The following is a 121,896-nucleotide window of genomic DNA, read 5'->3' on the forward strand; positions in this document are numbered from 1 at the left end:
CTTGTGAGCCCCTCTGCTCTCAGCTTTTCCTCAGTCATTTTCCCCTGCAAGTTCTCCACACATCAGCCATCAATCCCTCACTGTCTGTGCCATGGAGCCATGGTGCAGATTTTTCTCATTTCCAGGAGATAACTCTGTCAGGAAGGAATAGGCATTCTCTTAACTGCTCTACTTGATAATCCAGAGGCAGTCACCTCCAGCAAGAGGTGAAGAAAACAACTGCAGGTAGTAATGTCTTAAATCCTCTGCTCTAAAACTTTGCACTAAATCAGGGAATTATGTTATATGCTGGCACCACACTGTACAACTAAGAAGAAGTTTTTCCCTTTCCTCCAGATAGTATGAGAAGGAAATATACGAGTTTTTTTCCCCTCATGAAACCCATACACATTCCTTCTATTGGCAATTTCACACACACACAAAATACTGGATGTTTGAAATTAAAATCAAGATTGCTTTATTCTAGCTGTGGACTCCCTAACCTCATTTTTCAACTGCCTTTCAAAATCCAGCAAGTGTACTTGAGTCACCAGGGAAAGATAACTGCCAGCTATGTGGACATGGAGCCAGAAACAACAGCACAATTTATGATTGAACCTAAAACAAATCATCCTGATTTTTTTCTTTTGCAGTTTTCAGCAGTTCAAGTGATTTCAATATGACAACAAACCTTCCCCACCATGTTTTGTGATCAGTTTTATTCGAAAAAATGTCCTTTTTATTCATTGTGGATTCCTGTTATGCTTCAATGCAGATGTTTAAAAAGATGTATTTGATTTCATTTCAAAAGAGCGCTGTTTAAATTTTTCTAAGTCAAATTTTACAATGCAGAGCACCAGATTTCAGTCAAAAGGAATGTGATATAATAATAAAAATAACAATAATAATAATAATCATCATCTAAGTGTTCTAGAGCACATCACAGCCTGGACATGGCCTGCAGAAGTGCATAAAAGACTTGTTACCATGCCCACAGCATACAAGATTAGATGTTTTTTCTGCAGATATTCAAAGAAATAACCTAAGCTTATGGAGTGGAATATTCAGGTGTTTCCTGGAATGAAATTCCTGATAACAATTTTGCAAAAATTATTTTACTCAAGGACATTTTTAAACATCCATTTGTTGGCCTCAATCTGTGTTTTTTTAAGCAGTTCACTTTATTTCTTCAAATAACAGAAAACTTTTCTTTCAATGTTACCTTACAGCTTGGTAAGAATAAGTTACTCATCACTGTCTCAGCAGTTCTAGACAGTTGTTGTACCAGCTGTGTTTGTCGTGTCTGGACTGTATGTGCTGGTGAATGAGAAGTTTCTTTGTGCAGGCTCCAGATCAAGAACTAAGAAGAAAACAACTCACATTACCAAGACTTTCTTATTATCTTTAAACCTTTAGATTTAAAAATATTTTCTTCAGTTTTTGGCCTTTGCATTTCTGCTGCAGGCACAGTGTGCAAGAGGCAGGCCAGCTCTCAGCAGAGACCGCATGTCTGGGCGAAGATAGCTCAGAGACACTGCTCTTGTCCATATTGTTGTCCCTCAAATTTATTTTAAACCATCTTTGATTATATTTTAGGATATTAACTTGAATATTGCATCTTTTCTAAATAGTTAAAGAGCCTTTCAGCTGGTAATCACTCTTGAAATTTCCTTTTCTTTTCCTAGTGCAGGTGATGGCACTTGTGCATGTGAAGTTGTACATAGGCATCTGAGCATCAGCACTTGCCAGACTGAAGAGTGATAGAGAATCACATACACAATTGTTTCCTAAATTCTTGCTGAGAGGATCACATACACAATTGTTTCCTAAATTCTTGCTGAGCTCATCCTGAAAGAAAAAAGAAAGGATTTTGATTTAAGTGCCTTTAACTCACCCTAGCTCAGACACTCCAGTGGAGTGACATGAAGAACCTCTCTTGGGAGAGGCATAGTTCAAAACTAGTTGCAGCTGAGAATGCTTAAAAACTGGAGTATCAGCTGTGTTCTGTGTGGACAACTGCAGTTTAATGGCTCTGCAAGCTAATCAGAGATGAGCTAAAGAGAGACAGGAGTGAAATGATTACTTTATGATGCTTTTCTAATGCTTTGTGTTGCTTTGTGGGCATCAGACTGAAAGGACAGTGCTGTGGTGAAATATGATTCTAAAAATTTTATTTTCTTAATATTTCATTATATGGTTGATAGTAGCACTGGTGAGAGTCAACAAATTATGCTACAGTAAATTTTCTCAAGAAAGCGGAAGATTTGTATTTACATGCAGTGTCCTGGTAGCTCTGAGGCCTGTGCTGCTTCATTGGACTGAAAAATGAATGGTAAACTCAGCTGAGTGTGTCAGGAGCACATTTTTATTGAAATTTAATGTTCTAATGATCTGAAATTGGAACTAAGAAAATAAATTGCAGCCTTGGTTATGGAATGGGTTTCCCTAAAATTACAATTAGTACTTTGGTGCTTAATTTCCCACATGTTTAAAATTGACACCACACCTGCTCCCTTTTCTCTGATAACCCTACAGAGTTTGGGGTTGTGTGTTTATTTTGGGGTGCTGAATTATGACATAGATTTATTTGCTGACAGTAAAAAAGTCTTGTTTTTATGACTGGTGAGAGATCAGATAAACCACACATTGTTTCTGCAGGCACCAAACTAACACACTTCATTTATTGCTTTCCCCTGAAATGTTATTTTGCTGCTTTTCACAAGCTGTGGGAGCTTCTCTTCATTTCCCTGGTGCTGCCTTTGGCTCTTCCTCCTTTACAAATACTCTACAACAATTTCAAACACTTTTGAGTGCCTTAGTGTTTGGAAATGGCATTTACACAACTATTTCAGCAGCTGGTCTAATGAAGGAGAGCAGTTAGATGCACAAGATTCAGTGACATTTGGCCCTGACTATAGTGATATTTCACAAGTGTGAGATGCTGAACAAATTTTTATCAAGCTTTTTCAGATGGAGATTGAAGCAGACATGCAAAATATTGCACATATTCTCCAAAGATGATGTATGTGTAGTACAGGATGGGGTGGGAAGGAGAACAGCTGTTTCATGGCATGAGTTGCTATAGCTACTAACATCAAAATTTGTTGTGAAATATCTGCATCACTGAAACTCTTCAAAACAGTAAAACTAAATGGCATTGTCTGTGCTGCTCCATACTTCATGGAAGAGGTCCCTTGAATTGCTGTCTGAATAATTTCAGAAGAGAACCTGAGTTCCTGCAGGCATTCTAGCCAGTTGATGTTTTATCTTCCTCCAAAGGTCTTTGGGGTAAATTCAGTGAAAGCTTACTTGGTGCTTGCTTCCCAAAATGGAAGAAAAACTTGAGTGCCTATGGTACCTGTATCATGTGTGGAGGTATGAGGGAAATATCTGCTCCCATCTTTAATCAGAAATAAGGTTGCAGAGAGAGAAAGGTGTGGTTGTGGTTCCCTGAAAGGGATTAGCATCTCATGCCTCATTGACACTAAAACTGTGGAGTCCCATTCCTCTCCCTATTCTTTCTTTTCTCTTTCTTCTGTCCTAGATTGTTTTGTACTTGTTCTAGCATATTTGGAACACCCTGTGAGCCAATTCACTTGCTAAACTGCTGAAACTCTAGCCCAACAAAAAATTAAAATAAATAGAATTAATGAGCTGAACTGACTCGGATGAGTGTGCAATAAAAACTGGGGCCTGTGCAAAAGCATAACTATGTAGATAATTTTGGGGAGGAGCAGTGAAATAGTGGCAGTCCATGTTTTAGTTGGCATCTTGTCACTCACCCTGAGGCAGTCTTGTTTGAAGGTTTTGGCCGTGGTTTCTTTTCTGTGGAGTCAGCATCCTTTTTGTGTCATACCCACTTGGATTCCTGAAGCTTAGTTTGTTTTCCATGGCTTTGGCTTGGCACAAAGACTTGTTACTCTGACAGGTAAGAACACCATCTCATCTGTAGATGTTTTTGTGACTGGTTGGTGTCCTTGGTCAAAACTCTGAGGAAAGACCGGCATCTTTCTCTCTGCTTTTTTTAACCTAACAGGGATTAGTCTGAAATTTCACTGTCCAAGTGCAGGAGCAGAGGAAACTTTCAGCCAGAAGTTCAATGTCTTTTAAATACTGAGCCCCGAGACTCTCAAGTAGTGGGACACTGGGGGAGAGGAGGGAATGGATCACACAGGTGGGCTTAAGAAAGTAAAATCCTGTAACCTGCTGTAGGTCTCTGCATCTTTGGAGCCACCAATGGGCTCTGGAGACATCTATTAAGATCACTGCATGACAGGAGCTTCTACTGTGTGAGCTGGAACTGAGAGCAGACCTTAAAGCGCTTACCAGTGCAGAGCACAACCCACAGACTGGCTTAGGAGGTTATTTTTACACATCTCCACAAAGAGACACGAAAGCCCTGGGAGCTGGGCTTTGTTGGGATGCAGTTCTTACACCAAGGGACAATAAAGGAGTCACAGGCTGCCACCAGCCTATTGCATAACCGGATCAGACATTTTAATGAGCTTCTGCTCGCCCCGGCTTCGTCAGCCCTGCTGATTGGTAATCAAGCAGGACACTGCTATAGAAACCACTCCAGCAAACAGCGGTTCTGAATGTACTTAAGAAGATGAGTTGGAATTGAAATGCAAACAAACTGTGGATCAGCCCCTTGCTTTCTGAATTGTAGGAGCCTGTTGTCTTACTGTTCATGTTATGGTTTAATCCAGCTTGAATTTAAATTTTGAGAGGTATTTTGTACATTTCACTTCATAAAGCAGTTTCCTTTGGTTCTTTAATTTTTTTCCCATTATAATGCTTCATCCCGATTTTTAGCAAATAATTACAAAGAAGTAATTATAAATACATCTTCAAGATTTCTCTAATAATTTATGCTATAAAGTATGTTTATAAAAGAAATTGAAATACAATCAGTTTTTAGGATAAGAGTCTACATGACAGAGTGGAACAGCTATGAAATAACACAAGTTATTTGGTTATTTTAAAACTGAATTATAAAGAAAATTAAAAGTAGACTCCAGATAATTCAGTTGATTAGACTAAAGCAAGACCACGTAAAGAAGGAAAAAACTGTTTAAAGAGTTACTCTTAAAATTTGAATTATTGTCAAAGACCTGACATCCACTTCAGGATATTTATGATATTACTCAAGAGAATACAGGAAATAGTTGATGTTATCCTTTACTGTATCCCTTAGGACCCCAAGCTTCTAAAGATACCAGTCTTTCTCTGTACCAAAATCCTCCTTATATCACCCTGTTAAGAATCACTTTAGAAAGCTGTGTTTTACTTCTCACCCCAGTTTACAAAGGCTATGTTATACCAAATTGGTGCATTATCAGTGAAGGATTGTGTTGGACTACAGTTCTTCATAAGGTAAAATTTTTTGATTCTTCTGCCTGAATGCATCTCACAAAGACTTTTCCTTTCCTGGCCAGCTTTTTAAAAAAACATAAACCAAACCTGATCCATGATGCACAGCAGAGTGCTTGGGGAGCTCTCCTTTGAATAGCATCAACTTCAGGAACAGCTGCTAAGATCAAATGGACAAAGGGAATTCGGCACCACCCATGCCTGTATTATGTTTTAAAGCTCCAGGAGCTTAATCCTTCCTGTGAACAAGGTCTGTTGTCCCACTTGCCATTACCACTAACATATTCTGTGTAAGTCTGCTTCCTCCTCGGAGTGCACCTGTGGCAAAGCTGCACAATAAAGAACCAAAGTCTCTGCATTAACCAGAGTGATAAAATGGAAGTTTTCTTCTGTGAGGAATGATTTCCTACAACCAAATAACACTAAAAAAAATCAGTTATTAGAAAAAATTTTAATGCTTTTGCCAAGGTACCAAAAGCCAAAACAATAATCAGTGTTTCTGCAAGCTGATAGAGCGTCCTTCTGACACAGCAAGAAATAGTCAGCTTACTTGCCCCATATTCTTTTCCACCTTCCTGGAGAGGTAGTTATGGTCTGCTCATAAATGGAAGAAATAGCTTTATTTCCAATATGTATGGCAGGAGTATACTTTGACCCCTGGTAGTTAATTTTTTTTAACTTTTGAAAGGCTGATTTTGGCCTTACTCAGCATTTTTCCATTCTTAAGCTGACTTTTGAAAACAAGAAATGCTGAATGAAAGAGAATCTGGAAGCAGGGCAAGCAGTGTGTGAGAGATGTAGGGAGGTTTATCACAGCTGTGTTTGTGGCAGGAAAACTTACAAGGCCCATTTTCTTTTGCAGCTCCATCCCTTGTTGCACACAGAGCATTGTTCTGTCTACATGGTGACCCTAACAGTGAAAATGCTAATGGTACTACTTGTGTCCTATGTTACCACTTTCTTATACTGAAAATACTCAGAAAATAAGCAAAATTTGCCAACTTGGGTGGACAACTGAATTTAAGAAAATGTATGTAACTACAATCTATTAAAAATAAATATTTTATATCCTAATCACAGCTATTTCTCTGTGGTGGTGTCTTTCCAGTCACAATAGTCATTCTGTTTACTGCATTCTAAGTCTCTTTTCTGCAATTTTTTTCCCTTTTTTTTTAGTTTCTTGATCTGGTCTATAACACCCTAGCTTTTGAAGAAAAAATAGCAAGAATAATCATCAATCTCTTCCTGTCACCAAAACCCAGGAAATAAAGTCTCCCAGTAAATTTACTAGGTTAGAAAGCTGGCATTAGTTTATTAGCAATGCTTCATGCATGGGGATTTCTCCTCAAAGCATTCATGAAGAGCAACCTAACAGGCCAGGTTATATCTGTGGAACTAATGCATATTCATCACATTTCTACTACATATTCATTACATTTCCTGAATACATATGTAGATGCTAATTAATTCCCTTAACTTATTTGAATATGAGGTCTTTTGAGCGTCTTTGGTGGTTGTTTGTGAACACCCCATGGCTCAAAATTTCCCTTTTATGGTCCCGGTTTTTCAGATGAATCTCCTTTCCTTGAGATCGCTTTGTTTAATGCTTGTGATTACTTGCACTGAATCCTCCAACAAAGTGCTCTCCTCAAAGCTAAATATGAAGAGAATATTGGACATGTTCTGGTGACCTCATCCTAATTTAAAAAATACCACAACAGGTTAAGATTGATAATATTGAAAATTGTTGTTTATTAACCCGGAAATACATTATGATGAAAACTTTGAATTTTGAAAGGCAACGTGTCACATGTTTAATGGTGAGACATTGGAAAGTTTCATTGATGTTCTCTGGGCAATAAAGCATGTGCCAGGCTGGGTGTCTTGGTGCTCCTTCAGCATCACTCCCAGCCACAGAGAAGGCTGTCAGGTCTTCCACAGGGAGGCATTTTTGTGACATGGCCTGGGAGAAGAACCCATTGAGAGGAGCTGCGGAGAAGGACTTGGGGACTCTTGTGGAGGAAAAGCTGGACATGAGTCAACCCAGAAAGCCAACCCCGTCCTAAGCTGTATTCAAAGAGACATGGCCAACAGGTCAGGGAGGGGATTCTCCCTCTCCGCTCCCGTGAGAGCCCGCCCGGAGCACTACACCCAGCCCCGGTGTCCTCAGCACAAGAACGGTGCTGCCCTGGGACAGCGGGTCCGGAGGAGAGCACGAAGATGCTCAGAGCCGGAGCAGCTCCGCACCTCAGACTGAGAGTTGGGCTTGTTAAACCTGGAGGTGGCTCAGGGTAAACCTCACCACACCTTCCCGTTCCTGAAGAGAGCTTTTCAGAGAGAGTGAAAATGCCTTTGACACGGGCAGAGAGCGATGGCTCCAGGGGGCCGGGTTTAAGCTGCCCGAGGAGCCGGGCCTGGCTGCGGGCGGGGCCGGAGCAGGTGGCGGAGGCGCGGCCGGGCCGCGCTGGGCCCGCGGGGGGCGGCAGGTGCCGTTGAAGGTCTCCCGGCAACCGCGCGGCCAATGGCGGCTGGGCGGGGCGGGGCGCGGCGCGGGTTTAACCCCGCGGGGCCCGGCCGGGGCCGCGCCGGCCGCGGGGCTCGCTCGGGAGCCGCTTCCCTCCGCCTCCCTGCGGCCGCAGCAGGTGGGGGGTGCGCGGGCGGCTCCTCCGCCCCGGCACGGGCGGGGCGTTGGGCGCGGCGGGTAACGGCGGCCGCCGGCGGGGCGCGGGGGAGGCGGCCGGGGCGGAGGTAGCGGCGCTGCTCTGCCGGGCTCCGCTGCCGAGCCCGGGGGTTGCGGCGCTCCCGTGGGCTGGGCTCGCCCCGGAGCGGGCAGGGCCCCGTGCGGGGGCGCAGGAGCCGCTGGCCCGGGCGGGTTGTGGGTCCTGACATGTGCTCCGGTCTCTCAGGCTCCGGCTGATCCCGGGGACGCGGGAGAGCCGCGGCGGGGCTGGGGCTGGGGCTGCCGGGGCTCCCCGGCGCTGTAAGGCCCAGCGTTTGCTGTCTCTGTGAGCCTACAAGCGGCAGATGCTCGGAGGTGAGAGCCGTAAAGCTTTCTACTGAGTCAGGGAATCTGTGACTGCTCGGGCTCAGCCGGCGGCTCACGTGATGTAGGAGTACAGGTTTCGTAAGTGACTTGGGCTATTTTATTTTTTTTTTTAATTTTATTTATTCGCAGCAAAGCTACTTTAAATTTGAAGATCAAATCGTAATGCGGGACTAGTTTGTAGTGTTCCTGCATCCCCAGATTATGTAGAACGCTCTGCTGCTAGCGGTGGTGAGTGAAATAGTTAAGCAGAGCTCCATAGGCTGCCAAGGTATGATAGGAATTTCAGGGCAATGGCTTAAAATACGAAGTATTGGAAGTGTAATGTGAATGTATTAGGTAAATTTTAACAGTGAACTTGGAAAGGAGACCTAGAGGAAATTTTTTGATACAATGAATGGGGATTTCAGATTATAGGCGTTTATGGAGGAAGATACTGTTTCTAGGGTTTGTTTTTTTGGGGGGGGGGGGGGAGGCCGAGGGGAGAAAGCTGTGATACTAATATCAGTTATAATTTAGACTGGAAAGATCACAGGAGAGGGTAACAGCAGGCTCATGGGGCTCAATACCTCGGTTCTGAAGCTGGCAGCAGATGCTAAGGACAAGATGCTAAGTACAGTTGGGTTGTACAGCAATGCTTTTATCTGTGTATCCTCCCAAGATGCTGCAGTCTGGAGTTGAAGGCTGCATCTGTCTTTTAAAATGTAATAGATGCTGATGGAGGCTTTTCAAAACATTGGAGACAGTTTATGTATTGAGTATTCACAGCAGCTCATGGTGATGCAAGTCCACAGTTTGTGTTTTATGTGGAAAAAATGCCCTTATTTCCCAGCTTTTGCACTGAGTGTTTCATTGCATTCTTTATAACTGCTGTGTTAAAAGAAGCAAAGAATATTTGTTTTCTGTATGTTGGTCCTGTTTCTCCAGCTGCTTTCTCATTGAAAAGTCACAGCTTATTATTTTCTTGTATGAAAGCGTTGTTTGATCTTTCTTGCACCATATTTAGGTACATTCTGTCTATTTTTACAGGGCAGGTTGTATCTCTGTGAGATATTTAAGGTGCAGAAGCTTAGTATTCATCGGGAGACATTATGGTGCTCTCTTCTGTCCTCTGCCCCAGGGTTCTGCTAACTGCCTGGGAGCTGTTATTTCCAGAGACTAATCACAGGGACTGGCATCTCTTCCTGCATGATAATGCCTAACTAGAGCCTGTTGGTTTAAGTGCATGGCAGAGTTGTCTTTTTCTTTGTGTTAGTGTTTATGAACAAGGAATTTCAGCTGCTGATTTTTATTATCCATTTGGTCAGTTTGAGGACAACCTTCTGCAGTTTGTCATTCAACCAGTGTTTATTTTTGTGAATAACTCTGTATAGCACATGAGTATATCGTGTGTTATGGAGAGATGCCTGCACAGACCCCTTTGGGACTCTAATTTTTCTCTTTGTCACTTTCATACATTTTGCTCAGCCATCTATAACTTGTTCCTACACTTTGCCCTTTTCCATTTATAATTGGCCATTAATAAATTCCTTAACATCTTAATTTAAGAGCTTTTGGAGGGAACATTGTGAAAAGCTTTTTGAAAATCCAATTATGCTGTCTTGCCCAGGTGTGCTGGATGATTCCTTTTTCCAGAGCACTGTGGCAGACTGGTTAGTGTTCCTTCCTTCCACAGAAGGTATGCTGACACTTCACCAGTCCCATTTGTTTGTCAAGTCTTTTCTGTGATGTGTTTTGATTAACAGAAACCTAGATTTTACAGGAGAGTTATTCCTTGAGTTCCCTGGTAATCTCTAGAGAAATTATGTAGTTATCGCCTTGCATTCTGTGCCTGATTTAGCTTTCAGGTTTCATGGTGCTAAAACAAGTAAGTTTCCTAATTTTTGATATCTGGAATACTAGTTCTGGCTCTCCCCAGTAAATATCTCACCAACTTTAGGAACTAATAAGACAGCAGTTTGCTTTTCTTTTAAAAAGTTGTCTGCTTGCAGAGACGGGCAGCTGTAAAGTTTGGCTCAAGCTGACCTCAGGGAGAAGAGGAGGACATGCAGAAGATGGTTTCTGAGGTTCTCTTGTGGGTCACATAGGGAGATTTGGTAACAGAATGTTCTGCTCTGGCTACATATAGTAAATGGGTTGTGAATGCAAAGGGAGAAATGCAGTTTTGAAGATTAACAATAGAGTTATTGTTTAGTGATAGGAAAATGCTAATGTGAAATCCATCGTGTTAGTTCAAAATGGGGTAGGAATTTGGGAGCCAGATAAAATGTTTCCATGTGTTTCAATTTTTTCAGTGATTGAAGTAACAGAATTTCAGTCGTCTCTGTATGTAGAGTGTAGGGTTGGATCTTGAGGTAGTACATCAGATTATATTCCTTGTAACCCGAGTGTTTGAGGCAAAGATCCATGACAGATCAGTCATTGAACACTGAATTTTATCAGATGTAAGAGTATATTCTTGTGTCATTATATGTATGAAGAAGATTGAATATTTCTTTTCTTAAAACCCTTGGTAATTTTAATTTGTTTTCATGTTTGTTTTTCTAAGTAAAATGGAGGGGAAAATGTAGTTTGGATTTTTGAGTATGATGCATTCAGGGTGAACAGAGACTTCATACCCACAGGCTGGGTGGTTTGACTTGATTGTTCATGCTACTTTCTACAGTACTGGGAAATTCACCTGAAAATCTGATATTACTTAAAGTTTCCATGGAATGTGGATAAGTTGAGGGATTTCTTCACCCTCATTTTGAAGTTAATAGATTAATGATTAAATTGTCACGATTTTGTAAGTGTGGGAAGAAAAATCTGGGCTCAGATTAAATTTCAAGAGCCATCATTAAAATTCCATTTTTAAATAAAGGTCACTAGAATTAATAGATTTTTAAAGAAAGGTATTCTTTTTACTGTACCATTCTCACTGGATATAATACATATATTAGTGCTAATGATAAACTGTTATTAGGAATTGTGTAGAGAGGCAATAAATGTCAAAACTCTAGGGAGGAAATGCAGGGACTTTTATGGCAATTACATGAATTAAAGCAAGTATATGTCATGGCATAATCAGGGATGTATTTGTAAACCTTCAGTGTCATGTCTAGAGTGCACCCTAAATTTACCTAGAGTTCTGTGTGTCTCTCTCTATCGAGATAAAAGCCATCTGTGTGACATCTGCAGATTACTAGACAAGTGCAAAAGCTTTAAGCAGCTCCATAGCTCTCTTTGGGTATTATTTTGGTAGAAAAGAATCACATTGGTCTTCAAGTAAATGCTAAGTACCCCCACAGTTTTACAAGTTGAAACACATGCATGTCACAAGTTGTTGTATTGGAAATAAACAGAGAAGGAATGGTAGATTATTTCTGGTTGATGCTGACTTTCTTCTGAGGCATTGCACCTCTCCAGTGGTGCCTTTCCATATCCTCCCTACCTTGGCAGGGGTAGAAGGTTTCTGGGTTAGCAGATACTGCATTTCCCACTTGTGTCACACCCTGTCTGGGTTAGGGATGACCAGATGGTGCAATATGATCACAGCACAGCACTGTGGCAATTCTCTGCTGGTTGTTTGAGTGTGTTTTACAAACCCAGTTCCAACTGCTCCTTTTCAAGTTTAAACATGATATTTAGAAATTTTAAGTGTGCTGTTTTGAGTTAAGTTTTTAGTTCTTGTTGCTTATGGTTTTCTTAACTTATGATTATGATTTTCCTAATTTCTTGTTGCTTATGATTTTCAGGTTTTTATATTGCCTGAACTCAGGCTTAATTAATCAGATTTCTGTCTTAAATCTTGGCACATTTGTCAGTTCCTCTCCTGTCCCCAAAACACAAGCCAGTACTTTTATGAACAGCTTCTTTCAGCTCTTTGAACTTATGAAATATACTAATTTTGAACTTCAGTCATGTTCTTGAAAAGAAAGATGTATTTATTAATGAATTATCTAGAAGTTTCTGGAAATACTTATGTGGTTTTTTGCCCAAAAATTCCCAAGGTGGCTTTCAAAGAAGTTCTGGTGTGTTATTACCATGACAGTCCTTTTTTTAAAGTTCCTTGGGGTTTTTGTACTTCACTTGTTCCAACTAGCACTTAAATGCCTTGGTTTGATTACTACTTCTTGGCTGCAATCAAACCTTCTGTGATTTTAGTGGGGTGTATTTTGGGTCTTTTTGTTTGATACAAGATTTTTTTTTTTTTTCAGTGAGATGGCTCTGCTGTTGTATTCACACTTTGGAAGTTGGGTCCCAGAGGCTCATTCTTGCACAACCCATCTGTGTCTTGGCCTCCAGGAATTCCTTGCTTGGGAGAGGAAGTGACACTCCCAACTGGGGCAATTGCCTCTAGAAAGCAGTGGGTGGTTACAGGGTTTTGGGCAGGTCATTGAACCTGGTAGGGAATTAACAATAACAAATCCCTGTGTACAGGGCAGTCTTGCTAGAGCATCTGCTCTGCATGAATCTGTGTGTGACTTGCAGGGTGCAAATTTAGAGAATCATTGCATTCCTACACCTGGATTAGTGCTGCTTCCAGTCAGACATTGTTTAGGGTGGCAGATGCTGTGTCAGGATAGTACTGTCAGTGCAGAGAGACCTGGGGGTTGATAATGCTGTGTGTTCAGGGAGTGTGGGTGTAGTCTGTTAAAGAATAAAAGCCAGTTTGTTTGGAAGTAGCACCATATCTAAAATGAGATAAGTATTTTTGTGGGTTTTCCAACAGTCCTTGATGGAATTTGTATCTTATGGTTCTTAATAATCTTTTGAGAAATGCTGTAAGACTGCAGGGTTGTGATGTCAGTAATGAAAATGTACTTGTACCTTAATTTACTGCCTTTTTCTCTCGTGTTTGTGCATTTATCTGTCTGATGGATCCAGCAGAAATAAAGTAGAATGTAAGAGGTGTGTTCTCTTAATACTTACTGACTTTGAATTTTGTTTTAAAGGCACTGTTGTCTAGTTAATTTGTGAGCATCTTGCTTCTATGGTGGGGGAAAAATTGAAAAATATGCATAAACCAAGTGTAGAGAGAAAGCAGAACAAGCCATTTCTTTAACCAGAACAGCAACTAGATCATCACCTTGACTGTTTTCTTGCTGCCTTGTGTGTACTTTCTGATCTGATATTTTTCAGGAGCTACTAAATTACAACACATGAGGAATAAATGTTTACCTTTTTCCCATGTATGTTTATGAACCTGGGGAAAAAATGTTCATCTAGTTGGATAATTACTTAGAGGGTTTTTTCTAATGCTGAGCATTCTGTGACTGTGTACCAGTATGATCTCTTACAACCTTGGTGTTTCTTTGGACACTGTATTTTGTGCTTTGTCATTTGATAAGTATTTTTACTCTCTTTGTGTTCTCAAGAGACCTTAGAGGTAACAAAACACTCCCCCCTGTCCTTTCCCTTCTTTCCCCACCCAAATGATATTTTTTCCACTGTGATAAAAATACAAGGTTTTGGTGTCAGAAATTTAGAAGTTGCTTAGCCAAAGTGTGTTTATTGGAGCATTAGCAAGGGGTTAGGGAAGAACATCCATGTGCTCTAAAATCTACTGAATCCATCTAAAACGACTTTAGACTTTGTTCCAAAGTGTTGGTGGAAACAAAGGGGCCTTCTTTTCTGTCAGGTGGAAAGTTTGTTTCCCTGAAGTATCATTGTTCCCCTAACAGCTGATGGGTTGTGCTGTCCAAATCTTTAGCATCCGAGCTGGATTTAAAGTTTCCAGCAGTGAGAGATAACTAATGCTATTATGTGCCTTCTTAGTGTGTGCTGGAGGTGGGGTGAGGGGACAATCAGTTTGTTCTTTCTTTTGAGTGGGTGGCTTCCCTTTGGTTTCCAGAGGGACAGTGCTGTACTGAGCCTGTGCCAACAGGGTAAGGCTTCTCCTGTTGGTTTCCTTCAACAGTTTTGGGGTTTCTGCAAGGAAGCAAGCAACTTGCTAGGGGAAGGCAATATTAATAAATGTGTAAGTTAATTTAAATGGTTAAATAGTTATTAAAAGCTCCTTTGCCCTCTGCTGATATATCCTCTCTGGAGCCTTTGTAATACATCTCTTTAAGTAACAATCCCATTTGGACAGACATATGTTAAAACTTCATGTAAGTTTACAGTAATAAAATTGCTTCCTGGTTATATATGGCAGGAAAAAATATTTGTCTTGCTCTGTTTTTTCTGATGTACATCAACAGAAACAACTAGTTATCTATGAGTCTTAATTTTCATGTGTGTGTGGCATTTTGGCTTTAGTTAATGGTTTACAAGACAGTTAAGGATAAATATAGATAGATGCATCATTTTTTACAGTATACTATCTGCTGTGCTTACCATGTTCCAAATTTAGTGTAAAGAAGTATAAAAATTTCACGTGGTTCAAGTTCAGTAGTCACTCTCCTGTGCCTTCTTTAACCTTCTAGCTGTATTAGCTGCTTTTGTTAATCTAACATGCTCTTGCTATTTTAGGAGATGCCTACGTAACACACGTTGCCAGCAATTGTACTGAATACTTTGCTGCTGAACCAGTTGCTCAGGTACCCAGCCTGTCTCTGTTGCTATGGGAGATTGGAGGACTGTTACTGTGCCGCTGCTGTCATCAGGTAAACTGGGAATATTCTGAATTTAGTTGATTTGCTGATTTTACCAGCAATGTTATAGCAGCTAGAGAGACTGGAGTTTTGTGCATGACATATTTGAGTAGCTAAACAGCATGGTAAATAATACAAACAGTGCTTTGTCTTGGATTGAGTCCTTACAGAAATGCTAATGTAAAATACTGTACTTGCACGTGCATGGAAAGGTTAAGAACTTGCAGTCACATTTTATTATTTAAAATCATGCCTATCAATGTGTCTTGTGTTTTCAAAGATTTCTTTAGTTGCTCTATATTCTTTTGCTTCATAAATTGGTTACAAATTTGTTAAAGGAGTAAATATTTATTCTTGCCTATTTCTGCCTAGTGGAAGAGTAAATTACAACACACAATAATTAATAAGTATAATAATACCGTACATTCTATAAGAATTTTACTGAATGTGCATCTCTTGCACTTGTGTTGTAGTAAGTCAATAAAAAGGAAGTGTGCTCAGTTTTTTCTTGGTGGATGAGTAAAATTTGAAAGGTACACCACTTTGAGCTGTTTTTGAGTCTAAGTCTTCAGTGGAAGTTTCTGTTTTATATGTGTCTTGTGAATTGTTTAATGTCATTCTAGATCAAATTCTCAGTTCTAGAACCTAAATTTCTGTAAGTAATAACTTGAATACATAAGGGTTTGATTTTATGCCATGTGTTAAAATAATAGCTGATTTCTTCTTAATGTTTAACTTTTAGATAGCAAAAATATATTTCCATATACCTCAGAAAGGAAATCTCCTACAAGCATGAGCTCAGAAGTGCTACGCTTGTCACTGCCTTCATCCAAAAGCATGCACAGCTTTTTCAGTGCCTTCTGCACAGAAGAGAATATTGAACAGAGTATATCCTATATTGATAGGGTAAGCCAGATCTTTCTGTTTATTGGGGATTGTCACCTGCACACAATCAATTGTGGTAAAAAAGATTGACTGGATTAAGAATGCTTCTTCCTCAGTGCCCAGGAGCTGAAATTGGTGGGAAGTAAGAGTCACGTTTTCCCCCTTCATACAGGATTTCACCTAATACTGTTTCTGTCTTTTAGAGAATTGTGAGAGATTGATCCAGTTATTGATCTCATTTCCCCCCCTCTCCCACCTTGTCTTTTACCAGGAATTAACAACGATGGGGTTTCCCTCTATTTATGCGGAGTCCAAAGGAAAAGAATTAGATTTAGTGTCTATGGTCAATTGTATGAATGAATTGCTTGTACTGCAGCACAAGAACCTCCGAGCTCAGGAAGAAATAGAAGTACAGCATCTGAAACTGGGAAGTGATATGGATCACTTGCAGAACTGCTATTCTAAATTAAAGGTAGAAAAAAAGATCATTCCACTAGAATTATGCAGCTCTTCTTTTATTTTTTTTTCTACCCAGTACTAATTTACAGTTTTACAGTTGTATTTTCATGTGTATTTTGGGGATTTTGGAGGTCTGTTTTTCCAAATGAAAATGCCTTAAAGTTAATGAAATATGAGCTAACAAGAGAACTTCTAATTACTTGGAATTTTAGCCTCCTTAATCAAGGAAGTGGGAAGACTGTTTGAATTGGGAGTGTTAATGTACACTTAGAGTGAAAACATTAAACACTTTAGTTCCCATCACTTAGTATTGCTTAAAAGGGTATGCCCAGCTCTTAAAGATAAATTCCCAATGTAATTGTAGCAAGTAAAAGCACACAACTCTTCTAGTGTGGGGTTTTTAGTCTTTTTCCATATCATTAGCTTTTTCCATGTGTTTTTTTTTGTTGTTGGATGCCTCAAACATCCAACTACAAAGTGTCTTTGTAAGAATTGCTCAGAAACTGCTGTCCAACCACAAGTTACTAAGCTTCATTTTATCACAGGATAAACACATGCTCAAGGCCAGTCCCTGTGGAGTAGCTGATATATTGGAAGTTCCTGGGTGCACTTGTATGTGCAGTCATATTAGAAAAGACTTGACTTTCTCTTAATTCTGTCAAGAAAATAAAATATAAAAAAAGAGAAAATATTTCAGTGCATGATTCTAGTGCTTTTTAGGTTTGCTTTTCACTTGGGCTGGTCAGCCCTGTCTCCTTGAAAAATACTGCTGTAGATTTTCAAAATCCCAGTAGCCCTCTTGCTGAGATTGGTCATTCATGTAGAATGATTTTGATTACAGATTAAAAGTAATCTGTAACTGCACTGATTTTTATACAAACACTGTAAAGTGATAGGTCCTAGAACACTCCAGTTGCTTTTCCTAGATGAATAGCTGTAAGGGGAGAGAGGGAAATCTTCTTAGTACTGCATGAATCCCAGGGCATCTAATTGGCTGTCAGATTGTGAGGTTCCTCATGTAGATTCTTTCAGCTACCATACAGCAATCTTCTTGACTTCCACTATTGTGTTACCTGTATTTCACTGTGATGTGTTTAGATGTTCTTGTTGCTTAAACATATCTACACATCTGTACATCAGTATGCATATGAAGGAAAGGTTTGTATTTGGCTTGTCATTTAAGCTGCCAGTTTTAGGTCTGAGTCTCATTCATGGACAAAACTTTTAAAAATGCTACTTTTGCATTGTCTGTTGTAATGAGATCATCTGTCTAGCCTTCTCTGTATATGTGAAATGTTCCATTTGCATTGTTATGGTCACAGTCTGTATATCTGTGTTAATTGTATCCTTAATTATTCAACAGAAATACTCCAGTAAAACTGTAGTTCCAAATTTATACAGGTTGCTTAATATCCACCTCACTCTCACAGTACAGATATGCTTACAGAATCCTGACTTAATGAAAAAGTCCTAACTGTAAAAGATAATATCTGTTAAATACCAAGCCATATCTCATGTGAGGTGGTTTGGCAGTTTGGTTAACATGGCTTGTTTGTTTTGGTTGGTTGGGGTTTTTTTAAATCTTATGCTTTTAATTCTTATTGATACTGAACTATCAACACTTTTTCTAGGAACAGTTGGAATTATCTAAAAGGGAAATAGTTGGGCTTCAGGAAAGAGACAGACAACTGCAAAGCAAGAACAGAAATTTGCACCAGTTACTTAAAAATGAAAAGGATGAAGTGAGTTGTTTTGTACATTAACACAAGTCATTATGTAGATATTGAAGAATATTTTTTTTATGCACGGAGTCTTGTAATTGCTCATTTTGAATGTGGTTTTTTGTTTGGTAAATGTTGTCTTAAGTTGACTGGCATGTTGCATAGGGATAAATAAGTTCTATGAGGGATAGGTCCAAGTTACAACAATAGTAGAGAGTAATGCAGAAATGCAGATGTGCAGTTTTCTGGGATTTTCTGTACAGCTCTAGCTTACAATGTTCAGATATATCAAAAAGTAGGGGGAGCAACAAGATTCAGTCACTTAAACATTTGTGTACAGAGGCTTTTGGGGTTTTCTTATTATAGAGGGGAGCAAAAGACCAATAAAAGGGAGTGGGGGGGAAACCCAGCTCAAAAACACAATCTCATTAAACTTAAATATCGTGAATCAATTAAGATCAGAAAACACTTTGACATCCATGACACTTCTTAGTTTGGCATTTGTTTCCTTTATGCTCCTTCTCTAGCATTGTACTTCACATGGCTCCTATGTTTTTGTGAATGTGACTCCTCTAAGTTTCTGTGAATGTTCTGTGTTCATAAACATGTTCATACAGTTGGGAATAACAGTACTAACTGTTCATAGTGAACTTCCTGGAGTTCCAGCTTAAAATATTGAATGTGCTGTATGTTTGTAAGGTTAAGTCGTACAATTAAAAAAAAAAACAAACAATGCAACCCTAGGAATTGATAGTACATGTCAAAATTTTGCTTTATGATGTTTTAATGTTCTTTTAGACCAAATGGAATAGTCTGTCTTTCAATGTCCTGCTGCCCCAAGGAAAAGGGGTTTATTTTTTAGTGTAAGCCTAACAAGTATGCTTTAGGATTGGAGTAAACCTAGATCCTGAACATGAATTACTGAAAGTAAAGCTATATCTTTCTCTGCTCTGTTCAGTAAAGGCATTAAAGGTTATGTGACTTATCAGAACATGAATTCAGTAGTACTTCTGAGAAATTATAGTATTATAATCTGCTGTTTATGATACTGGTTTCTGCTGAAAAGAAACTACCTCTCCTGAGATAAGTCTGAGATCAGAATCCATGGGGTGGGAGAGCTCTTCTGATTCCTTTTGTTACTTCTATTAAACTGTTCTTCAGGTGAAAGGAAGTTTTGTTTTGCCTCATGTGTTTTGGTTTTCTGAAGAAATTTATGTTTATACTTTAGCGGAAGAAACAGCCTTTTGTGGCATTGCTTTTAGGTTCAGAAGTTACAGAATGTAATTTCAAGTAGAGCTACGCAATACAATCATGATATGAAGAGGAAAGAGAGAGAATATAACAAATTAAAGGAGCGCTTACATCAGTTAGTCATGAATAAAAAGGACAAAAAGTTAGGTAAGTAGCTCTTTGAATTTTACCACAGCAAAATTAGCATATTCTGTATGTTGACCAGAGGCAATTTAAAGCATTTTTATCATTAAAGGCAATGTGGCCCTCTTGCATATTTTATTTGGATGTTAGAATGTTAAAGAAAAGATGCAATATTTTATGTTAACTGACTGGGTAAGACTTTTCTACATTGTGTTCCATAAGATTCCTTACCAAGTATAAACCAAATGTGGATCTTTACCTAATGAGGTGGGGTTGTTTTTTTTGGGTTTTTTTGGTTTTTTTGTTACTAAGGAAAATTTATTCCTAGGATTCCATAGGAATCAATACCTATGCTAGAGCCATCTCACCTCCATTTTCTTGCTACTGTTGCTATCACAAGATTTTGGATCATGTCATAAAATCTGTATTGTTCCAAGTAGTTGCCATGAGGAAGGCACACTGCATGGGGTTTTACTCTGGAGATGCTCTGCTTGTGGTTAGCACAAGTAATGAGAGAGGAAGTAACACAGGGCAGATGCACCATCCTGTACTATGTGAAATGAGGAGAAACCAGATCTCCTTTATAATGAGTACTTGTATGTTGTACTGCCCAGAAATTGTGTTCAAGACATTGCTCAGTGCTATTTACCATAAATACATGGGTAACCATGAAAATGTGTATTGTTGTTAGGTATTTAAAAAAAATTTACCTTTTGGTTCATATATCTGCCCTTAAAGTATTTCTATAATGTATCTCCAGTGGAAGGGAAGTCCTGCTCTTGTCCACCTGCTGCCCCCAAACTCAGCTGTTTGCCAGCTGTAGTGCATGTTTTAGTGAGCTCACTGAGTTGACTAAACCAGAAGAAAACTCCTCCTGTTGTTGCCAAGATGGTTCTCTGCTTACTTAGTTTTCTGTAAGTCCTTGTGCTTAAGCCAAACCAGGTTAGGACACAGTGGGAGGATCACCTATTTTGGCTGCAGAAAATCTTTACCTATCATTTCAGTAAGCTCTAGAAACTTCACCCTGAGGTCAGCAAAACTTAAACATTCTTGACTTCTGGTGGCTCGTACTAGTTCAAGTATCAGTGAGGTAAAAATAGCAGGGGTATAAAACTAGTTACTGTTTGCTTGATAGCTAACTAGCTTGGACTACCAATCTGTAGTCTTACACTGGGTTTGGATTTTTGTTGTTGGTGTGCTTGGGGTTTTTTGATTTTGTTTTTATTCAAATGTGGACAGAAGTTTTGAGGAATGCCTTAAGAAACAATAAGTTCCTTACCCTAAACAGGAGATAAAACTGGAATTCTTGCCAGAATAAGCATAGACTTGATACATTGATATAAAAATTGAAATAGGGGTGAAGGTGTCATTAAGAAATGCATTAAAAGGACAGGATGAGAATATATCCTTCTGAGTTTCAGAACTCAAAAACTTTAACTTTTTTCCTTTGACTGTGTTATTTTTGCTTTAAGCAGGGCCATGTGATTTAATGAGTCTGAAGTTTGAGGGGGATATTTGAGTAATATGATCTATTTATAAAAACTACATATAAATGAAATGTCATCTAAATTTTTATCTATTTGCATATTGTTTCACACTTTGAAATATCCTTTTCATTTGTAGCTATGGAAGTTCTAAATTATGTTGGTAGAGCTGATGGGAAGAGAGGTGCATGGAGGACTGATAAGACAGAAGCCAGGTAGTTGTCTTAGAACAACATTAATTGAAGCATGTATGAGGGCTGGTATGTTGTTACTGTAAGATTATTTCTTCCAGAAACGAGGAAGAAATGTACAAAGTTCTGTTAAGTGATTATGAACAACGCCAAAAACAGCTTTTACTGGAAAATACTGAGCTAAAGAAAGTTCTTCAGCAAATGAAGAAAGATATTATTTCACTTCTTCCACCACAGAAACAAAAACCTAAAGAAAGATCTGAAGATGGGCTGGTAAGTATTCTTCAGTTAAAATTTAATCTCCATGGTAGTTTGGTGTAGTGCTGGAGTAATTTGATAGTTATTAAAAAGAAAGTAAACTAATTCTGAGAGTTGCAATGGATTGCACATCATGTGCTTTGTGTGAAATTCATCCAATATAAATATTCTGCTCTCTGTGAACAATACATAGTGTATTCTTTCCAGTAAGTAAATTAAAAGCTAGACAATCTTCTTTGAATGAATGTAAATGCAGTAGCTACTGGTATGTAATTCTATATTGCAATGCAAAATACTGGATTTTGCATGCCTAGGGGCTTTTGTTTGTTTGTTTCCAGATTTTAAATATTTCTTTACACAGGATATTTTTATTGAAGAGTTTACTGCCATGGCTGTGTAGAACAGCCATGTAGGTTCTCTGTCACCTTCTTTATACATTGTGAGTACTGTTCTTGACTGGATGACTTCCCCCATACTGGGGCAGCTGCTGCCTAAGTCTGACAGCAGCACTCAGCAGTCTGACCCTGTGTGTGTGGAAGATGTGTGACTGAGCCTTGCTAGCTGACCCACAGTCTCTGTGGTGGGCTTCTGGGATCTGCCTGGTCACTTGCCTCCTGAGCATTATGCTGTCAGGGAGCTGAACTCCCTCCCTGAGAGTCAAGTTTCCCTGGATGGAAAAATCTTTATGTAAGGGTTTTCTTTCTCTTCAGTAAATTGAATCTATGCACATATTTATATAAACAAATACACGTATTTGGAGGGGTGAAATGGTTTGAAGCTTCTTATTTCTGCTTCTACAGGTGCTGTCAGACCAGGAGGAAGATATTGGAGAATTGAACAAAGAGAATATGTGGGAATTATCTTGTGAAACTGTGCGGGAGCAGCTTACCAATAGCATTAGAAAGCAGTGGCGAATGTTGAAAAATCACGTGGAAAAGCTGGATAACCAAGGTTGGTGTTCAACTGCATTATGTGTACGTATAAAATACATTTTAGAAAAAGTAATGCAGATGTGGCACTTTGAAATAATTGGATGCAAAATATATAATTCCCTCCAAAGAGCCTAGTCTTGCCATATCCTCTGGGACTTCTTGTGGCATTCTAAAACAAACCCGACTGATGGTATGGTGCTGGACTCTCCTCATTTCCAGCTGTTAAACAGCATTAAGACAGCTAAAAATATATAAAATTCTTTCCTAGTATTATTTTTCCATGCAAGTAAATGCAGCTACTACCACAGGGATGTTTGCTGTCAAGAGTAAGATTGAGAAGGTCATGCATGCAGTTGCAAATAAAACAGCAGATGGCCTTTGAGAGTATGTTTACACCCTAGAAAGGATTTCAAGAATTCTTGTAATACTTTATTTGGTGCTACTAACTGAAAAGTAAGCATCAGAAAAAGATGTTATAATTGTTTGCTCTTTGTTTGGAGTCATCTTCTAGGTTTTTTTTAGTTTATAGGGGTGACCATAGTATAGCCCATTAGGATTCTATTAATGTTCAAATACTGGCTTTAGGGGACCAAAACTTGTCTTATTACAATCATTATGATTTAGCATGCATTGAGCTAAATAAGCCAGTGTGTAATTGTACAAAATACAACCATTTCTGTAGTTCATTCCCTTACTGGAATGCAAACATGCATTCAGTGTTAGCTCCATTTCTCCTTCACAGGACTTGAAGGAAAAGGCTTTCTTTTTATATCTGTGATAAATATAGTTACTGTCATATTTTTATGAACACATAAGCCCTTCAAAAATGGGCTCAGAAGAATGGGCTAACAGCATGTCAGTGAAAAAAAAATCTTTAGTTGTCTTGAGTTTTTCTTTTAAATGACTGCTGAAACAAGTGAGGATTCTGTGTAACACTTACTGCAGAGTAGATGGTTCGTTTACCTTGGGGAATGTGAAACAGCCATGTTTTCATTGCTTTTTCTTTTTTTTTTTGAACTGGATTTGATGCATAATTATTCTTGTAGCACCAATTTTGGAACTCTTGTCTCTGATAGAAATGCTTTTGAGTACACTGTGTATCTGTCTTTCATGCTGAAACAAAGAGTCTAAAACCTTTTGCTGTTTCAAGCTGTCTCTGATATGAGGTGTTGGGGTTTTTATAACTTGCTTTAAAGATGCTTTTTTTCTCCCTTAGTGTCACGTGGACATTCAGGAGCTTTGAATGAAAAAGATGTCATTTCAAGAGAAGACCATGAGCTAGAAACTGGAAAGTTAGAGTTAGAGATTCAGCAATGTAAAGAAATGATCAGAACTCAGCAACAGCTCTTACAGGTAGTAGGCTTTATTTTTTCTTATTGTTCTCAATTGAATCCAAGTTTATTTTATTTAACATTCCACTGTTCTTGCTTCTGAGCCTTTCTCCATTCCTCGATCGTGCTTTTAAAATAAAACAACTTAGTGGGTGGTCTGAGTATAGCTGTGCTAGTGGCTTGGTTAATAATATAAGGACTTTTTACTCCTGGTAGGAATAATTTTGGAGGCTAAACAAAGGTGAGACTGTCTGAACAGGGACATTTTGATTGCTATCTGAAATCTGCCCCCACTATCCACCACCTTGATATCTACTGCATTGCTTCCATATTAAACTTGAACCATTTTTCTGGTAAAACTGAAACTGTGGCAATACCGTACCTCTTAAGTCGCTCCCAAATTAATATTTGTCTTTTGTTGTTTTATATCTGCAGCAACAGCTTACCTGTGATGATGACACCACTCTGTTACTACAAGACTGCTATTTGTTGGAAGAAAGAGAGCGTCTTCAGGAGGAATGGAGACTATTTCGAGAGCAAAAAAAGAATTTTGAGAAAGAACGAAAAAGTTTTACAGAAGCTGCTATTAGTTTAGGACTTGAGGTATTGGGAAAGGGAGCTCTTGTGGAAGATGAATTACAAGTCTTTCTTCTATATGTGACAAAGTGCAGCCATCCAGCAATATCTGTTTCTGATGTCTATAGAGAAAGATCATTGCCATACTGTAAAAAACAAATCTTTAGTTGTTCTGGAAGATCATTCTCTTGGCAATTGAAAAAGCCAAGGTTTTTGTGTATATTGGAAAGTACAGTTTCTGCAACTGGAACCAAACCATTTTTGTTTCAGGTTTTGAAATATCTTAAGTGCTTCCAAAATTTATTAACTAAATCCCTTGGATATTTGTAAAGTTTGGTTTCCTACAAAAGTAAGGCCTATGCAAATTTCAGTCAAATTTGGCCTCAGGGTTGAATCTCAAAGGTCCTTGATTTCTAAGATTTGGTGAAAACCAGTGACTTTTACAAAAACACCAAGTAATTACTATGCTTCCCTTAGTAGGGTCATTATCTGTTCTGGTTTTGTAGTTAAGCTGGCCAGTAAGCACAGATACTGGCAGTCAGAGTAGATGTGTCTGTGAATGAGCTCTAGCACATGTCCTTTGCTCCAGCCCACAGTTTAGGTCAAAAATGTGAAGGGGCTTACAAGTTTGTCAGGGAAAGGTCATCATGATGTGATTGTGGAACTAGGATGGTACAGATATGACAGGAAAAGAGAAATGGACTTTATTGCTTACAGAACAGCTTGCTTTGATGTGCAGAGCAGAAAGTTGGAGTGGGATGTGATTAAAATTTATAAAGCTGTGGATTCAGTTTGAGCAGATGAAAGCCCTACTGTTGTTCACCAAATCCCTCAAGACTTGGACTAGAGGGGACTCTTAATTTTGAAATTAAATCAAAAACATACCCAAAAAGGTAGCTTTTTTATAGTTAGGTAGTTGACTTCTGGATTTTTTTGAAGGAGATTGTAAAGGCAATGTGTACCATCAAGTTCAAAAAGCACTTGCCTGAGTTTATGGGCAACACACTCACAGATAATAAAAATGGGGCACAAGGGGGTGCCTTTTAGTATCTATAATCAAATGGCTTTTGGGAATGGTGACCTGTGAGGGAATGCATTGCAGAAAGTGACCGTGCTCATAAATAGCATCTCTTGTGGCCACTGTTGGAGACAGAATACAGAGCTGACTGGCCAACCTGTCTGACCCAGAATATAAAATACTCTAGAATTTATTTAAACTACTGGGATAGCAGTAGTTCACATGGTAACAAATACAAATTATGACTAATTTAATTTTATTTGCATTTTAGTGAGTGAGTTAATTTCATGTTGCACATTGAATTCAGCTTTAAAATTAATGAGTGATAATACCCAATAATTGTTTGTCTGGAAATGTTTAGGACTCCATTGCAGCATAAGTATAACTGCTCATGCTTCAGCTTGTCAGAATGCTGAGGTATGAAATGAGAAGCAATGCTGTGAGCTTTGTAGGTGTTTGTGAAAGTTTGCGTTGGAGTTCAGCTTCCTCTGTTTTCCTACTGACACAGAATAGGAGCATCCTGTTTCACTGATGGTTTTTGGAGATGAAATAGCTTGTTGCTTGATTCCAGAGCCATTGGATCTCTTGGAGGTTGTCTTGTTAGGCATTATTTTCTTTTTCTGTGCTTAGAAGGGCTGGAAAGGGAAACAACCTGTTTGTTTTCTTGCCCCAGTTTTAGACAGAAGCAATCAGGGCTATTTTCAGTGTAATTTTTCCATGTTTTAGAAGGTTTAAGAAGTAATCATTCCTGGTAGCTGCCTTGGATGAGGGCTGCTCCAAGAGGTGGTGCTGCTCTGGGGGAATGGGGAGCATAGGAGATGCTGTCACTGGAGTGTAGAGCAGTGAAGTGAAAGGATTACTCTGACCTCTGTGCAACAAACTGTGGGATTTGGCTGTAAGTGCCTCCTCAGCCAATCCTCATTGGGCTAAAAGCTTGCTACAGGCAGTGTTTGCTGTGTTAAGCTGCTGGCTCTCCTTGGTGACATGGACAGGCTACAACTTGGGCTTTCTGAAATAGAATAGCATCAATTTAACGTGGGCTAGGTTTTTTTCCTGTGGTCATAAGTGTAAACTGTCATTTCTTTTCTTAGAGAAAGGCATTTGAAGAAGATAGAGGAGCATGGCTGAAGCACCAGTTCTTAAGTATGACTGCTGATTGCAAGTCTGAAAATGCAACAACTCCAAGTGCCTTCTTAAGAAGCAAGTATTTGGTTCAGATTATGTTCTTGCACAGTTTCTTTCTCTTCCTTTCAAGAAGTCACAACTATGAACAAAACAATTAAAAAACCAAAAGGTCTCAAAAAAAATTCTACCATGTATCTGTATACCTCCACATATCAGGGCAACTGATGGTTCAAAATTTCCTTTTCAAAAAGGAATTGTACCTCCCTTCCTGATAATTACTTATGTAATGAATTTATGTTTCTGAAACAATCTGGTGAATATCAAATACCTGACAGCACAGCAGATAACTTTCAGGTGCTTTCATAAATACTGAAGAACATGTAATAATTCTGGTTTTCCACTTCATATAAAAACTTTGAAATATAAATGTGAGAAGGGATTGATCTGGCCCTGCTAAGTTTGCCATGTCTTTCCATTGACTTGAGTGATGGTTAGTTTCATGTAAACAGTAAAACATCTAACTTCATTTTGGTTTTGTTTTCTATATTCTGACAAATTTGCAGGTTTCGTGTTGGTGTTATGTCTGTGCATGCTGGAGAGGTCTTTACTTAAGGAATAAAAAAGCTTTATTAATTGTAAAGTGAGAAATTACACTTGAGTGACTTCATATGACTACCTTCAGTGGTAGCTATATATGCAAATGCTGCATTTTCAAATTTAGAGTCCTAATTTTAACATAACTTTATTCAATAGCATTACAAATACTTAAAAAATTTTATCCCAGGTCTATATCAGTGACAGTTTTATTATAGCTCTGCTTTAAGGTCCTTGTGGTTTTTTGTTTTTTTCTTTAAAGCAGAGAACACAAAGCCTTGAAGGACTTGCTTGTTTCCAGTGGACTGCAGTTTAACTGATGTGTGTCTCTCTTAGGTTCTGACACAGACCATCGTTTGGTGAGATCTTCATCTCAGCAAAAAAGACCTCCCTCTGTGTTGAGTACTACTGCTTCACCAGAGCCTTGCCAGATATCCCAGTACATTACCCAAAACAGGTTTGTGAAACAGTGTTGTAGATGGTTTGTAGAGTGCTGAAATCCATGGAGAGCACAGCGTAATCTAAAGCTTATGGTTGGTATATAACCAAGGATATTAAACGTTATATCATAAAAGCAATACTCTGTTTCCTTTCAAAGAATTATTTATTTGCATTGTAACTTCTTTTTCTGCTTCCAGTGTTGCATCAGAAAAACCTGCTGCAGATTACTTGCCAAATCTGTGGGTGGAAAGTGATGACAAAGAAGAAACTGAAGAATGCACAAAGACATGGGAAGACTCTGGACTTGACACTCTATGTAGAAACTTGCACATGGAACAGCTGCCTTAGGCTTCTAGGGTTGCCTGCTGGGATTTTTGTTAGAGACTTGTTCATAAACTTATCATTCTAAATGAAACAGAATGCTGTGAGTTTGATCATTCTTCTGGAGGATTATGTGGTGATCTGAATCGTGGTGTGTTTCTATGTGTGTGCACATGGCTTTTATTTTTTAGATCATTTTTTGCCTCTTTCTTGCAACTCTTGAAAGAAAATTTAAGAATATATGAAAGCTTTGATATTTTTCTAGTAACAGAAGCTCTAATTCTGTGAATAAAGCAATGGTCTGAAACTTTGACTGTAATGAAATACTGGATCTTAATGTTACCTTTCATCACAGGCAGAGATAGCACTTTTAGAAATTGTTTAATTATTGGAAACATTCATTTATGTCTCAAGTGTAACTGGCATTAAATCCTTTTTTGCCTCGACTTGAATGTACAGTATACTGTAGATTTTTAACAAAACAGGTTCTATATTTATTGTGTGATTTGAAAATACCTCTTTGATATCTCAATGATTTAAAGTGCAAATCTTTATATATTTGTAAATAGAGCAAGTGGTTATGCTGAGAAACCATGAAATGAAACACATGCTTACATAAACATTATTTTACATGGCATTTTAAATTGTTTTCTAGTGATACTCAGTTTACAGATCCATTAGGACTTTCAGTGGTTCAGTCAGGAACCAAAGTATTTCAAATGTGAACAATAAACGTGTAAATCTATTCTAAAAAACCCTGTGTGCAGTAAACTTTTTAGCTACCATGGTTATAGGGCTATATACAATGTATACAAATCTGGTGCTGGTTTTGTATTTTGTTTGGGTTTTTTTGTTTTAATTGACTCCAGAATGTTATTTTTTGTGTAGCCTTGGGGAAGTCTCTTGTTTATAATGTAATAAAAATAGCCAAGTTAGAGGTAAGATGTTTCAAGGTCTCCTTCACCTTACTCAGTGTGTGTGAGTTTCCTTGCCCAGTACAGATTCATCTTCTCTTGTTGGGCTTTTGTGCATGTGTGATCACTTGTATAGCTCTGATCCTTGTGTAATTGACCTTTTGGAAGATATCTGAGTTTAAACTGCCTTTCTTGGGGTCAGAGGTGGGAAATTAACTCAAGTTCAGAATCCTTCACTGAAGGCTATTGCTGCTCTGCCCATTCACTTCAGAGTTGGATGGAGTGTAGTGACTGGATTTCTGGAAAAATAGCAGTAGGATAATACAGGGAGGAGAAGAAACTGCAGTTCTCAGAGACTGAAGTAAAAAGCTGCAGTTTCTGCTGCAGTGGATTCAGTCCATTGAGTTCCAGCTTGAGATGAAGTAATAGCCAATGTAAACTGCAGAGGATGATACTTGTGTGGTTTTCATGTAGCACCTGTAAGGGAGCAGAAGGGGATATAATGATAATAGCAATACTATTGTCTTGGTGGGCTTTTTGCTGCATGGCTAGTCAAGTTGGAAAGACAGCATCATATTTCTGTTTCTCCTGTTCTTGCCCAATAAATGGGTGTTCAGAATCATGTCATTCACTGCTTTTTAGCAGGGTACAGTTCCTGTTTGGTTTCCTATTTCCCAGCTGTTGAGCAGCTCTTGCCTGAATTTTACTTGTGGAAGAATAAATACACTTACAAAAAACTTAAGTAAAGCGAAAATTTAATATATTAAGGAGAACAGAACTCTGCAAGCAGGATAATTTTCAAGCCAGTAGTGACTGCAGATCTCCATGGCTGAGGCAGGATCCAGATGCCACCAGGGGCTGCTGCTGTTCCATTGTGTGCTCGTGGGTGCCCTACTGTGACTGTTAATTGTGTTTGCTTTACTTGAGCCTTCCTTCTTCAGCCTGGTTTTCTTTAAAGTAACTTTTGGGATAATAATACCTTGAAGAACAAAATAACCTATTTAAACTCTTGTTTCTGTCTACTGAGTGATTAGCAATTAATAAGCATTTTGTACTAATTTTTTGCTTTAGAGTTATATAGCCATTCTTATAGAAGTGGAAATATGTGTGACTGTCTCCATGGAAGAACTAACTGTGCTAGAAGGGTGTATGCAGTTGAGTCCTGAGCTGGCCTCAGACTTGTTCTGGAAGTCTGGAGTACAGATTTGGTCGTGTCTGTGTAAAGAAGTAAAACATAGCCAGAGTTTCTGGATTTCTCAATATACAGTGTCTGGGAAGATTTTAAATCTGAAACTACTGCTAATAATGGTATGAATTCTGCAGAGAGTGATATTGTGGTACTTAGAGCTGTTGGAAACAGCTGCAGAATCTTTCTTACTCAGAGACTTGAAGAGCAAAGGGGAGACTTCCTGCAGGAATGTGATACAGGTGTATCACTTCACATAGGTGTACATTTGAGATAAGACAGTGAGTGCTCTTCTCAAGGAATAAGAAGTAGACACTCAGCAAGTGATGACAGTACAGCTATTGTTAGCTACTCATGCACGGTATTGAAAAGATGAGCGGTTCTCTTAAAACTCCCGTGTTTCTCAGAAATCTTTAAATACAATATTCATTGCTGCTTTTTCAGTCTGTGATGAACATGCTTTTACCATAAGTATCAGTCTGATTAGGTCTGAGTACTTACTTTCCAGGATTATGTTGGAGCTGTTAATTTTTTTCCCTTTCATCCCCAGTGGCTGAGGGCTATACAATATATAGCTCCTGTAACAGACTGTATTGCAAAATAACCTGATAAATGGAAATTTTTCTTAAGAGAACCTTCTCCCTACAAAACAGCTGTTGTTTTCTTCCTACTTTGAAGAGCTACTTCCACCAGATTCTGCAGGCATGCTGTACTTCACTTGTAGCAGGATAGAAGAAAAAACAGACTGTATTTTAATTTATTTTCTAGGGCTTGTTCTGTGTCCAGGTAGGTTTCAACCAGGTCAAGGTAACTGATATATGTAGATAATACCAATACAATCACGTTATTCTTGAAAGGAAAATGGAAGGATAGGCAGGATAATGGCAATAATGTGCATGTTGAATTAGCTTAGTTATTATGCAGGTTTGGGGTTTTTTTTAATTTGTAGTTATCACTAAGCTTTTCTCTGTGAAGCCTTATGAGATATCTTGGTTTTAGATTTTTTTCTGATTTGCAAGAGAAGTTGATGAGAAGATATGAAATGTTGACATAGTTGTGTCAAAAAGCTGACCCCACAAGAAGTGTTCAGATTATCCAATGATTTATTTATTGCTTTCAGAAAATACATCTGATATCTAATTTTCATTATGCCCTACAAAGCTGCACAGTAATGAAAACCTAAGCTCCCATGGTGTATATTTTGTTGTAATTTTCATATTTTGTTGTAGTTTTCACACTTGTCAGTGTTTGTTTCTTTATTCACATTTTGAGTTGTACAAGATGTGCAACTATTTGGTATGCATAACAGGTAAGTTTGTTTTAAATAAATATTTACTAATAAAAAATTAATTACAACTGTATTAGAGAGCTTGTCCCCTGAGGCACAAAACATGCTTGTTCCCTTGAACACAAATAGATAGATAGATTGATAATCATGAGAAATGAGACATTTCTTGCAAGTGTCCACCCTTCATCCCTCAAATGTCTTCTGCAGTGAGCTGGGTGGCAGTTCACACAGCCTGAGATGGATTTACAGTCCACATGGAATCTGAAAAAGTCAAGGCCTATGGGACTGGCAACCCAAGAACAGCACTTGTTAATGGAAGGCTGTAGAAACTGTGAAATAGAAAATAAGTGTTCATTTGTGGGTGTTAAAATAGCATTTGCCACAAAGCACACTCCTGTGGTTAATCATATGACTATAGGAGTTGTGGGAGTAGAAATAAAGTGTCTGATTAACCAGTTTGTCATAGATGTTGAATTTGAATGGGATTCAGGGCTTTTGTGTGACTTAAGGCAACACAATAAATTGTGGGCTTTAAGTTGCTCCTTCAGAAACATCCTCCAGCTCAGAAGCCCCTGTGCATTTTTATTGCTGATCCAGATGCCACCCAGCTGGCTTTGGGAGACTGTGTCACTTGTGGGAGGAATGGGTCTGGTCAGTCCCCCAGCCCCTCACCATACTCAAGCAGGCCAAGCATGTTTTGTGCATCTCCACTTGCCTCCTCCTGAGGTTTCTAGAAGAGAACACCTGTGTGAATGTGTGCCTGGGCTCTCACTGTGAATCCATGGTGAAGCTGCTTGCAAGCCTGCACCTGTTCAGGTGATTCAGCTGCATTTTGGGACTGACTCCTTAGGAAATGCAAAAATTCTAGCTGACCTGCACTCCCATTCCCCCTGCTTTGCTGGGAGGAGTCTCTGTGGCTTTTAATTGTTCAGATTTGGCTGTCATTTACCTTGAAAGATAAAATATTTACTAATGGCTTATGAAATCTTTGTTCATTTAAAAAATATTCCTGGTCATTGTGACCAGAGCTGAAAGGACACACTGATCCTCTGCTGTATTTGAATAAATACATATATATGCCATATATGCAGGTTTTCATTAGATTGTTAAATGGGCTTTGGTGCACATAGGAGTACAATAGCAAGGGGATATCTGTCCTGGTCTGCTGACTGCAGGGGCAGCTGGAGCCAGTGGTGAGGGAAGGGGAGGAACAGTGTCAGTGTGTGATACTGACTCTGCTAATTGGGCCGCTATCAATTAGATAACAGTTTGGGTCAGGTGCCAGGTCAGCATAACCTGGGCAAAATCAACCTAGTCTATGGCAGGACCAAATATCAGCAGCCAGCTGTGACACAACCTAGGAAATTAAGTAATGTGTTTATTGTAAAATTATTGTAAGTGATCTAGTAAAAACTTATTAGGATAAGTTGAAACTTTTAAACAATTCAGCCAAGGGTTTATGAGATAATCTGTGAGATGCCAAGGTATGACTTGATTTCTGTTATTCCATCTGAAGAGAAAGTATGATTGCAAAAAGGGAAGTGTTTACATTAACTGATAAAAAACTTGAGAATTCAGCAGAATACAGCCACGTGTTCCTGAGCTTCCTTCCATAAAAGTCTCACCATGTCTGCCACAGCCCCATTCGCCTTCGCTATGAGGGGGATCGTACTTGCACTAGTGCTCACCCTTGTAGGTAAGGCTACATATCCCTTCTTCACCTTTCTTTTCCAAATTTTCCTTAAGTTCAGTGGCAGTGATTGGATCTAGATTGAGCATTACTTACCTGGTTTTTCATCTCTTTTTGTAGGTAGTCAGAAGTTTGACATCGGTAAGTAAATTTCCTTCTATAACCTGCTTTCAGTGAATTTGCTGTTATTTCTATTTATTAGAACATGCTTAGAAGTATTGTGAAAATGGCTATTATTTCCCTCAGACCCTGGATTCAGTAGCAGAAAGACCTACTTGTACAGTTATGAAGGCTGGGTGTTGAATGGGCTTCAAGAAAAGAATTTGGCCAAAGCCGGCGTGCGCCTGAGCTGCAAACTAGAGATCAGCGGGCTGTCAGAGAACAGCTACCTCCTCAAGGTACTGCACCTCCTAAATGTGCAACAGTGAGCTAAAATCACAGTTTTAATTGCATCTGGCTGATGTGGGGTGTAGGAAAGCTGCAGGAAACACAACTGGAGGCTTGTCACTGTAGGTATCAGAGAATGAGCTGTAAGCTGCTGTTTCAGAGGGATGAGTCACTTACCTGTGCTGCTTGTGGAAGTTTTGTAGCAGCTGTTCCTCAAGACTTATTGTAAATACAGCTGCTGGGGGTTTGCTAGAAAATGGAAAACTAAAGACATTTAAACCTGCTCTAAAATTTGATTCTAGTCTTAGCACGCATTTTGAACTCCTTGTGGGAAGCCAGGACTTGCGTATGTAAAATCATTGTCATGAAGGCAACTAATAAAAATAGGCTTAAAAAGTGATAAAAGCTAGTGATAAAAAGTGATTCATGATAAAGATAAGATTAAAAAGTGAAAATCATCAAAAAGGAGTATGTAATGTTTAGTGTTTGAATAATGCTGTAAAAGATCTGTACATGTGAAATCATGCCTCTGCTGAAGTCAGCAGTGATAGGACCTGGCTCAATTCAAAATAAATATGCTTCAGGAATGTACTTTTACCCCTTTAATTCAGTTACAAATCGGAGGTTTTTTTGGAATACTGAATTCAGTGACAGCTGTCACCGGTTGTATTGAACCGTAGATCTTTCAAAACTGGGGGCTAGGGATTGCATTTCACACTATGGACTTGGGCCTGAAATTCTTGTAAAGTGTGCACCAGCCTGTGCTCTGAGGCACCTAAGCTGGCAGTAACTTTGCCAAAGTTATTGAAATTGCTTCTTATTGACATTGTATCTCAGTGTTTATAAATATATTGTTCATTGTTAAAATATTTTGGTTGATTTAAATAAGTAACAAATGTGAAGCAAATATAGTAATTTGTTTAGTCCAAAAAAAGTTGTATAGGAATAAGTTAAAATGAAACATTCTAAAACTGCAAATCTTTTTTACATTTAGAATGGTATAAGCTTTTTAAATGCTAAATCTAAAGCAGAATATTATTTTAAGGCTGACAAAAAGGTCGACTTTATTTGATATGTTAACTGCTTCTGTAAGATAAAATAGTACTGTTGAGCAGGCAGGATGTGCACTGATTTTACAATAGTGTAAACACAAGGCAAAAGAATAAACTGCTCTATGATTTTCTAAGGCTACATTTGGAAGAAAAGAGTATCTCACTAGTGGTTATGTTAATTTCTTCCAATGTGTTTGTGTATTTAGTACCAAAGGGATTTTATTCACCTAAGTATCTTGATTTCCTCCCAGATCCGCTCCCCACAACTCGAGGAGTACAATGGCATCTGGCCCAGGGACCCATTCACTCGATCTGCCAAAATCACCCAGATGGTTTCCTCATGCCTTACCCGGCCCTTCAAGTTTGAGTACAGCAGTGGACGGGTTGGAAACATTTATGGCCCAGAAAACTGCCCTGATACTTGCATTAACATAGTGAGAGGAATACTGAACATGATCCAGATAACCATTAAGAAGTCACAGAATGTGTATGAATTGCAAGAGGTGTGTTTCTTTCCATTCTAAAACTGTTTTGCAGAAAGAATGTGTTTTTTTCTCTTTAGCTGGTCTTCCTCTGAATTTCTGTCTATTTGCATCTACTTTTGTGTGTTTGTAGGAAGAAAAAGGTGATTTTCATTCATATAGAAGTAAATGTGTGCATGTGTGATCAACAAATTACCTGGGCTGAATTCTTTCTAAGACATATGTCTAAATCTTAACATGCAGTTCTTTGGAGAAAAAGAATTATTATCCATGAATTTATTTGTTATAGGGCTTCGTAATACAGGTATTTGATCAATATTATTTGCAAATTGTTGATCTTAATTGATTACTTTTTAAGTTTAAACTCTATCCCCTGACCGAGTATAGCTCACATGCCTATTATTTGGTTCAGTAGGAATGATTGTATGTAATAGTAACAGCTTCACTGAGAATCTTCATTAAGTAAAACTTCTCACACAGTGAAATCCTGACATAATTGGGAAGTCTCATTTTCTGTATTCATCTGCCAGGCTGGGATTGGAGGTGTTTGCCATACAAGGTATGTCATCCAGGAAGACAAGAAGAACAGCCGAGTCTCTGTGACCAAAACTGTAGACCAAAATAATTGCCAGGAAAAAGTGGTGAAGAGTCTTGGAATGGCTTACATCTATCCCTGCCCTGTTGACATGACGGTATGTGAGATGTGGAAAGATCTTCCTAATTACAAACATGGCCACTGTGTTCCCATTTATTCACGCTTTGGGTCTCCCTGTCGCCCTACAGAAAGAAAGGATCATCAAGGGGACTGCAGCTTTCTCCTACAAGCTGAAGCAGTCAGACAGTGGTGCCCTGATCACAGAGGCTGTGTCTCAGCAGGTGTATCAGATCTCACCCTTCAGTGAACCCACTGGGGTCGCTGTCACGGAAGCAAAGTAGGTGGGATGTGGGCTTGCTTCACAAAGTGAGAATAATTAGAGGTTCTCTCAGTTCCCTTCACCCCCAACTGAAGTTAAATGAGAATTGAACTCCACAGCAGTTAAATGGAGATGTGTAATCACACCAGAGTTTCCACAGTCCAAAAAGTTCAGCAAACCATTTTCTATTTGTACCCTGGTCAAACTGGCATTACAATTGCATGGAAGAAAAGGAGAAAAGCTGTTTTGTTCACTTGTACCATAAGAATGCTAGTTTACTGGTCTGTTTGTTCTGAAAAGGAGCTAATTTGTAGTGTCAGGAGGAAGATAGTGTATGTAGAAATAGGATCATTCATTACACCAGGTCAGTAGCTCTCATTCAGCAGACAGTGATTTTGCTTCTCCTCGGAAACAATTTCATTGTAGATAATTCCAATACCATTTTGTTCTAGATAGAAGTGTTTATTCATTAGCAAAAAGTTCTCTTTTGATAAGAAAATTTTTTAAAGAGTAAGACAGTTACCATCACAGTATCACTGAACAAACAAACAAAATTGGCACATGGGTGAAGGGAGATAATGCCTTTCTCCTGTGACTCCTGTCTCTTGACAGACAACAACTCACCTTGCTGGAGGTGAAGAGTGAATGGGGGAGCTCCCCAGAGATCTCCATGCAGAGCTATGGAAGCCTCCAATACCAGTTCCCAGCAGTACTGCCACAGATGTCAGTGCAGCTCATCAAGACCAAAAACCCTGAGCAACGGGTATTTTTTTCCAAATTTCTTTCCTAATTAAAAAAAAAACCAAACAAACCTGATCATAAATTCCAAAGACTGTAATTATGCATGCCCTCTGTCTTGTGTTTTGTTACAGATAATTGAAACACTGCAACACATAGTCCTGAATAACCAGCAAGATTTCCATGATGATCTCCCATACCGTTTCCTGGAGCTCGTCCAGCTCTGCAAGCTGACAAGCGCTGACACCCTTGAATCCATCTGGAGACAATGTTCAGACAAACCCCGCTACAGGTATTTCATTGTACCAACCTGTAAGAAATTCTTCTGGTTTTGTGACAACTGGGAGCTAAGATGAAGGATTTTTAAAATCTGTTTGCAGGCGATGGCTGCTGAGTGCAGTCTCTGCGGCGGGCACCCCAGAATCTCTCAAATTCATTAAGAGCAGAATCCGCAGTGATGACCTCAGCTACCTTCAGGCTCTTCTGAGTGTTCCCTTTGCTCTCCATTTCACAAAAGCTGATGAGCACACTGTTCCAATAGCAGCAGTGAGTAAAGCCATGTGAATCTTTCCTGTCTCACAATGAACGGAATGATAATCAGCAACCTGTGATTAAGTACTTTAGAGGCTGGATTCTCCTCTTGTGTACACTAATTTTGTGGAAACATTGACCTGTGATTTTTTTTTTGGCATAGCATTTATTATAGGATAGTTCCATGTCTTCATTTCTCTATATTGATGTAAAGCCCTTTTCTTATAAGAGCTTCTGGGAATAATTCCCATTTTAGTTTTCTGGGATCACATGGCATGCCCTCTACAGACAAAACTTTGTCCCTTTAATCTCTTCTGAAACAAACGATGATTAGGGTGTTATGTCATTTGAGCAGCTCTTTCAATTACAAACTAGTCCATGAAGTGGAAAATGCTGCAGGAAAAGTATTAGTGCCAACATCAAATATGTTGACACGATAATGAATCACTAATTCTGAGCAGGATTTTTGCCATCTCTAGCCAATATTCTTAAACAGAAAAAGCAGAAATGATGTGAAAATGCATCATAAATATAATTGAGTTGCACATTTTCCTAGAGGTATTCCGTTTATACATTGATGTTTATCCATAATCTTAATGTTTTCAGTGTTCAGTTGATGAAAATCAAAATGTAGCTATGTAAGCTTATATGTGTATAAACTAGTGGGGAATTAAGCTTCTAACTAAAGCTTCCAAATATAATGTCTACAACCTACTTTTATTTGTTTAGATAAGAATAGTAATCATTCTGAAATTGATCCCTTCAAATAAGATCTGATGATTTTCCTGCTCTGAAAGCTTTGTGAAGCACTGTATTAAATGACAAATTATTTTTTTTTCTTTTTCATAGGACTTAGTGACAAGTTCTCGAATCCAGAAAAATCCCTGGCTTCAACAACTTGCCAGCTTGGGATACAGTTCTGTGGTGAATAGATACTGTTCTCAGACCTCAGCTTGTCCTAAAGAAGCTCTCCAGGTAGCTTTTTGCCAAGCTTTTTTTTTAATGGCTTAGTAATGTTCATTACATTAGCTTTATTCTTTTAATATCCAGTATAAAAAGGGTGACTGGAAATATAAATACACATTTTGTAGGTTTGCTTCAGAACAAAGGCATCAAATAATTTTGTCAATGTAATCATTTGCTTCATCATTGAAAATATGGTTTTCACATTGCAAGGATAAAATCCTGAGAGAAACCACCATTGAGTGATTTTTATCAAACTAGTTATTGTGGTAGGCTTTTCAGTGGGTAAGGGGGACACTGTGGACAGTCTTTAGATTAGAGTGAGAAGACTGAGCTGTGCTTTGTTTGCAGCCCATCCATGACCTGGCAGACGAAGCAATCAGCAGGGGCCGTGAGGACAAAATGAAATTGGCTCTGAAGTGCATTGGCAACATGGGAGAACCAGCCAGCATCAAGCGCATTCTCAAGTTCCTCCCCATCTTTTCATCCAGTGCTTCTGATATCCCCATCCACATTCAGATTGATGCCATAATGGCCTTGAGAAAAATTGCTTGGAAGGACTGCAAAACAGTATGTAGGATCCGGTAGATTTTCTTAACTTAGTGAATTAGAATATGTACCATAAGTGTAATGGTTTTAATGGTATCGTGTGTGGATTCAGTTTTTTCAAAAAAAGATTATTTTAAAGAACAATATTACACAGTTACATTTAGCTGATGTTTTCTGCTAATATGTAATGATAATTAGTCAGTAGGAATCTTCCAGCAGTGTTGCTTTTATCATCTGTTGTAACCAACTAAGTCCTCTGCTAGTTATAGGTAGTGGACACTTAGCCACCAAAAAGTCAGACATATAATTTTAATTGCCTCTGTAATAAGGAGGAGACACACTTTCTCTTAAACTCCTGGGCCAAATGTCAGCATTGCTCTGCCTCTTTTAGACCCTTCCCTTGAGGCTGGGTGAGTCACCACTGACCCCACACTGAGGTTGGTGTCACAGAAAGTGTAGGGAAAACGTTCAGGTGGTTTAGGTATGGGACCTATATGAGAAACCATTCACTCAGACTGTCTTTGGTGAACTGCTGAACCCTTTTAAAACTGGTCTAAAATAGTGAAGTATGCTCACTGAGTCAGTGGAGTTACTTCAAACAATGAATCTGTCTTATTATCTACATTTTTTTCTTCCAAAGATGTTCACTGATATTTGAATATCAGTAACACACAAAGCAATGCTGATGCCTTTTGGATTGTTGTGGCTTGATCGATGGACACTTATTTCCATTTCAGTGGTTTCATGGGGCTGTTCCACCATGGCCCCTTCAGTTATATTAGTAAAGTTATGTGGAACCCTGCAGTAAAAAAGATCAGGCAACTTTTCTGCAGGGCTAATGATCCCCTCTCCCGTATTTTCTGTGGGTTAGGTGTGGATCCAGTTTGCAAAATGGTTTCAGTTATTGGTAATTCCAGACCCTGTTTTGTCTGTGCAGGTGCAGGGATATCTCATCCAGATCCTCGCTGATGAGTCGCTTTCCCCCGAAGTGCGGATGATGGCTTGTGCTGTTATCTTTGAAACAAGGCCTGCCCTTCCCTTGATAACAACCATTGCCAACGTGGCCATGAAGGAGAGCAATTTGCAAGTGGCCAGTTTTGTGTATTCCCACATGAAGGCTTTGTCCAAGAGCAGGTTGCCATACACGTACAACATGTGAGTAGAGACCAGAACAAAGCAGGTGCTCTTCAGCAAATTATGATCTTCTGCATGTGCTGACAACTGAGGTCAGTTTATTTACTGACAGGATGCAGCTTGTTTCTGGACACTATTATCTTTCTCATTTTGTTTAGATCTTCAGCTTGCAATATTGCCCTTAAGCTGCTGGCCCCCAAATTGGACAGGCTGAGCTATCGCTACAGCAAGGTCATACGTGTTGGTGGTTACTTTGGTGAGTAAATGTTTCAGTGATCAGGAAACTTTCACTTCAGAAATCCATTCCTAAAATATTAAGTCCTTTGGAGAAAAATGGCATTCTTTATTTCAGTGAGAAATTAAATGTGAGACTCGTGTGTTTAGAGTGGCCATTTAATAATTTCTGCCTAAACAGTTAGAGTTTATGTAATGATATATCTTAAAGTTGGTAGTGTTATCTTGAATGATAAACAGAATGGTTAGAAAAAAGATGTATCTTGTTTTCTTCTGCCATAGATAACTATAAAATTGGTGCTGCTGGAGATGTCCTTGTTATGAACAGCCCAGGAACGATGTTCCCGTCAGCAATAATTTCCAAACTGATGGCATATTCTGCAGGGTCGGTGGCTGATTTAGTGGAGGTAAATATATACCTCAATCAATAATAAATAAAATTAAAATTAAAACTGCTCACAAAGTTACTTCTCTAAGCATGTTTCAGACTGCTCCTTCTCGTGCTGTTTTGGTAGGCTGGTGTCCGTGTGGAAGGCCTCACAGATGTCATCATGAAACGAAATATCCCATTTGCTGAATATTCCACATACAAAAAGATAAAGGAGATTGGAAAAGCTGTAGGTATTTTCAGTAATACAACATGTAGGTTATGTGAAGGGGCATTGGTGATGCTTCTCACTCTAGCTAAGCCTTGTGTCAGGAGGTTAAAGGAGTCAGCTCAAGTATGTCTGTGAATGAGAGATGTGCAGTGGGGACTGCAGGGGACGTTTGCCATGGCTGCAATAGCTTCTGCCAGTTTTTGCTCTGGCTCTGCCTCCTCTCCACCTCAGAGATGGCTGCAGGAGGAGCACAGGAGGGAAGGGAGTAGCAGGCATTGCAGCACACTATGTCACATGCCTGGCAGCATTCCTACTCCCTCCCTTCATCTACCTCACCTAGTTTACAAGAATACGCCTTTGTCTTCAAGAGAAAAATTATTTTTTGCAGGGCTTTCAAACTGGGTTTAGTGGTACTAATGGCTCAGACTCTGTGTATAAATGTTATTGTATTGGGATACCAAACTTTTGTGGGCCTCTCAATGGTGGAAGAAAGTGTGAATTAGTGCCATCATGCTATTTACAATTGGAAATCTTACAAAGGAAAAGGGCAGCTTGGTCAGTGACAGGTTTAGGTATGGGTGATTTAGGATTAATTATCATTTATGAAGTGTTCCATTAAGAAACTTTGCTTGTCTCTTTATCTGTTCCCCAGCTGCTGGGATGGAAGGAGCTGCCAACAGAAACCCCCTTGATATCAGCCTACTTTAAACTCTTTGGCCAAGAGCTGGCCTACATCAACATCAACAAGGAAGTGCTACAGCAGGCGGTGAAGGTACCAGGGTCCCCCGCTCTCTTTGCGATGCTGGCCAGCGTTCCAGCTCCCCATGCCCACGTGCTGGCTCCCTGTTTTCCCGCAGGCAGTGCTGGAGCCTGCAGCCAGGAGCACGCTGCTGAGGAGAGTGGCAGCCCAGCTGCGCGCGGGCACCGCGGCGCAATGGACGCAGCCGCTGTGGCTGGGAGAGCTGCGCTACATCGTCCCCACCGCCACCGGGCTGCCCCTGGAGTACAGCTCCTACAGCACGGCCCTGGCCAGGGCTGCTGCCAGCGGTGAGCTCTGAGCGGGGCATGGGAGGGACGGGGCCTGGGCGAGGCTGGAGAAAGGAGTGGAGAGCCAGGAGGTTAGAAAAAGAGCTGGTTTTGGGATTGGAGAGTGGGGCAGTGAAGATGTTTGAAGAGAAGCTGGATGCTCTGGTTTGTGCATTGTCTTTGAATGGATTGAAGACAGAAGAGGTGAGATGAGAACCTGGGAAATCAGAGAGAGAGAGAGGCCACAACATTCAAAGCCAAAAAACCACAAGAGCTGCCTGGGGAGCTGATGCAGACATGGGTAGAAGGGGGTGGTTCCTGAGAGGTGCACACACAAGCTAAGGAGGATTCAATGTTGATTTTAAAAGAGAAGAAAATAGAAAACAATCAAAAGTGCACTGTTAGTAGCATTAAGAAGGAGGAAGAGAAGAGGGCTTGTGAAAAGAGACTGGAGCTCTCTTTTAAAAGAACAAATATGCAAGTGCTAATCCTCATCAAGAAGTTAATTCAGTGATCACACTGTGAGCTGTGCAGCAGACTTAAATTAGGCAAGACTGACTCTAATATCTGCTGACACCATGTAAGGAATGAAGGGTGATGAACATGTGCTTGTGCTCTCCCACATACCCACTCTTTGCTGGTTTTTGGCTTGTTAGTTTTCTTTAGTAACTTTGCAGATCTGCCCCTTCTCTGTGTCTTCTGTGTGTTTTTATTATTTTTTTCAATAACAACCTTGTAGCCATGTTTGGGAGGTATGGATTGGATGGATGGGCTGCAAAATGAACGAAGGTTGTCTGGACTGCTGGTCTCCAAGGGTAGTCAACAGCTGAAAATATAATTGGTGACTTGTTACAAGAAACCTTCCTCTGCCATTGGCACTTGTTAATTGTCTTCTTTTAAAATTCAAACTTGGTAAAAGAAGGCACCCTCAGGATTTCTGTGTCGATATTAACACTGAGCTGGTGGGAGCAGCTGCTGCTCTGAGGGGGTCAGGCTGCCACTGACAGTCAGCTTAACAGGCTGGAGAGGATGGCCTGAAAGAAGTGGGGTGAAATTTGACCAAGGCAATGCAAAGTCCTTCACCTGGAGTGGAGTAACCCAAGTGTATAGGCTGGGCATCACCGAGACAGAGAGCAGTTATGCAGTAAGGGCAGGACAACCTGGTACAACCTGGCAGTGTGCTCATGTGGTGATAAAGGCCAGCTGTGTCATGGGCTGGAGAAGCAAGAGCAGAGCCAGTGTGACAATGATTTCCTTCTCTATTTAGCACATTTGAAGCTGTATCTGGAGTAGAATGTCCAGTTTTGGTTCCACAGTACAAGATGCTCACACTTGATGTGAGGAAAGATTGGAGATCAGAGGTTGTTTAGCCTTGTTCTCTGTATTTGCTCTGTCTTCTGACTCCCCATGTTTCTGAAATTTTAATGTTACACTAATTATCAAATTTTCAATTTGGGTCAGCTCTTCATTTCCTTAGTATATTTTTTATTTCCATTTTCAATATGTTGCATCTGAGCCTTTGCCTACATAACAAGCTTCCTCTGCATTTTCAGTATTCTTCAGAATCATGAAAGGTCTCATGTACCCCAAAGTCTGTCTTGTTTTCCAGCCGTATTTCCTGTACTAACAAAAACACTACCTCCTACTAGAAACTGCTTATGTTCGACTCCTTTCTTTCATTTTTACAATGTTTACATATTGTTCTTGCATTTGCAGTTGATGGAAAGATATCTCCCCCTTTAACTGGAGATTTTAGACCTTCACAGTTGCTCGAATCCACGGTGCAGATTCGTTCTGACATAAACCCCAGGTATGGCAGGTTTCTGGGGCTTTCCATGTCAAGGAGGTTTTTAAGGGAAGAACCACGTGGGTGAAAAGAGCACCTTCCTTACACCTGACTGCTGCACTCTGTTTCAGCTTATACATACAGAAATTTGCAACAATGGGTGTCAACACAGAATACTTCCAACAAGCTGTGGAAATTCAAGGCAAGGTCCTGACAAAAGTGCCAATTAAGTTTGATGCCAAGATAGACATGAAGCTGAAAAATATTAAGATTGAAACAAATCCATGCCATGAGGAAACTGAGCTAGTGGTTGGAAGGTACAGTAGCATTACTTCAGAATATTTTGTGTTGCTGAAGCCTGACAAAGTTCACTATTAACTGACCTCCCACAGAGGTCTCTAGAGAGGCAGAGTGGCTCTTCAGTGTGTAGCAGAACCTTTGGGATAAAGCACAAAGAAGACAAATACAGTAGCTAAAAATCAGAAGAGATCTGAATTATTCAGCAGTGTAATTTTTATATTAAGTTGTTTATTGTTTTGTGTTAATATTTTTTATTATTTTATTGTCTTTTAAGGATTTTGATTTATGTGCTTGAAGGAATATTTTTGATGTTTTGGAAATTCTGTTGAAATTTATCCAGACTTTGAAAACTTCCTGCAATATAAGAAAATTATATTTGTCATGAACTCTTTTTGTTTTAAATAGTGTTTATATTTCTAAATTCATATATAATCTCTGTGTTCAAAAATCTTACTTCTGTGCTGTCACATGATACTTACAAGGATGTATTAATCCAAAGACAAGGGGTTGGAATAATTCACTGGTTTTTGCATATATCTCAACAGACATAAGGCTTTTGCTGTATCAAGAAATTTAGGGGAGCTAGGTGTTGAAAAGAGAACTGCAATTCTCCCAGGAGATGCTTCATCAAATATTGTGGAAGAACCTTTCAAACCATCAGACAGAGCTTCCAGTGAAGATTTCACAAAGGTAACCTATTTTTTTGGCTTATCCAGTACTATTCACTCTCTCTGCACTGGATGTCTGTAGTTTCACCCTTGCCTGTGACACACTCCCAGTGGCACTCACATCCTCATCTCTAACGCAGCCGGAAGCTGACAGCGCCTCAAGGAAACGTGCCTATGGCTCTCTAGAGGATCTTGGCCCCGTCACGGGCAGGAAAGCTCATAAACGAGATGTTTGTGTCAAGCTGCATCACCTTGGCTGTCAGCTCTGCTTTGCCAGAAGGTCACGAGATGCCAGCTTCCTGAAAAACACCTATTTGCACAGACTCATCGGAGAGCACGAAGCTAAAATAGTCTTGATCCCAGGTAAAATACTGAGCATCTTGGGCTTGTCAGTGCTATTTGAAGCAGTCTAACTCTCTAACGTGTGCAATTGGTGTGTAGTTGAAACAGATGCTGATATTGACAAAATTCAGCTGGAGATTCAGGCAGGATCCAGAGCAGCTTCCAAAATAATTAATGAAGTAAACGCCGAGTCGGAGGAAGAGGGTGAATCATCTCTGTATGGGGACATCCAAGCTAAACTGAAGAAGATTCTAGGCATTGACAATGTGTTCAAGGCAAGTGACTGAGTACGGCAGTGGGGAACATTTTCCCCTAAATAAGGGCAAGAATTAGAAGTACAGTGTGGGAAACTGGCATGGCAAAGAAAGGCTGGGGCTGTTTTGGAAGGTGCCAGTGCCCCAGGCTGAGGTATTGCTCCTGTGGGGTGCATCCAGCAAGGTGGGCTGGGCTGGGCTGGGTTTCAGCTGGATGGAGTGGATCTGAGGGAATTCTGCATCTTCTGCTGTGAGTGAGGCAGGGAGGTGGTTTTTCCTTGAAAAGCCGGTGTGAGAACCCAGCTTTCTCTGACACCCACAGAAGTTTTACTTTGTAAAAACAGGACCAGATGTATTCTCTCTTTTGCACCTCTTGGACTGTGTTTGCAGATTGCAAATAAAACACGACACCAGAAGAAGCGACCTCCAAAGAAAGAAAACACTGTGCTTACAGAGCTTGGGGCAGACCCTGACACAAAACATCCCTCCAGCTCATCTTCTGCCTCCTCAGCTGTCTCCTCTTCCTCATCATCTGCTGTTTCTCCTCGTCGTAAAGAGGCTGGTGATGAAGATGAGAATAATCAAGAAGAGCAAGCAAGAAACAAAGATGCAAGCAGCAAGAGCAGCAGTGGCAGAAGTAACAGCAAGAGTAGCAGTAGCAGCAGTGAGAGAAGTAGCAAGAGCAGTAGCAGTGGCAAGAGCAGCAGCAGCAGCAGTGGCAAAAGCAGCAAGAGTAGCAGTAGCAGCAGTGGTAAAAGCAGCAAGAGTAGCAGTAGCAGCAGCAAGAGTAGCAGTAGCAGCAGCAGCAGCAGTGACAGAAGTAGCAAGAGTAGTAGCAGCAGCAGCAGGAGCAGCAAGAGCAGCAGTAGTAGCAGCAGCAGCAGTAGCAAGAGCAGTAGCAGCAGTAGTAGCAGCAAGAGCAGTAGCAGCAGCAGCAGTGACAGAAGTAGCAAGAGCAGCAGCAGCAGTAGAAGCAGCAGCAGCAGTAGTAGCAGCAGCAAAAGCAGCAGCAGCAGTAGTAGTAGTAGCAGCAGCAGGAAGTCATCAAGTCATCACAGCCATGGGCATCACTCGAGGCATGTGAATGGCAGCAGCAGCAGCAGTGAGTCACTGAGCCACCACAGCCATGAACATCATTCAGGACATCTGGATAGCAGCAGCAGCAGCAGTGCATATTCCAAAATATGGGTAATTTTGTCAGTAAATCAACTGATGCTACTAATCATGCTCCTGATGGTGGCTGGCTTTGCATGACAAGTCAGGACATTAGGAGCTGCTCAGTAGATTTCAGCAACATAAAATTGAAAAATTTATTCTACAAACACACCTGCAATCATTGGCACATATGTCTACTTCAGCTCAAAAGTTTTCACAAGTTTGTCAAAAATTTTGTTACTGTCAGGAAATGGGGTTTTTGACAATTTGCTGTCCATAAACATTGCATATTTCTGTCTTAATTTTGCGGTAGAAACATTAATGCTCTATATAAATTACTTCATCTTGCATTATGTTCTTGTGACTAAGCATACAGCACTATGTATGAATGATAATCAGTAAATTTCTTATTTAATTTCTTAGATTTTCATATAATTGCAGCATTTCTTTTCCTCTGAAACTTCTAATTTTCTTGTTTTTGTCATTTTCAAAGGAAGCTCATGAGATTTATCAGTACCGCTTTAAATCAGCACACAAACAAGAAGAGGTGAGTTTTTCTTTCCTCACTAAAAGAACTATGGAATCTGTCAAGAGTCAAATGGATATTTTAATGGCAACTTGTTATCTTTGTTGATGAAAATTACAGTACTGATAACATTAGAACTGTGGTGGTTCTTCTGAGATCGGTAAAGACAGAGAGCCGTATTCCCTTTTGTGCTGCGCACATGAAGCCACTTGTGGCTCTGCAAAGGAGCTACAAGGCCTCTTCCAAAGCACTAAAACAGATTGGAGCTGCACACCTTGAAGGAACCATCAGAAGCTTGATTCATTTGATTGACTTTGATCACCTGTTTTCTTGGGTTGGAATCACTGCACATACATGAGGGTAGTGATGTGGACAAATGTAGGAGGATACCTTATTTTATAGTATTTTGGTTGAGCAGATTCTTACTAGGACATGAGCCAGCCAGAGCAGTGTACTTGGCACTAGTGCTCCTCAAAAAGTAACATTTGAGCAATGTGTGTCCACTCAGATGCTCCTTTCCATTCAGTTGGTCCATTCAGCTCATCAGGCCTGTGCAGAATTTCTGGTCTTTCATATTGAAGTGAGAAGCTGATTAAATCTGACTTGCTTTGGTCTATTGTTTTTTCATACAGGGAATTCTCATCTCTTCATGGTCCTTATGGACTGTGAAGAGTCAAATATGTTGGGGGAAACAAAATTTTTCAGAGTTAGATCCTACATAGCAAGCAGGACAAAGCCAAGTGCCATGAGAGAGAGTATTGTTCAGGACTGCCTCGTGCAATTTCTTCATGCATGCTTTAAAGTTACCCTCTTGAGCCTGTTGTGGTTTGATTTTTTTGGGTTTTTTGGGGTTCTTTTGCAGTTCCCAAAAGGAAAACTCCCAGAAGACCAAACTGACAGCTCACATTCCTCTGCCAGATCCAGTCATGCCACATCTCGAGCGTCATGGGTTAGTTGCATCATTTTTAGGGGGTTTTGAGAGCTTGGAATAATGTCAGAGTGGCTGTGCACTGACAGTAATTGTATACAGTAATAACTACAATAATCATGGGAAGGGAGAAATGCCAACCTCTTGAGTCTCAGGTATCAGTCAAGACGTGCACCATAGCTCCCACATGCACTTTCCTCAGCAGTGAGGATCCTTCTTAACTTGCATCACAACCCTTCCCTCATGGAAATCCCACCCAACAGATGCCTGCAGAGACTCATTTTGTGACCTCTGCAACCTGGAGGGAGATTGAGGTGCTGCAGTGCCATGTGAGGACATTGGTGGTAGCAGAAGGCATGTTCCAGAGGGGGCATGGAGCACCTGGGCTCCTCACCACCAGCAGATGGGTGCAGGCTTGAGAATGATGGAGTGAAGATACTGAAGGTCATGATGCACTTAAGGCTGTTCTCCAAGGGAAGGGGTTCTGGATGTTGGAGAATATGTCCTGGATTATATTCTGTGCTGAGTTGCTGTGCAAACACAAAACCTGACTGCTCCACAGAACTCACAGCCCAAGTATGAGCAGAAAGCCAGCACAGGACCCAGACAGATAAACAAGAGGAGATGAGTGGGGGATGTTTCTGCTGTGGGAATGAGTGATGCATACCACTGACAACTGATGTTCAAACTGAACCACTTGCTTTCATTCACAGGCTGGATACTAACAATGAAGCCCAAATCGTACAGTCATTACTGTGTTTTAATTATATGACTATTTCCATGGTATCAGCTGTAGCTCAGGAAATGGCACAAATTTTGGCTCCTAAAAACACTAAAGCCATCTGGCATGCAGAGGCACGTGCACATTAAAGACATATGCATGAGGTTTTATAGGCATGTATATATGTGTGATACATATGCTGGTATATATTTGTGGTTCAGTTATTTTTTCATTTATCCATCTAGATCTTGCATCTAAAATGTTCCATGGTAACTCATCTATAATTATATGTTTTGCATGCCTTCTCCCCCTTCCTCTTAGCCCAAGTTTTTGGGAGATGTTCAAACCCCAGTGTTAGCAGTTTTCCTGCATGGCATCCGTGATGATAAGAAGATAGGAGGCCTCCAGCTCGTGGTATATGCTGATATTGACTCCATTAAGCCTCGGGTGCAGGTATTTGTGTCCAACCTCACAGATTCAAGCAAGTGGAAGCTCTGTGCTGATGCTTCAGTCCACAATGCTCACAAGGCAAAGGTAAGGGTCAAAACTGGTTTGTACAGCTCTGTATGCATCACAGGAATGCTCCAGGCACTAAAAAATGAACCATTGTCCCTCCATCACAGGCCTACCTGAAATGGGGACGGAATTGCCAGGACTACAAGGTTTCATCTGAGCTGGTAACTGGGCAGTTTGCTGCCCACCCTGCTGTACAAGTGAAACTGGAGTGGCCTAAAGTTCCTTCCAGTATCAGATCCGTAGCAGAATGGTGAGAATTGAATCTTCAGTGACACTTGTTAACAATGCTGGTCAACTGGGAAAAATCAGCATCTGCACACAAGGTTCTAGTGGCTTAAGTACTGGCTGATACTTTATTCTCTGATCTGTGCAAGTACTGCCTTTGGACAAAAAAGCTGAGAGGGATTACATCTTATTTTAATGTACAGTAACTCTTGATATTTGTCATAACTGCTGAAAACTGAGGAACAGATCCTTCCTTTCACTGAACACTTGAACAGCAGAGCAGAGAGTGGGTGTGAGGACATTACCAGGGATCCTGCAGACTATTATGCTGCTTACACACTGGTGTGATACAATCTAGCTGGGATGTGTACAGCCTTTTTTTTCTCCATCTCACTAAATCTTTCTGATTTGAACTTTTGAAGGTTTTACAAGTTTGTCCCTGGGGCTGCATTTATGCTGGGGTTCTCTGAAAAAGCAGAGAAGAATCCTTCTCGACAAGCCAGGCTGATCGTGGCTCTAACTTCTCCAAGGACTTGTGATGTTGTTATCAAGCTTCCTGATGTAATTATGAAATATTTTTATCACTCTTCTATCTTATTCCTAGTAGAAAAGTGTGACTGTTTAATTACAGTGGGTTAGTTCTGAGAAAGAAAAATTAAGTCAGTTTGGGTGCAAATGATGAAAATTACTTTTATATATTTCTGTCATTGCAATATTTCATAAAGGCATGTCTATATAGTGATTCTTTTCATGGAGAGAGATGTGGGTACTCATGATGACATGAGTTTCCATCTGTAGTACCTCCATAAGTGTTCACCTCATCACCTTTGAAAGGGAGTAATTCATTCTCTCCCAAACAATACCTGAATGACTTCTCTCACACCATGAAAGAAAACTGAACAAAAGCAAAAACCTCATGCACAATGAGTCAGATGAGTTATGTTCACATAAAGACTTTGCAATGAAAGTAGAAGAAATAGGAAAAAATTTTGTGCTAGCTGTTTGCTGGCACAGATACATTTTGATGTGCTTTTGAATTCCTTTTCAGGTTACCCTCTATGAAAAAGCCATGAGGCTTCCCCTGTCCCTCCCTGTAGGGCCAAGGACATCAACGTCAGAGCTGCAGCCTCCCAGCTGGAATGTCTTTGCTAAAGCCCCTTCTGCAGTGCTCGAGAATTTGAAAGGTCAGATCTAATTGGGTTCAGAAGCATGACAACTTCAGTCTCACAATTTATTTGGACACCTTGTAAATTTTTCTGGCATTGTTTATCTGAGTTATTAGGAAATGTTCTGTAATAATGTGAGGATGGTTCAACTGAGAGAAAATACTGTGCATGTAGAACAGAAATCATCAGCATTTCAGGGATCAAGATACCAATTATTTGAATTGATAAAATTTTAAATTTCTGACAATTTTTTTGTTATATAGAAGAACACATTTTATATGCCTTTTTTAAGATTTTATGGGTGCTTACTAGCCAAAAGTCCCTCTGAACCATATGAAAATATCACATAATGAAACAAATATAAAGCTAAAATAATATGGCACTAGAAACAAACCACACAACTTAGTGGCTTTCTCTCATGGAAAACAAAAAAACTCACTGGGTTTTTTTTGGTTTTTTTTTTTGTTTGTTTGTTTGTTTTTTTAAACCAGCTCAATGCTCAGTTTCCTACAACAAGGTCTCAACTTTTAATGAAGTTCGGTTTAACTACACAATGCCAGCAGACTGCTACCACATCTTGGCTCAGGATTGCAGCTCTGACCTGAAGTTCCTGGTGATGATGAAGAATGCAGAAGAAGCTGTGAGCCTGAAAGTAATCAACATCAAGCTTGGCAATCAGTAAGTAACTTCTGCCACATCCTGGGAGCATGAGGGACCTCATTGCCCACATTTAGCGTGAGAGGAGCTCCAATCTGAGCTTTCCTGCAATGGCCAGCAGCCCGTGGGGCTTCAGCACTCCTCTTATTTATTTTCCATGCATATTGAACATGATGCTGGTTCTCTTATCCTGCATCTTAGGTGACAAGAGTACTCCTGATGTAATTTAAGCATTTGAAATGAGCTTGTGCTCTGAGCAGTGGTATCTAGTGAGCAGGAAGTTGTCCCTGTCACTATGAGTGTGTGAAGGTGGCACAGGCAGGGTGTGAGCTCTCTTGTCCTTGCAGTGAGGTCGATATGCGCCCTGCCGACGGACGCGTGAAGCTGCTGGTGGACGGGGCTGAGAGCCCAGCAAACGTGTCCTTGACATCTGCTGGTGAGTGATGCAGCACATGCTGCTCCATTTTCACTTGTGTTTTGGGAGAAAGGAGGAAAGAGAAGGAATCTGTGAAGGAGATTTGATCAGTTTGTATTCAATCCGTGTTTCTTTGGTTTTAAGGTAATATGTAATATGTACTTTACTCACTTGCAGAGGGACACTTAAAAAGATTGATTAGAGTGTGAAGATCTTGAAGTAGCCTAAATAAGCAAGACATAATTAGCATGAAGATCCCACCTTTTTGTACATCATTGCAAGTCCTGTTGTAGTTCTAAATTTGAGAAGGGTTTTGGCTATGCTATCAAATTTTGCTTGATTAAAAAAGTAGAGCTTTTCTAAAATCCACTACACGTGACTTGTATATTGATGTTTTTCCTGATTTGATTTGTAGGTATAAATTTGGCTTGCATTCTACCAGGGATAGGTATAGAGAGCTGGTGAAACAGTCTGCTTGATTCTCTCTTCTCAGGAATAGTTTGTTTCTGTGAAAAGTACAGGAAGACCTTGTTTTATCCTGTGCTGTGTAGTCAGGGGCTGTATACAGTGTGGGTATTCTGACTGAAGAGCTGCAATATATGAATTGGGCTAAATCTTGCTGAAATTGGGTTAGCATGTACCAGTGCTGAGCTCTGTCCTGTTTGTTATGTACTTGGGAAGTGATAGTTGTGCTAGAAATGGCTCCAGTGGCAGTCATGGTGTTCCTCATATTTCCATATTCCAATGCAGTGCACTCAGACCCTTGTTGATCTGCACAACTACAGAGATACTATAGACAGCTCAGTAATAATTTATAGACATAAATGTGGTTATGTTAATAACCTAAAAAAAATTAATAAGTCTGTGACCATTAACATTCTCTTCCATCCTTTTGCAAGCACCCATTTTCTATATATGCCCATTTCTACATTGCTTTCTTCTATATTTGTGTTTCTTGAATAGGGTAATTGAGGAATTTTGAAGAAAAGAACATTTTAGAAGCTTGACAGTTGTTTTTTTCTCTCCTAAAGAAGCTAAGTTTGGTCTGGTTTTGTTTTGTTTTGTTTTTTTTCCTTCTAGGTGCTTCTCTGTGGATCCATAGTGAAAATCAAGGGCTTGTACTCCTTGCCCCAGCCTATGGCATTGATAAACTGTACTTTGATGGATACACATTCAGGGTATCATTCTTCCTCTTCATAAGATTGAGTGTTGAGAATTTCCATAGAATTCCCTTAAATCTGTGTGTATGAGGGCAAGGGTGTACAGTGGCAAAGGCAAGTGCGTGCAGGGCACAAAAAACCCCAAGGGAAGATGATGCTACAGGATTGCACAGTCCTGCTCTTTATTTCTGGGTGTGAGAAATGAGAATCTTTGATCAACAAAAGTGTTCTGTTCTTGCAGTACAGATGTGTGTTGGGAAGTGGGTCTGTGAGCGTACACATGCTGAGTCAGCAGTGCCTTTGCAAGAAAAATGAGTTTTCAGCTCCTGACACTGTTCTTACAGCTGTATAATTCTTCAAAACAGCAAAAATGCAGCCATTCTTGTTAGATAAATGAGTGGTTTAGAGTCTGCACTGGAATTAACCTGAAGCTGGAACGTAAGGGGTTGGTAAACTGTTTCATGTCTGTCTCTTGTACTATCAAAACAACCACCAGAAAAAAGCTTCAGCATATTAATAATAGTCTAGAGCATGAATAACTTAACATCCTAGACTGGCACAGTAGGTTATAAAGACTGTATCAGTTATAGATTCTGCAGCCTCACAGGAGTTTGGCATCTGACTGTCAGACCCTTTTGAATTCTTATCAGAGATTTTAAATATTTGTGCATTAACTTACACTGGAAGGGACCTGCATAGCAAAAATGTGCTCCAAAGGTATTACTTTTTTTGTAAACTTGAAATACTTGCTTATTTTTCCTCCAAGATCCAAGTTGCTTTATGGATGGCAGGGAAAATGTGTGGACTGTGTGGAAAATACGATGCAGAATGTGAACAGGAATATCGGATGCCCAACGGATACATAGCTAAAGATGCAGTGAGCTTTGGGCATTCTTGGATTTTGGAAGAAAGGCCTTGTAGAGGAGGTATGCAAGCTCTAATAAATTTAATATAATATTACTGCTATTGTTCAGGAAATGTGGAATCTGTTCAGAAAATTAAAAATCCATATATATTTTGGAAATAAAAAGCATATTAGAAGATTCATTATTAAGTTATATGTTAAGTTTTAAAATTACTTGCAAGTTGAGAAAGAAATAAGAAATCACAGGTTAAACAAGCCAAAATATACAACTTAGTTGTAGTTCAAAAAATAAGATGAATCAAAATCTTTATTTCAGTTTTGAAGTATTTTAGATGAGGATCAGAAAGAGGATAAGCTTCACACACAATGCTTTTATTTAAGCACAACCCCATTTTCTGGACATCAATTTTCAGCAATTAGTCCATCAAAAATCTGATAGGGATTAGTAGTTATTACCAGGGCTGACCACCTGGTTTTTGAACCAGTGCAACCTATCAAACAAAGCATTCATGTTTTGTATGTACAAAGTAGATGAGCAGTCCAGGGACTTAATTACATGGTTGAAATTAAAAAGCTGCATTTTAAGTCTTTCAGTAGATTAGGATCTTATGGTGTGCAGCTCTCAGCTGAGGTTATGATGCAGCATCACACCACAGTGCTTGAGGAGAGCAGGCAGGTTGCATCTGCAGAGACTTGTCCTGTGGGAAGGACATCCTCAGTCCCTGGAGATGGCTTCTACATGTCTAACTCAGCATTAGCTGTTACTCTTCCATGTTTTTGTCACAAATTCTGGACAACAAACTTGCTTTAGATGGATATGGAGTCCACATGCACATCCACAATAATATTCCTATGGCTGGTGGTGACCACATTCTGTTTCCATTTAACATATGGTGGAAGCTGCTGGAATTTGAAGACATAAAATTTATATCGAGGAATAAATTGTGGTCTGTTTAGCTTCTCACTTGTAACTGCTTGTCCTGGGAATCCAAAATGAGATCAATATTACTTGTTGGCAGCAATGACTGTTGCTCTCTCTCAGACCAGTTCTGTGTCTGGATGACATTGGTAATAATGCAATTCTTTAGTGATTAATTTTATTTGGTCAGAAGTCTCCCCTTTAGTCCCACTGCTGAACATTCAACATTTTAAAATGTGGTTTGACAGCTATTCAGTCAGCCAGTTTACCTTGAAAAATGTTTATTAGAAAGTACAATGTTTCTATATCCTGACCTAGAAGCAGACCAGTTGCATTTGAAATTAGCTTTCCAGGGCTCCATATCCAACAAGCTGATTTGAAAGACCTATCAGCCAGTAAAACTGCTTCATTCGTGATCAAAGCACAGTTGTCACAGAGGGAAGTTTGCAGACGGGCAGCGCTGGCAGATGGGCCCTTCTGGGGGGGTGCGGAGCTGTGTCACGTTGTCACCAAGCTGTCCCCCTGCCCGTTGCAGCCTGCAAGCTGCGGCACGCCTTTGTGAAGCTGGAGAGGGCGGTGCAGCTGGCCGGGGTCGAGTCCCGCTGCTACTCCACGGAGCCCGTGCTGCGCTGCAACAAGGGCTGCTCCCCCAGCAGGACGGCCCCGGTCACCGTGGGCTTCCACTGTGTCCCTGCGGGTAAGGCAACGCGCATCCCACCGGGGAGGAGCTGAGCTAAAGTAGCGATAGGTTGTGACTTAGTTATTCCACTTGAAAAACACGGATGCAGCATGGCCATCGGAAGGCATGGACTTACTGCCCTATTGACTGAAGCCCTTTCCCTGTCCTACTGATAGGCAAATATTCCTTCAGCGAGGGAGATGGTTCTCTATTGGACATTTAATTGTTTTCTTTGTACTGGGATTTAAAGGCTAAACTGAATTCTCCTTCGTGGTGCTTAGGGCTAGCAAAGTAAAGGCAGGACAGCAGCACAGTCAGTGCTGTGATTGAGCTGAAAAGCTGTGTACTGCAGCCTGTGCAGACTGAGCCATAGAGGAACAGCACCCCAAAACAGGGATCCTTGCCTTGCATTTTTTATATATCACTGCCTTTGGGTGTGATCCTACTCCACTGTGCTGATTTAGGTACTAGAAGGGCAGGTGTGGACAGGATTGTACTAGAAGGGCAGGTGTGCACACAGGTCCAGTGATATAGGAGGATTTATTTTCTATACATGTATTGTAGATTATAAGACATTAGATAAAATAGATATAGATTATACAGAGCATAGAGTTGTATCTGTTTTCCAAGTTTTTTTCCTTAAAGATTGTAATACCCTTTCCTAAATGTATCATTAACAAAATTCTTCATGGAAGTAGTAGCTTTCAAGGTAGAATTGACTTATTAATGAAGTGGATTTCCTGGAACATCTCTGTGTGACTTGTGACTTCATATTCAAATATGAATATGTAAATCAGTGAGGAACAGCCAAGCCTGCTGTAATTAATAACTAGTGCATGGTAAATGCTGTAGCTTGCAGAACTACTTGTGAAGTAAACTGTTTAATTTTCATTCTTGTTCCCCATCAGATTCAGCCACCAGCCTGACAGACAAGCAGATGAAGTTTGACCAGAAGTCAGAGGATATGAAGGACACTGTTGATGCACACATAGCATGTACTTGTGAGGATGAAAACTGCACATGAAGCTGTACTGTGCAGCATAGGAGAAAACAGAAATACTTTCATGTTTTTATTGTGTAGTGTAAAAAAACTTGTCTTAAGGAATAATAGATACTAAATTTAAGTACTTAAGGATCTTGTATGGGGACTCTTCCCAAGTAATTTAAAGTATTAAACTTTATTATTGTAGAAACTGTTATGATTGCCCATAAATATCTGATTTCATAATAAATCCATGCATGGAAAAAATTGTGAAGGTTTCCTTATTCACTGGTGGTGGAAAGAGGTCTACATTAGGTTATCCTTATCCCCCTTTTCATAGACTTCTTGAGTTCTGTGCACTGGGGCTCTGTTCAGGGTCACACTGGGAATTGGATTGGGTAGCTGTGGTACTGCTACTCCTGCTTGTTCCCCCAGTGCTTCCTTCCCTGGTGCTGGGATCCTGTGCACCTGCAGCAGGGCCTGATCACCTCGGTGTGATGCTGCACCCTCTGCAGCTGTGGTGCTTGGCCAGAGCTCTGGGATGGGCCAGGGCTGCTGCAGGGAGCAGCAGGCTCAGGGAATAAACCTGAATCTCTGTCCCTGGGCAAGGCTGCTCTGAGGGAGCCAAGAACAAGTTAAGTTTCTGGTGCACCACATGCAGAAGCTATGGTGAATTGGTGTCTTGGAGCAGGACAGGGTGGGGCACACCAAGAATCATGTAGCACAGCACCTGCCAAAGGCTCTGAAGCTGAGCCAGACCTCTGGGGGAGATGCCCCAACCTCTGTGCCCAGCAAGAGTCGTGGCTGCAGCCACCCTCGGGTCTGTGTGGGCATGGTCAGGATGAGCTCATCTGCCCTGAGCAGTGCAGCCCAAAGGATTCCAGCAGACCTGGAGGGTGTTTTCTGCTTGCCTTAAGGCTCTGTTTGCAGGCTGAGTATGCACACTGGGTGAATGGGATTTTGAAAACACTTGAGAACGTTCTGTAAAAATTGTGTTGTTTTGCTCTCCCCAGCAGCTTTTGCACCTACAATGGATGCACATACCTGAGTTTTCTTGTTTGGATATCAGTTTTACAGTTCAGAAAGGTAAAGTCCTTAGTACCAAAAGAAATCTGTGTGCAAGGTCTAAATATACCATTCTATGCAGTTTAGATGCTGCCATGGTAACCTACACTGCAGAATGCTGGGGAGCTGGCAGCAGCAGTAAAGCCATGAGCTGGTGGTTTGCTGCTTGCCTGGAACTCACACAGGGCAGTGATGGAAAGCACAGACTTTTCAGGTAACCTCAGGCTGAATCCAGCAGAATCCAGGGCTTTATGTGGCCCCTGTGGGCAATGCTGGCACAAACTTCCAGCTCCAGTTGGGGCAGCCCATGGGGCTCTTCCCAACGTGCCAAGGCTGGAGCGGAGTTTTGGGGGAATTGTTTTCCAGCAGCCTCAGCATCCAGGTGTGCTGAACCCCAGCAGCACTGCCCTGGCAGGAGAGCCTGGGTGGGCATCACCCAGGGCAACCAGAGCCTCTGTGGGACTGCAGGCCAGGTGGGTGTAGGCGTCCATCTCATGAGGGCCCATGGAGAGCACTCAGGCAGCCTCTGCTCCTCTCTCCACTGCCACAGCTCAAGGGAAATGGGCTCAGCCAAACTGTTTGTCACCCTCACAATTTTCTTAGTTTGGGGTTTTTTTTTTCCTCTCTTCTTTTTAATTCAGGTCATATCCTTCTGAGTAATACTAGTGTAAAATGGCTGTTAAAATATGGGGGCAAAGACTGGGAATTGAAATTGTTCTTGAGGTACTGAAGAAGTGACCTAGAAAAGGAGAGGTTTCAGTTTCATAGAGAAGTCACTAGAGACAAAGCCCTTGCCAGCCGGTTTAGGGGACCCTTGAAGCAGAAGAACAGATGTCCCTGTGGTAGCAGCATGGCTGGGATGACCAGGGATGCAGCATCTGCTGCCCAAAGGGAGGGATGGAGTGGGATGGGGACAAGATTCTGCAGTGCTGGTGATTTTGAGGACACCCTGCCCTTGCAGCTGGGTGCAGCCTGTACAGCTGCCAGTGAGGACCCTTATTTTGAGGAATGTTGTTTGATCTTTATTTTGAGAAGTCACTGTTATAGTGTGATGTTTCAGTGATATAGTGCTATAATTTTGAGAATACAAATGTTGTTGCATTTAATATCTCCATCACAGCAGCTTTCTACTTGTAGCCACTGACATTAAGTCCTTGCTGCCTGCAGGATTTTTTTTTTTTTAAACCCAAACCTGTGCAGCTGCTATAGCTATGCCATAATAGCTTTTGAGCCTTGAGTACCAGTGTAGCTGGTATACTCAAGGTATACTGGTATACCAGTAGCTGTATACTCAACTCCTTAAGTACATTTACCAAATCTCCAAAGACATGACAAAACTCTCCAGTGAATAGCTTGGCTTTCTATCATGTGCTGCCAATTTTACAAGGGAAGGGGTTAAAAAAATCAGGACCTGAATACAGAGTCAGTAAAAACACGGTGAGGGATTTGTCATGCTTGAAATTTTTTTTTTTTCCTACAGATGCGGTCTTTGATCTAGGAAGAAAATCCACTGTTTGTCAGACATTATAAATTATATCCCAAAGGCTAATTATAAAACCCTATCAGCTAAAGAACATTACAAAAACTAAGCTGTCTTGGATAGGAGCCACTGGTCTGTGGATGAGATAATGAATCCAGCCCCTTCCCACAGTGAGCTGGGCAGCAGCAGCAGCAGCTTTGTTCCCACCCACAGAGGAGAAGGTTGGTGGGGAAGCAGTGGCCACACAGTGTCAAGGTGAGCCCCCCAGCCCTGGGCTGCCTTAGCCCTCCCTGTGCTGATTCCTAATGGAGCCCTGCATGACCTGACTGCAGGGAACTGGTGAGCTTGGGAACAAAGCCAAACCTGGAGCCCAGAGCAGCCAGAGAGATTTGTGGGTTTGGCTACAAAGGGACAGGGAAAATGTGTGCTGATGAGAGAAGGGGGCTCCACCATGGGCTGAAGATGTTCCCTTGTTGTGGGATGTGAAGAGTTGGGGTGGTCTGCACGTTGTCCACCTTTGTTAAAGCAAGAGGTTTGATCTGTAACACCTGTCAGCCTCACCCTGTCCCCCTTGCCAGGCAACCCCCACCAGCACCTCTCTGTGGCTAAACACACCAGTGGAAGGGGCTGGTGGGTGAGGGAAGCGTGCACGTCAGCAGCATTTAGCCATGGCCCTCGTGACAATGACAGGAGGTTTGTGTCACTGGGTGAAGTCCCTGTCCCCAGAGAGCAGCTCTGTGCTGACAGCCTGTCCCACTCACAGCAGGGCAGGGGTGGGCACGGTGTCACAGAAGAGCTGCCCGGGGTTTTGCACAATCCTGCTGGGGCACTATCACTTAGATAAGCTGTGTATCTTATGGTCAGGTCAGGACAACCCAGACAGAGTCAGCACAGACTGCAATAGCACCAGGTGCTCTCAGGGAGTAAGGATAATTAGTAGTTTTGCTTGCATAACAATAAATTTTGGCTTTAACTATGTTATAATACTTTTAGGTAGTTGTTTCTAAAGCTACTTTCAAGACATTCAGTTGGTGAAGTGAGAACAAGAGAACTTGTGATGGTTTTGGTTCAGCAAAAATATCCATTGTCCTGACCCCAACCCCCTCTCCCTCAAAGGGTTTGTTGGGTGGTTGATAAGAAGTTGATAATTCAACAAAATTCACTCTGCCTGTTAATAATTCTTCTATAAAAGCCACAGGCTTTCCCCTGTGTACTTCAGTCACTTTTAGCATGAAGGGACTCATCCTGGCCCTGGTGCTCGCCCTCGTGGGTAAGTAGAAGTTTTACCATCACTGCTGAGCTGTGACAGCCACTGTGATCCTGAGCAAATTGCATCTCCTTGGGGCTTTTCAGGGATATTTACAACTTCATTTGCTGAAGCCCTTTAGTAGCTTCAGCTGTAAACTGTTAGATTTCTGTGCTAAGGTCAGCAGCAGAGAAAAGCCAAGCAAGCAGCAGCTAGTGAGCAGGGCTGGCATGGGCTTGGTGTCCTGGGGTGTGGGGTGAGCCCCATTACTGGGGGTTTGCCAACCATTAGCACGCTGACTTAATGAATTATACATTAAAGGATCTACAGAAATGGGTTTTTTTCATTAACACTTCTCTTTCCTTCCTCACAGAGGGCCAGAAGCAGGACCTTGGTAAGTGGCTCCCCTGCAGGCAGCAGCTCCCTTGCTGCCTTCCCTTACAGCCTTGCCTTGCGCACTGCTTGCACCTGTTTTGTGGCAGTGGCAGCTTCACCTTTCTTTGCTGGGCTGGTTCAAGTAACATCACAACAGTCATGGAAGTGTTTCTGTTATATTTTTTCCCTAACAGAGCCTGTTTTTCACATGGGCAAGACCTACTTGTACAGCTATGAGAGCATCATTATGCATGGGCTCCCTGACAGGAGCCTGGCCACAGCAGGGCTGAGGCTGGCCAGCAAGGTGGAGATCAGCCGTGTGTCCCTCAGTGAGCACCTTCTGCAGGTAAATCACCATGGCCACAGGAGCCCTCCCACCCACTGAGATCATGCAGCTAAAGAGGCTTCCTTCATACCTCCAGGCTGGCAGAATAAGTGACAAAAAGATGTAGAGCTCTCACAAAAGCCATGGGCCCTACCCAGTGCTGAGATGGCCATCCAAGCCCCAGCAGTTTCCCTCAGGAGTGATGGTTCCCCAGCAGGGACAGAGGTGTGGACATGGGCACTGAGCTCTGTACCCTGCACACCAGGTTATGATGGGGAGAGCTGGGGGCACTGCTGAAGGGTCTGCAGCTGCATCCAGAATGCTTTGGTTACTGGCAGGGACCTACAGAGAGCACCACAGGCTTGCTCACAGCCTGCTCCTCTGCAGGAAGAAGCTGGAGCTGCTCCACTCAGCTGCCATCAGTGTCTGAGCCCCCTGACTAAAGCTACCTTAGGTTCACCTCCATACAAAATATGGCTGGCAGCTGCTTTAAAGAATAATTTTACTAAGGCAGCACTAAGCTTGGGTATGAACATGAGCATTCTAGAATGAAATGTCCATGTTTTTTAACCTGGTCCATTGCCTAAAAAAACTCAGCACAGGAATTCAGATATCACATGAGAAAGACCCAACTGTCTCCATTATCCCCCTTTTGATATTCTTCACATAGGCATTAATTCAAATGTGAAGAATTCTAATGGTAATGCCTGTGTTTATCATAATATCAGATCTAGAAGCATTGTTATTCATCAAAAGGATTAAAGCAAACAGTTTAAAATACTGGCATGGCACAAAAGGCCACAGACTAGGGACTGAGAAGACAGCACATGGAGAAAAAGCTGTAGGAGCTGCTCTTAGCACTCACCTAGGAGTTTTCTCAGTCTGTAATCCCGCACATATATTAGTGAAACAGTGTGAAGGAATACCTATTGTCAAACTTTACTCAGGGCTGCAATTGCAGGCTCTGTGTAACCTCACTGGAGTTGAGACAAGAGCCTTGAGTAGGATTTAATTTGAGAAAATGTGACAAGAGACAAGCCACCCTTGCAGCATCGATTATAAATGCCTAAAATAAAACAGAGCACTGAGCCCACACCTTTTCCCTCTGCAGGAACATGTACTTTAATGCACAAGGGTGGGAGGTGTGTGTGTGTGAGGGACAGGATGGGTCTGTGCTTGCAGGCACACACTTCCCACTAGGTAGCAGTCAAGGACTTGTGCACAGGCTCTACAGCCAGAGGAGCTCACAGGGGTGTCAGCCACTTCCAAAGGTGTGAGCTCCTGCGGTCACCTCTGCTCCCCCATCAGCTGTGCCGTGCCCTTGGTGCTTGGGGACGTGCTGGACCTGGAGCAGCAGCCAGAACAGTCCCTGTGTGCTCAGGCAGGCAGCTTGGGCAATAGTGGCTTGGCTGCCTTGCGGACTGAAGGGACATCTCACTTGTCATCTGTGGGAAAGGAGTGAGTATCCTGCCTGTACTGATTGTCAGTAGCTGGTGTTTCACTCGGCCTGCAAACTTAATCAGACTTGCTGAACTTTTGAATTCTGCTCACATAATCTTATTTTTCTGGCAGAAATCCTTCATGGAAGTTTGCATTTTCAAGGATGCTCCCTAGGCTGAGCACAGGAGTCCAAATTGGAAATTGTTTCCTGCAATGTTAGACAAGTGACTTTTGTCTTGCCATGGAAGAGGAGTGTCCAGTTTCTGTATTATAGCACTATTTCAATCTGATGGTGAACAGTATGATTGTTTTCCTATTTTTGCTCACAGATTCGATCACCAAAGCTGGAGGAACACAATGGCTTCTGGCCCACTGACTCCTTCACTCCATCTTTGAGGCTCTCAGAAACCATTGCTGCCTGTCTCAGCCAGCCCTTTAAGTTTGAATACACTGAAGGAAGGGTTGGGAGTATTTTTGCCCCTGTGGACTGTCCTGTTCTGTGCACTAACCTAGCGAGAGGAGTTCTGAACATGCTGCAGATAACCATCAAAAAGACACAAAATGTCTATGAGCTACAGGAGGTTTGTTGTTCTATTCTGATTTTGCTTTTTGTCTCATTTCAAATTAAAGAGTAAGTTATACTTCCCAGACCATTTTCTTTGACCTTTTAATTGCTGTTTCAAGTGAGCATTCACTGTGTTTAACCCATACTTGCAGGCTGGGATTGAAGGCATCTGCCAAACCAGATACGTTATCCAGGACGACAGCACGAATAAACGTGCCACAGTTTCCAAAAGCAAGGACCTGACAGACTGCCAGGACAAAGCAGTGAGGAACCTGGGAATGGCCTACGTGCGGCCCTGCCCCACCTGTGCCCTGGTATGAGGGCAGGAGCCACCACTGCCCTGCTTGCACTGCTGCTCGTGGGGCTTTGGCTCCTCTGGGCTGACCAGCCCGTTCTTGTTTCTGAGTGGTCTCTTTGCACTTCTAGAAGGCCAGAAACATTAAGGGCACGGTGACATTCACCTACAAGATCAGATATGATGACAGTGGGGCATCGTTGACGTCCGCTATGTCGGACCAGGTGTACCAGATCTCTCCTTTCAATGAACCCAACGGGGCAGCAGTTGTGGAGGCAAGGTAGGCACTGGGCGTGTCCTTGCATTATTGCAGCCAGGAGGAGATGCTTAAAACTGGTTATACGTTTACTGTTGATTTGTGAGATAACAAAAGCATCTGGCCTGTGGCTGCCAAGGGCCAGAACACCGTACAGCTCCTGGAATACCCAGCCCAGGCTGCCCAGGGTGTTTCAGCTGGCCTGTGCTCTACTGTTTAGGCCACCCAAAACATCTGTCCAACCTCTCAGAGACTTTAGCAAGCTCTCATGAAGGCTTTTGCAGTCATATGGCTTTTCCAGATAATCCTGAGCCATGGATGAACAGAGAAGTGCCCTCCTTTTGCAGTCCTGCTGGGTAGCCCTCAATCTGCTCCAATGCTGTGCAAGCCCTCCATGCACAGTGTGCTTACTGTCTACTGATGCATTTCCCTCTTTCCCTTGAAGACAAGAGCTGTCCTTGGTCGGCACTAAAAGGCCTCCTCTCAGTGAACCAACGGTTCAGCTGCAAAAACAGGGGAGTCTTCGTTACCATTTCTCAGGAGAGCTACTCCAGATGCCAATTCCTCTATTAAGGATAAAAAATCCAGATTTACAGGTATTAGAGGCTTCCTTTCACCCAGTTTCACTATTTATAAGGTTAACAGGTCATCACATAATTACTTTAGACGTGGATCCTTCTAGCTGTCTGTTTTTCCCCCAGTTAACAGAGACGCTGCGGCAATTAGTTCAGAATAACGAGAAAGGAGCCACCAAAGAAGCTTCAGCCAAGTTCTTACAAATGATCCAGCTTTTTCGTGTAGCAACCCTTGATCAAATTGAGTCTTTGTGGCTGCAGTTTGTCAATGAACTCCCTTACAGGTAACTATGGCCTTCAGCCAGGGATCCTGACCAGAGGCACGCTGGGCAGTGAGGATGATGAGTGCTCCTTTTCCTGGCAGGCCCTGGTTCCTGAGTGCCATCTGTGCTGCTGGAGCTACTGACACGTTCAGATTCCTGAAGCAAAAAATCCATGACAAGAAGCTGAACATCTGGGAAGCAGCAGTGACTCTCCCTCTCGCCTTCCATTTTGTTACACCAAACAAAAAGACCCTGGAAATTGCCTCAGTGAGTACAGATCATTCGTCCTTTTGTTTTCCCTCTCACTCCTTTTTAAAGGTGAATTCATAGGATTATAAGCAAAAGATACAACATATTTCCATCTAAACTTGTAAAATGCAATGTATTAACAAAAATGGAAAATGTTTCAGAAAATATTCCCAAACACTTGTTGCCAAAAGTTGGTAATTATATTTTGTATTAAACCCCACAAACTATAAGAAAACTGCTGTTGATTCTTTTTGCCAAATCAGAACTTAAAAAGAAAAAAGACAAACTCAAGAAAAGAATATGTAATCAGCATCTAAAGAGCATACAGCATAACTGGGGCAAATCTACTTCATTTTCTTGTAGCTGAATGTCTAGTATTTTATTTAATTCCTGAAATTATTTAGAAACAGCACAAATCAATTTTATATATTTCTCACATGCATTTATTGATAAATACAGCTCTAATTACTAGAAACAGTAAAAAATGATACTTCTCCCTTCTGCAGAGTTTTCTGACCTGCCCCGAAATCCAGAAGGTACTGATGCATAGGATGATTGTTTACCTAGGATATGGTAGCATGGTGAATAAATACTGTGCTCACGCTTTACTGTGTCCAAATGAACTTCTTCAGGTATGCAACTCTCATTTCTTACTCATAAAAGGTGAAAAAATTTTAAAAGTACCTTTAATTTAGCTCTCACAATGCTGGCAATTAGGTAACACTATTTGCATGCCCCACTCAGCGATGCAAAGACAGAATGAAACACTGAGCTGATGCCTTTGAAAGATCAGGCTGGAAGAGTTCAGAATTTCAAATGTAATACTGGAAGCCCATTGGGATAATGGATCCTGTAACCAGCCTGAAACTGAGTTAAGTTCTGACAAAACTCAGATTAAAGCAAAATAATTATGATTCTATGATTCTACTTTGACATGAAGTAGAGTGTACTTAAAAAGACAGTAAAGTGTGAATATAAGCAAAGCTCTAGGTATGTCATAGGTTAGGGCTTCCAAAGAAGCCCTGCTACACAATTGCAGAAAAATTCAGGACATTGTTCTTGGACTGTGCAGCCCCAGCTCCTTGCTCAGCAGGACCACAGCACTGAGAAAGCCTTGCTGTGTTTGACATGTGTTTAAATCTTCCAAAATAAAGTGAAATAAAGCCAGGCCACCAGAATGGTAATTCCGCTTCTCAGAACTGCAGAACTGTTCAAGTAAACTTGAAATTATTGTAGGAAGTGAAAAATGCAAGTGCAATTTGGCAGGGGTGGCATCAGCTCAGCACTGCCTTTGGACTTGCAACAGACTCTTTGGTGCAGGCACCCACCTGGGATTGTCTCCTACACTCAGGCTCAGGCTCAACTCAAAATCAACTACAACACTGTGCAAGGAGAAAACCAAGTTTATTTGTATGGTCCATGTTTGGCATCCTGATAATGATGGGAGAAAAGTCTGAAGAGCTCAGTTCTGGGATTTGCAGCAGTAATTGTTTTGCTTGCTATGGCAGTGCACATTTTTATGCACTACTACAAGATCATTTATCATTACCTGGTGAGATTAACAGTGTCTGCTTCCTTTCAGCCACTCCACGACCTTGCTTCTGAAGCCACCAGCAAAGGTGATGCCAAAGACATGTCCTTGGCCCTGAAAGCCATGGGCAATGCAGGAGAGCCAGCCAGTATCAAACGCATCCTGAAGTTTTTGCCAACGTTTTCTGCAGCTGCAGCTTCATTACCAAACAGAATTCATGTTGATGCTGTGTTGGCTTTAAGGAAAATTGCAAGAAAAGACCCTGCAAAAGTAACTGCAATTATTATTTAAACAAATGTCTTAAAGGGTATGGATTGGGTTTGCTTAGTGATTCAGGAATAACAAAGCCATCAGGTAATGTTAGCAGCTCTGCACAGGCTTCTCAGTTACTGGTCTTCCTCTTGCCCATGCTGCAAACTCCTGACATCATCCCATCCTTGCTGATACCCTGGGAAAGAGTGCTGTAGTCCCTGTAATGCTCAGCCTAATGGCTGTTTCTCCCAGCCCTGCTCACTGTGCACCCAGCAATATCTTCATTTTCAGTGACAGCTCCCATGGCCACATCTCTGGTTTAGGGTTCTGTTCTTCATCCACTGCAGAGCACATGTGCACTGCTCTGGAAGCACTGCTCACCAGGAAGTTATGGGCCTCTCAGAGGTTCTCTCTCCCTCCTGCAGGTAAGGGAGCTCACCCTCCAGGTGTTTATGGACAGCACGCTTGCCCCCAACGTCCGAATGGTGGCTTGTGTCGTTCTCTTCGAAACCAAGCCTGCTCTTCCAACAGTAACAGCTCTGGCCACCTCGCTGCTGACAGAGCCCAGCCTGCAAGTAGCCAGTTTTGCATATTCACACATGAAGACTTTGGCAGCAGGCAGGATCCCACAGCTCCATAAACTGTAAGTAGAGGAAGAAGTATATTTTTAGTAGAAAACTGAGATTTTTTTTCCATGCAGTTTTCTAAGAATTTGGTCACAGTTGACTGTCTTCATATGATTTTAATTCTATTACTCAGATCTGCTGCTTGCAACATTGCCATTAAACTCCTGGGCCCCAGACTTGACAGGCTGAGCTATCGCTACAGCAAGGTCATTCAGATCAGCGACTATTCCTGTGAGTAGAGCTGCCCTGTGCACTTCCTCAGCTTAGGCAGCCAAATGCCTCTATTTTGTTCTGTGATTTTCATCCAAAATCCAGTAATGAACTGTGAATTTAGTGCACTCTTGAAATAGAAAAAGCAGAAGAACTTCCTAACATGCAAAATTTCCTGAGACTCTTCCAAATCCAAATCTCTGGTATCTGCTGGGGAAAGTGGTGCTTGCACATGGATCTAGGCCTCCTTCTTCAGTCCCTGGGGTTGTGTTGACTTTGTCCTAGAATAAAGTCCTCCTCTTGAGGCTGCAAGCTTGAGGACCTATGGGACTAAACCCTGACAGAACCCCTTGTGATCTTGACCCCTCAGCACATAAGCTGAGGTGGTTTATGTGCACCAGACACCTTGGAGACCCTAATTCCTGCTGCTTTTTTATTCCTGTGACAGTCCAGTATCAGGCTGGTGCCATTTGGAGGGTCTATCTAATGAACAGTCCCAGCACCATGTTTCCATCTGACATAATCACAAAAGTAAGAGGCTATTATGCAAACACTGCAATGGATATTATCGAGGTAAGTATTGCATTAAGGCAGCCAGCTTTTGGACTGTGATGTAGTGTTTAACTCCATTTCTGGCTGTGAGGGCGGACGTGGAAGGGAAAATTTAGATAATGATTATGATTTTACTTCTTTTATTTGGGCTTCTTGACACATACATTCATCAATGAACACATCCAGTATAGGCATGTAAGTCTAGGAGAGGAGGAAAGCTTACACAGCAGAACATCCATCTGCCCACCTAAAGTCACGTGGGATCCAGGGTACTTTGCATAAGTACAGGGAAATTAAATTTCAGCCAGCAGTACAGCCAGGGCAGCACAAAGCTCCATGTAACAGCATGCAGGAATTCACACAACTCTTGAGCAAGCTTTGCAGCCTGGGCTGAGCTCTGCCCTACCCTAAAATTATCCCTGCTGACTAATTGAAGGCTGGCTGGCTCAGCACGTCCTCAGCATCTGCAGCCATAGCCTGCAGCCATCTACCAGGTACACATGTCCTTATAATGCAATGGCTTCATGAAACAAGTATTTCATGTGGCCTCAGTGAGTTAATCCCAGGCACAAGCTCTCTCTTGTACTTGGGCTGTGCTGCCTGACTCTTTCCTACAGGTGGGTTTCCGGTCACAAGGCCTCACCAAGCTGATAAGGAAGCAGAACATTCCCTTCGCTGAGTATGACACGTACAAGACCCTGAAGGAGCTGGGTAAATCGGTATGTCTGGGCACCTTTCTGACCTGTCTGCATCAGACAGCTCCTCACAGCACCAGGGTTGCATCACCCACCCACTGAGCCATCCCTTTGATGTTTCTGGAAGAAAGGAGTCTCCGTCATCCCGTTCAGTCATGGAAAGCTGTACTTACATTGTACTTACTCTCTCAACAGGTGCCACCTCTTCACTCAACATGTGCTAGCTCTTATTGTATAGTACAAAAGATGAGGCTGCTGCTGGGAGCCAAAATGTTTTAAAGTGTATGTTAGAACACACTAAGTGGTTGTTCTTCTCTTTTAAAATGATAATTGAATAAGGTCTTTCCTTCATGACTCCTTGGGTGTCACCTACTACTTACAGCAGCAGAAATTACCTTGCACTTACCTCATCCTTACATGGGGAAACTCTTTCTGAAATCAGCTATGCAATTAAGAAAGGCCACATTGGTTCAGACCTGTAATATGTCCATTGGGTTTTTTGGCTAAGGAGCCACAGTTCTCATCCTTCAGATGGGATCTACTCTTTGTTAATACATTGCTCCACTTTAAGTGATATTTTCTGCTTCTTCCCTGTCTCCCCATCTCCCCATCTCCTCTCCACCACAGCTTCTGGGATGGAAAGAACTGCCACCTGAAGACCCCCTGGTGTCTGCTTACATCAAAGTATTGGGTCAAGAGATTGCCTTTGTTGACATTGACAAAGATGCCATTCAACAGATGATGATGGTACTGACAAGGCTGCTGACTTTTTGTCTGCAATTCTGAATAATTTCCCTTCCGTGTCTCCTCTTACCTAACCTATTTCTCTGTTTCCAGAGTCTAACTGGATCATCAGACTGGCAGCCAGTGGTGAAAAAAGTGGTGGAGGAGGTCCAGAGAGGCATTTCAGGGCAATGGACCCTGCCAGTGCTGGTGGGTGAGATGCGGCACATCGTCCCCACCATCGCTGGCCTGCCGCTGGAGCTCGGGCTGTGCGGGGCCGTGGTGGCCCAGGCTGCGGCGGATGGTGAGCTTGGGAAGGCAAAATGAGCAGCTTCCCCACGTAACTGTGGGTCCAATCCCTCTGCTCAAACTAAATCCTTCTATAATTTTGAAAAATACCCCAGCAATGTCAAAACCTTAGTGACCAGCTGCCTCCAAAGCATTTGAGAAGTAATTAGGATATTTCACCTGAGACATATTTGTGTAGCTCTGGTTTGGTATTAGCAACCTTTAAATAAATAACCACATAAATTATTTCAAAATGTAAAAGCACTGCCCTTGCCTTAAATACTATGCTTATTGAAAGTATTTTATCCCCAGAATTTATTGTTTCTCTGTTCATATAATTTCTGTCTGTCTTTTTCAGTGGATGTAAAGGTATCACCACCAGTATCTGACAATTTCAAACCCTCACAGTTGTGGGAAACGAAGACGGATATTCATGCTGACATCAGGCCAAAGTAAATATTACATACATATTCACATACACACACAAGCATTAATATTTATATTTTTAGTTATATCTGACATAGATATGTGGTGACACAGATATATGTCAGTTATACCTGACATAGATATGTATAGCTATGTGTAGATATACAAGGATCTTACTTGTCCCAGGTTTTGGACAAATCTGCTAATCTAGAGCAGCAAAATTGTAAGAAAGTAACACAATCCCCTGATGCTTTACAATGCTGCAAATCCAGCAATGTGCATAGTATCCCACAGGATACTGTACTGTTCTGCCATTGCTAGATATGCTTACATTTGTACCTGCTCAATGACTAAACGTACTAAGATGTGAAAATACGTTATCTTACGTATCAAGTTATTTACAATTTCAGCATAGAATGGCATCATCACCTGGCATAAACCAGAAGGATTTCAGGGGGCAAAGGGAAATGCTTCTGGATCTGCAAAAGCAACAGTACTAATAATGACAATGGTAACAATGATGCTAATAATAATAGTAGTGATAATATTATAAAAATAGGCAGAATCTGAAGCTATGAGATTCTGGAGTTGCTTGTCCTCAAGCAATGACAATGACAATACCAGTGACAATGCAGTCAGAAGGTCCATGTTAGCTTTATTTTTCAGACAAACCACGTTTTCCAGTGGCATCTTAGCTTTTTTCTTATCCTGTTGTGATAAATCTCTTCATCCATCAGTAGTGGGTCTTATAATAAAAAGAACAGCATGAAAATGTACTTTTGCATTTCGAAGGTAAATTTTTGCATATTAATATATAATTATGCCTGCTTTTATTTCCACTCTTTCAGAGCATATTTTCATATGATTGCAATGATGGGGATTAATACACAGTACTTTCAGAGTGGTTTTGAATATCATGCAGAGTTCAGTGCCAACACTACAATGAAATTTGATGCCAGGATAAATATGAAAGAAAAAAATCTGAAGATTGAAACCCTTCCCTGCCATCAAGAGGTTGAGCTCGCAGCTGCGAGGTACAGAAGAGCTTTTTTCATTTTGCTCGTTCTGTGTTACTGATTTTGAGTTCCTTGTTATAGAATCACAAGTATACAACTACTTGTTAAGGGCTGCCATACCTCAGCAGTCACACAAAGCTTAGTACTGTCTTTTTTGCACCAGGAAACATGGGTAGAGTGAAATCAGAAGGCGTTATTTGTGTGCCATTTATCACCTCCACAGGAGTGAAGTTTATGCTATTTCAAGGAACATGGAAGAAGTAGATTCTGAAAAGAAATCCCAGATTTTCCCCAAAGGAGAAATACCAAGTATCTCTGACCAGGAGTCAACAGAAAGATCATCAAAACCTGGTAGCTGGAAGGTAATGAAACCTCTTGCCACCTGTCCTGCAGACAGGCAGAGAGCAGAGAGCTCCTCAGAAGGGCTGGGCACCCCTGCCATGGGAGCTGGCCAACCAGATCACAAACACAGGGACAGTGAAACTCAACAGGGGCCTGATACTTCCCAAAGCAAGCCTAAAACGCAATGGGTTTGTGACATGATCCTTCACAGTCCACTCACTTTCTTCGCTGCATGCAGGCAGGGCTGCTTTCTTTACAGTCATGGGAAGGTGTCTGAAATTCACATACTTTGTACAATATATCTTTTTTTTTTTCCCTGAATCAGACTAATGTGAAAAATACAGTTCTTGGGCAGGATTTAGATTTTTCTTCCCGAATCCTGAGATAACCCTGAGTGGATTGCAGGACCACATTCTGTCATGTGCTCTTCAGCTTCTGAGGCTGGTGTGGGAAGGCTGCACTGGCTTCCAGCAGGAGGGCTAGAAGTCTGAAATGGATGCAGAGGGACTGCCCCTGCAAAGAGCCCTGCAGGTTCTCACAGGAAGTGTGTTTGTGAAGCACTGCCTGAGAAAGGGTGGCTAGGAGAGATGTCCTCTTCCACAGAGCATTTTGCAGAAAACCCCACTGCTTTCAGTGCCTGGATCTCTAGTTCCAAACATTGCTTCCTTCTTTAATCAGGACTGTCATCATTCTCTTCATTAACTGGAGGAATTATTTTAAGAGCTGGGACAATTTTATTTTTTATGGAAAATGACTTTATCTGCTTATTTTGTTAATGCAGCAAAGCAGCATGCCTAATGTGATATCCAAAGGATACCAGCAAGGTCCAGAAGGGACACATCACAACAATGCAGGAAGAGGATTTTATGCACGCAGGTTCTGTAAAAAATTTGAAAGTTTGGGATGTTCTACTTGTCTCAGCCTTAAATCACAAAATTCTGCTTCTTTAAGAAATACCTATCTGCACGAATTATATGAAGAATTTGAAGCCAAAATAATTTTAAAGCCAGGTAAAATCATAATAACAAGTTTTTCTGACAATCACTATAGGTAATGCTCAGGCAGCACAACCCTGGAATGCTTTTGCCTTTAGTCCATACAGATGCTGACATTGACAAAATACAGCTGGAGATTCAAGCAGGACCCAAAGCAGCTTCAAAAATAATTGGGGTATCAAGCTCAGGGTCAAAGGAAGAGGGAGAGGCAGCTCCATATGAGGACATTCAAGCTAAACTGAAGAAGATTCTAGGCATTGAAGAGGTGTTCATGGTAAGAGTCTTTGAACATCAGGGAGGGAAATATTTCCTATAATGAAGCCAAGGGTTTCCATTGTGGAAAACTGGCATGGAAAAGCAAGGAGCTGGGCTGGGAAGAATTCTATTTCCTTGGAAGCTTGTGGTGAGCATCTTGTCTGACAGCCAGGGAAACATAACAGAACAAGCTATAAACTCATAATGCTTTCAACTGTTTTTGGAGGCTGCAAATAAGACACGGCGCCGCACAAAACGGATTAACCGAGAGTACAAGACTGAAGACACAGGCCTGTGGGCAGAGCCCAGCACACCCCACCTCTCCAGTTCATCCTCCTCTTCTGCTGCTTCCTCTGCTGATGGCAGAGAGCCTGGAGATCATCACAGGAAAGATGAAAGAAGGCAGTCTGGGAAGGAGCATGGCAGCAGCAGCAGCAGTGGGAGCTCTGCTGGCAGCACAGCATGCAGCAGCAGCAGCAGCCAAGAGGACCACTCTGGGGACAGGCACTGTAGTGGGGACAGGGAATATTCCAACCAACAGGTAATTCACTCTGTCTGGACCCTTTATATTTCTTATAGGGACTGCTTTTGTACATCAGAAAATTGAGCTCATAGACTGTGGACCAAAGAAAGAGGAACCCTGGTTCTCTGAAGCATTTCAGACCAGAATTTTGACATTTCAGAATTTTTCACTATAAAATGTTTAAAAAATTTAATTTTGCACTTTTTTTTTTTCATACTCAGAACTGAAATTTTTAATGCATTTTTCAAAAGCTAGTTCTTTTTTTTCTTTTGGGTCTTACATACTATCTATTTTCACAGGCAAACCCACCTGTTTACCAGCTTTTGTTTAAGCCAGCGGATGAACAGGTACATTTGCTGCATATACTGGGAGCAGTGTGTACAAGTAGTCTTGCTGTCTTTGCTGCAATTAGATCCTAGTTCCCTGGGAGTGAAAATATGATAAATTAATTCTGCCACAGCTTCCAGTGGTAGGCACCTGCTTCAAGGTGATTCTTTGTTTTTGCAGGACACGGGAGGGGAAATCCTGAACATCAGCATCAGCTCTTCCTCTTCCTCAGCTAGTGATGAAGATTTCTCTGGAGTCATGTCTCAGGTTAATTTCTCAATATGCAAGAAACCCAAACATTTACTTTGCATTTCCAGTTTTTGTATAATTATAACAGATAGGAAAATTTCAGTCATTTAGCATAATAGGTATATAGAAAAAAATTGAACTGTTCCTTATTTTATAAAGGTGAGCACATTGGATAATCACTGACTGTAATTTAATATTCATTTAATACAGGCTACATTTTAAATGAAACTGGAATGTATTGCCGTATATGATGACATTTGTCTTGCTCATTAAAAAATTCACTATAAAAATCAGAACACTTTAGAAGTGCTGACCTGCTGGATTAGAAACTGGTTTCAGGGATATTTTCCTTATGTATCTTTCTGTAAAAGTTTAGGAGTTGACTCTGCCACTCTTTTGTTCATTAGGCATTGAAATTACCAAAAAAATTACAAAAAAATTCCCATCATAGTCTTACTTGCACAGGTCATGCCAGTGGTTTTACTATGGTAATTCTAATGCCTTCTTTGTGTCTTTGGTCTCTATTTCCTCTCTACTCACCAAAGCCTGAATTCCTGGGAGACAGAAAGCCACCAATACTGGCTGCAGTTCTTCGTGCCATCTACAGAAACAAGCAGCCAACAGGACTGCAGCTTGTCCTATACACTGACACACAGCCCAAGAGGTGGAGAATACAGATGTTTGGTTCAAGCATCACAGGACCAAGCAGATGGAAACTCTGTGCTGATGCTTCAGTAATAAATTACCGAAAAGTATCAGTAAGTTGAAAATATCAATCGGCCCAAATATAAATGAAACATAATGATCTTACTATGTTTTATGTAAAAATTTATTTATTTCCCTTTACTAGGGTTCTCTTAAATGGGGTAAAAATTGCCAGGACTACCAGATTGCTACTCAGATTGCAACAGGGCAATTTGCTGCTTACCCAGCTATGCAGATGAAGCTGGAGTGGCTGAAAGTGCCTTCAATAATCCGAACGACTGCAAGATGGTGAGATTTCACTTTAGTCTTTGAAAAATATATGTCAGTGCTCCAAGTAATTGCAGGTTCAGTTCTGCAATTTCCAAGCTGGAAAAAATACCTTCAATCAGTAGGATTGTATAAAATCAGATTGCAAATGTTTGCTTTCTCTGTATTCATTCCCTCAAAACATAATTACTGCATTTTTGTATGCAAGAAAACCACTTGGGATGATGGGATTCACCTAATCTATTGCAGACTTGTAATTTAAAGTGCCTGAATTAGGAGATTGCTCTTGTCATGGTTCCTGATTCATGGAGGCTCAGAGCAGAAGCCTGATCATGGGTCTCTGATGAAATCAGTCTCTTACCTAATTTCCTAATGCAGGCACTTGCTTCTGGCTTCTAAAGCAGGTGATACAAACACTTCTCATAAAACTTGTGCACATTAAATAACAAATATTTTATGACATTTAATGTAAGAAAACTGAAAACTGTACATCCTGGGTTCCATTCACATGTCTCCTTTTTAATGAAATACCTGTTGCATTCATTCATGCTATCCCTCCATTCACTTGCCTGCAATAACATATAGATCCACATTGAAGCCTATTTTTTTGGCAGTGCTACTAAAATACAGTCATGTACATCAACTCAGTTAACTAAATACACTTACAACACAAGTTTTCACATTAAAGGCATACAGGTGATTTGATTAAAAGTGTCCTGAAGAAGGTAACTTTTTGCATTAGATTGAATTACCCAAAGCTGTTATCTGCTCTTATTAGAGGAGATTAAACCACCCAATTGACTATCCTGGAGCAAAGCCACAGAACTTACCTTTTTTTTCTGCTCTGAGCCTATGCCTTTTTATAAAGGAATATTTTCTGTATTTCTCTATTTGAGCCCCAAGCTTGTTTGGAAACTCATTCCTAGAGATCCCTCCATCAGCTCCATTGTTGACAGTCTTAGTGGGCAAAGGATCCTTGCCTAAAGTTACCACTGCATGACTGACATACTAAAGTGAAATACTAATTTAGAATTTTTAGCATATTAGTATTTGGTGGCTTATGTAATTGATGCCTATTTTCAAGTCTGAATGTGTTTAAAACAAATTTGCCACACTTTTCTTCTCATATTACTCTCCCACCCAGACTCTTGAAATCTTTTATACCAATTAAAAAATAAATTTGTTGCCTCTCCTTCAATATACAACATCAGGTATCACCAAACCCTGATGCAAAACATGCCTTGATACTAACATATATGCATATTACTTTATGGAGGTATTTTAATGTGAACAAATAATAATAATAATTTCTTTCAAAGACAGTTCATTTTAATAACTTCCTCTTTTTTTTTTTTTTTTTTTTCCCAGGTTTTACTCATTTCTTCCAGGAGCTGCTTATTTGCTTGGGTTTTCCCAAAGGCAGCAGCTTAGTCCCTCTCACCAGGCAACCTTGATTTTGGCATTGACATCCCCAAGAACCTGTGATGTTGTCTTTAAGTTGCCAGAGGTAACAATTTCCACAATTTTTTATCCTGAAGCAGTCAATACCTAGGAAATGGATGAGTAAGGGTATTTTAACCTGCTGATTTAAAAAAAAAAAACAACCAACAATCAAAACTCTAAAGAAGCTGCCTTCAGAAGACATTATGTTCATACAGTTGGTTTTAGTATGAAAATATCTTACAAGGTATTTGCCTTTCTCATCTATGCTTATTTCATATGCTTACAAGCATATGAAATAAACAGGTTAGAAAATAATCATCATGATTGACAGCAAGTTAAAAAATAACTTATTAAAAAGCCCACTCCTCCCAAAATCTTAAGAAAGATGACAGGTTTTCCTGTTTTCTGGGAAAGACATAAAAACCAGGCTGTTGGGACAGCCAAACAGCAGCACCTGATGCATAGGCAGAAAGAGGGTATGCATCTCAGGTGAGCAAACTGTTCAGCCTGAGAGCAGATGTGATATACAGCTACCCAAAGAGCTGCAAACTGGTGACTATCCAAATTCATTTCTAGCACTGCTGTTCCACAGGTTGCAGATGTGTCACACTGTACAACTATTTCATGCTGTAGGCAGAGGACTTGATTTCTTTTTCACTGTGACAGAAATCCAGATGCTAATTTCAGTCAGCACGGTTCTCTTGGAAATTAGAAGAAAATGCTACCTTATCTCTATACTGTACTTTGCATTTCCATTCCCATTCATGTTTGTTTCCTGCCTGATTTTCAGCTCACAATTTACGACACAGCCATCAGTCTGCCCCTGCCAGTCCCTTCACACCCGGGTACAGCCATCTCTGCATTGCCATCCTCTGGCTGGAAGGTCTTTTCCCAAGCAACACTTTCACTCATTGAAAGTCTTAAAGGTCAGCAAGTAACTATCTGCACAGCCATTGATTGACTCTGTAAATTTTGTAAACATAATTTACACTTCTGATGTAATTTTTTTTTTTACTTATCTATTCACTTAAAAATCAGTTGGATGTCAGATAGAAACAAAGCATCTCTATGAAAATCTGTGAGGCTGCAAAGATGTAAAGAAATGAAGACTTACTAGGAAGATAAAACATTCAGTTCCATGCCAAATAATGCTTTCAGATACATCCATTCCCAAATGCACCCATTTCAGCTTCACTGCAAAAATTGTTTGTGAAGAAAATACAATACAAAATTTGTGAGAGGAACATCTAAGTGACCTCTGATTTGGGATGCTCTGCTTGATTAGCACTGTTATGTTGAAGCTAAAACAGCTCCAAAAGTGTATTCATTAATTTCAAATCCTGCACTTGGAGTTTGAAGGGATTATTGTTTTATTAATTCTGTATTAACAGCTAATCACATTATACTTACTTAGGGTAAGTTTTAAAATTAAAAGCTTTATGTAATCCTGCAATAAGGAGTCACATTTTGCTTGGAATCAGTGGGATAATATCCATGCATATTTATAAGGTGTCTTTGTCCATAGCAAGGGGATTGGAATTAAATGATCTTTAAGGTTCCTTCTAACCCAAGCCATTCTATGATTCAATGGTAGTTCTTAGATAAACACCAAAACTAATCTGTATTAAATACAATTGTTACAAAATAATTTCTAATCAGAGCTGGTAGATTTCCAACAAAATGCCATTACAGTGAAAAAGAGAAAAGTGTTAGGGTGATATTTTTTCCTTCCCAACTTCTATTTCTAACCCTGGTTATGACTCCATAAAGGTATCTGCATTTCAGTAAACTTTCCCTAGTGGAATGATATGTGAATTGTTATCAACCCTTGTGAAATTCTTTTGACTGCAACAAAGTTAGAAAAGCCAAATGCCACAAACTGAGAGTTGCATCAGCTGTGAGCACAATTCATCTCACACAATGCCTGAATCCCAGGGGTGTTGTCCTGCTGCCTGGGGACTGGCAAAGTTTTACTTTTGAATTACTACAAATATAAAATTTCACCTGACAGAATTAATTCAATTCTACATCAGAACATGCAGAATCAGAAGATTTTTTTTTTCCTTTAATTACAAAACTAGAATAAAATAGCTGTCTCATATAAATTATAAAATGCTTACTTTTTACTGGGGTTTTTTTTCAGGTCATTGTACAGCTTTCCAAAATAAGATCACAACCTTCAACGGTGTTGTATTTAACTATTCAATGCCTGTAAATTGCTACCATGTCTTGGTGCAGGACTGTAGTCCAGAGCTTAAATTCCTGGTGATGGTGAAAAGACTGGAAGGGTCTGCTGACCTTACAGCAGTAAATGTCAGAATCGCCAGCCAGTAAGTAATTAAAAACTTTATAAAAAATAGATGCCAAGCTGAATATGCTATAAATGAAGATCAAATTGGCAGGGCAGACTGGCACTAGCATTTGACTCATGCAGAAAGTACTGATGTCAATGGAAAGATAACCAGGAGTGTCACTGGAATTTGGGACTTTGTCTTTTAAAAGTGCTTCTGAAATATATCTTAGGTTCACAGTAATCTCAAGACTTTACTGCTACAAATTCTTCATTAATTTGTTAGAACTTAAGCATCTCATTTCAGTACTTAGTGATTAGGCAGACACATAAACTATAAATCCAGAAGGAGCTATTGTAATCATTAGTCTGGCCTTCTACACTAAGCTAATAATTAGAACAAATTAGAACCCACAGTCATTACAGCAGGGTTGTTGAGAAGTGGGCATAGCTAAAAAGGGCATTACTTAGCCCAGATTAGAGGCTTTCTCATAGGACATCTCTCAGTTGGTACATAATGTTCTAATCTATTTGAAATTCATTTAAAATACACTTTGTTTCAGCCTGAAGCAATCACCCCTAGATTGTATGGGATTATGCATACTAAAATCATTGTAGTGAGTGTTCTTCAAAGAACATAAATAGACTTTGATCCGTAAGGTTTCATTACAAGTAATTATTTATTTCTGAAAAATGTGTGCCTAACTGTGCCATAGTGTTAGAGAAACAGAGGGAATCCAGTATTCCCTGCACCTGTTTTGTGAAAGAACACAAGGATGCCTGTTTTATAGACTGTATCTTTTGTAGATAAAGACATTCCTCAACACTGAATCATTCCTGATTGTTTCATGCAATTGTATGGATGTGCTTTTGATGTGCTTGAGCTTCATATTTCTTCTGTTAGAGCAAATACTGCTCTGAAGAAAATACTACAATACACACCCTGTTCAGGCTGTCAGAGAACTGCCCTAGGGAACCCAATCTTCCTTTGAAATGTAAAGCAACTTCCATTTATGTGAAGGTAATAGCAATTAGGTTGTTCTGCAGCAAGGCTCCTGTAGCTGGTGTCTCCCTGCCTGAGCCCTGGCCATAGCAGCCACTCAGGGGTGGGTACAGCCAGGGGAAGGTGCACTGGGAGCCCTCCTGCTGGCACACTGACCCTCAGCCTGCCCCCTAAAGGGTAGAAGGTGATTCATGCCAGGATGATATGAGCATCCTTCTGCCAGAACAGGAAATTATAAGCTGAGTAGGGCAAAGGAGAAGAAGCATTTGTTTACACTAATTTCCTTTATTTAAAGCGAGATTGACATGTACGTTTCCAATGGACTCATCCAGTTGAAGATTAATGGTGTCCAAGCCCCAAAAGATCTTCCATACACATCTAATACTGGTAAGAGACTCATCTTTAGATTTTGTTTAATCTTTTCTGATCTTTTGAAGAAGGAGAGGGCATGATCCTGCAGACACCTCACAAGATAAAGATCATCCTAATTTGAGAAAGAGTTAGGAGATTTTAACATACCCCCATGCAAGCTTTTCTTGTGGGTGGCAAGAAAGATGAGCAAAGAAAGAGATGCTGGTCCTGTGCATCTTTGCACAGACCAAAAATGCAGGCCTGTGGGATGTTTTGCTGATTCCAGAGACCCACAGAATGAGAATTTAGATGGTCCCTGTCACAGCCACCCCTGTGAGTGGCTTCAGCTTTTCCCAGAGCAGGAAGCAGTAGTCTTTTTACTTCCCACCATCTCTTTTGGGATTCTGTAAAGTGTGCATTATGTCCCCAGGAAATTAACAAAGGGTTCAGGGTGGATCCTAAAACAGTAACTTCATTTTAGAAAAGATCACATTTTTCTTTTCTATTGCAGCTGCAAGCATGCTGATCGGCAGTGAAAAGAAAGGACTGACACTAAAAGCCCCAGATTATGGCATAGATAAAATATACTATGATGGGCATAGACTTGAGGTAATTTTTAAGTTACTTTCAGTGGGTTTAGTTTTAGAAGAAAAGCATTTACATGCAACTTTTCTGTATTTCCACAAAGATTCAAGTTGCTTTCTGGATGGCTGGAAAAACATGTGGTATTTGTGGAAAATATGATGCTGAGATAGAAAGAGAATATCAAACACCCAGTGGATATTTAGCTAAAGATGCTGTGAGTTTTGGTCACTCTTGGATCATCTCAGAAGACCCCTGTAGTGGAGGTACTAAGATTCCAACATATACTAATATAATTGCCTTCAACTAATTAACTAATCAATCACATGAATAGTTGGTTTATATTAATTGTAGCACAGTCATCTCATTTTTTGCTATTTTTGTGATTAGTGGTCTCAGACAAAAAGAAGAAAAACAAAATCCGTTTTTCCTGAGTTTGGTAGTTCACTGCAAGTTCTAGTTTTGTTGGGTTTTTATATCAACATCTTATGCACTGTGTAGTTACCTGGAGTTTGTGTGCTCAACTTAAAACTCTCTAAGTCGATAACTTAGTATGAAAAGGAGGAAGTTTGACTGTTGACAAAAGTAATTTTATGTCATCTTTAATAGTTTCATTCTTTATTTTCATTCTGTTATTTCCAGGCTTTTAGTTTAGATTTAAAAAATCATATCTCGCCCTACTATCAAACTAGTGGGCATTTGAGGTGGGAAAAACTTGTTTCAATTTCCTCAGGCTGAAGATTAACACACTGAAAACTTCAGCCTGGGAATGACTAATTGTTCTTGCCATCCAGGCTCTACATAAAAACATGAATGTGTTGGTTACATTAGGGTGCACTACACATTTTGTGTGGAACACAACCCTCTGGGCATATCTTGGCCTTTCTGTAATGTTTTCTTAGATCAAGCTTCCCCGGGGTGGCTGGATCATAGACTTAAGGACTAAGCTACTTGCCCATGGCAAGGCAGGTGTGATGCTGCTCACAGTACAGAAGAGGATATGCCTAGGAGCCACTGCTGCCCCAAAATGAAGTGCTGTCTGAGTTCAAGTAAAGTTGAGTGTCAGCTGACTGAGGTTTTCATGTGTATCTTTTCGGATTTGGACATCAGTGTCCCACCTAGATCCCATCTCTGTCCTTGCAACTGTGCTCCATGTGCCTCATTTTCTCACAGCCTGAGCCTTTGACAAAAAATTGATTCACTTCAACCCGATTAGCTTCATTTAGCTATGTCACACTGTTCGTCCATTGGTCTTGGTGTTTGCCAGTTCTACAAATTAAGTACTACAAATTAAGTAGCTATTTATCTAAACTCTGTGCATGCTTTAAGAGGGTTCAATGTTTTGTAGCTTGTAAACTGCAGCACAAACTTGTCAAAAGTGAGAAGCCACTTTCATTTGAGAAGGCAGCAGAAAAATGCTTCTCGGTGGAGCCAGTCCTTCGCTGTGTGAAAGGCTGCTCAGCAACCCAGACTGTTTCCGTGTCCGTGGGCTTCCACTGCGTTCCAGCCGGTGAGTCTGGCGAGCTGTGCACACCACGCTGTGTCACCGGGGTTCTGTGGAAAGCACGAAGTGCACCGCACTAACACAGGAGTACCCCGATGGAAAACCAGCCCCGCTCTCCTTTCTCCTCTAGACTCCGCTCTCAGCCTGGACGGGCAGCTTCGGCTGGACCAGAAATCCGAGGACGTCGTGAGCTCGGTGTCCGCTCACACGGCGTGTTCGTGCCAGCAGCAGGCGTGCCCGGCCTGAGCCCCGCTCAGCCCGGCTGCCCCGGAGGATCAGCCCCGTCCCCTCCGGGAGACCGCTCTGCTCTGCTTCTTCTCCCGGGGATCTCCTGGAAACAACCCGGGCACCCGGCCCCGGGGTGACCTTTCAATAAACAGCTGCTCTCTGAACGCCCGGCCGAGCTTATTTGTCCCTGCACAGGCGGCGCGCTGGGCCCGGCTCCGCCCGGGCCCGCCCCGGGGCCGAGGCTGCGCGGCCGGGCCGGCGCCGGCGGCCATGGGGCGGCCGTGGGGCGGGTGGTTGCTGCCCGTCGGTCTCCTGCAGCTGCTGGGCCCTGCCGGCGCCTGCCCCTGCCGGGACCCGCGGCTGTGCCAGCCCGTCACGGGCCCCGCCGGCTCCGAGGTGCGCGGCCCCGGCCCGGGCGGGCGCTGCCGGCGCAGGCGGGGCCGGGCCCGGCGGCAGCGCCGCTCGCAGCAGCTTCCGCGCCCCGGCACCCAGGAGCCCTGCGCTCGGCCCGAGCCGGGCAGTGTCCCCGGGCCGGGCAGTGTCCCCGGGCCGGGCAGTGTCCACGGGCCGGGCAGTGTCCCCGGGCAGTCCCTGGGGCGGTGCTGCCCCGCACTCGGCCCCCGGCTGCCATCCCTGAGGCGCTGCCCAGCGGGGATGTGCCGGTGCGGGATGTGCCGCGGGAGAATGGTACTCGTGCTGAGAAGCGCTCGGGGCTAACCAGGGTGCTTTTTACCCTTTTTCCAGGTATTCGTGTTTGATGTGGGGAAGGAAGCATGGAAATCCTACGACTGGTCCAAAATTACCACTGTGGCAGCTTTCGGGAAGTACGATCCTGAGCTCATGTGCTATGCCCACTCCAAAGGCTCGAGGATAGTACTGAAAGGTTGGTTACACTGGAAAAACACAGGTGTTTATGATACGTGAATAAGATAAGGTACACAGGGCTATATTACCTTGACATTTTGCATTCAGTATGCAGGGTATTAAAATCTTTAAGAGAATTAATTAATAAGGCTTTAATGAACCCTTGACATTTTGCACATACTGGTATGCAGGGTATTGAAACCAACAGTGGATTGTGCCACAGTAGTAACCAAACCATCCCAGTGACAACTTAATAAAAGTTTTCTTTACAGGGAACATCATTGCTATGGGGGAAGAGGGAGGAAAGAAAAAGCCTGTTATTTGGGTCTGTATTCTGGATCTTATGTGGAGTACCCAAAACACAAAGTAAGGAAAGGGATTTTAAGTAATTTTTAGTATTTTGCACTTAAATGAATCCCTCTGTATTAGGAAGGGGTTGAGTTTTAAAACATGCATACTCAGGAACTCTGTGCAGGTACAAATGCCGATTAGAAAGACAAAGTCCATTAGCTTACATGTTGTAAATACCTTTTGGCTCTGTTGAGAAAAAGCAGAATCCAGGACTACAGTGTGGATAACAGGAAAGGTTAAACACAAAAGTAGCTTTCCTCTAAATATGACCAGATAAAATGCTGAAAGTACTTTGATTTCAAGAAAGGTAATTTACAGTGGCTAAAAGAATAGTAAGCAGAAGTAAGATGATTAAAATTATAGAAAAACCAAAGGAACTTAATTTTAACACCAGTCTCTCAAAGAATCTTGGTAATCTTTTCTGGGGTGGTTATCAAAATTATGCTTGAGGAAAAAATGAACTCCTTTGTATTTTACCAGTATTGATATGGACATTTTTTATGTTGGGTTTAAATGTGTTGGTTAACTAAAGACAAATCTTTCCTTCCATTTCTGTGGTGCAAATGCATGTTAACTCTTGAAGGCCTCTTGTCCAGGTGATGTACCTCTTCAGGAAATTGTTGATCCTGCTAAAAGAGCAGCATGGATATCCCAACAGGTGGACCTTGCAAAAAAGCAGTATATGGATGGAATTAACATAGATATAGAGCAAGAAGTTAATGAAACCTCCCCTGAGTATTATGCATTGACAGAGCTTGTTAGAGAAACTACAGATGCTTTTCACAGAGAAATAGCTGGATCACAGGTAATAATAATGTACTTTATACAAACATTAAATTTAACCTTATGAAATGTAAGGACTTTTGGCAGTGCTGTTTAGCATATGAATAAGAAAAAGTTGATGCAGATCTAAATATAATATTCTAGTGAATGCTTAATTATGAATGTTAGCTGTGATATAATCTTGTAAGAATCACTCTTTTTGACCTGTGTGAATTTCAATGAGAGATGGGCTTTGCTGAGATTTGTACATACAGTGTTACTGCTATGTGTGAGCTGGCAGTTTTTAGTGTCCCTTAATAAATTGTTGAAAGTAGGGCAAATACAGCCTTGTGGGGCAAAAGCTTGATAGTGTTTTGGTAAACCTATCATGAAAGTTTTCAAGATTTGCACCATGCTTCATATTTTTGGTGGTTATAATATTATATTTTGATTTCTTTGGTGCTATATGTTCACTAATGGGGTACTCACTTTATTATCTTCTCTTTGTTTTATCAGATGAGCAGCTTCTTCTATAGTTCATTATTATCAAGATGTGTTAAACTATACCATTTGGGAAGTACTGTCTTTAAAAGTCATAGCTTTTTTGTTTTTTTAATAAGAGATTACAAGGACACCTGAGTGCCATACTTGCTACTAAGTTGTACATTTTTCCTTCAGGTAACATTTGATGTGGCTTGGTCTCCAGCATGCATAGATAAAAGGTGCTACAACTACACTGGAATTGCAGATGCCTGTGACTTCTTATTTGTGATGTCATATGATGAACAGAGCCAGATCTGGACAGACTGTGTTGCAAAAGCCAATGCTCCTTACCTGCAGACTTTAGTTGGTGAGGACAGAACACTTCCCCAGGAGTCAGAACATTGTCATTTGCTGACATGAGTAGATAGAAAAGAGGGCTTTCTCTTAGACAGGTTTATTTTGTTCTGGTTGCAGTGAGGCTTTGAGTGTGCTCAGATGTGTGTTGTCAGGATATGAACACAGTGTCCCTGGTCCTTATGAGCCTGCAGGCAGACAGACCTTCAGCCTTGTGTGTTGGTCCCTGTAACCTCAGGAGTGCAAAGAACGCTTTTGGAATGACAGATGGCAGCCAGAGCAGTGCTGTCTGCCTGGGATTGCAGAGAACCTGAAACATTTCTCTCATCTTTGTGAACCTCTGCTCAGGGCAGATGGTTTTAAGTGTGAGAAACTGGAGCAGTTACTGGGATCTCAGTAGAGCAAGCCTGTCACTCACTGGAATGCAGGTGAAGGCAAAGGACAGCTTGCACCTTGGCCTCTGGGTATCATGCAGTGGCTCTGGCTCTAAATTAATTGTAAGAATAAAAAGTATAGGAGAAGTAAATAATGCATGCTAATTTTTATTTCCCTCCAAACTAGGATATGAAGAGTACATTGCTATGGGCATTGATCCTAAGAAGCTTGTGATGGGTGTCCCCTGGTATGGCTATGACTATGTCTGCCAAAACCTATCCACGGTAAGGTCAAGATTATTTGTTTGCAATCAAACTGTTAATTTTTTTCTTTGGAAAGATATAACTAGGTTTTGGTAATCTTGTTTTTGGATTGGGAAATACTGTGATCTGATGGGTAAGAGCATCAAGCTGGGACACAAACCAGAATCTTTTGCTTGGCTAACTGATGAGCAGTGTGTTACTAGACAAGGCATTTTAGCTCTTTAGGCAGCCTGAACCCCATGATATCCAAGCTCTGTGTTTGACTTAGGAGCTATAAATGTTATCTGTATGAGAAGAGATGAAGTCCAAAGGCCCTGCAACACTTGTATGTGCCTTCTCAACAGCACTGTAAAGACAGATGCAACAAACCATAGCAAACCTACGACTGTTACAGCATAGCAGTTTATGAGGTCTCAAATATTGTACTTATGAAAATGTAAGGTTCAATTAAGGGTGGAAAAGATAAGACAACTGTTTAAGCTGAAGGGTATCCATCCAGTCCTATATTACTGCAAATTAAAGAAAATGTTGCTGTTTTAATTTACTTTACAAATAGTATCTGCTGGATTTGCTTGAAGATTTGGAATTTTTGTGGCCCTGATGCCTTTTGTGAATTGTTCTTGGCTGTACTTCTATTCTGGAGCTCCGTGTATCTCACCTGAAGCTCATGGCTCCCTGTTTGTTTTCCAGGAGCATGTTTGTTCCCTTCCCAAGGTGCCTTTCCGTGGGGCTCCTTGCAGTGATGCTGCAGGGAGCCAGGTGCCCTACGCAGCCATCATGAAGCAGGTGAACAGTTCTCTCTCAGGGCTGCTGTGGGATGAGGTGCAGAAGGCTCCATTTTATGAGTACAAGGTAAGAGTCTTTTTCCAAGCCACTGTGGTGTGGAGTAAATATTCATGAGCCATAGATCTTTGACTATAAAGTTATTTGGGTTAGATTCTTCCTTTTATGTTTTCTATGGTTTGGTTTGGTTTGGTTTGGTTTTTTTGGTACAGTAAAGGATTGCTGAAAATTTGTGTCTTGAATTCCTGGTCTGAGGGAGGAATGCAGTGCCTGAAGACTACAGGAGTAATAAAGATCTTTATTACTTTCCAGTCTTCTTGAGTCACTGCATCATGTCAAAAAGGACATTGGCACAAAGACATCCTATTACTCCATCCTTCACTGTTATAGTTACCTTCATGAGTTGATAAATGATTTAAACTAAAAATGATTCTGAGATGCTCTTAATTTTGTCTAGCTTGATGCCTTGCATGCATGTTCTCTTCTGCATTTGTTTTCTACACAGACACAGTGAAAGAGTCCATAAATGACTATGCTTACTAGAACACCACAGTGTGCCCATTTTGTCTTGTTTCTTTAAAAAATTATTTAAGTTTCACATGTTGGTGATAAAAAGAGGTTGTAAGCAATGACCAGGTAAAAGCAGCATAACCTTGATAAAATTTTGTAACCTCCTCTAAAACTGTTTATTGCTTAAAAACCCCCACAATCTCAAACTAAATTCACCTGCTAGCTTAGATCTGTATCTGAAATTTTAGCTGTATTTAAAAAAATATTAAAATACCAATTAGATAAGCCTTTTCATCTAAATGTATTCAGTTAAATTGTGTCACTGTTTTATAACTTCTATTCTACAATTTAAAAAAATATCCAAATATTTTGCTTAGAACTTTTAATTGTCCTGCGTGACAAAGTATTGATAAAACAGGAAAATATTATATAAATCTACATAGCTTGTTTATCTCAGTTTTTAGTTGTACTTTTAACTGTGTTCAAGAGAAAACATGATCACTGACACTGGTATTTAAATGTTTTTCTAGGATTCTGTTGGTCAGTTCCACCAGGTATGGTTTGATGACCCTCACAGCATCTCTCTAAAAGCAGCATATGTGAAGAGTCGAGGCTTAAGGGGCATTGGCATGTGGAATGGAAATAGTCTTGACTATTCCAAGGAAGCTGCAGCAGAACAACAAACTCAAGCAATGTGGCAAGCTCTGACACCATAAGAACTGTGTAAACCCTTGATTTAGAATTATGAAAATTGGTAGTTTTTTATTTTGGCTTACAGTATCACAGATTTTGACTTTATATAAATATATTGTGATTAGAAAAACTTTAAAAACTAGGCAAATCAATCTTGTTATTTTATATGCAAAGCTGTATTTTCATTCTTCAGAAAATTCCATTGTTGCTTTGGAACAACAATCCTTGCATCAGCAGGTTTTTTGAAGACTGTTCATCTTTTTAATTTTTCAGTTACTGTAAGTTAGTTAATGCTTGCACCCAGTGTGTATCTGGTAACAAGGCCAATTGATGGATTTACAGGGGCACTCTCATAATGATGCTTTGCTAAAGCTGCCAGGTGAAGCAAATACTTATTCCTGTCTTACATGGTGCAGTCTCAGCCTTCTGACTTCCCAACCCAAACAATATTTTAGCTAAGTCACTCTAGAATCAGATTAAACACAATTCTGGAGAGACAGATTATTGATTATATGCAGCTTGGTTACTCTTCTAGATTAAAAGATTTTTATGGACTGAAGAAATTACATAACATGAAGTGGTTGCTGTTAAGATTTATATCAAAGTTGTTGTTAGAAAGGAATATTCAATAAACTCCAGTTTCACTGTGTTCGTGTATCACATAAATTCCTCAGTTTCAAAAGCTGAAAATCTCTGACCTTAGCTTGAAGAAGAAGCATTAATATGAAGAGGACTTGGATGATGTTTCCTTCCATTTCAAACTACTTCCTGAAAACTAGAATTCAGAAGCTTATTTAAACTGAATAGAGATGAACTGCATCTCTATTTTCCCACACACCCTGAAATTTATTCAGTGGCTTGTGTTTTTTTTTTATGGGATGTTGCCTCTGAGATAACAGGAGATTATGTTTTCTTTCTAGTTCATATTTTCATAAAATCATTTGCCTACAGAAGTTGTATAACTTTTTAAAATACCCATAGTGATGTAAAGATTAGCTGGTGTTTACAGGATTTTTTTTGTTGAATAAAATGCTGCTCTTGGTAAGGCTTGTAAACAATGTTCCCTGTCTGTGCCTTACTTGTTCTACAGCTCACAACCCACACTGCTTGTCTGCTTCTCAGAACTGTTTCACAACCAGATTAAAGTGCAACTGGCCCCTGCTTAAGTGACTCCATTAATTAAAAAAATTATTTAATTAGGTAGATGTAGTCATTTGTGGGCTTGGTGGGATTTTTGGTCTGGTTTGGTTGGGGGTTGGGTTTTTTTTTGTCTGATTGGTTGGGTTCTCTTGCTTGCTAAAGAATTACCATAGTATGGCAGCATTACCATTATGGCTACTGAGGACAAGACTGGAAGACTTCATCTGAAGTGTCTGCTTGATATTACAGATGATGGAAAGCAGAAGGTGAAGCCTACTGCTCTTACAGAAACTAAAAAATTCCCTTGACAAATCAGAAGGCTTTTCACTAGAACACCATGTTATAAGTCTTAAGAGAAATTCCTACATTTTATATATTAAAAAAAATATATATATATATATTTATACACATACACACACTTCAGAACTTGTACTTCAGAACTTTAAATGCTTAAATACTGTGAGATGGATATTTGCTGAATTGAGAGTCTTCTGCTATGAATATCTGAGCTGCAAAATTCTGACTTAATTATAAAACTCTCCTTCCTGTAGCAGTCAAGAATCATGAATTGATAATACTATACTTTAAATTTAGGTTCTGATTTTCCAGTATCTAGTAGCCTGCTTTCATATCTTAAATAAGACACAATTCTTAAATAGAGAATGTGAGCTTCAACCCTGAATTAAGAAAAAGTGGGTGTAGTTTTAAAAATTTATTTAATCCTTTAACACTAAAATCTTTGTTAAGTCCTATCTTTAAGAAAATAAATTGGATAATGGGTGGTTTGACTCAAGACATTTCTAAGTTAGTTCTTTTGAGAGCTGCATAATTTTCTTATCCCATAACTTATTCCCCATGAGTGTTTCACTTCCAGTTATAAATACAGCCTTGATAGCTTTTTAGCTGAGATTAATTCCTAGCATTCTATTCTTCTGCTTAATATAATAACATCTGGTTTGCAAAGAGGCAAACAGCAGAGCTAGAAAAAAATTCCTATGAAGAGGTTTCTGATTTCTCTTTCAGAGAATTGTTAATCTCAGGGCATGCATGATCTTGGAATTAAGGAAAGGCAGAACATGCAAGAGTGTAAATTGGACCAGGATCATCATTATACTGGTCCAAGAGAAAGCTTTCAGGCAAGCTTTAAAGCTACAGAAGATACTTAATGTCTGTTGCCTTTCCTAATGAGGGAGGGAGCAAAACCAGCTAGATATGGAAAAAAGTGAGATTATCTGAGATTTTGTTTATGCTTCATAATAATAATACAGTAATGATAGATTGCTAATTTATAGATAGGCGTATTTATAATGACAAAAACAGACTCCAGTAAACAGTCAAATAAAGGATTACTGTTGCTGTAGTTCTACAGAAACTATATTTTAATAATTTCTAAAAAATGGAATGTGTGAGCCTGAAAATAAGGACAGGAGGCTACAGATTTTAAGTTTATTTCTTAGTAGCTATGTAGTTAATCAAAGAACATCAGCATACCACTGGGATGTTACACTGGATTGTTCCACAATTGTTCCACAATTAACTAATTTGCACTTTAAAAATAACAGCTTAGTTTTAGACATTTTACTATATTGAACTGTATGTTTAAGTAGCTGACTGATCTTACAGTAAGTGAGATTTAAAAAGAAATGAGCTGCATTACCTCAGTAGCCTAGTATACAAATTCCACAATATTTATATAGTTAGTGTCTTTTTACAAAGTTACTTCAAGAACATACAAACAAATGCTCTGAAATTCTCTTTTCCATACACTAGAGAGCTACTGTACACTTCACAGATGTTACTCATGTCATCTTAAATTCCTGATTTTCTGGACTGGAGAATTAAAGATGAATGAATCTTCTTCTGTGTCAGTTCTGCTCTCAGTGCTTGTAAATCAGATGCTGCCTGCTTTCTCATCTGCAAAAGAACCCATCATTTAAGGAATGGCAATTTAAGGAAGCTTTTTTTGGAGCTGACATGCATATAGGTTTATATAACTAAGACTGAATTTTATACAGGATGGCTGAATCTTTCATGTCTGAAATTTTATGTGTTCTAGCACTACTTTGTTCTGTAATTTGCCTTGATGTTTTTGAAACAACTGCAAAAATAATTGTTCTTTCCACTCCTTGATAGACAATGGAGGAGTCATGAAGTCATAGTAATTACAACCACCCTGGAGTACCAGGTAACTAGGAGCATGGGCAATCTCTGTGATGTAGAACACTCCTATTTCAAGCTTTCAGAGCTGGAAAGCTGTCCAGTGTGAAGGCCTGTAATACCTCTTCCTTCCAAAAAGATTCACAGGCAACACTGATATGGAATAAAGCAGATGAAGAGGTCTGCAATCTCAAATCTCAATCTGCTTAGACAGCTTTTTTTTTCTTTTTTTTTTTTGTTTTGTTTTGTTTTTTGATTTTTTTTTCCTTTATACCATTTTTTTCCTTTAGCCATGGTCTATTTATTACTGCTCAGTGCCTCACCACACCAGGTGTATTTTTTCACTTACCTTTTGAATGTAATTAGAATTGTATTAATAAGATTGTGAACCTCAGCTTACATAGTACATTGAGTATCTAAGTTGTTTGGATGCCATACATTCCAAATAATTTGATAACCTGTGTTCTGGAGTAATTTAGCTCAAATTCTAAAGTCACAACACCTAACACCTTAAAACTAACAGCATAAAACAAGAACTGTTTAGCAAATATTTACATCATCTAATAATTGAGAAGTTCTAATTTTTTTCCATACATTGCCACATTTTGACTGTTCTAATGAAAAGGCACAGTACCTTCATTTCTATTAGGAGTCTCATTTTTGTATCCTCCAGCTTCCTCCTCAGTTGGTGGAGTTCGTGCTGCACTGTAGCAATCCGGATGATTGTGTAATTCTGTGTGAAACAACAACAAAGCTCAAGGTGCAGCATTAGTGAATCTGTTCCCTCACTGGGTGTTCCTTCAGCACTCAGAAACAATCCTCTAACCACCTCTTTCCAACTTCCCTGCCTTCCCAGCTGGCTGGTGCCTGCCTGGCTGCACGTCGCTCACGAGGGCTGGGGAGCGCCCTTTGCTCAGCCTCACAGCTCTGCAGAGCCTGGCTCCCTTCTCGGGGGCTGCCCACTAAGAACTGCTGCAGGGTTGGTGCCTGTGCCTGTCCTTCCTGTGAGGCCTCTCAGTGCCCAGCCAGGGAGACCAAAACAACCCCACCCCTGATGTGCCCCTCAAAATCATGTGTCTGAACATAGCCAGTAATGCAATGTCAACCCTATTAATATTTTTATTTTAAAATAGTAGATATTTCAAGATAGCTCAAATAATACATGTTTGTATATAATATACACTCTTAGATTGTACATGCACACGCTTTTCAGATGCAAGAAAGAGACATTTATTTTTCCTAGGCTAGCTTCAGTTTTGTCAACAGCCTTGCTTCCTTTAATGCATTTAGAAAATTAGCAGACACAACTCTTGGAAAGGGTGTTTCCTCCTTTTCTTTTATATTTTCTCTTTTGTTCCCTCTGAACTTCCTATGAAACTCACAGTTGCACAACAGTTGAAGTGCAACCACTTCAAAAGCTACAGATATGTTTTGTGTGCTCCAAACATTCATTGCCTCCTTGTATGAAATCTTGGATAATAGAAACAAAGTAGAACTGAACAATACATTAACTACACTGAACAGAAGGGGATTTTGTTACAAAAAGGTACCAACAGAAAGCAGAAAGAAACAAATGCTCAGATTCAAGCACTTCTGCAGTCTTTTTGAGACAAATGGCCTGAAGGAACTCTGTCCCTCAGATCATTGAGCTAAAGCTAGTTTACAAGTCGTTGGGTGGTGATAAATCTGTTCCTTTAATTTATATTTTAATCAAAAAACCCTCAGACTGTGAAAAAAGAGATAATAAATAATACAAGGAAATACCTTGGAGGTTGTTGTTTTCTTTGGTCGTTTTTGGCTATCTCTGGCTTCCAGTTGCAAGAGCAATTTCTGGTGGTAAAGCTCTAAATCCTGTTGCAGTTTGTTTAAAGTGTCCTCCAGTGAAAGTGTAGCTCTCTTGGTTTCAAAGTACTTCTTCTTCCATGCCTCACGCACTGCACAGGAGAACAGTAACAGTGTTTGGTCTTGCTCACCTTATCCTAAGGTCTGCTGAAGACAGTCATGACCACCTCACCTCCCAAGCTTCTCCTGGCCAATGCACATACTGAAACATGGCAGGAAGTTTCTTTAAAATAAACATGTAGTGAAAAAAAAAAATCTTCATTGTAATCTAAAGTTACATTCACTCTAAATGCAACTGAATGTTCACATAAACACCTGCAACAAAAGGGTCAAATAACACAGGGTTCAAACCCAAAGTTTACTCAGCCTGGCTGTTCTGCAGCACCTAGGTGCTCCTGTGAAGAGTGGTATCCCCAGCACAGTCTGAATTCCACAGCTCTACTGTACCAGAAAATGCAGCATTGTAGATTTAGGCAAAATTTACGCTCTTCATGGCCAGAGATTTTGAACAGCTTCAATCTGACATCCCAAATTATGGGAAACAGTTAGTAACCTTTACACTTCACTGTGATTGCTCCTGTGTTGTCAATGTGCTACCAAGAGGTGGCACATAAATGCCCCTGTATGTGGCAGTCTTATGGCCACTGCATATCTGCTGTGTCTTAAATGAATCCCTTCTTTCAAGGCATAGTTTCTGGGAGCTGGACAAGTGAAACTCACCCAAAAGAACTCAACTGCTGGAGGATGACTCTGTGCCAGGTAACTGAGAGTGCCTGTCAGCATGGCACTCTTTGGAGGATATTAAATACAGACCTGGATGGCTGTTACTGCAGAAAATGCTCTTACAAAGAAACATGCTTGCTACGTGCCCTTACTTACAAAACTCTTCAGGTCTGATAAAAAAAAAAATAATTCAGAGGTACAGATGCTTCTTACAGAACCTGCAGAAGCTGTTTGAATCCTTGTGAAATAACCTTTATTTTACCTAACTGGATAACATCATTTAAGGCAATGCAGGTGCCATTTAGGGCTTATCTCTAGCTTGAATTGCAGCTCCATGCTACTACAAAGTTACTGTTTCACACACCCAAGTTTGGGGGTTTTAAATACAAATTCCCCAGGCTGCAGGGTGCAGTGCAGCCATGTGCTTAAAGAATAACTGAAAGAATGGGCTTCTCTCCTTTCAACAAGCTACAAGTAATATTTGAGACTAGTAATGACTTAGTGACATTTAAGCACAAAGAGAAAGCTCTCAAAACATCAAAATTATTAAATCTCATTTCTGTATAACTGGGATGTTACTTAGGGAAGATAGTTTTAAGTATGAACTTGAAAATAATTTTCTTAAGAAAATTTGTGTGAAATTTCAATGAGATTTGACCTTGTTAAAAACCAAAGTTTGTCAAGGTTGTCACAACAGGCTTGGAACTTCCATGTCATAAGCTGAACACCATTGGACAGGAGGAACAAAAATTATTATGCTGCAATTTACCTGAAGCCCCTTGTAAGCTAAAGGCAGAATTAGGAAATGCCAGGCTGCCCTGGGTCTGAGAGAGAAGCAGCCTGCAGTAGCTCTCTGAGCACTGCACATACATGAGACACAATTTGAATAGTTTAGGAAAGCCAGAACAGCCTTAACTGTATAAGACATGCCACCAAAAAAAAAAAAAAAAAAGTGGAAGGAACATCATTGCAACCTTGAATTTTTCTAGCGTGCTATTACACAAAATTAATCTTCTTGGAGTTATTGGTTAGCAGACTGCTCTCTCTATAATTAAGCTCACTGACAAGGAGACAAATATTTTCAAATTGGTTTCAGAGTAATTTCTCAATCAATCCAAATTCCAGAATAAATTTAAAGTGTACCTCGGTATCTGCTCAGCTTATTTTGTTCCAGTAGCCCTTTAGCCTTTTTTCTCAGTTCTTCTCTAGTTTTTTCCATGTGCCTTCTGTCGTCCTTCATTTGTTGCAATTGTTCTGCCATCTTGTTTTCTAAAGATATTACAATTATATTTAGCAAGCATTTGAATACTCTAAGTACAAAGGATCAGTCAAGACTTTTGTAATGCACTCATCACAAATTATGCCAAAAGCCCTGTCACAGCAGTAGAAACAATTTCATTTTAATCAGATTTCATTTTAATCTACCTTTCAGAATGGCTGGCACTTTAGAAAAAGGGGGAAATCCAGTATGCATCCAGGCATTCACACACCCATGCAAACAAAAATCTTTCTATATGTTTAGACAATGTATCACTAAAACTATTAAATCAAGAAATATATTCATACATTGCAAATGCTTGCCAATGCAGCCAAAAAAGCCTCCAAAAGACTATTTCCTTCTTAAAATACATTGCAATAGAAACTGTAGAGAAATCTTGCCTGAAACTCCAGCTTGCAGGACAATATCTCAGACTTCCACTAGTCTGCAACAATGGGTCCAACACTTAAGTTCTCACTATCCTCCCCCTCAGCAACACCACTTGTGATTTTCTTTGCTACACTCTCACTTGAGCCTGCAGTGTTTCATCTCATCTCCCTCCTTTTCTCCTTCCATCCACTTGACAAGTTGGGTTTTCTGGTGCTGGGAACCTGCCAAGCTCTAGGACAGCCCATGCAATCATAAATACCTGGAATTGTCTATTCATAAATTAAAATTTGTAACAATACTGTGAATTAACCCATGTATAGTGCAGGTATTTATGTCTTCATTGAGTCTTCAGTCTTGATTAAAAGTTCACTTCCTTACAATTTCTTGGAACCATGTACTCACTTGCTGCCTGAATTACAGGAACTTGTAATTCAGGATTTACAGTAAATGCCAAAAAAGGTGGACTAGGAGCTGAAATACACTCTTTTGGACAAGTAAGATGATTTTGCTTGTTTTCATTTGCCTATAGAGTCAAAAGACACAACTATAAGTACATTACCATAATCCTGAATAGTTACATTAGACACATGCCCTGAAAGTGGCCTGAGTGAATGAGAGGGCTGAATTTGACTCCTGCAAGTAGGATTTCTTATATTCTGTTACCAGTACCCATGACCACTAAATTACAAACAGCTGAATCTCTGCAAACAAAATGAGAGCACTGAACCCTTCCATCACAGAGAACACACAGACAAAACTACAAAACTACACACTATTGGTAATGGCTCTTGTCCATGCCCATAACCCCCAAGTTACTGACAGTCCCATGCAAGACCAGGAGCTAAGGGCCTTAAATGGCCACCTGGTTTGCTAATTATGAAATCAAAAACTGCCAATTTCTAAACTAAAATTTGTAATTGTAGATTTCAATTGTTTAGAAACATAGTTGATATTCATTAGAAAATCTAAGCTAAGTAGCAAAGCATGAATAAACTTTTCTCAATTATTGTCAGATCTTTTGTATTTATAATGATCACCAGTTTTACAAAATTAGACTGTTTCTAGGTGGAGGACTATATTTATTGCTCAAGATTATTAGGAATGTTACCTTGAAAAACATACCTGATTATCCAGTTTTTCACCAAGACCAACTCTAGTCTTCTTAGTTCTGTTTTGCTGCAAGCTAAGATAAAATCAAAAAAACAAGTGAAAGTTCATTGACCAAAATGTTTTCCCCCTCATTTTCTTTCATTTATTTGAAGTCTATAAAGTAAGTTTGTAACAGTGAATTAATATTATCCATTATTTTAGGAGATGTATTATTTGCTAACCTTTGTTTTTTGTGGACATAATCTGTAGTTTGGTCTTCCCTTATTTTAAGAATTTCAGCATCCTGTGTTCTGTCTCTTCTTAATTTGGTATCTTTTTGGTGCTCATTATTTTCCATGTTTGCTAGTTCTGTGACAGGATAGTGATGACAAAAATACATAGATTACATTTGCAAAAATCAGGCTGGTTTGACTGTCAATGACTTCTAACCTGTATTGGAAATTCAGTGAATCAACACAGCAAGTGATGTTATCTCTAGGATTTGGAAATGCTCCATGAATAACAGAAGAAAGAAATCAAGGGGAAAAAAAGGTATTTTTGTTATTAGAATTTATATCTGGCTAATTCTGGTGATTAGACAAATGTATCAACTATAGTAAAGTGTTTCTCTATATCAGCACACAGTGCTAATGAAGGACTCAAAGGTAAAAACACATCTCTTTGGAAGATATCATTATTTTTAAAAAATGGAATATTGCTCTCATAGTGCTATTCCAACTTACACTTTAATTACAGATTTCTTAAAACTTAGCTCTACTTTGCTTTAGCAAAAAGACAATAACAAACATGTGTACCCTTTTGATATTTAATGTGATTTTGGGGTCTTGGGTTACCCTGGCCTTGTTGATCCCTGTGGTTTACAAGAGTAGGAGCAGTTCTTTGGGCTTTGTCATTCCACTTAGGAGCACTGCAATCTTCTTGATCTTGGCTGAGATGATTCTGCTCAGAGGTGTGTAATACCAGAACACACTTTCCAGATTCCTGGTCTGCAGGATTTGAATGACTTGGTGTGAAGAGAGATCCATCAGATCCACTTTGATCTGCATAATAATTGATAATATGACAGAGATATTATTTTACTGTAAATGTTAACCATAATATTTATTTTTCTTCTCATTCACCACCCTCCTTCACTGCACTGGTTAAGCTTACCTTTTTCTTCAAACTGTTTTTCTGGAATCCTATTGTTATTGTCTTGCCTGTTGTTTGTGTGTGAAATTGGAACAGGCTCTTTCTCACCCCATTCCACAGGACTGGGCACTTCCAGATTTTCTACCTGATGCCTGCTTTGTATACTTTCTAAAAATGGTTTGCCTTTTTCAGGTTTCTGTTGGGAAAGGCTGGATAATCTTGATCCATGACCAAACCTATTATTAGCTTCTTCACTAACGTGATGTTTTTGTTGAGGTGATGATAGCAATGGATAAACATCTTCAAAATATTCCACTCCCAGTAATAAATATAATTCAGGATAAAGTGCCTGAAATTGCAGATTATATCCATCAGACACAAAGAAATGTGCAATGTAAAGTTTCTGAAAATGGTACCTTACAAACCATTCAGTACTTACATAAGGAGGAGCAAATGACTTCAGTTCCAGTTCTGTTTCCTGCTTTGCTTTCACCTCGGAAGATAAAGTATGGCAGTGTAACAAATACAGCACTTTCTTCATCAATAGTGTTGCATGTGACATATGCATTCTATTGTCATTTTTACATACTGTATTCTTTTATAACCATCACTATAATCTGTAGAGGCTTTATGGGGTAAAAGTATCTCAGAGTACATTTGTATTTTCTGACAGAGTTCTGAAACTTTGCCTATTTTCAAAATCTTAATCAGACCCACAAGATTGCATGCAAGTACTGAATGGTTTTTTATCCTTTGCACTTTCTCTTATGGTTCAAAGGACCTGATTCAACAGTCCCAGGAAAAGAAAATTTGCAACTTTCTTTATCAAAAGTTGCTTCAAGCTGAATCTGGACAGAAATGCTGAGTCTCGCATAATTTTCTCTAGTTCTCTAATACAGTATTGCAAAATATTGTATATGAATGCATATAGAAAAAAAGTCAAATATTATCCTATGTCCTCTTGTATTTATCATTTTCCTTCATATTCTTTTTGTGACATACACTTTCACATTTAAACAGCTGTCCTGAAAACAGTCTAAAATAGTCAATAAATATTTGAAAGATGTGCTCCAATGTAAGGAAAAGAAATCTGAACTTACATTCAAATAATTATATTGAATTAAACACAAAGGTTATATATAAAAAAGGAAGAGCAAATGAACATGATTTTAGTTTATGCTTATCTTTTCATTTAAGAGACCCCTGCTTGCAAGTAGGGCACAGCTCTTAGTTTTGCTTACATTGTTAGAGTTGTGAAACAGAAGACTAAAGGGAGAGAACACTCAACAAATATTTGATCATGGAGATGTAATTCAATGAGGTTACCATGACCCTAAACAACAAATAAAGCAGCTGGTTTATTGCTTTACACTTTGCTATAATAGCAAAGTTAAACATCAAGCAACAGTGAATACCTCAAAGAAAAACTGTATCTTTCATTTGTCTCTATAAATCCTCATGTATGTTACCAGTACCTTTAATTCTCTATTAACATAAAACATTTTATTCATTTGCTGACATTATAAAGGCCGGAAAATTTCTCCATTTATCTCTGAACTATGTGGGGATGAAAATGAATCATCTTACTTATTGTCATCCAGTTAAGAAGACCTCAATTCACTGAAAACATATGAATACTTTCCAATTTAGATTGTATCACAGTCTTTTAAGTTTCTTTTCATGTATTTCCACCTAGTTTTTGCATATCACTTAGTATTTATTCTAGTCTCTGTGAGAGTGATTTTAGTGATAATTCAACTAGGCACCGAATTTCCTGCTTGTAGGTAGTTTCCAAATTCATGAGAAAGAGGTGAAATGAGACATGGAGAAAGTATTCTATATTTACATAAATGACTTACATCTTTGTGTGTTACATGAACAAACTTTCAGTTGGACTAATTTTGAAGTTTATTTAATCTTTAGCTATACTTTGTAAGATATATATGTAGAATTGATGGAGGAACAGTTATGATTCACACATGTAGGGATTTTATTACTGACATCTCAGGCTGTATTATTGGACTAAACAGTGGAACATCCAGAGAAGTTTTCATTCAGAGAATGATATCTTAAATGCTTTTGGGCAGGTCACAGCAGGGGCCATTAGAGGAACTCTGACTGAGCTTCCATTGCACTTTGTCAACTGAATTATTCCCAAACTTGTTCAGGTAGTAATGGCCTTATGGGTTTGGGGTTTTTTTAATGCAAACAGATTTATCATATTTAATGCACGGACTTACCAAAACCATTATATTTTCACGGGATGGTGACTAATTACACCTGTTGCTTTAAAGGGTACTTGTACTACAACTGTCCAGCTTGGCCTTTGCACTTGGGGAAGCAGATATGCTCTGACAAGAGCTTAGGCTGCAGCATGTTTAAAAGAAATGCTAACAGTGCCCCTAAAGTTATCTCATCTGCAGGAATGAAATCTCTGCTTTACATTATAAAACAGAAGAGCACTGGAGAAAAAAAAAATAACTTACCACTGCTAGTTTTTTCCCAATGCATTTTAAAAATCTGAATTTATCTGCAACTGTCACTCCACCCAGGTACTCTCCAAGCCTCTCCCGCAGCGCTCTTAATGTGATGTGAGGAGACACCCTAGAATGTTGTCATTCATTAATACATCTGTAAGATCAAATAATGATGGCTAATTAGGAGGAGGGGGAAGATGAAGCTCTGTACGTGCTGGCTTGCACAGACAGAATGACCCACACTGGGAACTGTTTCAGTCACAGACAGGCCAGAGGGTCTGGTGTGGCACTCAGAGCACTGCACTGAAAGGGCTGTCCTAACATTAACCAGCAAGACTCACATTGTTCCAGCCTCACACAAAGGGAGAATATGGAAGCAGACAAAATATGAAATTTACTTCTTCAGAATGCTGTTGCTCATCTGCAGATGAATAACAACACCACTGGAAGCTACAGTGGTGCACTCCCATATAAGTGACACAGTTTCATGGGGCTGGACCAGGACTGTTGATCATTCCCTTCAAGCACCCAGGGCCAGAGGAGCCCTCAGCACAGTCCACTTTAAGCAGCAGGCACATTCTTTGCTTTTGTCTTTTCCAGCACAAATTTACAGTTGGGTGTGTGCATGTGTGTATGTAAATGTATTTTAAATAAAAACCAAACACTGCCCTGTGAACATTTCCACCATGATTTGAGGATGAGAATGTTGACACAAATATGAATTGCATCATTTAATGTACTACTTGAAAGTATGCAAATATTTAGGTAATGAGCTCAGTAGAAAAATCACTACAGAATAAGAAGCATCTCTGCACAATAAATCCAAATGTGCCAGAGGCATACCAAAGCACTGCAGCACAGCACAAGCAATTCTAATTGTTCTAAGCTGCCATATAAGAAACCAGGGAACAAATGCAGGCCTGAGACTGTTAATTACCCACTCTGATTAAGTGGCAGGATGATTTTGGCCCAGGCAGCTCTCACTCCTCAAGCAATGCACAGACACAGCTTGGGGGATAGCACATGCCATTCTCAGCAAACAGTACAGACAAGAACCTGCCAGGTCCTCCATTTGAACAGGTCTTCAACATTACCCTGTCAAGGTTTGTTTGCACTTGCAAGCAGCCCTTTAGGCCTTCAGTTCACAGCTCAAGCATGTAGTAAAAACACTGCCATTGTATTATTTCAAATACCCTGGACTTAGAGGACCCTCCTCAAGATCATAAAAAGTCTGCAGAGTGGACACATTTACAATGTATAATGGGGGAAAGTATCTAGATATCCAGATCCTGAGATATAGGGCAGAAATTTATCTCAATATTGTTTGCCAGTGCAGCTGCTAGGAAAATGCAATAATATTAGCCTGTCACTTGCTGCCACTGGCTGGCAGAAAACAGTCACATACAAGTCACTTGCTTCAGGGTGTCCCTTTAAAAGCAATGCAAACTAGAGTTCATTGCAGCCATCTCATCTAGAAAAAGTAAAATTTGGCTTCTATGGTGAGGAATGAGGAATGGAAAAAAAAGCTCACAGAGGCTAAGAAATCAAGTTCATGGGAACAAGAACTCAGGGCCAAAGAAAATTACACCCTTAATATTTTCCTCTAATTTCACAGCTAATGGAAGTGGCCTGTAGTTTGACCTAGGAATCTTTTGGAAAGCTGACTCAGACAGCACTGGGATTGTCAAGCTGACTGAACAACAGAGCTACCAACAGCATCCAAGCCACAGGAGTACCAGCCATTCCCTCTCCTGGATTATAATAAAAGAAGTCTTTAAAAATATTTTTTGTTTTTAAAGACAATGATTCACTGGCCAGGTACTAGTTATGTTAATGCTAATGTACTGCAGCATTGCATAGTACCCATAGAAGAATTAATTAGCAATTATCTAAGAGTCATTAGCAAGCAACAATATCCAGGTAGATACAAACTCACTGAAATCAGTGAGGATCCTAATTTAATTTGATGCCTCAGTGAAATAAATTTTCACTAGAAAATACAGGGCAGTGGCAGATGTCCTTGACATGAAATGAAGTTATACTTCAGACATGTATTCTGCACCTCTGCTGCAGACTAGAACAGCAAACAAAATGGGTTTATGCTCTTATTTTCTCTGGTTTTGAGCAGCCTTTCAACAGAAGCAGCTGTGAGAATGAATACATTCTGCCCTACATGCTCCTACCTGATTGCTGCCAGTCTTTTCAGCTACACTGTATATTGTCTCAAGTGGATAATACAAGACTCAATTTAAACTAATTAAAACCTCTATTCCCTGCAGTTTTAGCTGAATTGACAGGTTTTGCACAGATGTAGACAAGGTGTATGTAAAAGCTCAGTTTCAACACACATCTTTACATTATTTGATCTTTCTACAACTTCTCACCACACTAGATGCTAGATTCTGTGAGCAAAATGTTTTAGATGTATTAAAAAAAACTTTCAAAGTTTTGACAGATGAAAAGTACAGCTCCTTGTGCCAGGTTTGAGCCTAGGACTGGGAATCAGGGTATTCTTTCACTAAGTCCTTTAAACAGCTACCTGAGAGCACACACAGTGCACAGTGTTGTGCACAGCCTTTCACTTTCTTCTTTCAAGAAGAGGAAATGCTGCTGGTTCATGGGCTGTAAGGCTTTCCCTTGAGAAACAAGGCTTCAGCTCTTTCTCTGGACTGAGAGCTCAGATCATCCTAGCCCTGCTCCTGGGAACTGACAGGCTATCCTGTCTTCATCAAGCCACTCTCTTGAGGCTGGCCCATTGCCCAAAAGAATTCCAGCTTTTGATAATCAGACTCAAGGAGACAGAAAGAATGTAAGATATGATTTTACAATATAAATCTTTCTACAGAAATACTAGCACTGCTCTGGAAGTGCTTTTCAATGTCTACACCATGCCTGACACAGTACAAATTAACATAATGCTCGTTATGCTCGTTATGGTCACCACTTACACTCCAGACATTTCATTAGACAACAAGTTTCTGCTGCAGATGTAACTGTGCTCTCTAGAGCAACAGCTGGACTAAAAGTTGGACTGAAGGACAGTGTGAAGGACCTACCATGTACATGAAACCTAAAACCACACTCACCTTATAAATCCAGCTGAGACAAATTTGCTAGTAAGAGCTACAGGAACTGTATTCAGCTTGAAGTTCCACACTTCTGCTGGGACATAAAAAACATGAAGTTCCAACAGCTAGAAAAAAGAACAGATGTAAATGTATTATCATCCTCTTCCAATACACTTTGTTTTTTTTAGGTGGACTTTCAATTTGTGTAGCAGGAATGGTTCCTTTGGTATTGGCACAGGGACTAGAACAGTGAGGCCCTGTGTCACAGTGATGACTAGATTCTGAGAGAGGACAGCAGAGCAATTTGTGACTGAGTGCCAGCTGAAATAAGTCACATTAGAACAAGCTCCCCAATGGAAGTGAGATAATAGAGAGCCTGTGCTACTGCTGTGTATCACTGTGACAGCAATGGAGAGATCTTACCAAAACCAGTTGATACTCTGGAGAGTGTCATGACTACAAGAATCCCTCAGCTGAAATCCTACCTTTGTTCATCTCATAAAAAATGCAAAGCCCTGAAAGCTTGATTCAAATAGCACCACAACTTGACTGTGTAATCAAGAAAAAAAATTCAGAATATTTCTGTTTTTAATAATATTAGCTACCTTGGAAACACAAAAATATTCCTGCTAATGTCTGCAAAAAGAATAACTAAGCTGGCTCTGAGCAAGGTTCACTTGGGCTGTGTTCAGACCTGTGGCAGTTGTTGCACTGCTAATTTCCAGCTCTTGATATTTCTAGTAAAAATCAGATAGTATTGACTAGGGTGATACACTTCACTTTAACTAAAAGCCATGCAAATAAGCTATATTAAATACTTCTGCAAGTGTTGAGTTACTTAATATGAACTAGAAAATAATTCTTTCTACATATACTATTTTAAAAGCACATATATTTTTCCTCTCTGGTACTCTAGAACCTTATTTTAATGTATTCTTATTTTTTGTTTGTGAAATCTAAAAAACCTGTGTGGAGAAGTAGAAACTCACCTGTGAAGTGCGAGGTCTCATTTGATTCAATGACATGTTGGTCCCTCCATATGACCACAGCAAATGCCAGGTGGGCTTTCTAATTTTCTTTTTGACTGAAGCATTCTTTAAGAATGAGTTTCATGATAATGTGTTATGACAGAAGTTACTCCATAAATATCCTTTTTTCATTTACTGATTTTCATTCCACTTATGAAAACAGAAGTTGGGTCTGTGCTGAGGCAGAAAGCTTCCAGCTAACTGCAAACAGAACCAACCACACCTTCTACACAAGTGAGTGTCACCTAAGTAACTGGGGGAATTGCTAAATCATAGCCCTGTGCCTCTAAGAGATCTGCCCTAGAGCATTTCCTCTTAACATTTTCTCCCCTTTCATGAAAATATTTTGGTAGTATACAACTTTCTATACAATTCCACTGTTTTCCTAAAGGCACAGACCTAAATCCCCACAAAGCAGGATTCTTGCAGGACCTGGATCTGATGAAGTGATAATTATTGTGAACTGCAGCAAACACATTGTGCCAGCCAAATGCAGTGTTCTGAGGAAACGTGACTGTGCTGGGCAACCATGTAAGAAAAATATTTCCATAAACTATAACCATGGTTCTGTCCTAACATGTTATAGAATCAGGGAATGGTTTGGGTTGGAAGGGACCTTGGAAGGCCAGCTAGTCCAAGCCCTGCAGAGAGCAGAGACACCTCCCACTTGGCCAGGTTGTCCAGACCCCTAAGTCCAATCTGACCTTGAATGTTTCCAGGGGTGGGGCATCTCCCACCTCTCTGGTTAATCTGTTCCAGGCTTTTACCACCTTTAGTGTAAAAAACTTCTTCCTTTCATCTCTAATCAACCCTCTCTTAGTTTAAACTCATTCCCCTGGTCCTATTGCAACAGGCCCTGCTAAAATGCTTGTTTCCATCTTCCTCTTTTTGTTAGGAGTTTCCTTGGTGTTCTCGCTTTGAAGGCTCTTCCAGCCCCTCTGAGGTTACAAACCTCCTCTGGATTTTCACCTGCTGAACTCAGGTGCTGTTCTCCTGCTCTCAACAGGAGATCTCTCCACTCCTCCTGCCTCTACCCCAGCTACTTCTAATTCACCTGCTCTCGAGCACCAGTGACCGGACCTTCCAAGTCTCACTCTGGCGCTGTGGAATTAAGATTTCCTCATGTCAGTGGGAAATACCTGCCTAGCAGGGCCTGCAACAGTGTCTTTACCTGCAAGCTCCCGCAAATGGCTCAGGTGTGACACCCATCAGTGCCCCGGTCATTGCCCGCCACAGGCAGGCACAGCACGGGCTCTGCCATTGCTCCTGCCGACAGGGAAGATGCTGCACCTGATGTCACCCCGTGCCCCACTTCACTGCCGCTCCCGGGCACTTCCTGCATGAACTCGGAGTAGAAAACTGATCCTCCAGGCTAAAGTCAACACTCAAACTGCTAGCACGAACTAAGTAAGGAACTTCATTCACTGCATCTCAAAATGACCCCCAAATTGGAACCCACTGGGTATTTCCACCAAGACTCGCCACCTCAGTGTGAGAGCAGCCTCCAGCCTCCCCTGGCAGTCCGCACGATGAAAGTGCGAGGGCGGGGTTATTCCCGTGCCCGCGGGCGGGCCCGTCCCGGCACACGGAGCGGCCCCGGCTGCGCAGGCGCCGCGCTCCGGGCAGTTGTGGCCGCGCCGGAAAGTTGAGCTGGGAGTGCCGCGAGTGCCGAGCCGAGCCCGCCGCCGACCCCGCCATGTCGGGCTCCTCCAACGTGGCGGCCATGAAGAAGGTGGTGCAGCAGCTGCGCCTGGAGGCCAGTGTGACCCGCGTGAAGGTGAGCGCGGAGCCGCGACGGGACGGGACGGCGCGGACGCGCCGCCATTTCACCGCCCCGGGGCCGCGCCCGCCGCGCCGGGGCCGGGCCGGGGCCGCCGGCTCCCACCTGCCCTGCCCCGCCCCGCGGACCCGGCTGGGCGGCGGCCACCGGGCTTCTCCCGGGGCTCCGTCGGGGTTCCCCGGCCGAGGCGAGCCCGGATCGGCAGCGTAGTCGCGTCCGCTCCGCCGCCACCCCTGCCCGGGGCACGGCCGCTCGCTCCCCGCCGCCCCTCGGGGCCGCTCCCCAGCCGAAGCGCTCCCTGGGGCGAGGTGCGCGGCCCGCCCTGCCCGTCCGTGCCCTCGGAGCGAGGAGCGCCCTTCCCTCGGGCTCTGCGGGGAGCCCGCCCGGGCGGGGCGCACAACAGGCTGGGCTGGCCCGGCACGGCAAGATGGAGATGTCTCTGCCAGGCACACCGAGTGCATTGAACTTGTGCCGCGCCGGGGCGAGACCGCGCCTGGCACGGCAGAGAAATCGGGCAAACTGCAGATACCGAGCGCCAGCGGAAGATGCAACTTTTTGAAACTTCCATCGCTTTATTGTATGAGTTCAGAGTTACGGCAAAGAAAAGCAAGACAAAGAATTTTTCACTGATCAGTTTTTAGCAAGGCACAGCATGCCAAAAACCCCTTATAAGGGTGCTCAGAACCCCATTATCTCATCATAAGGATGGCTTTCCAAGGGAGCCTGAAATGCAAGTTCAGTGTTGTAGAACATGTTAAACCATAGACAGTGTTTTTGAATTGTTTATGCCAGAACAAGGATCTTCATATATTTAATAAAGTAATCTCCAAGATCTTGCTCATCTGTCACCCTTCATACTTAAAAGTTTACTATGGTAATTAAAACTTCCAAATCAGTTCTCATTCTTACATTGTTCATCTTCTTGTCTTTAAGAAACAAAAAAGCTACAATGAAATTATTACATAAAATCTACATAAACTGTATTGTAGAATAATTTAGTAATATTCTATGTACTTTTCAACATAAAAACCACATCCTTGGTAAAGCACATTCAGTGAATTCTAATGCCAGCTTTTATTATAACTAGGTTTCTCAAGCTGCAGCTGACTTGAAGCAATTCTGCCTGCAGAATGCCCAACACGATCCCCTACTGACGGGAGTATCATCAAGTACAAATCCATTCAGACCCCAGAAAGTTTGTTCCTTTTTGTAATTATGTGAACTACTTCAGTATCTTTCAGTGGTAAGTTCTTGAATTACAATTCATAAACTCTTTTGTCATTTAAATGAGACAGGCTCTATGAAAGGCACTCAGAAACATCTGACTTGTGCAGCTGGTGTTAGTCTCGATCCCCATTTTTGGTCCTTTCTCCTTTTTTCTGGTCACAGCTCTGTAGTGGACATGTGCTGGCCATTGGTATTATGAGCAGCACTGCTGGTGCAGAGCTTCCACCAGTTTGTGTAGCAGAATGGTGGGACCAGCTACTTACTGAGCTGCTCTTTGGACCAACAGTAATTGTACTGTATCTTCCTCTCTATAAGGGTATTACTTCCCTTTTCTCACTTAGAATTGATGTAGTGAATCCTAATTGTGGCAGATAAAACAGACTTTGGTTCTTAAATTTCTAATGAACAGTTCCAAAAACAGATTAGTGGTGGTGGTCCCCAAGAAGAGCATGGACCACTGGGGGGTGAGAGGCCCTCTCTGCCAAAAGAAAAAAGTATGATCTTTTTAAGAAGTAGTTACTTTTAAAAGCCCATATGCCACTCAAGTAAGCTACTACAGGGGTAGCAGTTTAAATAACTAGAAACAGTGGAATACTCATTTGGATTTTCATTCCAGAGCTTTCATAGGCTCATTAGCACTACTGCTATCACCAGGAAGACTACTCACTCATCTGCCATTTTGGTGACTAGATTTTAGGCTAACCTCTTTAGAAAGGTGAGTTTTAGATCCACAATAATTTTGCCAAAATTCAGAGAGTCACAATAACTCGGTTATTTTGACCACATTAAATGCATGATGATTTTACCGTGTTCTCTTTTACCATGTTCTCTTTTCCTGTTGCCCCTTGACGTGGATCTGTTGGAGATGAGAGCTCAGATGTGATTTCAAAGCACCTGATACACAGTTAACCATAGTTCACAATCCTTACAAATCTCATAGTGAGTTGTAACCTTGAAAAATTCTGGTTGTGTAGCTGACCTCTGTCATCCAAAGAACTGTAGTTTGCTAGATTTAAATTGTGCTGTTAGTCAGCTTTATAGAAGGGTGACCGCAGTCAGATTGGATTGATAAAATTGTTCTCCCCACAAGCAGACTGTAGAAAAGTTGCAGATGTGTGTACTAGCAGAATAACCACGTTTAAAGGCTACAATAGTAACAACACAGAAGTTGATCTGTAACTATTTAACAAGCAAAACTACATCCCACATTGTTTTGAGCAGTGAATTACAACAGTATAACTGAAATGTGCTTTAGAGTTCTTGTAGCTTTTAAAGTTACTTCTGTTGTGAATTTTTGCCAATTGCTGTTATTTTAAAAAAACCCTCAGATGTTACACTAGTGTAGCTTCAGCTGTAAGCATTAATCCAAGGAAGAAATCAAATCATCTGTAAGCATTATAGACTGAAAATTTACACAAAGCCAAATAAACTGTACTTAATCTGTGACATGTACAATTGCCCACCGAGGTTTGCCAAGGTTAAGAAATTCCTGGATTCCTGGGTGTGGATGTAGGAAGACAGTGTTTCCTCTGTCTCACACCACACCTGCATACACAGGGCTTAATATCTTCTTTCTCTGCTACAGCCTTTGGAATGGAACTAATTTCTGGTTTAGTTACACTACCTCTAGGTGAAACTCCTTCACTTTGCAGTATCTGTTGCAGGCACTTCCTGAAAAGAGGTGATTCTTTGTGTTTTCTTGATGAGCCAGTAGCGTTTGTGTTTGCACAGTCAGCACCACCTCACCGAGGAGGAAGTGTAATTTGTTAGTTACACAACAAATTCCCTGCTTTTCAAAGGCAAAGTAGAAACCTGGTGTTTTGGTGAGCAGAAAGTGACTGGGAACAGCTCCTTCTTTCACTTAGCAGTTTGGTTTCAAGTAGACACTAAGCTTCAGTTCTTTTGTAAGAGCTTTGATTATCTTATTGTATCTTTGGGCATGACTTCATTTCAAGTTTATTTCTTAAACTACTAAAACAGCTGTGGAAAAAGAAGATATTTTTTCCTAAACAGTTGTCCATGGCATAATCTTAAATATGTACTCTTTGATTTGCTGATACCTTTCTAACTAGATTTTGGTTTTGTTTTTCAGATCTTTTAGCATCTTTTCCTACCTGCAGATGTGTGTACGGGCAGAGTGCCTCAAGGAGCGGCCTGGTTAGAAGTCTGTAAAAAAGCTTAGCTTTAACGTGCCAAATCTAACTCTAAAAGTGCTACTGTCGTCAAACTTCTTACCATCTACCTCTCCAGATGAACTGTATGTTAGTTATGGATTTCTGTTTCATACGGGAATCAGTTTTATACGCCAAGCAAAAAATAAAAGCGTCTTGACTTAGTCTGGTCTTGAAATTACTGTAAGAATTAGATTAACTTCTGGGCATGGTGGCACCTCACAGACAGTGCATCACTCTGTAGCAGCTGGAGAGCAGAGAGAGGAGTGTAAATATTCTCTGCTGCTGCAAGTCTGCCTGGGGTTAACAGTCCTTCAGAACAATGAGGCTCCAGCAGTACCATACTTAGAAGCATAACAGAAATAGAACAGAAAAAAAAATGGGACTGTTTATAATTCAGCTATACAGCTGGGCCATATCATAGACATCACATTAGGACAGAGTAAATTATTCTTAATCTTAATGAGGAATTCTGCCCTAGGAGATAACTTACTCTATGTGCCTTCTTATTCATTAGGTAAATATGAAAAAGCACTTACAGCTGTACATGAAAAGAAAGTAGCTCAAAGAAAACTTGACCTTTTAGCTGCCAGTGAATGTGCCAACTTCAGGCAAAACAGTAGTTTATGTGCAGATAATACAAACTTGAGTGTTGCTGTGAGGCTGAAGAAGCATTTTTAAAATTTTAATGGGGAAAACCCTGCTCAGAGACCTCACAGTTACTGAGCAGCATTTTTAAATGATAGCTTTATGAATGTCCTGTAAGGGGGTTTTACAAGTTCTTTCCCATCCTTTCAACTGCTTTGGGTATACAGACCTCTTGTCAATGTGATACTTACAGAAGAGATGCCTGTAGGAGTTATGCATATTGTTTTTGTAACTTCAGCAACATGCCTATTTTATGCAAAATGCTAATGAAATAAAATACCATGGATTTCATGGATTGCATACTGCCTTCTCTGTGTTCTCTGGATAGGAGAACCTTTTTGGAAAAACTCTACCCATACTGTCAGGAACAGCATTCTGTAAGTTAGAAATAAGTTTCAAATATTTATCTCTTACCTGATTAACTGAAGATGTCTGGGTTAACTGAAAAAATAAAACGGAACTGTAAAACTAGAAATATTTTATTTTGAAAATTTCTTTAACCAACATGTTTTCTGTCTTTGATGTTGTGAAGCATAATCTGTTTCTACAGCACAGCAGCACTTCTGGCAAATCCTTAGTGATGGCTAAATGACAAGTTGCTCAAATACAGCCATAGTTTTTCCTGCTAAACTGGAAAAAGTTGCTGTCCTTGTCATGTTGGCTACAAAAAGGAAGAGAGGCACATCCTATTTGATCTGCTGCTGTAGAAAGTTTTAATGTTCAGTATCATTATCATTCATTAGTAGTCTAAGATCATCCATAGTTCAAAGCAGCTGCTGTATTCCTGGTCACCAGCAACTGGCAGATTTCACTTACAAATGGAATTTTCTTCTACTTGTGTCCATTTCTCGACGCTGAAATTTAAAAGAAAAGTTGTTTACCAGCAAGTTCATGCAACAGGATGAAACAAACAAGGATGGCCACTCCACTTTATAGCAGGGCAGAAAGTGAAATGTAGTTATTGTACAGTAGAGTTGCAAATAAGTAGTTATGGTATATTAACATTCATTGTCCTTGCTATTTTTATTTTTTATTTGAAATACAGCAGGATGCTTCTGCTTTGCATGACTTTTAAAATACACCTCTAAATAGTTAAGTTAAATACTTTGACACTGAGAACTGCATTTATACCACTTTTCTAGGGTAAGATTTTTAGTTACATTTCATGTCAGATTTAGTCTCCCCAAGCAGAACTATTATCATTACTAAGACATACCTTATGAATCCACTCATACTCTCCAAATTTGGAATCAAAGGTTCCTTTTTGAAGTGACCTCAGCTTCAATGTAAAACGTGGCCCAAGTTCTTGAATTCCCACTTTCTTTTCACTCTTGAAGATATATCTTGGGGAAGAAAAGAATTAAAATTAGGAATTAAGTTACAAGATTATTCTCTCTCACTTGTAAATGAGTATTGTGGAAAATGTCACCTGTGGAATCTGAAAAAGATGTAGTCTCTCTGGTTGTGAAATGTAGCTACTTGTCTCCCAATGAACTGAGGATCGTGTGGGAAGAGCGCAGCAAACATGCGGCCGATGGAATGGCCGAGGCGCGTTGTGAAATTATTCAGGATCACTTCAGGGACGTGTTCCGTGGGCTCCTTCCCTTTCCGCTGAAATCACAGTAACAAGAATGCAAAGAACAGACTGAATGCAAAAGGATTTTAATGTATTACCAAAGAGGTGTTTGAAATAGAAGGACAGGGCCAAAACCAGGCCCTAATCATTCTTTCAAACACAATCTAAGTTCATAAACACGTAAAGGAGCGGCTGGTAACATAAGGATCTTTGGTTCAACAATATAAATTCAATGAAAAAAGCACAAATAATTTTACATTTTCTCCTGCACCATTTTTTACTCTTAGCAGAACCTGTTATAGTAGACAATGCACTCTACCTGTCATAGAAGTATTCCCTCCATACCAACTAGGGATATATGGGACTGAGGGTATATGGGCTTCTTTATTAAAAACTAAGTAGAGATTACTTATTTCAAAGAAGAAAACCCATTTTACTGCAAATTACTTAGGGCTAAGTAAGCAATAGTAAGAAGAGGTGACAGGGCTATAGGAACAAGAAGATCTCAGTTTTATTCAAGACAAACTACATCTAATGAAACCTTTACACTGCTGATTTCATATACCCTATTGTGTGTATGCTAGACATGTGGTATTTCCTACTGATGTAGGTTATCATCTGCTGTTTAATGATATGATTTTAAAAATACTTGTCAGATTATAAAATACTTGGCAGTTAAAGAAATACAGCAAATAAGCTTGAAAATGGAAATATGCTGCTTATGAAGTAGAATACACTAGTCCTTAGTCTCCTGTTAGCTTGCCAAAAAACACATTTACAAGATCAAGCTGAATCATATCAAAATGCAGTTTTGACAGTTGAAGTAGACTGGATATATTTATAATTAACAAAGAGATAACCCATTTTTCAAATTTTTTTGAGTCTCACCTTTATTTCTTTACGCAAACGCACACTACTCATTCTAAAATGAGCAGTTGGACCATCAGGCAGGTGACTTAAAACAAGACCATCTGTGCACCAAGTTAAAAAAAAGGCTGGTAAAATCAAGCATGTAATTTACAGAGGAATATTCAATGCAAAATGCAGTATTACGTTAAGAGATTTCGATCCATAATCTATTCCCAAGGTTTTGTTGTATGTTCAAACATACATTCCCAAACTAGTTAAGTAGCTTTCTGAAGGATGTCCATTACATGCTAACAAGGGTTCTCCTTTATTGCTTTCTCATTTAACAAATTCGTAAATTTTCTGGCATGTTTTATCTAGCCAGAAAAAAAAAAGATGGATCGTCCTGGTCAGAAAAACTTGTTAATTAATCAAACTGTTATATTTACTGAAATAATAACTGCTTAACCATGCATTACAAACAAGAAAAAAGTGCCAACACTTTTTTTAATCAATCCAAGTTCCATTAGCCATCAGACACTCAAGTTGGCACAGTGATTTTTAGCTCTGAAGAGAAAGAAAACAGAGTAAAGTAGATCTCTGATGTGCATGACAGAATTGTTTCCTTTCCCTGATAAATACACAAAAGGATACTTGGTATTTTGCGATCTTCATTAATGACAATTAAATCTGTGAAGTCCCTTGCAATGCACTGTGGAATGATTCTTTTCAAAGCCAGCCCTCTTCGGTAGAAGACGTGTGAGTTGGGTATAACAGTAGCCAGCTGCTCACAGAATCTCACTGTTCTCTGCAAAACAGGGGAGTTAAATTGCAGGGTGCAGGATTCAGCTGTTAGGATAACAGAAGGTTGGTCATTCCAACTACACTCCTTGAGCATATATTACTTCCAGTATCTCTTTAAAGATAAGCTATTAAATTACTTCATTCAGTTAGTGCAAAAAATTTGCAGTAAAGAATGCAGTACACCAGAGATTTTTTTAAGGACTTTTTTCCTCTTCCTCCATCACAGAAAAGCAGGAAAATGTAAAAAGCATACTCTCCACATTCATTATTTATAAAGGACACTCCTTTATAAAAAGTTCACAGAATCTCAAAATACAATATAACTACTTCTTCATGAACTCCTGTCTGAGTTTTCAGACCAACTGTTTGAGGTGTATTTTTTATTATTTTTAAACCAATTTCTTTTATGGCTTTCAAAAATGTCAGTAATCTCTTCAATCAGGCAATGCTGATCATTTCAATACAAGAACATATGCACAAGTTTGGGGGGTTTTTGTGTAGGAAACAAACAGTGCTGGAGAAACCAATGGATTACATACACATACAAGGTTATTGTTGGGCACTAAGTAAAATGACAGAAAAAATCCATGTGTATGCTATTATCTTCAGTTTTAATGTAACAATCACAGGATGAAAACCCTGGTATCTTATAACCATTTGGTTTCCAAGTAAAACATACGTACCCCACGAGGTCGGTCTGATGTTGTAATAAGAATTTTGGGAACAGTCTGTCTATTAAAGTATGGTGCAAATTCATCAGTTGCTTCATCAAAGGCAACCTGGAAGAACAGAAGTTTTGTTAAATCCACCATGTACAAAATACCTGAGGAACAATTGTTCAATGGGATCTAAATTTTAATTCACAAGATCTATTCTGTAATTAATCACCTGAAGGCACATGGTTTTCACATTTTTAAGAATCTAATGTGATGAACATGGGCAGCTTTTACTACCAATATCAGTATGGCAATTATTAAATACAGATAGTGAAAGAATGACATCACCTCTTAGTAAACCCATCATGTGTAAAAAGTAATTAATCAACAGATTAACAGGAAAGTGGGGATTATTCAGTTTCATCAGTCAGTTTATGTCCCTTGTCAGAAAAACAATGATTAACTTATTAGCACATGCAGTTACCTCTTCGTCATTGGGATCTACAGTGGTTTCATCATACACTCGTTGATTTTCAATAGTCTTTGGTACAGGTTTTGGAGGTGCCTAAAATACAGAAAATTGATTAACATAACATATTAATGTCATTAAATGCATTGCAAAATGCCACATTCTATCACACACTATGATAATACAGTTTGTATTTCTATAGAGAACTGCAAGTATTATTTATTTGATGCCACTTTTAAAAAGAAGTTACATAACTTTAATTAAAATATGCACAGCTATTGGGACACCAGAGAGCATCAGATGCAGAGAAGCACCACTGGAACAACGTCACAACTTTTTTTTGTTTCAAAACAAAACAAAACAAAAAAACAGGGGAACTTTCTTTCCATTTGTATTTCTTCTGTAGAAGAAAAGGATTCTGCTTTCAACTGCAACACATTTTAACCTTGATATCTAGAATTTAATGACTAATAGCCCTTAATGTTTACCCTGTTAACTTACACTACTCTAGTGAGACTATTGTAATACAGGAACTCACATCTGACTATCTTCAATCAGTCCAGGAAGGAAGCAAAACCGTTCCTCACAGCTAGGCTTGGAATCCAGCAGATAACTGGTCTGGGGATGGTTTGGATAGCTCTGATTGTTTTAATCTACCCAGAAATTAAAATTGGAGTACAATTCCTAATAATATCAACACAAGTGCCACAGCAATCACATCAGAGACAACTTTTCAGGAGTGGTGTTATGTCATTAAGTTTAAAACTCATCCTGCCTGTTTATAGCATCATTTAACACAGGAGCAACAAGGTTTCTGAAGTCAGCTGTTTGATATCTCTGCTAGACAGCAGCGTCTCTGAAGGCTACCACAGCCAGCGAGCACAGACCGCATACAATCATAGAATGGTTTGGCTGGAAGGGACCTCTAAAGGCCATCTATTCCAGTGCAGTGAGCAGGGACATCTTGGACCAGACCAGGCTGCTCTGGGCCGCTCAAACTGCCTTGAGCGTTTCCAGGGATAGGGCATCCACTCTGGGCATCCTGCTGCAGTGTTTTATCACCTTCACTGTATTCACTGCTCCGCTTCCCTGAATTCTGCGGAGAAACCCTTTGGCTCAGGAAGCTGAGGAGCCCCAGCTCCGGGCAGAGCTGCAGGACCCTCACCCTGGCGAGCATCGCCCCGTTCGCGGCGGGGAAAGAGCGGCCTCGCCGCCACACCGGCTCCTGCGGCCGGAACCCTTACTTTGTCTCCGAGAGCCTCTCGCTCTTTCCTCCTCTTCTTCTTGAGGGCCAACTTCTCCTGCGGACAGAGGAACAGCGCTCCGTTAGCCAGACTCGCCAGGCCCAGGCCTCCCCCGCCCCGCGGCAGCAGCCCACCCCACCTTCCTCTGCTGCTGCTTCCAGCGAAGGAACATGAAGTGCCGACGCTGCTTGTTCTTGATCTCGGACACGCTGAAGGTGGGCGGGAAGAGCACCCGCTCCGGGGCGGGCGGGCCGGCGCCATCCCCCGGCCCGGGCCCGCTGCCCTCACCCGCCATGGCGCTGCTGCCGCTACGGGGCGGGGCCGGCCCCTCACCCTTGGCCTCTGCCCCGCCGGGCGGTGCCGCGCATGCGCGGCACGGGGTTCGCGCGGCGGGCTCAGGGCGGGTTCGCTCCGGGCAGGGCGGGGCGGGGCGGAGCGGAGCGGAGCGCGGGCATGGCGCGCCCACCGTCACTGAGTGTTCCCAGGCGGAAGGGACCCAGGAGCGTCATCATTCCTGCTCTTGGCCCTGCACGGGACCCCAGGAGTCACACCGTGTGCACATACCGTGTGCCAAACGCTCCTCGAACCTCTCAGGCTGGTGTGGTCACCACTGCCCTGGGGAGCTGTTCCAGTGCCCAAACACCCTCTGGGTGGAGAAACTTCTCCTGACATCCAACCGAAACCTGCCCTGACTCAACTTCAGGCCATTCCCTCGGGTCCTGTCAGTGTCACTGAGCAGAGATCAGTGCCTGCTGCTCCTCTTCCCCTCCCGAGGAAGCTGTGACTGCAGTGAGCTCTGCCCTCAGTCTCCTCCAGGCTGAACAGACCCAGTGCCCTCAGCTGCTCCTCACAGCTTCCCCTCGAGGCCCTTCACCACCTTTGTTGCCCTCCTCCGGACACTCTCTGATAGTTCAGTGTCTTCCTTACGTCGTGGTGCCCAAAACTGTACACAATACTCGAGGCTGAGTGCAGAGCACAGTCACCTCTCTCGACCCACGACATGTCAGGGCTCATTGCTCAGCAGACAGCGAACCTGGAGATAAAATCAGTGTATTTCATAGGGGTTATTGCTGCAGTGTTTTTTATAAACCAAGTTAGCTGTCAAAGTGGGAAGCTCTGAGCAAACGTGACACATTGATGGGTTTACATTACTGCAGGTAACATCATGGCCCAGCAGTGCCTGCACATGTGCACACTTTCAGACCTTTGCTCAAAGTGGCTTAAGTTTTGGGGAGCACCTGTTTATTAGGAACCATAGGCGTTTTGATGATAATGTTCCCAAAAATTATTTTTATTCCATTAAAGTCTGTAAAAACTTGATGTTAAAATGAAACAAGAACTCCTACAGCAAATTAGAGATTCAATTTACATAAAGTCATTTCTATTCCTGAGCTGATTTTCATGCTTAGAGATGTGCAAATGCTTCTGCACAGCAAAGACTACACAGTGGTTTATAGAAATTGAGTACTCAGGGATTTGGGGGGACCTGTTCTAAATTGGAGACATTTTTAATTTTAGACTGCAAAATTCTGAGCCTCAATGGGACTGCTTAGTTCCATTTGTCCCAAGCATTTTTTCAAAGCTTGATGTCTACTAATTTTATATACAAGTACATTTTGTCTTTACTATGTCTTTCTCTCACTAGTAAAGGGAAAAAGAAATCTGTTAACATAAACGTAGGAAGATAATGAAAAAAACCCCTAGAAATAACCAGAATAATAGAGAATGTCCTAAGCCTTGTTCTGTCCTATAAACAAATTTTGTTCTGCAACTCAACTTGCTTCACTGAGATTACTTCTGCTTAACACAGAAATGAAAGATCAAAGGCCTCATTATGCACAATCCCATATATTTCTGGCCTCGCTCTCATTTTTTGTCAAGAGAAAATATTTCAGCTATCCTTACTGCCTTAAGGATAAGTAGTTTCCATGGTAATTGAGGTTGAGAGGATTTTGTTGAGAATATGTTAACCAAGGACTGCCGTAACTTTATCTCTCTAGCTGATGCAGATGTCAGAGATTGCAAGGTTATTTCTCAAAGTCATGAGCAGAGATTTTCATCACTGCTATTAGCAGAGCATACAGGGAGTTCTGTGTTGTTTGTAGTTCCAGTTTGCAATGCTGTTTTTGTTGGGATCACTGAGTGCATACAAGAGGAAAAAACATATTATCTTTCTCCCTCCTAGCAAGAGGGATGACAACCTCCTTCCTCTGAGTCCTTGGAAGAAAGGTATTATTCAAATACCTTTCTTCCAAGGACTCAGAGGAACAAAATAATGATACACAATGATACAAGAACTTCCTAGGGCAGGGGAGGGACAACGACAAGACACCAGAAACACACTGAGGATTTGGTAGAGATCACTGACAAGGTACAATTATAACTTCAATAGAAGGCCCAACTAATAAATGCATGCATAGTATTACTTTAGTTTCTTCATAGAAGTTCCGAGGTCTTTCTCAGCTATGAACTCAGTTCTGTGCAAATAACATTTTTACCAGGATACTCTTATTTTACAACTTAGGTAGCATTGTAAAAAAACCTTTTGGAAGGTAAAAAATCTTTTGGAAGAAGCTGCTTGGTTAAAAACAAAACGACTGGGAAAAACCCACCAAAACTCAAACAATCCCCCACCCACCCACACAAAACCCCTCAACAAGCAAGTTCTCTATAGAAAAGTGATGAATGAAGACATTGATTCCATGTCAGCACTTAGAAATTTTGGAGGAAAACTTCTGTAAATTAACCCAGCTCAATAGTGAAGCATCATTTTAAGTTGTATCAATGGAGCACTGTTTTGGTTTTTTCTGTTCTGTCATTTCAAAAAATTGAAAAAACACTTTGAGATTAAGTCAAAATGACAAAAATTCATCTGGGGAAATTAAGTAAGAAAATGTAGAAAGAGGTGAGAAAAGAGGGTAAGGTACCTTTGGATTCAATAATTCAGAGAACTGTTTTAGAGGTATGGGGTTTTCTTATTTGTCCTTTTTATTGTTTTGTTTGTTTGTTTGTTTGTTTTGGTTGGTTGGGTTGGGTTTTGTTTGTTTGTTTTTATGTAATAACCACTATTTTGCTATTTTCCTGTTTTGTTTGGTTTGGTTTTTTTAAATTTGTTTTCCTGAAGGTTGAGAGCACATACTACTTGTCTCTTTCCCTTCACAGTGCTGTCTAGATAATGAGGTGGTACCCCAAAGGTCTGGGTTTGTTATGCCTGTAAACACCTCAGCCTTGAGACTGCAGAGCAGCTTTGATCACATCTGAACCCTCAGCAGGCCCCTCATGCTCACAGCTTCTCTCTGGGAGGTGTTCCAGGGGCTGCTGGACACCATGGAATGTGTAGCAGAGTCAGTGATAGTGGCTTTGCTTAACTGGTAGTTGAAGAGTTGAAGAAGGATACAGAAGACAGGACTTTCCAGCCTCTGGAGATTATCATCTTACCTGTCAATGGAACACTGAAACCACAAGTCTGCAGGTTTTTCTGAGGTGAGAAGTATCTTCATTCTTCCAGCTGAAGGTACTGCTGTGTGTCAAATAAGATCTAGAAAATGCTGAATCAAATAGCCAGGCTGGGCACTCTCCTTCTGAAGGGAAACAAGATTTGACTACTGGCCAGATCTCAGTATTCTCCCTGTAGTTTACTTTAAAAGTTACACAACAAAAAACAAGTTATAGAGAATGGGTTGTAACCAGCCTCAGTTTCTCTGTGTATGCTCTCATCTCTGAGCTGAACAATCTGGTTCCTTCTACACTCCTGGCCTGGTGCTCTGCTGGGCTTTTAGCACAGTGAAGAATGGACAACGTGGCCTCACCAGGGTGGAACAGTCAGAGTGGTGGGAGATGCTCCTGTGGCAGGAGAATCTGTCTTTGAGCCCACTTCTCTTCTGCTGAGGAAAGAGTTGGGCATGGGCCCACCACGACATGCTGTCCTATGAAAGGTGGACATCCACACCATCATTTTCTGAGAGAAAGCCTGCAATTGTGTTTTGTTGAGAGCCTAAGCTGCTGGTGCTTGGTAAGTATTATTGTACCAAGCCACCTGGGGCCTCCACTGTAGAACAGTCTCTTGTTTACCCAGCTAGGCATAAGCACAAAATAAATGCTGAACTGCTTAGCTCTTTCCACATTGTTCCCAGACTCAGGCATACCCAGAGCTGTTTCTCCAGGAGTGAATTCACTAAATTGCCAGATGACTATGCAGGAAGTGTGTGGGTAGTTTTTCAGGATCATCTGTTTGAGACTTACAGGCTTGCATTCCTTAGTGGATCTTGTCTACCTACAATCTTTTTTAATTTCAGTGTTTTCAGTCACCCAGGGCAATCTCTCTAATGGATAAAATGGGTATCATGCACAATAAAGTTGGGTATTGTTTAATATTTCAGGATGAACACTAGATCTTACTATACGCTCTCAACGCCCTGTCCTCATCCCATAACACAACACCAAAAAAATTATTTTCGTATGCTTTTCTGGGTTGCTCTTCTTTACAGTACCTGAGCTGTGTACAAACATTAAGATGTTTATTGGAAAGAAGGCATGATGTCCATTATACAGATGGGAAAATTAAACTAGTCTGTCAAAACAAAATTTATCAAACACACTTAGAATGCCCAGTGTAAGACACCTAAAAGTTATTTTGCAAATATTTAGCATGACACATTCAAACCACAACTCTATTCAATTAGATTCACAATTAATGTCTGCATGCTCAGGATCACTCTAGATACCAGATTTCAGGTACATCACTGAGCAAATGAGGAATGCAGACTGAGTGTTTAAAAAAGTTTGGTGTACTATGGGTCAATAAGGAGACCAAATGAATTTTTTAGATTTTCATTCTGTAGTGCTCTTGCTTTTTAAAGCTTCTTTACAATCTTCACACTTTTGTGTAAAAAGTCCTAGGTTTAAGAAAGAAAACAAAGGTAAAGAAGAACAAAGACCCCTCTGAATAGCAGCTTTATCTTCCTGAGTATTGACACCCCTGCTCACAAAAAGTATCAATCACATCTGAACATGCTGATAATGCCATTTAAAAGGACACTAAGAGTTTTAGCCCCTGTATGGGTCCCTGAGGAACACCATTAGTAACCAGCCTCCTTTTATGTGGAGTTAGCACTGCTGATCAACACCTGTTTCACTGCACAGCCCAGCTGATCATCCATCCACCTTGCACATTTTTCCACTCCCTATTTCCCCCATTTGACTGCAGGGACACTGTGGGAGTCCATGCTGAAGGCCTTCCTAAAGTCAGGGTAAACAGCACGCACTGCTCTTCCTCTTGAGCCAGTCTTCCCATCCAAGGTCTGCCCTTGGCAAGGCCACATTGCACCATCTGTTCTCAGCCACCTTGGTGTCCCTCAGGTGCTAGGAAATGTGTCCCAGCAGTGTTTGCTCCACACTCAGGCTGGGGACAGAGCTGAGGCTGACAGAGCTGTAGCTCCCTGGCTCTCCCCTCCTGCTCTTCTTGCAGCTGCAGCAGCTCCTGGTGCAACGTTCTGCTGAAACACTGTGCAAAGAGTAGGGATGTGTCCAAGTGCTCTGTGTCAAACGTCTCAGAGCGTGCCTGTGGTTATGTGCGTGTGAGAAAGCAAAAGAAGCAAAGCTTATGGAAGCCTGACTGAGCAAGATTTGCACAATCTAAGGAAGAATTAAGCAAAGGAGAGGACTTTAAAAAGAAGGCATTTTATAAGGAATTCTTCCAAAAAACCCTTGCAAATGTATTATTTTAAAATTATGGAATTCCATATTCTGCTGCATATGAGTGTCCAGTTTTCAACTCACATGAGTTTAAAAAAAAAGACTTTATGTATGGATGTCAACACAGTAGTAAACATGTGGTTATAACCAACATAATAATTTTTTCCCACAAGACTTATCAAGATGGCATAGCTGGTCATTATTTTAATCTGGACAGATTGGCCTGGCTAGTACTGGGTGTTTGATTTACTACAAGTGTGTCAGCACTTCTGGTTAGTAGATTATAAATATTAGATAATGCATTAATTGTATATAAGCTGGAAAAAAAAAGATAATGGCGGTTGCTAGAGTTTCAAGTGTCCACTGTAGAAAACTGGAATACTTCCCCAAATAGAAATTCTATGGACAATAAAGTTGTGTTTTGACACAATTAGACTTTTGAGAAGTTTATCTAATAGTTACCTATGGCAAAGTACTGAAGAAGCATCTACTGTTTTCAACCTGGTATTTTGCTGAATTTATTGTACTGCTTCTGGAGATCCCTACCCTTTGCTAAAGAATTATCCTGTAAAAGAGAAGATAGCAATGGCAACATTTCATCAGCCTTGTGGGTATGTAGAAAAACTTGTGTTTCTTGGGAGGTGTGGTTCTCTTTGCAGAAAGTGATGCTTGTATCTTTCTGCTGGTGCAATTACACATAGCTTGGGCTGCCTTAATAAAACACTCCTTTATGTATGGAAAAAGAAGGAGTTAATCCAAGATTAGAGTATGACTTATTTCTAGGCAGGTATTTCTCAGAATATGCTACCTTGTGTTTTCATTTTATTTATTAAATTTCTGTTATTTTATATTAAGGCATATTTGTGCAGTAGTGGAATAATTTTGCTGAAATAAAAAGAGTTGGTATAACCAATAATTTTGCTTCTTTTTCTGCATGCAGTTTGCCTACAGATAGAGAAGGATTTTCTCCTTGTTCAAAATTATTGCAACATAATTTGTAGGTGCTACTACAGAAATAAGGTGATTATTTTATTACAAAGTAAAAGGTGTCAACTGAAACTGTCATTGCCTTTCCCTTGAAGATTGCTCTTAACTCCATGGTATCAACACACATTTTATCGAGAATAAGCAAAATACTGCTTAAATATTCCTCTGTTTCAATACATTTCAGTGTCTGGCTATATTACACTAGGCTCTTAGTATATACTTTGCATTTTAAATTGAGAAAAATAGTCAGGATCATTTTTTTACTTGGCATTATTAATAAGTGAGAAGTATTTATAAATAGCTAGTGACAGATACTAGTTATTTTACAAATTTTAAGATAATCTTTTGTAAGAAACAGAAGCTGTAAAGTGATACATTATAAGAAATTAATCCACATTGCTCCCAGAATCTAGGTGAGTTAACTTGAACAATGTGCATTTTAGCATAGTTAAGTGCAGGCTAATATTGCTAGAAAAGAAAAATGTAATTTATTTACCTGAGGGAGGGCTGCATCATGAAAAGGAGTGATGTAAAAATGCAGTTAGGGACACACAGAAATGCCATCCTTGTGAATAAATGTGGGGAGCACTGCAGCAATGGGGATTTTGTTGGTGGAACAGTAGGTCTTGCCCTGATACTGAGACAAAAACTGAGAAACTGGTTAAGCAGAACTATGTGGTTCCTTTGGGATCTAGAAACCCTTTTTACAAAAGAGACTTAAAAAGCTTCATCTCTTTGGCCCATCAATGAATCAGGGAAGAACTAGCTCACCTGAAATTACATAAATAAAGAGAATAATCATAGAAATCTTCAGTTTAACAGACAAATCTTTTAGAAGATGCAACGTTTAAAAACTGAGTCAAGAGATCTTTTTTGATTAA

General features: G+C 40.6%; 7 protein-coding genes across 11 annotated transcripts; 5 read left to right on the top strand and 2 right to left on the bottom strand.

Moving 5' to 3' along the window:
- Window positions 1-7,862: 7,862 nt before the first annotated feature.
- On the top strand, window positions 7,863-28,627 carry SSX2IP (SSX family member 2 interacting protein). 5 transcript variants are annotated; one of them, XM_071436381.1, is made up of 15 exons: window positions 8,085-8,386; window positions 12,595-13,288; window positions 14,852-14,985; window positions 15,716-15,879; window positions 16,130-16,330; window positions 17,949-18,059; window positions 19,301-19,436; window positions 21,036-21,111; window positions 21,189-21,360; window positions 22,146-22,296; window positions 23,494-23,630; window positions 24,044-24,211; window positions 26,294-26,402; window positions 27,258-27,378; window positions 27,560-28,627. In XM_071436381.1, the coding sequence occupies exons 3-15, from the start codon at window positions 14,943-14,945 to the stop codon at window positions 27,708-27,710; spliced, it is 1,740 nt and encodes a 579-aa protein (XP_071292482.1). In that variant the 5' UTR covers window positions 8,085-8,386; window positions 12,595-13,288; window positions 14,852-14,942; the 3' UTR covers window positions 27,711-28,627. The 5 variants fall into 5 exon arrangements, with proteins under 5 accessions (XP_071292484.1, XP_071292482.1, XP_071292481.1 ...); XM_071436383.1 differs by lacking the exons at window positions 8,085-8,386; window positions 12,595-13,288 and adding an exon at window positions 7,863-7,994; XM_071436380.1 differs by lacking the exon at window positions 12,595-13,288.
- Window positions 28,628-32,128: 3,501 nt separating this feature from the next.
- LOC139594376 (vitellogenin-2-like) lies at window positions 32,129-55,895 on the top strand. Its single transcript, XM_071436386.1, has 35 exons — window positions 32,129-32,767; window positions 32,882-32,902; window positions 33,008-33,159; window positions 34,452-34,703; window positions 35,213-35,374; window positions 35,466-35,614; window positions 36,209-36,359; window positions 36,469-36,626; window positions 36,715-36,880; window positions 37,715-37,840; window positions 38,180-38,398; window positions 39,315-39,532; window positions 39,670-39,767; window positions 40,028-40,152; window positions 40,261-40,362; window positions 40,997-41,116; window positions 41,202-41,391; window positions 43,087-43,180; window positions 43,288-43,473; window positions 44,002-44,146; window positions 44,265-44,487; window positions 44,566-44,741; window positions 45,111-45,908; window positions 46,369-46,422; window positions 47,264-47,350; window positions 48,372-48,584; window positions 48,674-48,816; window positions 49,214-49,352; window positions 49,840-49,975; window positions 50,449-50,635; window positions 50,962-51,050; window positions 52,110-52,207; window positions 52,956-53,115; window positions 54,509-54,670; window positions 55,561-55,895. The coding sequence occupies exons 1-35, from the start codon at window positions 32,698-32,700 to the stop codon at window positions 55,674-55,676; spliced, it is 5,685 nt and encodes a 1,894-aa protein (XP_071292487.1). The 5' UTR covers window positions 32,129-32,697; the 3' UTR covers window positions 55,677-55,895.
- Window positions 55,896-59,223: 3,328 nt separating this feature from the next.
- On the top strand, window positions 59,224-81,313 carry LOC139594378 (vitellogenin-2-like). The gene is made up of 34 exons (XM_071436388.1): window positions 59,224-59,819; window positions 59,995-60,146; window positions 61,895-62,146; window positions 62,283-62,444; window positions 62,557-62,705; window positions 63,127-63,277; window positions 63,383-63,540; window positions 63,621-63,786; window positions 64,275-64,400; window positions 65,351-65,569; window positions 65,977-66,194; window positions 66,311-66,408; window positions 66,836-66,960; window positions 67,557-67,658; window positions 68,262-68,381; window positions 68,472-68,661; window positions 69,004-69,097; window positions 69,920-70,105; window positions 70,311-70,449; window positions 71,211-71,439; window positions 71,523-71,698; window positions 71,906-72,220; window positions 72,502-72,549; window positions 72,710-72,796; window positions 73,324-73,536; window positions 73,629-73,771; window positions 75,119-75,257; window positions 75,984-76,119; window positions 77,337-77,523; window positions 78,782-78,873; window positions 79,349-79,446; window positions 79,526-79,685; window positions 80,768-80,929; window positions 81,054-81,313. Exons 1-34 carry the CDS (start codon window positions 59,729-59,731, stop codon window positions 81,167-81,169), a joined length of 5,199 nt encoding a protein of 1,732 aa, XP_071292489.1. The 5' UTR covers window positions 59,224-59,728; the 3' UTR covers window positions 81,170-81,313.
- Window positions 81,314-81,342: 29 nt separating this feature from the next.
- CTBS (chitobiase) lies at window positions 81,343-87,647 on the top strand. Its single transcript, XM_071436387.1, has 7 exons — window positions 81,343-81,547; window positions 81,896-82,034; window positions 82,963-83,171; window positions 83,807-83,978; window positions 84,527-84,624; window positions 85,294-85,455; window positions 86,427-87,647. The coding sequence occupies exons 1-7, from the start codon at window positions 81,422-81,424 to the stop codon at window positions 86,610-86,612; spliced, it is 1,092 nt and encodes a 363-aa protein (XP_071292488.1). The 5' UTR covers window positions 81,343-81,421; the 3' UTR covers window positions 86,613-87,647.
- A 1,594-nt stretch (window positions 87,648-89,241) lies between these two features.
- On the bottom strand, window positions 89,242-102,998 carry SPATA1 (spermatogenesis associated 1). The gene is made up of 13 exons (XM_071435621.1): window positions 102,875-102,998; window positions 101,904-102,010; window positions 98,827-98,944; window positions 96,780-96,833; window positions 96,362-96,689; window positions 96,004-96,249; window positions 95,431-95,557; window positions 95,222-95,282; window positions 94,502-94,622; window positions 93,595-93,720; window positions 91,651-91,820; window positions 90,521-90,619; window positions 89,242-89,643 (listed from the first exon to the last, which is right to left on the bottom strand). The coding sequence occupies exons 1-13, from the start codon at window positions 102,908-102,910 to the stop codon at window positions 89,539-89,541; spliced, it is 1,698 nt and encodes a 565-aa protein (XP_071291722.1). The 5' UTR covers window positions 102,911-102,998; the 3' UTR covers window positions 89,242-89,538.
- Window positions 102,999-104,504: 1,506 nt separating this feature from the next.
- GNG5 (G protein subunit gamma 5) lies at window positions 104,505-109,039 on the top strand. Its single transcript, XM_071436390.1, has 3 exons — window positions 104,505-104,690; window positions 105,781-105,936; window positions 108,013-109,039. The coding sequence occupies exons 1-2, from the start codon at window positions 104,610-104,612 to the stop codon at window positions 105,904-105,906; spliced, it is 207 nt and encodes a 68-aa protein (XP_071292491.1). The 5' UTR covers window positions 104,505-104,609; the 3' UTR covers window positions 105,907-105,936; window positions 108,013-109,039.
- A 161-nt stretch (window positions 109,040-109,200) lies between these two features.
- On the bottom strand, window positions 109,201-114,687 carry RPF1 (ribosome production factor 1 homolog). The gene is made up of 9 exons (XM_071436389.1): window positions 114,474-114,687; window positions 114,335-114,391; window positions 113,106-113,186; window positions 112,649-112,744; window positions 111,816-111,969; window positions 111,204-111,286; window positions 110,169-110,350; window positions 109,956-110,082; window positions 109,201-109,593 (listed from the first exon to the last, which is right to left on the bottom strand). Exons 1-9 carry the CDS (start codon window positions 114,627-114,629, stop codon window positions 109,552-109,554), a joined length of 978 nt encoding a protein of 325 aa, XP_071292490.1. The 5' UTR covers window positions 114,630-114,687; the 3' UTR covers window positions 109,201-109,551.
- Between the last annotated feature and the right edge of the window lie 7,209 nt (window positions 114,688-121,896).

The sequence above is a fragment of the Agelaius tricolor genome, unplaced genomic scaffold, assembly GCF_023055355.1.
Source record: "Agelaius tricolor isolate 1412-34295 unplaced genomic scaffold, bAgeTri1.0.p SCAF_11, whole genome shotgun sequence".
NCBI lineage: Eukaryota > Metazoa > Chordata > Aves > Passeriformes > Icteridae > Agelaius > Agelaius tricolor.

What these genes read in the sequence shown, in the direction of transcription:
- LOC139594376 (XM_071436386.1), top strand. Translation starts at nt 32,698, where the DNA reads ATGTCTGCCACAGCCCCATTCGCCTTCGCTATGAGGGGGATCGTACTT. An exon ending in TAAAATAGTCTTGATCCCAG is followed by an intron (nt 44,488 to 44,565) that starts GTAAAATACTGA and finishes ATTGGTGTGTAG; the next exon opens with TTGAAACAGATGCTGATATT. An exon ending in TTGATGGATACACATTCAGG is followed by an intron (nt 52,208 to 52,955) that starts GTATCATTCTTC and finishes TTTTCCTCCAAG; the next exon opens with ATCCAAGTTGCTTTATGGAT.
- CTBS (XM_071436387.1), top strand. Translation starts at nt 81,422, where the DNA reads ATGGGGCGGCCGTGGGGCGGGTGGTTGCTGCCCGTCGGTCTCCTGCAG. An exon ending in GAGAAATAGCTGGATCACAG is followed by an intron (nt 83,172 to 83,806) that starts GTAATAATAATG and finishes TTTTTCCTTCAG; the next exon opens with GTAACATTTGATGTGGCTTG. An exon ending in TTACCTGCAGACTTTAGTTG is followed by an intron (nt 83,979 to 84,526) that starts GTGAGGACAGAA and finishes CCTCCAAACTAG; the next exon opens with GATATGAAGAGTACATTGCT.
- RPF1 (XM_071436389.1), bottom strand. Translation starts at nt 114,629, where the DNA reads ATGGCGGGTGAGGGCAGCGGGCCCGGGCCGGGGGATGGCGCCGGCCCG. An exon ending in TGAAGATCGCAAAATACCAA is followed by an intron (nt 111,287 to 111,815) that starts GTATCCTTTTGT and finishes CTTGGTGCACAG; the next exon opens with ATGGTCTTGTTTTAAGTCAC. An exon ending in GTTTGCGTAAAGAAATAAAG is followed by an intron (nt 110,351 to 111,203) that starts GTGAGACTCAAA and finishes CTGTGATTTCAG; the next exon opens with CGGAAAGGGAAGGAGCCCAC.
- SPATA1 (XM_071435621.1), bottom strand. Translation starts at nt 102,910, where the DNA reads ATGTCATTGAATCAAATGAGACCTCGCACTTCACAG. An exon ending in AGTCATTTGCTCCTCCTTAT is followed by an intron (nt 96,690 to 96,779) that starts GTAAGTACTGAA and finishes CTGCAATTTCAG; the next exon opens with GCACTTTATCCTGAATTATA. An exon ending in TCCTGTAATTCAGGCAGCAA is followed by an intron (nt 93,721 to 94,501) that starts GTGAGTACATGG and finishes TAATATCTTTAG; the next exon opens with AAAACAAGATGGCAGAACAA.
- SSX2IP (XM_071436383.1), top strand. Translation starts at nt 14,943, where the DNA reads ATGGGAGATTGGAGGACTGTTACTGTGCCGCTGCTGTCATCAG. An exon ending in AAAGATCTGAAGATGGGCTG is followed by an intron (nt 21,361 to 22,145) that starts GTAAGTATTCTT and finishes CTGCTTCTACAG; the next exon opens with GTGCTGTCAGACCAGGAGGA. An exon ending in TCCAAGTGCCTTCTTAAGAA is followed by an intron (nt 26,403 to 27,257) that starts GCAAGTATTTGG and finishes TGTCTCTCTTAG; the next exon opens with GTTCTGACACAGACCATCGT.
- GNG5 (XM_071436390.1), top strand. Translation starts at nt 104,610, where the DNA reads ATGTCGGGCTCCTCCAACGTGGCGGCCATGAAGAAGGTGGTGCAGCAG. An exon ending in CCAGTGTGACCCGCGTGAAG is followed by an intron (nt 104,691 to 105,780) that starts GTGAGCGCGGAG and finishes TATTATAACTAG; the next exon opens with GTTTCTCAAGCTGCAGCTGA.
- LOC139594378 (XM_071436388.1), top strand. Translation starts at nt 59,729, where the DNA reads ATGAATTATACATTAAAGGATCTACAGAAATGGGTTTTTTTCATTAAC. An exon ending in GGGCCAGAAGCAGGACCTTG is followed by an intron (nt 59,820 to 59,994) that starts GTAAGTGGCTCC and finishes TTTCCCTAACAG; the next exon opens with AGCCTGTTTTTCACATGGGC. An exon ending in GTCAATGAACTCCCTTACAG is followed by an intron (nt 63,541 to 63,620) that starts GTAACTATGGCC and finishes TTTTCCTGGCAG; the next exon opens with GCCCTGGTTCCTGAGTGCCA.